At 35.0% G+C, this 116,928-nt stretch overlaps 3 protein-coding genes across 18 annotated transcripts; all 3 read right to left on the bottom strand.

Annotated features, from left to right (window-relative positions):
* Window positions 1-15,939: 15,939 nt before the first annotated feature.
* Window positions 15,940-36,551, bottom strand: LOC128558420 (uncharacterized). Its single transcript, XM_053547482.1, has 18 exons — window positions 36,401-36,551; window positions 35,269-35,503; window positions 31,850-31,991; window positions 31,101-31,370; window positions 30,132-30,241; window positions 29,673-29,813; window positions 29,103-29,297; window positions 27,911-28,026; window positions 26,895-27,021; window positions 25,953-26,062; window positions 24,331-24,548; window positions 23,336-23,513; window positions 21,859-22,027; window positions 21,269-21,526; window positions 20,441-20,505; window positions 20,061-20,182; window positions 18,880-19,049; window positions 15,940-18,452 (listed from the first exon to the last, which is right to left on the bottom strand). The coding sequence occupies exons 2-18, from the start codon at window positions 35,488-35,490 to the stop codon at window positions 18,021-18,023; spliced, it is 3,045 nt and encodes a 1,014-aa protein (XP_053403457.1). The 5' UTR covers window positions 35,491-35,503; window positions 36,401-36,551; the 3' UTR covers window positions 15,940-18,020.
* A 7,083-nt stretch (window positions 36,552-43,634) lies between these two features.
* On the bottom strand, window positions 43,635-64,169 carry LOC123554981 (glutathione synthetase-like). 8 transcript variants are annotated; one of them, XM_045345458.2, is made up of 14 exons: window positions 63,988-64,169; window positions 57,470-58,589; window positions 54,914-55,027; window positions 54,545-54,728; window positions 54,242-54,317; window positions 53,380-53,525; window positions 51,586-51,628; window positions 50,868-50,941; window positions 50,310-50,465; window positions 49,930-49,999; window positions 48,692-48,883; window positions 48,096-48,174; window positions 47,472-47,661; window positions 43,635-46,309 (listed from the first exon to the last, which is right to left on the bottom strand). In XM_045345458.2, exons 3-14 carry the CDS (start codon window positions 55,014-55,016, stop codon window positions 46,186-46,188), a joined length of 1,437 nt encoding a protein of 478 aa, XP_045201393.2. In that variant the 5' UTR covers window positions 55,017-55,027; window positions 57,470-58,589; window positions 63,988-64,169; the 3' UTR covers window positions 43,635-46,185. The 8 variants fall into 8 exon arrangements, with proteins under 8 accessions (XP_045201393.2, XP_053403455.1, XP_045201392.2 ...); XM_053547480.1 differs by having other exon boundaries at window positions 57,470-57,662; XM_045345457.2 differs by lacking the exon at window positions 57,470-58,589.
* An 8,723-nt stretch (window positions 64,170-72,892) lies between these two features.
* Window positions 72,893-111,230, bottom strand: LOC123554983 (glutathione synthetase-like). Of its 9 annotated transcripts, XM_045345449.2 has the most exons (14): window positions 111,099-111,230; window positions 109,461-109,574; window positions 109,092-109,275; window positions 108,693-108,768; window positions 107,864-108,009; window positions 107,073-107,115; window positions 105,889-105,962; window positions 102,640-102,795; window positions 102,178-102,247; window positions 101,009-101,200; window positions 100,420-100,498; window positions 99,802-99,991; window positions 98,442-98,577; window positions 97,491-97,990 (listed from the first exon to the last, which is right to left on the bottom strand). In XM_045345449.2, the coding sequence occupies exons 1-13, from the start codon at window positions 111,133-111,135 to the stop codon at window positions 98,454-98,456; spliced, it is 1,485 nt and encodes a 494-aa protein (XP_045201384.2). In that variant the 5' UTR covers window positions 111,136-111,230; the 3' UTR covers window positions 97,491-97,990; window positions 98,442-98,453. The 9 variants fall into 9 exon arrangements, with proteins under 9 accessions (XP_053403441.1, XP_053403440.1, XP_053403439.1 ...); XM_053547466.1 differs by lacking the exons at window positions 97,491-97,990; window positions 98,442-98,577; window positions 99,802-99,991 and adding exons at window positions 72,893-74,433; window positions 74,776-74,965; XM_053547465.1 differs by lacking the exons at window positions 97,491-97,990; window positions 98,442-98,577; window positions 99,802-99,991; ... (1 more) ...; window positions 101,009-101,200; window positions 102,178-102,247 and adding exons at window positions 72,893-74,433; window positions 74,776-74,965; window positions 75,364-75,442; window positions 75,979-76,170; window positions 77,085-77,154.
* Between the last annotated feature and the right edge of the window lie 5,698 nt (window positions 111,231-116,928).

Here is a 116,928-nt window from a genome sequence, read left to right as displayed (position 1 = left end):
TCCCCATTGACAATTTTGAAATACAAGTATGGAATGCTGGACTTTTATTGCAGTTTTTATTCAAAATTTCGGTGTATGGGAGGGGTTATCCCTGTCATTTTCGAGGGCGCAGGGTCTCTCCCCGGGAAAGTTTGAAAACCAGGTATAAAATGGTTGTCTCTGGTGCATTGTTTTTCTTAATTTTAGGGTACTCGCGGGGTACTCCCCCCATTTTAAGGGGTCAAGGGTTCTTCCCCCTGAGGAATTTTGAAATATAAGTATAAAATATTCGCCTCTGTGGCGTTTTGGGTCTACATTTTGAGAAAATATTATTTCCAAAATAGTTGGGTGCAACTTTGATGAGTATAAGTCACTAGTAAGCCAACAAGGGTGGGGTCTGGGGTTGGGAGAATCGGCTCGGACAACAATCCAGGCCTGTTACACAACAGGATGTTCAACTACGCGACACGAAGACTGTGTTTTGTACCAGCTGTAGAAAACGAAGATTTTCTATTAATCAACCATAGGTTCTATTTCTTTGTTTGGAGGTTTACATTTAAAGTCATAAAGTAACTATTAAGCGTCAATGGCGGCGAAAGATCCTATGTGGCCCTCTGTACATTCTTTCAGGTAAAGCGGGAATTTTGTATTATTTTACTTTTAGTCTCTTAAAATTGTTTGGTTTAGTCTCATTGCCCTCATTATCCTACTTTTCCACCTGCCCACACATAACCCCCCCGCCCCCCTCTTGAAAAATGTAAATATTTATATTTTCTATTAATTGTCTTGGTGCTGTGTGTTTGTGTCTTAGATTTCTGTGTCGTTATTCACCCCGTTCCCCACCCATACCCAACCCCCGCAAACATACAACACTATTACTAAATCGTATTTAGTTAGAAGAAACCTTAGAATATTTCTGTCCTAAAACACTGGCCCTATTACAAAATAATTTCACAAATATTTTTCTTGCGTGACTGTTCAAACAAGGTGTGGAACTCAGGTGAGCGATCTAGGACCAACAAGGCCCTCTTGTTGCTATACGTAACATCACTTATCATTAAGATAATTATTTGTATTACATAAACCTGTTAATTTTTCTTCCCTCAAAAAAATAAATATACACAAGGAATTGATAGTCATAGTGTCAAATAGGAAGTGCGACATTTAGCGTTGGTGTTGCGACATATAACGGTGGGCAAATTTTGCGACATTTAACGTTAAAGGTGCGACATTTAGCGGAAGACGATTTTGCGACATTCAGCGTTGGTTGCGACATTTAACGTCAACCATGCGACATTTAACGGTGGTTGCGACATTTAGCGGCGTTGCGACATTTAACGTTGCCACATGGCAAAGTAGCATATTTAAGATGCCAGATGACATTCGACCAACGCCAAGTTTAACCATAGCCTTTGACATGGGGGACTGGGTGTCTCCCGTGACATACCTTTCAACTTTGCCGGTTTAAGAAAAATTGCTTCATACATGTGAAAGTAACAGCGGGTCGGTACAGGATCTGACCCAAAAGTGACTTTGACCTTTAAGATTAGAGCTGGGTCAAATGGAAAAAGCTAAGATACTGAAACCACCAAGATAGACATGATAGATCTACCAGACTACCAAAGACAATCAATGTACGAAACAGTGCTAAATATTGCTTAAAGATTTTTCCATATTAATGATAAAATAGTGTGAGTGCTCGGGTTTCATTTGTTTCAGTCATATAAACAGCAGTAATGTCCCACTCAGTCACATTATACTGACCCCGGACTGACCAGTTCTAGTACTATCCTGTTAATGATTAACGCCAAGAGAAGAAGCTATTTGTACCGTTTTACGTCTTTGGTATGACGTGGCCAGGGATCGAACTCGCGACTTCTCGCACTCGAAGTGGGCGCTCTACCACTAGGCTACAAGGATGGTGACTGGGGAAAGAAGATATAAAAGTAAAATGAACTCTTGCATGAAACATTTTATTTGATAAGTTTAATGCAGTGCGGTACAGCGCATATTTTTAAAACTGAAATATTGCTCACAAAAAAAAAGCTATCATAAGGTACTACCATTTTCATATATGATGAACAAAGGAATAAAATTATGCTGCCTTCCAATCTAGGGACCTAGTATTCACCAGGTAGATTATTTGTAGTCTATCAAGTGGATGCACGTGTTCCTCAATGCATGACTTTACACTGAATGACACGTCCGTTTACATAGTAGAATAATATATTTTCCGTCGGTTAAGCGAAGCGAATTAGGCGGGAAATATTTTCCTTGAATAGGTATAGATCCTTTGTTGTATCAGGCCAATCAAAATCTTGTTTTGATGGTTGTTTTGTTGGTAGCCTTAGTAACGCTGGTAAGGCAAGTAATCGTGCCGATTGTTGTGATTTGTATGGTCATTCAGCTTTGGGCACCTATGCTTACAAACAGATTATTTTTTAAATCTACATCACGGGAAATTATTTGTTACTAATCCCCAATGATAACGTGATTCCCGCCGAAACGCGAGGACGAGTCTAATTCATGATAACTGATGTAATAGCAATTCACAATGCCTGCACATTACTTGACAAGCAAATATTAGTATTTCTTTCATTTTACATAACCACTGTGTATATGGCAACATAGCTCAGTTGGGTAAAATGCAGACAACAACTGGATATAAGCATAACGTTTTATGGGTTCGAATCCTCATGGGTTTCTTTTTTTTTTCTCAGATTTTTGTTTTGTTTTTCCTATTCGTTTTCATTTTTGCTTCCGTAATTTTGTTTGTTTCTTTGATGGTTTGTATTTGTATATATGTCTTTATATACAAAAAAAAAAAAAACAACACACAATAGTATGTTCATTATTTGTATGGCTTAAGTGGATTCATTTAATCAATATCATCTTTGATACATAATAAACTGTCATACCGCAGTAGACACCTCTCTGTCATGAGCCCATGAAGGAATCTTATTTTTTATGCAAAAGTGAAATAAAAGTTAAATGTTGATACTGAGTTTCGAACTCACACGGCAAAAGATCTGTTGAACACGGACAGTATGCTTTACCACTGAGCTAATTCGTACCTGGTACAAAATCTAGAAATATTTAGATTGTAACAGTTTAGAAAAATGTTGAATTCCCTATGTTTCATTTTAATCTATTTATAGTCATGTTTGTAAATATCAAGTTATCGTTTGGGCCAATCTGACTTAAGTACTTGATCTTCTAAACGAAGATCTGAAAACGACCCATTCACATTCGTCTTCTGTATATTTTGGATTTCCAGTATTGCTATTTTTATTTTATCCAATCAAACCACTTGTTCGAATGTCACCCGGGACCCCTCGCTTACAAAGCAAGTGGCCTACCGACTGAGCTAACCGGCTATCTGATACATTATGATATAAGAATTGTAAATATCAAAAGTTAAGGCTACAGGTAGATTTGCAAGATGTTGTAAGTTAGGCTCTGATTGGTTAGCGAAAGGGTCGTCAGAACGAGGCAATGAATAGGTCGTTCTCAGATCCTATGCGTAGCGTTATAGGATATGTACTTTAGTCAGATTGTCGTTTGGGCATAGTACTTTATTTAAAAATGTTTATATATATATATATATATATATATATATATATATATATATATATATATATATATATATATATATATAGACATGAGAAGTGAATGTTATGCATGTTCAATCATTGAATTGATATTTATGAATTGAATGGTATTTGAAGTTGTTATATGATTCATGTCAGTATTTTTTTCATATGTAAATGTAATGGATATGATATTATTGGAAGAAGAAACAATGTAAGCTAATCGTGCCCAAGTGCTCATTACATATTATACAATATATGAAGCATATTGTGTTTTTGTTCTTTTGGTACGAAGATTTGTGTATGTTTAAGGAACAGATAAAACTAGGCATTTTGTAAGATATTAAATACGAAATGATCGTGCGTTTGCTAAAGACTGAATATCTCAGATGTTAGTAGACCCGCAGACATTATTGTGACAATCCCTATCCCCAAGCCTAATCCTACCCCGCTCCGCACCCATAGGCGCGTCCATGTCATAAATGTAATTGAACTATCACAGTTAGATATTATAATTTCAATCTCATTGTCGCCGCCTGTAACTCAAATGGGCGATTGCTCAAAAATTCTGGTTGGGAGTTGTAGGAATCCGCAAGATACTGAAAACGTTCCGATTCCAGACGCTTTCCTGGTTCTTCAGCATGTTAAGTATCAATACTCTTGGAGGAGCGTGGACTTAAACTCGCAACCCCTGGTTTAGCTGTAGGATGGTATTTCCAATGGACCGCTGCGTGTGTTCTATCTTTTCCAAATCTTATAGACTGTGTATTTTTAACACTGCCCTCAGTTTGCAGTTTCGCCCTTTTGATCTTGTTTCCCGCGGCATATATATCCCTGGTCTATGCGGCATTAGAAGTTATAAGAGGTCACACTTCTAACATTTTCTTTGATGAACATGCCTTCAGTTTCAGTTTCAAAAAATCAAACTGCAAAATTATTTATGTTAATAATTTTGATTTAAAGTACAAATGTATAAGTAGAGTCCTGCTAGTTTACATAACACTTCTATTGCATGACTAACGCTTTACATAAAATACAATATGTGGCCCAGTGGTTAAGGCGTCCGCCTCGGGATCGGGAGGCCGAAGGTTCGAGCCCCATGGGGATCAGTTTGTCATGGGACTCGTTCTGAAATGGCTGGTTCGTGAGCCGCTAGTTAAATGAATGGTTACCGACTTCTATCCGCCTGGCGCCTGGCATAGTGGTAGGAGTTTGGAGGGAATTGGTACGCATAATAAAGGTGTCTCATAAGCCAAATTGACTGGCCCTTTCAGTAGGGGTGAAACTGTAATAAACAAGACCTTTACCTTTACCTTTTACTTTATGTATATATTTCACTGAACCTTTTATTTGCAGTTAATTACTGATGAAAGCGCTTTCTAAATTTTATATATTCAGCATAGAGCTAAGACTGTCTCGGACGAAACTACTATGTTCTTTTGAAATGATAATTGCTTGCGCGCAATTAATATATTTAGCCGCTTTAGAAAGGAGAAAAGGCGAATAACGCAAAATAATTGATCAATATCTATTTATGACAAAAGTTATAATTTAATTCATAGTTTTCTTCATTATAATCGATCTGAGTGAGTTTATATCAGATATTCTAAAGCGGCTAAATATTCAAAGGCGTTTGCTACAGTTTTTTCCGGATGGGTCGATATTTACCCAACACCATGCCAATTTGGTTGTGTTTTTAATCGATGTAGCTCATTGCAGAGTTGGAGCGGTCTTCTGCGTATGCCCGGAAGTGATTATCTTATGTTGCGTATGGCAAAAAATCGCAAATTATTGTATGTTTGCATGCATTTAATGTATAATATGTATAATGTACTGACTAAAGGTTAGGGTAAGTATCACCATGGTAAAAAATATAAACATTTAGAGTACTTTTAGTTCAAATTGATTCAATCCGACATATACTGGATAATTTATTACATTATATATTTGTAATTTATTCCGGCGCTCCAACTCTGTATTGAGTCACAGCTGTCTAATCCCGTACCGTACCCATACCGTACATCCGTATGCGTAAACTATAGGTTTTGTTGGGAGAAAGGCGGAAACTTTCATCGTTCTATCAAGGAATTCCGTTAGGGCCATCGCCTTTGAATGCGTCGATCTGAAACGCGATACTCGATAGTACGATTATGAAATCGCAAAATGACGAATCTACGATAACGAAAACACGACAACACGATGATGATAACGCGATACCACGATAACGAAAACGCGATGATACGATAGCACGATGATGATGATGCGATATACTATCGCGTTTTCACCATCGTACCGTCGCGTTATCGCCATCGAAATATCGTGATATCGCGTTTTCGTTATCGTAGTACCGCGTTATCACCATCGTACTGTAGCGTTATCACCATCGTAGTGTCGCGTTATCATCATCGTACTATCGCCTTCCGGTGCTCATGCGCATAGAAACATTTCCCCTCAATGTGACAAACTGTCTGACTCAGAGTCAGATTACGAAGGTAAACATTAGGCTAATTCATGTTCATAAATTAGTAACAATGGTGCGATAATGACAACGCGACAGTACGATGGCGATAACGCGACTACGGAAACGTTTATGGGCCTCGCAATGTCGTGTAAGATAACGCAAATATCGACATATTTTCGCGAGAAATCAACATATTATCACAAAAAGTCGTTATATTTTATTGACATATTGCATTCATTTTGATATTTGCGTTATCTTACACGACATTGCGAGGCCCATAAACGTTTCCGTACGCGACAATACGATGGTGATAACGCGACAGTACGGTGGTGATAACGCGACAGTACGGTAGTGATAACGCGACAGTACGGTGGTGATAACGCGACAATACGATGGTGATAACGCGACAGTACGATGGTGATAACGCGACAATACGATGGTGATAACGCGACAATACGATGGTGATAACGCGACAGTACGGTGGTGATAACGCGACGGTACGATGGTGATAACGCGACGGTACGATGGTGATAACGCGACAGTACGATGGTGATTACGCGACATTACGGTGGTGATAACGCGACAGTACGATGGTGATAACGCGACAGTACGGTGGTGATAACGCGACAGTACGATGGTGATAACGCGACAGTACGATGGTGATAACGCGATAGTACGATGGTAATAACGCGACAGTGCGATGGTAATAACGCGACAGTACGATGGTGATAACGCGATAGTACGATACTACGATAACGAAAACGTGATATCACGATATAACGATGGTGAAAACGCGACAGTACGATGGTGAAAACGCGATAGTATATCACATTATCATCATCGTACTATCGTATTATCGCGCTTTCGTTATCGTAATATCGCGTAATCATCATCGTGCTGTCGCGTTTTCGTTATCGTAGTTTCGTGATTTCGCGTTTTCATCATCGTGCTACCGAGTATCGCGTTTCAGATCAACACATACAAAGGCGATGGCCCTAACGGAATTCCGTATTCTATGACATCAAAATGCTTCAGAAACACCTTAAAATTCGCTTATTAAGAAATCTGCTGTTTGATAATTTGATATATATATCTAAGTCATTTGCTCAAACACTGAAAGAATATTTCGTACCAACCTGCGTTGTATAAATGCCCGCCACACCCCGCCTCGTTGTAATTGGATTTTAGCGAAATCTAATGGGGTGACCTATCAATTTTTCTTTTTGTTTTAGGTTAGGTAGACATAACCATAGGTATGTGCAGAGTTTGATTAAATTCTATTAAGTGAAACTCGATAAAATAGCAGAAGTACCAACTTAAAATTGCAAGAAATATGCAAAAATAGCCCTTGGGCCTGCTGAACAAGTATTCCTATGGAAATGGTAGACAAAATAAGAAACTTGTTGGGAATAAGTGGACATATGACATAGTGCTGAGAATTTGTTACAGAAAATAAGAATCCCCTGGAAAAAAAGGCATATGAGACAGAGCTGAGGAATAGATAGATAAGATTAGAAACTTCTGGGGGAAAAGCGGACATATGAGACTGAGCTGAGGAAATAGTAGACAAAATAAGAATCTTGTGGGAAATAAGTGGACATATAAGAGAGAGCTGAGGAAAAGGTAGACTAGAAAAAAGAATCTCTGAGAAATAAATAGACTTGATGAGACACTGCTGAGGAAAAAGTAGACAAAATTAGAGACTTCTGGGAAAAGTTCGGCGTCAGCAATGCCAATGGACTGATGGCGTTGATTGTGCCTAAAACGTGGCATTCCTAACAAGGATATTCTGGGTTTTTTAACGTATTCCTATTAGTCTGTCGACTAACGGTGAATGATTTGCGATAGAAAATTTGTACATATCGGCATTGCTGGAAAAAATCATTTTGCACGTGCAGTCCATGCCTCAAATGGAGTTAATCGAATTTGACAAATCTTTACACCAGTGACGTCTCAGATGCGTCAAAAATGTAGTCGTGTTATGCTTTTGACACAGTCCAATGCGATTTTCAAAATATAAGGGCCATTAGTGTGGTAACTTTTCAGTGACGCTGAGTATATTTGAAACACAGCCATTGTTTCGTACTCGTTGCTACAATCGACTTGGTAATGGTGTTGGTTTGCTTGTGGAGCTCACTTCTTCTACGTCTTTTGCTGTATTTTATTCAGACGTCAAAGAAGTGATTGACATGTTAAGACACAGTGTCAGGCTTAAACATTTTTTGATTGGATACAAGATAGCCAACTGGCGGCCGTATTAGATTTTATAATTGCAACGAACTTCTTCTACAGATTTCATTGCATTCTCTTCAAACATCACAGAAGTGGCCGACATAATAAATGCGCAGCGCGTGGCATAAAGAAGTTCTTATAAATGTTCCCTTGGACATAGACAGAATGTGTTTTCTGGTAAGAAATGTCTTTTTCTGCTGCAAGATGGTCGTCTGTGTCAATGTGCCATTTCGTGGGGTCATCTTCTATGACAGCTCTAATGTCTGCTAATTCCACATCTGTACCTCATATATATCGTGTCCAGTTATTTCCCAGAAGATTCTTTTATGTCTTCCAATTCCTCAGCTTAGTTTCAAATATATTGTGTCCACTTATTATCTAGTAAATTCCTATTACATTTGTATATCTACCAATTTCTCAGCTACGTCTCATATATACTGTATTCACTTATTCACACGGAGATTCGTACTGTACGATTTCACTTATTTCCCAGTAGATTATTATTATATCTACCAATTTCTCAGCTGTGTCACATATATTGTATTCACTTATTTCTTAATGGATTCCTTTTATGTATTCCTCAGCTGTATCAAATATATTATCTCTTATTATATCTTCCCGTTACCCATCTCTATCTAATATATTTCGTGTCTCCTTATTTCCGAGGAGAATCTAGCTATGCCTCCCATTTCATTAGCTGTATCTTGTATGTATTGTGTACACTTATTTCCTTGGAGATTCTTATTACGCATATTGTTTCTTCGCCTCTGTCTGGTATATATCGTTCCACATATTTCCCAACAGACTCTTATTAAGTATATTATTTCTTAAGAGAGTCTCATATATATACTGTCCACTTTTTTCCAGGCTGGAGAGTCTTATTATGTCCACCATTTTCATAGATTTGTCTCACATATATCTTGTCCACTTGTTTCTTAGGAACTTACTATGTATACGAATTCAACAGCTATGTCTCATATTTACTGTGTCCAATTATTTCCCAGGAAATGATTATTATGTCCACCACTTCGTAACCTGTGTTTGCCTCAAAAGTATTGTGTCCACTCATTTCCTGTGTGTTTCTTATTATATCTATTGTTTCCTCAGCTGTGTCTCATATTTATTGAGTCCACTTATTTCCCAGGAATTTCTTTTTATGCACACCACTTCGTCAACTGTGTCTCATATGTATTGTGTCCACTTATTTCCTATGCTATTCTTACTATATCTATCGTTTCCTGAGGTGTGTGTCATAAATCGTGTCCACTTATTTCATAGAAAATTCTTACTATGTCTTGCATTTCGTCAACTGTTTCTCATATGTATCATGTCCACCTATTTCTCAAGGAAGAGTGCTATCTCATTATGCCTATTGTTTCCTCACCTGTGAGTAGTCCACTTAATTCCCAATAGCTTCATATTGAGTATAGTATTTCTCAACAGTGTCTAGTATATATCGTGTCCACTTATTTCCCGGCTGGAGGGTCTTATTATGTCTGCCATTGTCTCAGCTGCGTCTCATATATATCGTGTCCAAGGGGCCTCAGTGACTGAGTGGTTAAGGTCGCTGACTTCAAATCACTTGCCTCACTCGGAGGTTGCATTCTTCGTAAGGAAGCAATCCAGCTGACTTACAAAAGATCGGTTGTTCTGTTCGCTCGTGATGAAATAATGAACGATTGGGGTACTTGGGGTCTTCCTCCACCATCAAAGCTCGAAGTCGCTATACGATTTATAATTGTGTCGGTGCGACGTTAAACCCAACAAAATAAATAAGTAAATATCATGTTCACTTATTTCTTATTGGAATCTTATTATGTTTACCATTTTCTTTTCTTTTTCATCAGTGTCTCATATACATCGTGACCACTTATTTCCTAGGTAATTCTTATTATGTCTTTCAATCCCTCAGCTGTGTCTTACATATATACTGACCACTTATTTTCCAGATGATTCTTGTAATGTCTTCCAGTCCCTCAGCTGTGTCTCATATATATCGTGTTCATATAACTACAATGTATGTCTTCCAGTTCCTCAGCTGTGTCTCAAATATATCTTGTCAACTTCTTTCTATATTCTGTCTACTTCTTTCCCAGAAGATTTTTATCATGTCGTACAATTCCTAAGCTGTGGCTCATATGTCAACTTATTTCTAAAGTGATTCTTATCATGTCTATCATTTCCGGTTTTTTGTCCGAAGTTTCTTATAATGCCTACCATTTCCTCAGGTGTGTCTGCTATATATCGCGACCACTTATTAGTTTTAAATAGATTGTATAGGATTTCTCTGCAGTGTGTCCACTTATTTCCCAAGCGATTCTTATTATGTCTACCATATATATACCATAACTGTGTCTCATATATAATTATATTATATGTGGGCCGGTAGTCTAGTTTTAACACACTTGACTGTCAATGTAGAGACCTATGGTTCGAACCCTGGTCTAGGCAATGGACATTTCTGAGATGCTCTTGAGTGTCTCCCACCTAACTAAGACGCTTGTACTGGATCTTCGCAGGGAAGACGGCTTCGCGTGTATCGGTGCTGTACATCGGGCACGTCAAAGAACTTGACTGTCTATTCACAAAGAGCTAGAGAGGCATGTATCTAGAAATGACGGCTCTCTATCTGTTCTGGGGGATTTATCTCACGCTGTCCCTCTGTCAGATCACTCTGTGTCTGTGCTAGTAGAGCATGAATTTCGCGACATGTGCGGCCTTGTTTTATATGCACTTGTTTTATGTAAAGCGCCTTTGAACGTGTTTATCATGAAAAGGGCGCTATATAAATGTAGTATTTAATAATAACAACATCGTTTTCATTTATTTCCTAGATGATTCTTATTATGTCTAGAAATACCGCATTTATCGCTCAAAGTATTATGTCCACATATTTTCCAGTGGATGTTTCGTATGTCTATTAATTACTATGCTGTATCTCTTATATGTGTATATGTATATTTCATATCATTGTATATTCCTGTGCATGCCATTCTTAGAAAATAAAAAATGGCATATACAGTAAACCTCGCTTATAAGGAACAGCTTGGGACCTCTAAAAATTGTTCTTTATAACCGAGGTTCCTTATATCCGTATAGCGAACTAGTTCCTTGTAACCGAGGTTTGTATAACGAACACCGGATGTATAGCGAACACTATGACTGACGTTTGATAAGGGCTATTTGTTCACACTCCGGGCTGAGCTTGAATCTTTATGTGAGAAAGTTGCGTTTCTACTACCGGTCCTTTCCTGGAGAGATGGTGAGGCAAACTGCCTGCATGTGTATGACTGAAATAGAGTTGAAACGCGGCGTTATTAACCGAAACCAAGCCAAAATGTTCATCGGTAAGAATGACCGTAACTTATGTTTACTTTTTTTTTTTTTGTCAGTTATTTCTATCTTCTTTTTAGAGAGCGCTACACGGTGACTATATATTGCAGTTATACTCCCCTTACTTTGCTAGACTGCATGTTAATTTTTTTATTACAAAAATGTTAAATTAGACTACCCATTAAAATTTAAAAGTAGGGAGTTTATGACATAGTGTATTACGACTAGACAACGCCGTCATACATACGGATTATTTAAAGTGTAAATTATACCTATATTTTTGCTGTTGTTCATTTTAGCACCTGCTATAATTTTTACAACTGGAAATATGGTAAACTGGACTGTTTGTCATTGTTAATTACGTATAATTAGCAAATTACGTATAATTAGCACATTTTTATTTAGGATAGTATGACCGTGACCGTGACTGAATTTCGTTCACTATGATCAATATAAAATACCTAATACATGTAGCTCTTGAACATAATCTTGATTAAATATAATTCTACTATCGTCTAGTATTTGGTGATTTGATGTTATTATGTATTTTCTTTTTATCGTATCCGTGAATTAACAAACTAAATATCATAGAAATGAAATAATTTGTGTTTATTCATGTGCATGAAAGCGCGTGAAAGTGACGACGTTACTCTGACATCATCAGCGATTCTCCTGTTTATTTCCGCTTTTCAATAATTTTTATTCTTTTTCTGTCCGTTCGCTATAACCGAGGGGTTTTCCATTGAATTTCTTACTTTGGGACTGAAAAAAGTGTTCCTTATAACCGAGTGTTCCTTATAACCGAGTTCCCTATAACCGAGGATTTTTACATTGAATAAAGAAGGAATTAGATCGGGGAATTGAAAACTGTTCCTTATAACCGAGTGTTCCTTATATCCGAGTTCCTTATAAGTGAGGTTTACTGTAGCTCTTAATGAACACCTGATACCCACTGGGCAAAATCACCATTGTTTGAAATTAAAAATACTGTAAATTTCATGCAAAATGCCAGCGCCCTAGATCACTCAGTCACAAAGAGTATGTAAAATACATGTCAATAAGAAAATATGTCCCGAAAGAAAAACAAACAGAAACCATTTTTAGTCAGTCGTACCAGTATATTAGCCCATATTATTCAGGGAAGCTTAGATAAATATCATAAATCTAGTGGACATTAATTCGTTACTGGGCGTATTATCAATCGACGAACTAGTCAGTTTAGGTTTTGAGATGTACCCTTGGGTCAATCTGACTTAAGTACTTGATCTTCTAAACGAAGATCTGAAAACGACCCATTCACATTCGTCTTCTGTATATTTTGGATTTCCAGTATTGCTATTTTTATTTTATCCAATCAAACCACTTGTTCGAATGTCACCCGGGACCCCTCGCTTACAAAGCAAGTGGCCTACCGACTGAGCTAACCGGCTATCTGATACATTATGATATAAGAATTGTAAATATCAAAAGTTAAGGCTACAGGTAGATTTGCAAGATGTTGTAAGTTAGGCTCTGATTGGTTAGCGAAAGGGTCGTCAGAACGAGGCAATGAATAGGTCGTTCTCAGATCCTATGCGTAGCGTTATAGGATATGTACTTTAGTCAGATTGCCCTTGGGTTATATTAAGCGCACTCCGCCCATTAGCTATATATAGGTTTGCGCATGCGCATATTACCGTCTGTCCACTTTTTTCATGGGACCACTTATTTCACCCCCGGCGCTACAAAATTATGCAGTATTAATAACCTTTTAAACGAGTTAAAATGGGAACCATTATCTTCTAAAAGGAAAAAACATAAGCTAATTACCTTTTATAAGATGATTAATCATTTTACTCCAAATTATCTGTCAGACTTGATTCCGACGAACTCACAAACTCGGTACGCTTTAAGGAACATAAATGATGTTCCTTTAATACACACGCGCACGCATCTCTCTAGAGAATCATTCCTTCCTTCCGTCATCCGCGCTACCCGAGAATATAAAAAAATCGTCTACATTAAGTGAATTCAAGCGTAAACTTGGGGAAATCCTTCATAGCCGTCTTCGTCTAGAATATAGCTCCCTGAAATACGACTTATTCAGAAAATCAATTGTAGATAGCCCGCTCTGCATGTGTGGAGAGATTGAAACAGTGAACCATTTCCTACTAGCCTGTCCTCTTTATAACGCACATAGACAAACATTCTTTTCAAATTTACCGTGTCCAACAACCTTCCATGATCTCATTTACGGTTCTGAAAACCTAAGCCAACCAGAAAACATTACCGTGCTCTTGCAAGTTCAATCATACATCGTCGCTACACGACGTTTCACGACATGATGCTTATTAAAGATTTTGGATTGTCGAGTCGCGTGCACATCGGGCGTTGGGCGATTGTTGATTGCAGCAAACTTCATTTTCTTTCCTTTTTTTGTTATTTCTTCTTTTATCCTTCCCGTTTCAAAAATCTCATAACATAAATATGTCATCCCAAAAATACACACACACACATACTCAAAATTTTGACCAACGCCATTAAATCTTACACACTCAAGGAAACGAATTCATATAAGTCTTCTTCGAAGACTTGTTTTTGAATCCTATGTATAATTTGCTTATATGTATCTTACTGTATGTATGCATGTATATACTCATTGTAATCGAAATAAATACTGTTTAAACCAAGGCCTTCGAGTGATTTATTTTTATCAGAGTTCAGATGCATAGAAATTAAACAACGAGGGCGTAAGCCCGAGTGGTTAAATACTGGAGCATCTGGCCCCGTGTTCACAAAACATTTTTCAGTCTCAGCTGAGTTTGAGTTGGAAATTTTAATATCAGTTTTACTAGAACTTCATGGTTAAATTCCAAATGAGACTGACCATCAGTACTAAATAGTCACTTGAAAATAGTTATTAACTTCAAATCGAATTTTAAACATGCTGTTTAGATATAAATGACAAATAAAGTTTCGTTATCAAACTCAGCTGAGACTGAAAATGTTTTGTGAACACGGGGCCTGAACGCGGGGCACGGAAAGTAAACCACAAAAAGACAAATATTTGGGGGAAGTTGTCAAATTTCAATATGCACATAGTCGTTAGACTTATTAAGCTGCACTCATGATATAATCCCTTCGTATATGAACTACAGACAACGACACTAGACCTATACCATTTCTTGAGTAAAGCAATTTGTGCATTCAGTTCAGCGTCAGATGATACGCTTATTTTGTCATATTTGCAACATACATTGTCCGAGTACAGTAAAGGTTGATGGGGCCTTCATTGGAGCGGGGGTGAATACCTGCTTTAACCTTCGCATCTAAACTCCAGACAACTATTTCAGTAAACGACAAATCACTGTTTGGGTTATAGATTTACCATTTCTTAATAGGTAACAGCAACTTTTGTTTTCAGTTTAGCGTCAGACGGTACGCTTATTTTTTCAAATGTGCAACATACGGTGACCGACTACTTAATTATAAGATTGATGGAGTGACTTCGCCTTCAGTTTGTGTTTAGAATGTAAATTTTGCCATGTAAAGGCTATTCAGCTGGCAGCCGTTATTGAAGGTACCCAGGCCCTATTACCATGGTAGTTTTAAGAATAGCGTGGTCATCAAGAGTAGTTTGCTCACAAGTGGATCATGATCAATCACCTGAGTTTAGCTGCTTGCTCAGTTCTGGCAGATGATTTTGTGAATGTCTGTGAAATTACTTTATAAATATGGTAATATGTAAGCGTGTGTATTGGGGGTGGGGTTGGGGGATGGTAGCTAGGACGGTTGGGTAAGACGCTGGGGAATGGTGTAATATAATAATATCAAACAAGAAGATTTTTAAAGTTTCCACTATATACGTATACGGTTAAGTGACCAGATCCATTTGTTCCCATGTTTTTGATGAACAGAATAATTTGTACAATCTTCAAAAGGATCACAAAAAAAGAGAGAAAAAAAATGTGTAAATTTATTTTAAAATCGGGCCTTCTGTTTCTGACAAGAATATTTTTAAAGGCTCCAATATACCGATATACGTATAGGGAGAAGTGAAACCAACCTCCTGGCGCCAATGTTTTCTGACAAATTGAAATAATTTGAAAAATCTGGGAAGAGGGTTACACAGCGACATTTTTTTTTGGAAATTACTTTAAAATTGTGTTTGCAGTTTCATACAAGAAATATTTCAAAGTTTTCATTATATACATGTACATATAGAAAAGAGCGACCAAGCCTTTTGGTGGCCATGAATTTTGAATCAGAATAATTTTAACAAACTTGGTAGAATGTAACACAATCATGATAATTGTTTATATTTTAAGATAAAAGACTTTGAACGACATAGTAAAACTATAACAGTTTCGTTTTCCTCTAACATTTATTGATAACACACACAGACACACATATATAAACAAAAAAGTAACAAGACTGTGCAAAACCGCTGACTATATGACGCATGTTGATACAACATTTTTTAAACAAACTGGAATGAGCATTGCAAATTTGAGCATTATGAATCAGCAGTACAAAAACATGTACATAGAAACAAGTGGAAAATTCATTCTTGCACACCGGACTGGCGTTTCCGGTGATTTTACCCATGCCGGCAAATCCCATCTGGCACCCCCCATGCCAGATGACTCTCGTGCTGTTAATGACAACCAGTGGTTTATGCAATGATAATATATTGTTTCTGTAAAAATACGAAAAAAAAACAAGTACCTTGATAGTTTCTCTCATTTCCTTATAGTATATTTCTCGATTCAAAATACGTTAGTTTACCATAAGAACATAACGTTACGCTACAAATGATAAAACTTAAGTGGAACTTTGTTATTGTGCGTAACGCAAAACCTCGTGATGTCACTTCTGCTGACGGACGTTAATTTCTCGCGCTATACTATAAGAAAAAGTGCTGCAAAAAATATTTCTACCCGTTATTTGTAAAAGACGGTATGCAAGAAAAATAATCTACCAGAATAAAATGCTAACATGTAGACGATATGCAAGAAAAAATATCAGTCATGTGTTTACGAATCGGATGGAAATATCCGTCCCTCTGCCACCTGTGCATGGGCGGTAATTCGGCAAACCTCAAAACAGCCCAATGCGCAGGTGCCCTCGGGACGGATATTTCTATCCGATTCGTAAACACATGACAGATATTATTATTAAAATGTCGTTGTCATGGTAATTAAATACTGGATTTATGGAGCATTATTTTCACGTGCTTTAAGAAGGCATACGTGGCAATTTCAATACATAAATCCAGGGTCACATCCCTTTGGCCACTCAGAACCCATTGTTCTAAAATTCTGAAGTTATCTTCTAATTGTTGTCAAAGCAAATCATAGTATAGGAGAGATCGCCGTGACGTCACACATTAGCATCTTTTACCTGGTGGTGGGCAAAACAAATGTCTTTACATTGTTTGTGTTTAAGATCGCAATTTTTTTTTATTTTCAATACCTTTTTCACTCATTTATGGATTTTCAAAATTTGTTTCGACCTGGTACACTGTGTTATTGAAATTATCCATAGTTCGTAGGAACCAATATCTGCTTTCCGTTGTCGTAAATATTTATCACGTGATTGTGCAATCTGCACCAAGTTTTTTTAAATCACGCGTTCTGAACATTCCGGAGTACTACTCTCTTTCACTCCATTGATGTAGAGTGTGTCCAGAATGTTCGGAATAGTCAATGGGATATGATATCAATCATATAAAATCAGTAGTTGTAAATTTTCTATTGTAAATATTTTTTGAGTTTGCGTTTGACTGTTGCCATGAGATGTGAGACCATCGGTACGAAAATATATAGTAAAGATAGCTTGAAACACTACAGTCGAGATTGTACTGTCATCATGGTTTCGCTTACTCCCCTTTACAAAATACTAATGATATAATAATAAGAATAGTAAATTTTGAAACCAATTGATTTGTTTTCTTAGATTTTTATTTTAAAGATTGGGTTATTTATAAGTAAGGAGCCAATTTCGAACGTTTGCCAGCAAAGACCAACATAATAATAATAATAAAGAGTACTTAATTCTACAAAAGGAATAACGTGTTTGAAAGTTTCGCATGACTTTTTGATTTGCCTATTCAACATAACAATTTATGAATAAACGATCGCATAAAGAGAACTAATAACAATAAAAAATAATACGTGAGCTATATAATGTTACGTGATGAAAATGCCGCAACACTTAATTGTACCCGGATGTTGAGGTCATTTCCGATGCTGAGTGCAGAAAAAGTTATAATTAATGTGGTTCAATAAACGCTTTTGTACAGTCCTCAATCTGCCATTTTTGATAAATAACACTAAACAGTATATTATTAGGATGAATAAATACCCTCTAACCATAACATTGCGTGTATCGGGAGTGTTTTTATTTTTGCTATCAAAAATAAGTTGTCTATCATTTGATGTTGTCTATAGGTTATTTTGTAGAAAATTCCCTAAGGTCCTACCAAAGTCCTTTGCACTTGGTCTCATTTCCGGATCGAAGGCCCATCCCCTTTTTAACAGATCAATTATTGCGTCCGGGGGACGCTTTGAGGAGCTTAATGGCGGCCTCCAGCCCTCTGATTTTGCTATATTAGATTTGAGCGCATCCATTGCATTACCATGGAAACCGTATCCAAGACAACTTTTGTTGATTTCGTCTGCTACATCTTTTCCGAACCACATTTCCCAGAACATAAGTGAAAAACTGTATATGTCAATTTTGTTCGTCTGGATTTTGCTAGAGAGAAGCACTTCCGGTGCCATATAAGCAGGAGATCCGTTAGCTGTGCGCACAAGCATCTGCGTCACTTTGGCCACGCCCACATCAGTGATCTTGATGACATTATCTTCTGCCAGCTGTGAATAGATAATTTACACGGTATTTTCTCCAAATATAAGTCTTGGACAGCATTCGATTTATCAGTTTTAGAATATGGTATGTTAATATACGTTAATTTGTGAAAGCAGGCACAGCCCGCCAAATGGTTGGAATCCCTGGGATGGACTCTCTTGCCCCGCACCAATGTGGGTAAAAATCACTCTAGGGATGTATATTGTCATCCAACTGGCTTAAGAGAGGTTGGTTGTTCTATCCAGGTGCCTGCCCATTGCCCCATGCGTAAAACAATGCCTGGAGAGGCACCTGGGGGTCTTTCTCCATCATAAGAAAGCTGAAAGAGACGCCATATGAAATTACGATATTGTTATTTATGTGCATATTTTTGTAGTTTCATCTGCTTGCTTTAAACATAGTAAAATAGAAGAACAAACTTTAGCTTCCTACCAGAACGTTTTCTAATTTCATATCTCTATGTGTGTATCCTTTCTCGTGTATATAACCCAGACCAAGACAGATTTGGAAGGCGTGGTCAAGCATACTTCTTGCCGCTTCTGTGTAACGTGGGTGGTCCTTGTCCAGCGAACCAGGAATGTTACGGTCCACCTTTTCACTTCCTACAATTAATAATAACGTTCAGACAGTATGTAGTAGATTAAAGTTTTCTTAAATACACGCCAACTTTGGTTTCTATCCTGTTTCAGTTTTATGGATTGTTTTGTTTCGACGACATGGTCAGAGAAAAGATTTATGAAAAAATAAGCGGCTTCCAGTGAGGTGCACTATTCATAAAATACTAGAAGAAAATTCAATATAATTCTGCATCATTCCATTTATATAACTTTTTATCACATTACTCCTTATTCAAATCGCCGGTCTATAGTTTGTGCAAAACTTAAAGACAAAAATTATCAAAAATATTTTGGATTGCATGCAGATCTAACAAAACATTTGTTGTCTTGCCAGTCAATAGCCGGAACTGTTTACCCACCGTCCTTTAGACTATTGACGACCATCAAGTGTATTCATAATTCAACACGACATTAGAAATTCTGACAAATCATAGAGCTGCATTTTCGAGTACATGCCAGTTTCCACTTTGATAAAGCAAGCATTTTTACAACGATCATTTAGTGACTGTTGAAATAAACATCACACTATCTCAAAAAATAATTTCAGTCTTCTTTTCTTATCATACATGCCCTAGAGGATGATAAAAACTACAAAAACTTGAACTTCCATTTAATACTTCTGTTTTGATTTAAAGTTTGAGATTTTAAACATGGAATCTATGATAAAGTCAAAAGTAAAATGTAACTGCAGTGTTTCAGACATGATGATAATGATAAAGTCCGAGTATAGTAGTGAAATTGACATCATTTCGCAATGTTTCGGACATGATAATTATGAATATGATCATTTGTCGTTGTCATCTTATGTATAATGAGTAATATGTTCAATGATAGGGTGTATGTTTAAGCGTGGCCTACTGTAATGTTTGTGAGTTTCGCCTATTTATGTGCAAAACCAAACAAAATGTGTACTCTATTTATTGGGGTCATGAAATTTATCCTGCGTTTATATGTTAAAGTCGTCAAGTATTTTCTTACAAAGTTACGAATGATTACCTGTATATATGTGTTTAAGAGTTGTCTTGCACAATTCCATCACCATTATCCATTGCAGTCCTTTCGAAGTTTTCACATATGAAGCACCGTAATATCGCACGATATTCTTATTCCGTAAATCCCTGGAACAGACAAAGTCTGGTCAAAGAAGGTCAAAGTTCAAATGGCATTGTTTTACTGTAAACATTTAAATTGTTAATTTGTACATTACTACGCTAGTTTACTGTCTTTTCATGTTCATAAACTATTTCATGCTCAAAAAGTATCGTTTTATCATTATTCCTGATTTACCACTTTTTTCTTCACTTGTTCATCTTATTTTTTATGCTATATTAAGACATGATCCGAGACATTAGTCTTGTCAATTAACATAATCTTACCTCATTGTTCTGTCCTCTGTCAAAATATCTGTAACATTGGACTGATTGACCTCATCAGTGGATACCTGTAGAGAAAGTTATTTAATAAAGTCTGTTTCACTTTCTTTGTTGCTTTTAATTACGTGTTTAAAGTCATCTCAATGAGGAAGGATAAGCTGATAGTCAGTTTACGATCTTCAGCCGTAACAAATCAAAACGCATAGCATTTTAATAACAAAAAATCCCAAATGCCTGTGTTGGGATTCGAACCCTGGTCGCTGAAACTACCGAGCCAAAGTGTTGACTCCCTGATACAATTTTGGAGATTGGCTTTAAACAAGTAGGCTATGCGTTTAAGCGAACGTAAAAGTCCTCTTTCCTCTTTCGTTGTTATAACTTATTCTCTGCATCTCTAAACCAAGCGGATACTGAGGATATAAACTATGAGAAATGTACATAAGATAATGAGCCCGGAATGACTGTCGGTAATTTCCGTGCGACTACGTATTCTCCGTAAAGGGTTTCGGTATTCTCCGTAAAGGGTTTCGGTATTCTCCGCAGACGGTTTTGACATTTTTCGGGTGATGCTCATATGAAATATATTTGCAACCGAAGAATACTGGAATTGCACTAGGGGAAACGTAATCGCTAGTAAATGGTCAGGAGTGATTACGGGTGCATTACAGTACACTAATTTATCTTAGATTTATTAAAATCCTCCATTTGAAATTAGTATCGTCCATGCCATGGAAGATACTTCATTGATGTTCGATGTTTTTATAAAAGTTGACAAGGAGAGAATAAGCAATACATCCGGTATATCAATTATTACAGAGAGACGCAGCATACCTTTATTGCGACTGGTTTATTCTTCTTCATAATAGTGCTCTTGTAAACCTGTGCAAAGCTTCCACTTCCAAGTACTTTTTTATCTTTCCATTCCAATTCTGACAGCTCATAGTCAAACTTCATGATTTCATTGATATAGAAGATATCGAGTTTTCCAAGAAGATCTGCGGTTTCACCGACGAGCTCAGGAAGCTTCTCTTTCAGGCGATCGTCTTCTTCTATACTGTGGCGTAAAGTTTCTATCAGCTGCTCGTCGGCCTAGATATTGGAAACGGTTTAGACATGTATATATAACGGTATAGAGTTTGTAGTATACGGTTGAGACTACTTGCAGTAAACGGTTTGGACGAGCACAATAAACGGTTTACACTTAACGTAAATCTATATGTAAAGAAAACACAACAAAGCATACACATATATACTCAATGCCTTTACAGAACACACTGCAAGCAATACATTTCTCGACAAAACAGACAAGCAATCAAATATCAAATAGTTTCTGTTAAGTTGGACTCTGAGACTGTTTATTTTGAAGTCTAATGACATTGGTAGTTAAGGGCAAAAGTTCATTCGTTTAAAATACAACTTACTTTCAGAAATCCCGGGATTCTTTTTGCAGCTTCGTCAATGTCTTTGAAGAAACGGTCAAAGAATTTTCTAAGTTTTACACCAAAATCCTTGTGTCCGAGAATTGTGTCCAGGAACAGTAAAGTCGCCTCTGTCATTTTCTTTGCCTTGTTTGAGCTGTTATAGTCCTTCCTGAAACCAGTCATGTTTTTACTGAGAGACTGAACTCTTTTTATGCCTTTATTTACGTTCAACGTGCAAATTTCATTTAGTGAAGAATTAAGTGTGCAATGTCTCATGTAAAGCATTGCCTTAATTTTGTTTGCAGATTTGAACTTTCATCTACTTCAGGGCCGTCGCCGGCTTCGAAAAAGTGGTCCGAACGACCACGGAACGCCAAAAGCGGGCACCCCGCGAGTGCCAAAGGCAGGAGAGGGGTGGGGGGGGAGGGGGGGGGGATAGCACGAGGTGGGGATTTCCCCCACTCTTAAGTGGGGGGGGGGGGGGGTTCGGGGGATTCCTCCGAGAAAATTTTAAGATTTGGGAAGCCGGAAAATGCGTTATTCTTGCATCTTGAAATTAGTGACTAATTCATTAAAATGTTCTCATAAAGCCACGCTTAAAAGTTCTCACACTGGGCGCCCCTTATCAATAATTTTCTATAGATCTACAGCGATACTGTTTCAGCACACGGATCCGTCACAAGTTATGACTACCCTTGGGAGAGCCAAAATGTGGTCGTTATTGGGAGATGGTCTTTATTTGCAAGTTAAAATACACTGTAAACGTTAAAATGGGAAACAAAACATGTGGTCTTTAGAGCAAGGTGTCTCTCTTCAGAGGTGGTCTTTAACACAGGCTTGACTGTATATGGTTTTTGCGTGATTTTTTATACATATAAGTTCTTGAATTTCATTAAACATTTAAAAGAATTTTCTCCTCTTTCATAGCATGTGACGGATCCCTGTGTGTTTCAGCACTGTTAGTGTAACCATCCGCACTACAAGATAAGTCTCGTTTGGATCTATTAGAGTTGTTATGTCACAAATGTTTTCGGTATATGGATCGACAGTGAAAACTGTTACCCGTGACCTATCGCCCTCTAGCTACAGTTCTTAGGTCAGTCCCGCTATCCCTGGGAAGCAGTTTTAAATGTTCCCCTAACACCATTGAAATAATGGTATATTGCGATAGAGATTTCAGGTTCAAGTTTTAAAACAACCTTATAAAAAATAATATTACTAATCAAATAATTTTCATGTAAGTGTCAATACTTCTTTTTTCATTTGATGCTTTAGGATTGTTTGGCCCATACTGAAGAATTGGATAAAAATCGATTCTATTATCTTCCTTGTTTATCAAGATCAACGCTATACACAGTTGTCTCCCTTCCACCGTCTAACTCAATAAACAGATCAATATCGGATATTTTAGCGAGGAGTTCAGACGATATGGTTCGGCTATTTCCGGCCAATATGGTAATGCAAATCATTTACTTACTTAAATATCTTCCGAACATCTTTCTTGTCAGTGTCCAGCATTCCCACACAGCTGACAGCGCCACCTAGCGTTGAGTAGGTCCTTTCTACTTTCTTCTTTTTCTTTGCGAACAAAGCTTTCACTGGCACAACTCGCATAGTCTTACACATGCTACCTTTACGGCTAGTTGACAAATACTCTAGATAATTAAAGAAATCGAGTTTAAAGATGTACTGTTTTCATCGCTCACTAAAGTAGTTTATTGTTAGTTATTGCATGAGGCCGCGTGCGTGACGTAATTCAGTGTTTGTTGTTGCACTATTTCATTCTATTTAGTACAGTATTGTCAATCCTATTCAGACTATTGAACAAATTTATGATATTTTTGCATTATATTTATACGTGCAGATGCGTATGTAATGAAAAGGTCGCGCAATATTTCCGCAGAAGAACTCGTGCATATTTCCCGATACAAAGCTAATAGCCTATAAATATTAGCTGTAAAGGTACAGTGCTTTTGTTTTAAATATGAAATGAACACGTGCATAATATATCTTGATGAAACTGACGTTGACGTAACGACGCTCATGTACTAGTATACGTAATTTATGTAACGTCTTTTTTTTGCATTGAAACAGGGATTTGGGCAACGATACAGTGTAAGTTACTTTTGTATGAAACAAATAAAGCATTTAAAATGTAGTGATGAGTTTGCGCCATTGTGGCTTCAGGGAAAAAGTCGTGAATAATCATGTGAACATTTGCCCTCCCGGGAGGATATTGAAAAACCTTTAAGCTTCAATTTATCGGGCAATATATATTTCGAAAAGAAATGAAGATAAATGTAATACCTGTCAGAACCTCCATGAGCAAAACAGATTTCTTACAATCAAATTTAAAAGTAAACTGATTTCTAATTTTATAGACTTTCGAAATGACGTAACCTGTCGTAACCGTGTGCTGTATTATAAAGTGGGTTATTAAACAGTTCAAGAATCTTGGAACCTGCTCATTACCTTCAAGTTCTTTTATCTGGTCATCCATAAGTCCGAGTTCTTTACTGAACACTGCAATAATGTCCTTGTCTATAGTATAGAGCAATTGCTTTTGTCTCTGCCAGCCATCCAATTCACGTGAAATTCGTTCAGATATTTTCATAGCTGCCACATCTACTGTGCTCTTCCATTTCTTATCTGGCTTTGGACATTCGTTTGTGTCTTCCCAGTTACAGATCCTGAACAGTGATTTTGACAATTCATCGTAAGAAGACATAAGTACATTATTTTCTGCATTAAGCCAGTGTAATAAATGTTTAGACATTTTTGCACACTTACAAAAAACAATAGTAAAAAGGACTGCAATGCCCGTCCATAACTAAGCTATTTTTGACAATTTTTCTCAATGACAAATAATCGATTTTCTGAAATTGTTCCAAGAGATACATGTATGTACATGCTTTAAGACAATGTAAAGTACAGTACCAACTATATTTTATTATCAATAACATGCATAGATAACATCTTGTCGTACATATCGCCGATTTGTACATATACCCGATATGCACATATTTTAGGAGATAAAACAAGAGCTGAACAATTTGTTGTGTAAATAGTGCATTCAGGATATAGAAAAACTTTGGACTTTAGTCAATCTGTCATAATTAATTGTTTTGTCTTTTTGTAACCAAAGACTTACAAACTGTTAAATCAGTAGACAATAGATAACAAACAAACAATTTTAAGTACACTAATAAAACTTATTAAAGTCACTGTTGAAGTTTTACATGCGTCTATGTGTTTACCAAAAAAAAAAATCAATAAAGATGCCAAAAACTAAAACCATGATATACGGCAACCGCAGCTTTTCGTTCACTGCTACAGAGCTTTGGAACTCCCTTCCCGTCAAGACCAGGGAAGCTCACTCGCTAGCTGCTTTCAAAAGCCTGCTAAAAATCCACTTCTTTGTACAATATTTCGTTAATTGACCGATACACTGATGTTTTTGTTTTCTTCTTCATAAAACAGCGTAGAACAGTCACTTAAATACTTTTACATATGTATGTATGTTTGTCTTGTTTTATATGTTTTACATTCATGATTTTTGTTAATGTGGAATGCATTATTTTTGTATGCGTATTTGTTTGTATTGTGTGCAATTTATTCTGTAAAGCACTTTTGAACGTGTACATGTGCATGAAGAGAGTGCTATATAAATGTGGTATAAAAATAATAATAACAATAAAGAACTAACAAAAAAATGTAGCGTGTGTAAATGATATACTATGGAACACGTAAACAGCTAACAACGGACGCAGTGGTCCAATGGTAACACTGTTTGACTAGGAAACCAGGGGTCGTGAGTTCGAATCCCCTCTTTTCCAACTAAAAATTACTAACATTGGGATAAGAGTCCCGTGTATAGGTGCTTTACACCTGGCACGCTAAAGAACCGGGGAAGCTGCTTTCTGTATCTTGCACTATCCTCCCACTAAGATTACTAACAGTCTTTTGGAGGTGGAGGGTTCGCCCATATGGGTTACCGGTGGCGACTATAAAAAAAACTTGTATACAAACAACAGCTTTGTCTAATTCTCTGCAGTTTGTCTCCAGAAACACGTAAATAAACACGTAATATTTACCTGTTAACAAAGTTTTTGTCTCTAAGGACATTTTGAATCATATCTGTAATTCTTTTGATTTCATATTCCACTTTTAGTCGGAGACGCCCAATACTCTCATCAGTGTTTTTCTGAAGTTTCAAATTGGTAAAATGATACACAGAAATATAAAATCACAAAAAAGACAGTTTAAGCCTATTTTCTTAATGCGTCCTATTTAATCGGTTATTCTTTTATGCATAGCTGTATTTAAATAAAAGATATCTTTCACTATTATAGTAATATATTTTTCGATACTTACTTCAAATGCAGAAAATACTCATCAAATAAATTTAACTTGATTAAGTATATTAACTAACTGTGTTCATAGAACTATATTCACAGTTAAATGCTATGTACAACAGTAATTTGTTAAAAAACAACTTCCAGGTTTTAATGGCGGTACACATTTATATTGGGCCAATTCGTTTCACCCGACCCGGGATACGCCGGTCATGTAAGCGGCATGACAAAAGATTCTCGCCGGTTTTAGAATAAACGAAAGCCGGTCACGCGAGCTGCAAGTAAAAAGTAACACATTTCCAATATGTTATGATTTTCTCGTGTGATCTGTTCCACATAAGTCAGCGATTTTTTCTTGCGGTATAATTCTACATTTACGGGTATTTGCCACAAATTTCAAAATGTTTATCCCCATTATATCGCGAAAATATATTATTTGCCGTTAAGCCTATCTCGCATGACCGACACAAAGCAACCCGCCCAGTGTTGGGAAGCCAAACGAATGGCCAGCGGCAAATCTAACACAAAGTAATGTTCATACATACACACATGTTTATTGTATGTTCACATAGACACTATGAAACAACTGTTCATATTTCATACATGAATTATGGTCTAATATATCTTTAAAGCAACCGTTCGAATAATCAGATCGGAGTCCGACCTTTAAACAATAATTACATGTAGATTCTCCACTTGCTTGCGAAGGCCGTCAAACTGTTTTTCTAGTTCTTCACGTGTCATTGCATGCTGGACGCTTGTCACGCGTAAAAGATATGATGAACGCGCCAAAAACGAGGACAACCACCTGTATCAAAAAAGGTGTAAATAAAATATCCCTTACAACATGATTAACTTCCTGAAATATTATATATCATATGACATTCACACATTTACTTTATAAAGACTAACACATTAACTCAAATAATATGTCTACCAAATCCTTCGTTCTAGAACGATAGGCTATCAAGGTAGTTTTGCAAATTCGGGTCAAATGTTTTCCACAATACTTTAGGATAAAAATTTGGTCGTGTGAAAATGAATATCTATAATTCTGGCTTTCGCGACAGTCATCAGTGTCAATCAATTATCATTCTATAAACACATAGTTTTTTTCTTTCCGGTAATCAGCCCGAAATGACGCTCGGCAATTTCCGTGCGGTTACGTAATTTCCGTGTCTTACTTCGGCACTCTTCGGCATTCTTCGGCCGTTGATGTTGCTGAATTCCACGCTAGCCGGAGAATGCCGAAATTGTGTACGAAAAATACGTAAAGGAACGAAACTTGCCGATTGCCATGACGGATCCTATTCCTTTAGGAAGACAATCAATATGTCAATTTTTTTTGCAGCTATATCACTCTTTAACATCGTAAGACACGTGCATGGTAATATACCCACTTCATTAAACTTAGATACAAGGGGCCTTGGAGGCCGAGTGGTTAAGGTCGCTGACTTCGAATCCTTTGCCCCTCACCGATGTGGGTTCGAGCCTCAATCGGGGTATTGAATTCTTTATGTAAGAAAACCATATAGCTGGCTGACGAAAGGTCGGCAGTTCTACCCAGGTGCCCGCTCGTGGTCAAATAATGCACGGAGGGGTACATAGGGTTTTTCTCTACCATCAAAGCTGGGAAGTCGCCATATAGCCTATAATTGTGTCGGTGTGACGTTAAATCCAATAAAAACAGAAAATACCAGTAATGTGATGACATTCCTTGTCTTAGACTGCTTGGAACAAGGTGGGCAACTTTAGTCAACAGAATCCTATGTTCTTCTTGTTTTGTGTTGTATTTAATCAGAAGTTCCGCCGACTGAAATCAACATTGTTGTAAACATATTCATTTTATCTATATCATCTATATTTTAGTTTCTGCTAATCTTTTCAAATCTATTGGTATATGAAATAATCTGGTACATTTATTTCTGACCAAACATGATATTAAACTGAATGTCTGGAATGCAGAAAGAAAATGCAAATTTTCCGCTACAATGATAACAACATAACGTAGCTTCTTTACAGAGAAATAATGTATGTTGCTGATCAGATTTACAGCGTGTCAGGTTGATAACATTAAGTAGATACCTTCTTTACAGACATACAATTTATTTGGCTGATGACATAGCTTCTTTACAGACATAATATGAATTTGGCTGATAACATACTATTAACTTCTTTACAGACATACGATGTATTTGCCTGATGACACAGCTTCTTTACAGACATACAATGTATTTGACTGATGACATAGCTTCTTTACAGACATACAATGTATTTGCTATGACTAGTTCTTACAGACATACAAGATTTGGTGATAACATTCTATAACTTTTTACAGACATACAATACTGTAGACATAGCTTCTTTACAGACATAATGTATTTGCCTGATGACATACTTTTACAGTCATACATGATTGACTGATGACATAGCTTCTTTACAGACATACAATGTATTTGCCTGATGACATAGCTTCTTTACAGACATACAATGAATTTGGCTGATAACATACTATTAACTTCTTTACAGACATACAATGTATTTGACTGATGACATAGCTTCTTTACAGACATACAATGTATTTGGCTGATGACATAGCTTCTTTACAGACATACAGTGCATGCGCTGATATCGTAACATAGATACCATTTTATAGTAATGTGTCTTGCTGAGAACATAACATATATACCTTCTTTACAGACATATCGTGTATGTTACTGATTTGACATATTATGAATGTGACTGATAACATAACATTGATATCTTATTGACTGACGTGTAGTGTCATGTGACCGATGACAGAACACATTCTTTACAGACATATAGAGTAACACTGATACCTTCTACACAGATACATAGTGTATGTGGGTGATAACATAACATAGATACCTTCTTTATAGACATATAGTGTATCTGGTTTTGTCTGATACCCGGATACACTTGATCCAGTTTGTAGAAGATATCTCTCTGAACGTCTGCTCTGTCTTTTTCTGGCACGTGCTCCCATTTGTTGCCGATGAAGAGAGACGCTTCCGGGCTGAAATCCTCGCTGTCGTTGACCACGGTCTTGAGCAGGTGCCCGAGCTGTAATGGATATTGATATGTTGAAGTTATAAAGGTATTAATCTGGTAATCCGACCACGTTATCCTTTTTAAAACCATAGTATTACTTTTAACGACTGTGTTATCTACGACCAAAACCAATTGCAAATCAAAATGGAATTATTGTTAACATATTCAAAATAAGCAGTTGGTGCTTCTTGAAACCTTATATTTATGATTCGATCTACCATGCATGTTTTTCTCCCTACTACAGAAATATTGCACATGCAATTAGGGGTTTTGACCGCAGAGACTGCTTTTTACTGTACCTATTGTAGATCTTTTACATAAAAATCTCATTTTGATTGCGACAGTATCAACAAATTGCCCGGATATTGACAAAACCGAGAAACATACCCTGCTTTGTTGAACACCGCCAGCAGTGTTCGTGTTGATGACGTAAATAAACCCAAAAGCTCTTGACAGATATGTGTGTAATCTCTGATCCACATTGCTTCCACCTTCTATACCGGGTGTATCCACTATCACCACACCTTTCTGCAATAAGTCAAGAAAAAATGAAAAGTAAGATCGCAGAGGCATTGAATCTGTCAATAAGATTCACATCTTAATGACTATTGGCTCATAAATTGTTTTTACTCAATTTGACTAATTGCATTATTACTTTATTCATGCTTTTATATATGTTTTCCGGCCTGTTTTATAAACATTTCAAGGTTGACGTACGAAACAATTGTACCATGCTGCAATGCATTCGGATATTTAGGGTTTCATGTTTCACTTTCTATTTTATCTAATCTGTGAAATGTATTATAGTTCAGTAAGGACGAGAGTATTCTATGACAAATAACTTACACTTAGTGTTTTGAAGGGATAGAAAACCTCACATCTGTCATAGGGATTGTCATCTGATTGGTCGTATTCTGCCACACAATCCTTGAACTCCTGGATCCCGTTTAAGCTCTCTGTAATGTATACAGATTATGTTGCATAAAAATATGTCAGTACAAGAAGTTTCATTTAACTCTGAGATTATCAATTTCTAATTTTTTTGCAAATTCGGGACTGATTAGCCTTGATTAACATTGAACTTTGTTAAAGTGTTTGTGTCGTCTTTTCTTGTGCATATCTATAGAGAAAACTATCGTGGCAGCAATGCTTGGCCTTCTTTATACTATCTTAAGCGCATGCGCATCCAAATAGTTTTTCTTATTTCAACATTTAAACCTTTATTGAAAATGTCAAAATTTTAAAAACAATCACTGCTCATAAGGACAAAATACAAAAAAGCCCTCTATAAAAAAAAATAAAGCCTAACTGTTAGTCTTTTTAATATGTTTTGATGAGCGGACCTACAGCTCTCCAAATTTAATTGTATAAGGTACCTCCGGTACTCGCTGCATGTAAATAAAGTGTAATTTAAGATTTGTGTCCATATTAATCATTGAAATATTTCCTCTTTCCGCAATGGCGTTCATACCTCCTTTCGTTTCCGGCTTAAAAAACATGAAAGTGTCGTAATACCTTTCAAGGTTAGTTTTGCAGAAGCTAGTTAGTGATCCGTTTATTATGCAAATGTTCAACATAACTTAGACAGAAAAATCTGTGAAGTACATAATTTTATTATACTGGTATGTAATTAATGGAAACAACATTTAATAAAGTCTCTTTGGTTTCATATATTGCAATAGCTGGTTCTCAGCCGTTCAATGCATTTGCAATTTCCCGCACAGAAAGCATGGTAAAAGAAATTTCAATGGGATTCGGAATCTTCGGTCTTATTTGTAATTTTCAAATAAGAATATTATCGTAGTAAGATCATACTCAGACTAATGATTTTCGGCGGTATCTTCCGCTCTCTCTCGCCGCTGTCAGACAGCTGCGGCTTAAAGTAGAAAATGGCGTCCTTCTTGTCACTGCATCGTATTTCAACAATAGTGTTCGTGCATTTTAAAGAGTCTGATGGAAATATCTGAGTTTCAAGAAGCAGGTTAAGTAGACTCGTCTTTCCTGCACCAACTTCCCCCGCTATGACAATGGTACATTCCCCAGTTCTTAAAGATTCTTTTCTATCTCTGAAAATGCGTCTGACATCTGAAATAGAGTTTAATATATGAAAATTAAGTACAGCCTATAGGAACAAAAGATGCAGGCCAGTCTTTCTATGTTCCGCTGAAGTCACTGTACAAGTATGATACGAAATATATACATGGATATAAGTTTCATGGAAAAAACTTAGGTATACATTCGGAATCACCAAAGATAAAAAAATAATCATCCGACAATTTATGTAGCTTGTGATGTTCGCTGAACTTCTAACGGCTTAGCATCTGCAGATATGTTCAGAATTTTACGAATAAGTATGCCTACCCGCATAATTATACAAAATTTGAATAGCCTGGGGAGATATCTCCTAAAAACAAAACATAAGGTCTGAATACAGACTTATTATGATTATATATAAATAAAAAACATTGTCGGTCTGTTTGGAGTAATAGTATTTTTTTGTTTTCTTGAAAGGTTGTTTTATATGAGAATAGGTTAATATGTATAATTATATGAACTGCATTTACCTTGGTGGGATTGTTCCAAGTTTGCTTTTATTTTCTGTGTAAAACTTTCATACAGATGTTCTGCTTTCTTATATCTATCATACAGAGACGTTCGGGTCTTTTGATGTTCTTTAAAAGCGCCAGCAAGGTCTGGTGGCTCGGGCTGAAAAAGAAACCAACGTCTTCACTAATCTATATACATTCTAAATTGCAAATTGCAAGATCTGCACCAAAGCATGGTGAAATATACGTTTTTTATGTGAAGGATCAAGACAAATAAAAAAAAATCGAATACTCCTTGACATAAAATTTAGTCGATATATCTTAAAATTTATGTATTGTAGCTGTAAATTATTCGCTATTGTTATTTATTTAAGGTAGCTAGCAGCACAATGTTTAGTATAACAGGCATTCGTTATGTTTAGCAGTATGGGTTTCGAGGAAACATTAGAATATTTTTCTTGCACTTGTCTGACCAAAAAGAAAGGACTTTCAATTAAAGATAATAAGAAAAAAATGAAACAGTATCAAAGTTCAAGGGATATTGTTGACAAAGTTATAAGTTATGTGTACGTTAAAATACCACCAACATACGGTAGCTCCGACGTGTTAAGTGTGCGTCAGTGTTAGTATATCTTTGCCTCGATATAACTCGAGTGTGCAGATTCTTACCTCGTGCCCATGAGATAATTAACATGCGGGAACGAGGTAGTAGCTCATGGCTACGAGATAACTTAACCCGCACGCACGAGGTACTATCTAAAGGCCACGAGATAAAATCAAACGCGCTTTTGGCACACTGGAGCTTCCGTATTAACATGAATGCAACTGCCAGTGCACATATAGTGACTGTGTGCGGAGTGTTTAAGTTTAAAGATCACTATTGCAGAAAGTGTCAAGTTTCCGAAAATTGTTTACCCAGCTAACGCGCATGCATTATTCTCAAGTAACACAAGATATTGAACTTGAAGACGCGCCGCAAAATAACTGTATTCTTTAGTATTTTCACGATGATAATTATACATTCTTTGCATGAAAAATTGGAGAAATAAGTATCTAGTTACAAACTGACAGTGACATATCTAAGGCAACGACAATGTGTTTAATGTCTAAATATATTATTAAATAAAATTTTGTAGTGTGTATTAAGGTGAGTTAAGACCACACTTTGTTTTTACAGTCACTGAGTGTAAGAAGTTATTATTCTATGTTTTTAAAACTATACTGAAAAGAGATTGACTGCATATTTTTGCAGATGAAGTTGTGAAAACACATTAATTCAGGGAGGGCCTAAATCTGTCATCTTGTAGAATAGCTGTATTATAGCAGTATTATCAGAATGATCTGCATGAAGTTTATGTAGGAGGAAAAAGTAGAGCACTAGGTCGTGATGGGTCTTTAAAGACGCGACTGTATTCTTTTGTACAATTATATACGATTTGCATGAAAACATTGAAACATACAAGTATTTACTTAAAAATACAGTAGGCCAAGAATTGTGTTCAATGTCTTAACATTTTATTGAATTAATGTAGCAATGTGTACAGTAATCAGTGTATTTAGTTAAATTTTGGTCACTTTTTGTTTCTACAGTGTAAGATAGTTATTCAGTTGTTTTTAAACCTATGCTGAAAAGAAATTGACTAAATAAGTTTGCAGATGAAATTGTGAAAACACATTTATTCTCTGGAAGGAATTAAATTGCCTATCTGAAAACTTGTAGTATATCTGTATATATTATATTTAGAAAGTAAAGAAACCTATACTTGTTTGGGAAATTTTCGTTTAGGCCTAAAAACGAAAATTGTTTGTTTCCGGTAACATGCTAAAAAGATTAGGGTAGGTGGGTCCGTAATTTTTTTATTATTATTTTATTTTTTTAAATGGGACTTTTGGGAAATTATTTTTGTGTCAAAAATGAATACCAATAAAGGGGTAATGCATTTACAGAATCAGTTGATTTCTAACATCACTGACCATGTTTAAAGCATAAAAATGTGCAGTTTTGCAACTTTTTGTTAAAAAGTTGAAAAAAAATTCTCCAACATTAAACATTTAGTGTCGGGCCAAAAATTTAGAGTAGGTCGGGATACCGGAAACAGACAATATTTTTAAGCCTTATATCTGTAAATAGATTAAACAAATTTTTGACTACTAAACAATATAGATCTCCTCAAATAGTGTAATATATCACCAGTCATCATTATCGGTCTCCCTTAGAGTATACCCGAATACCTACATGTTTTAAAGCATTTTACACTCTCTTCCATATCAGAAAAATCATGTGAAAATCTGTATTCTAACTTATAACCCATCTCAAAATAGTTCCGCCCCATTTCTTATTTAACCTTTAGCAACACTGCTAGCAGCTCTAAACATGATTAGGAAATACACTAAAACAGGACTTTATGATTATTAAGTAAAACAATTAACTATTATCAATACCAAGAAGCTCCCCCCACCCCCACCCCATTCTACCGCTGTAAGAGTTTAATTACTTAAACTGCACGCCTTATAAACTATATAAATATTTTAAGCATATTACTTAAATACTTCAATTTTAAAGACTTTAAGTATTTATATAAACATAAAAATGCGGAACGTAATCTATTCCGCTGTTATTGAATCATTGATACGTATCTACTAGTATATATTGTTTTGATCGCTTCCTTGTATTCCATTCTTCAAAGAAGAACGGGTAAACCCCAAAGTATGACAAAACAAAAAATATCAAATACTCAAATACGGATCAATGCGTGGATTTCAAAAAGTATTAAATTCGCGGATTTTGAAATCCTATTTAGACCACGTGTAATCAGACACAACTTGCTGAATAGTTGTTGAAAAAAAAACGCAAAAATTTAAATCAATAATGCAATTTTCTGTTTGCCTTGACTTCCATTGTATTTGGTGAATCAATATAACCAGAAGTTTTACTGTGCCAAAGTTTGTACTTATAAATGTGATTATATTAGAAAATGGTTTTTGAATTAATGAATACATTAATTCTACGTATAACAGTAAAACCGAATGTCTTTAGAAGGTCATGCATTTCAAACATGGATAAAAAAGTTTACTTGATGGTTCACAAAGATAAACAAACATGAAATCATTTAATTACACGAACTACACTGAATTGCTATTGAATCTACCCTGGTGACAAGGTATACTGCACTTTTAACGGTGAAAGCGAAAGCAGTATATTTGCTTCTTTTTTCTTTCTGTGCACTTAGTGACCTCTGTTGCTGCAACCAGTCGATCAAAACAGACGCTTACCGATAAACAAACATGATAACATTACTGAAGTTGGAGAAGACACATATTTACCCTTCTAAATTAATACATTCGGTATTTATAAACTTATAACATATAAAATAAATCAGCTTATCAAATCTATAAACATGCCAACGAAAGGGTGAAAATGGAAAAAAAATACATACGGACGAGTCTGGACCTTGATCTTGTCGATGCTCGAGCCAGTATTTAATCAGCTTCTCTTGCATCTCGTCTTTAGTTTTCAACCCTGACAAGTCGACACCCCATGTTTTCGCGAGGGTAGTCACATGTCGGATGTTTAAATGCGTAAGATCTTCAACGCATTGTATGTGAGGTACTTCCTGCGAATTCTGCATATGAAGATTTGGTCCACCTTTCCCAGCCATGTCTTCTCTCTCTCTAAAAGTAGAATAAAAAAAAGTGTTTCTCGCGTACATACTTTAAAAGTGTAATTACGGAAACTTAGCGGGAACATTGGATTCTTTTTAAATTCTATTTCGAGGCCCCGAGACAAACTGAAATAAAGTATTTTGAAAAAAAAAGGAATAAGATCAGTAAATCTTCCATAATTATTATCTAAAATATCTTCCAAAAATATCTTGCAACCGCGAGACATAATGGCGCAAATTATATTTCCAGATATATTTTCTTTCAGTATATCGTAGAGAAAATACTTTTTGAAAAAAAAATTTCAATCGATTCCTCGGCCACGAGATATAATAAAACTGTGTTTCCGTTGGAGGCGGCTAGGCGGCTATAACACGCTATTAAGGAGTTTTTTTCTTGTATTTAATACCTGTTTTATCTGTAATTGACCACAGGTATATTTTTTACGCCGAAATAATTTCGATTAAACATGCACTAGTTTAGTTTAGTATAGTTTGTTTTATGTCTCTGCGAAATTGACGAAAAATATCTAAACATCGAAATAGTTGAATGCTGATACACCAACTTATGCAGTTTCTGCACGCAATAACGTATGAGCATCTGCCCGCAAATTTACAAACTTATGCACGCTAAGACGACACCAGTCTAAGTTTCTGCGCACTCTTATTAGGACACATGTACTAAATTCAGCTGATGGCGTTTCAGCATAAGATTAGATATAATTGTCTGAAAACACGTATTTTTGTTCCGTGATGATAATACTGTATTCAACTTTTGGGCCATGCGAGCACTATGTAAATGTATGAAATGCATGAAAGCGTTGATAAAATATAAGTTGAAAATATTATATTTCTATTTTCTAAAACATTTGTAACGTTCTATTCAACAAATTTTACAACGAAAACTTACCCGCTTTAATATTAACTCCAAATAATCACACTTCTGTTTAAGGTTTACATCATCTGTCCTTTTAAGAGGACAAGAACAGTTAATTGTCCTGGAATACACTCCTTTTCCATGGAAGTTCAAAACAGAAATAACAAGTATCAACTTCCTGCTCTGTTGTACAATACTTCGTTCTCATTGGTTTGTCATAGACAAAAGGTATTCAAATTATTCATAGTCCTTCGTATACACATTCATAAGAAGCGTGGTATCACGTTTCAATATACACCTTGTAAAATGTATTTAGTTTTTGAAATTGAATAGCAATTATTAACAAAAAAGACATAATTAACAAAAAGACATATTTGAATGTAAATTATACCGACACTCAAGAGATCTAAGCGTATAAATTCTTTTTGGTAAGATACAGACAAAAATGTGTCAAAACTAATCAGGGTATTTTAGAAGAGCATATTTACACCAGTTTATGTGTTTTTCATTTTATAAATTAATGAATTACTGACGAGGAAGAAAACGAACGTGACTGTCACGTTTACGAAATATTTCTGCATGTCATAGTTACAGATATAAGATGACAGGTGACATTGGACCAAAACGTTTGTCCATAGCCTTTGACATGGGGTTGGTGGGGGGAGGGGGGAGGGTATTTCCCGCGACACACTTTCCAACTGTGTCGGTTAAAGAAAAATTGCTTCATACATGTAAAAGATATCATGCCATAGACATGTGACATGATACCTCACCCAGTCACATTATACTGACACCGGGTTGACCAGTCTTAGTATTATCCTCTTGATGCTGAGCGTCAATTTAACGAGGAAGCTACTGGTACAACTTTTACGTCTTTGGGAAGACGCGGCCAGGGATCGAACCCACGGCCTACTGCACTCGAAGCGGGCGCTCTACCACTAGGCTAACGAGCCGGTAAATGGTGAAAGTAGATATAAAAGTAAAATATAATTTTGCATGCAACATTTAATATGATAAATTTTATGCTGTGCGATGCAGTGCATATTCATAAAACTGAAATAGTTCTCACAAAAATAGCGGTCATAAAGTGTAAATATTTTCATATGTTATAACCAAAGGCATAAAATAAGGTATGTTCAAAGTAGACGGTGGATATAAACAGTTTTTTCTTGCTCCAGTCCAGGGATCTAGTAATCACCATGTAGATTATTTGTTGTCTATGTAATGGATGCACGTGTTCTTCAACGCGGTTGAGCAAAAAATGACTTTACACTGAATGACACGTCCATTTACACAGAAGAATACAAAAAGAACTATACCAAATATGAAATGAACATGCGTTTGTTGATAGACCCAAAGACGTTATTGTGACAATATCTCCAAGCCCAACCCCACCCCACCCCCTCCGCGTCCCCAGACAAGGTGCGTCCTAGTCAAATCAGAATTGAACTATCACAGTTGAATATAATAATTTCAAATCTCATATTTGTTATTTATAGTCGCCGCCGGTAACCCAAATGGGCGATTGCTCCACAACTCTGGTTGGGAGTTGGAGGAAAGCGCAAGGTTCCCTGTTTCGTTCTTCAGCGTGTCAGGTGTAAAGAACGCATACATGGGACTCTTGAAGGAGCGGGGGCTCGAACTCACTACCCCTAGTTTGGTAGTCTTATGTTTCCACTGGACCACTACGTCTGCTCTATTTTTTCAAACCTTAGGGATTGTAAACTTTTTACCGCTACCCCGTGTTTGCATGTACACCCTTTGGGCCTTGTTTCCTCCGGGTCTATGCGACATTAGAATTTATAGGAGGTAACACTTCTAACATTCTCTTGGATGAACATGCTTTCAGTTTCATTTTTTAAAATCAGTATGCAATATTATTTATGTCGATAGTTCTGATTTAATGTATAAGTGGATTCCATTTAGATAACATAACACTTCTATTGCGTGGCTAACGCTTTAAATATCATGCAGTATATATCAAATATATAATGTATACAATTTACACTGAGCCGTTAATTTACAAGTACTTAATTACTTTAATAAGCTGGAAATACTTTAGCCCTGACCGGGAATCGAACCTGTGACCTCTCACACCTAAGGCGGACACTCTACCATGTCGCTATAAAAGCTAGCATAGTATAGCAAGGAAGTACAAGCACACCCTTATACTCTACCCTACTATTGAAAACCCTTTCTAAATTTTATAGAGCTAAAATTCTCTAGGACGAAACTATTATAATTTATTTGGCATGATAATTGCTTGCATTCTATTTATAAATAAAATAACCCACTCAGATCGATCATATTGAAGAAAACTATGAACTTAACTATACCTTTTGTCATAAATAGATATTGATCAGTTACTTTGCGTTATTCTCCTTTCATTCTTTCTAAAGCGACTAAATATTTAACTACCTCAGAATGAAAATACAAACGAGTGCAATTTTATTTGTATGACAAACTGAATTTATGCAGCAATTCAGCACCAAGGCTAACTCTACCCTGGCAGCTTTACATAGTTATTCATGTCTAGGTTAAATTTCAAAAGCCGTATTGTTTACGAACAATGCTCTTTAAAATATATTAACTTACACGTATATATCATGTTTTAGTTTGTAACAGTTGGCGACTTATCCGTCCTTTCTATAGGAATATAGGACAAGGAAGTAACCATGCAACGTAGCGATAGTTTAATACTCGATTTTATTGATAGTTAAATACTGCAATACGAAGCGATAGTTTTTGATCCTATAAAATAGTTCAATACCTAACTTAACTGAAATAATGTCGATACGTAGCGATAGTTTAATGGTGCAGACAATATTAAAGTTCGTAGCAATATATAGTTTATATCGATATTTTGCGATAGTTTAATACTGCAGAAAACATTCCGATTACAATACGTAGCGAATTGTTTAATACTAACTACACTTGCATGTCTATCTAAAATATATAGATATAAGAGTAAGGAATGTATGAATTGGTTTAATGTCAAAATTATAAATTCATCTTGAAATTTACCAGTGTCACGTTTTCAGGGTCAATGTCAGAAAGGGGACATGTACTAAATTTAAATGTTTAAAAGAACAACCGTAATTCGGGACATGATATGCTTATTAGACACTTTATCGCAAAAAGACGGGTGAATGACCTGTACGTCCATCTGTTCACTGCGCATGGAAGTGACTACGACCTTTAGCTAAAAGACTTCAAAATCAAGAGGGTATATTTTGTTTCTTTTTTAACTGAAGTGTCACTGGTATCTGAACCTTGTACTCACTGACCTAAAAATCAGTAGAGGACAGGTTATTCAATATCCTTGACCAATGTGACTGATATCTAAGAGGTCGTAGGGAAAGTCGGTCTCAAAATATTGAGCGGAAAAATGTTTGTGTACTAACAGTTACGGTGAATTTGACTTTTGTCCATATGAACTAAAAATGTAGTTAAGCTACTACTCACTGGCATTGCGCCCGCAAAATTTGAGCTTCAAAGATCAAAAAGCCCTTAAAATATGAGAGTACTAACAATCAGCATAGTTCTGACCGGTATTTTGATATAAAACAAGAGCTGTTTGTAAACGACGTATGCCCCCATCCCCATGATAGATTGTCCAGTTTTCAGTCCGATAATCACTATGACTTTGATCTGTAGCCTAGTGGTAGAGCGTCCGCTTTGAGTGCGGGAGGTCGTAGGTCCTATCCCTGGCCGCGTCATACCAAAGACATAAAAAATGGTACTCTTAGCTTCCTCGCTTTGCGCTCAGCATTAAGAGAATAGTACTAGGACTGATCAACCCGGTGTCGGTATAATGTGACTGGATGGGGTATCATGTCATGTGTCTACGGCGTGATACTCCAGTGAGGCAGCACTATAAAGTTGGGCATTGTGCTCACTGCTACAAGTAGACACCGTCGTTTATATGACTGCAAAACTGTTGAGAAAGACGTTACACCCGAACTCACACACGCACGCACACACACACACACACGCATACGCGCACACACGACTTTGATCTTTGACCTGTTAACCCTCTCAAGAATTGAGGTTATCAGCTTCATAAGCAAACTCATGCTATATAGTTCGAAGATACTGAGTCAAGTGCTTCTCAAGTTAATGTGTGGAAACGGTTTCAAGATTCCGGCCCTTGTGACTTTGACCTTTAACTTACTGACCCCCAAAAACAAATGGGGTCTCATATTTCGTAAATCCAATCATACTATCTAATTTGAAGGTTCTTTGTTAAGTGATTGCAGAAATAGCTTTCAATATTCAGGCCCTTCGACCTTGACCTTTGACCTACTGACTCCCGAAGCAGTAGCGGTCACCTACTGTATTAGCCTGATCACGGTACCAAGTTTGAAGATTCTGGATCCAGTGGTTCTCAAGTTATGGAGTGGAAACCGTTTTTGAGGTTCAGGCCCCTGTGATCTCGACCTTTGACTTACTGATCCAGAAAACAATCAGGCTCATCTTCTTGATAAGCGCAGCCATGCTAGTGGTTCTCAAGCTATTCGGTGGAAGCCGTTTTCAAGGTTTAGAGTAGTGACCTTGACCTTTTACTTTCTGAGTCCAAAAGCAGAAGAGGTCGTTTACATTATAAGCACAATCATGCAATCAATTTTGAAGGTTCTCGAGTTATTTAGGGAAACCGTTTTCAATGCTTAGGACCCTGTGACCTCAAGAACGATCTTGGCCATCTACTTCATAAATCCGATCATACTTTTAAGTTTGAAGATTCAAGGCAGTGATGTTCCCAATTTATTGAGGGGAACCATTATGAAGGTTCAGGTCCCTGTGACATTAACCTTTGACTTAATGATTCCAATAACAATCAAGGTCATCTTGTTCATTAAGTCGATTATGCTACCAAGTTTGAAGTTTCTGAGTCAAGTGAATCTCAAGTAACCTGGCTGAAACCGTTTTCAACATTCAGGCCTCTGTGACCCTGACCTTTAATTTACTGACACAAACACAACAGAGGTCATCTAATTTATAAGCCCAATTATGCTACCAATTTTTAAGGTTCTGTGTCAAGTGGTTTTCGAATTATTGGACGGAAAACATTTTCAAGATTCAGAACTCTCCAGTGTTTTTTATTCAAAATGCAGAACGATAGGTACTGCACATTTTAAACTTTTCGTCAGTAGATGGAGTCAGAGGAAGTCGTGGAAATGTTTTGTTAGATGTAAATGGCCAGTGTGAGCAGAATTATCACCTTCCGTGCTGTCAGAGTTTGTTTAGATGTGTGGTTGTTTATGTTTATTTGGAATTTCTATATGAAATGGCTGAGAATTTGTTACTCGCATCCCCGCCCATCGCGGAGTCCGAAAAGGGAACACGTAAATAGAGCGGAGCGGATATCCTGCTCATGTATTCTAGGGTTACTGTAGTGTTGTGTTCGGTCATATGATGTAGGATTTCTAGTATTAAAGTGGATAAGGATACGGGTTTGGAGTTCCGATTGTCTTAGCAGTGGATCTCTTCATCTTTGTTCTGTCTATTTTGTAGTATTATTGGATTTTGTGAATTCCCTGTAACGATTTAGATACAAATAGATTTCAAATAGGCAGTCTGAGATACCGGCAGTGCTTTATATCTGTTCTATTGAAAAATCCACATGATCCACATCATGGCTGCCGAACAGACGTGACAAAACTCCATAATTTTGTTTAGCTTTTGTCGACAACATAATGATTTTGCCTTCTAAATTCAGCCGGTACCCATAATTGTAGTGATTCAGAAATTATTTGTATATATTAGGTTATGCTGTAAAATGCGTGCAATTTTTACTTTGTTAATATATTGTGTTGCACCTAAGCCCTTCATATTTACATTACGCAAACATTTGAAGTGGTTTTTTTTTGTTGTTGTTGTTTTTTGTTGCAAAACTGCGTTACATAAAATCCAGGACCCGCCCGCTTAGCTCAGTAGATAGAGCGTTGGTCTACGGATCGCGGGGTCGTGAGTTCGATCCTCGGGCGGGGCGTATGTTCTCCGTGACTATTTGATAAACGACATTGTGTCTGAAATCATTAGTCTTCCACCTCTGATTCATGTGGGGAAGTTGGCAGTTACTTGCGGAGAACAGGTTTGTACTTGTACAGAATCCAGGAACACTGGTTAGATTAACTGCCCGCCGTTACATGACTGAAATACTGTTGAAAAACGGCGTTAAACCCAAAACAAACAAACAAACAAACATAAAATCCAATGTAAATTCATTCTATGGTGATTTTTACTGCGTTCAGCAAACTTCACATTACCTTCCCACAAAATAATATATCACATAGCCATAATAAGTGTTTCAGTTTCTGTTGGCTTAGGGCAAGTCCTGAGGGTAGAAAAGCAATCCCTTCACTCAACATATTTCACTTTTATGCAACGTAGTTGGTGATATAGACAAGAATGTCAAATGCTTGTCCGTATGGTGATTTTTGCCATTTCGTTCTTGAGTGTTGGTACCCTTCAAACACCAGAACGACAAACTAATGCACTAATAAGACTAGTACCTTGTGGAATCAGCTCGCTTATTTGGCTCGTTGGCATTCTTCAGTTGAGCCAAGTTGCCAATACACAAAAAATTCTCAGACTTTTTATACTTTTGGTCCTTCGGGATCATTGATTTCAACTCATTTAGATTTGAAGATTTAGTACTGCTTAAGCCGGTGCTAGGGGGCGTGGGCAGTGTTGCATTTTCCATTACTGCCCATGAACAGACTCGATCAAACTGAGTCTGCAATTTTCACTGTTTGCCTTGTTCTCGGTGCTTCCGAGGGATCTACTTTTTATAGATAATCTCGTCGGTACGACAAATAATGTCTTAAACGCACCAAAAAGCCTGAACGACAAAGTTTTCAGAAGATTGAAAGTCATAGTTTTGTTATTCATAATCTGTCTTCTCTGATGTAATACACTTTATAAACGTACCTCTCCTGCAAAGTTTCGTCTCGATTAGTCTATTCACCTAGTACATAATAGACATTTTCGACTTTTCTGTTGCATTCTTCTTGTTTTCAATAGGTGTGCAAATTGCTTTCCAAAATTCTATAATTTGCGAACACATTAATAAGCATTTTACGACAATATGTTATTGGCAAAAGGTGTTGAGTAAAAAGTACTAAAATATTTAAAGTACAAGTATGTAATTATCGCGAGTGTGTGAGAAATATACCAATCTGAGGATTTTTGCAATTATTAAATATCTCCTTATTAATGAGTATTAGAGATCTGTTTCATTATTGAGAATTAGAGATCAGTTAACTCAAACTCAAACATTTTTATTACTATATGGCCACCGGTCCTGGTACAGATAATATATACTGAACATACAATCAAATGATACAATAAACAGTACAGTAAACAATTTAGCAGCCGTTATTAAACATTAACATACATTAAACATTTACGTTTTTTCAAATGCATCATATATATACATTGCCACATTCCTAACCAATTTTCCATCTTTACTAGTCATAATTGCTTGAAACTTAGTCAATGTTGGATTATCAATATACTTTTGTGGTAGATAATTACATCTTAATTCAACATAGTAAGGACAAACCAATAAAAAACGAAATTCAGTCTTAAAGGGAATTCCTATAGTTTTTTATGCGCATCTTTCTGCGCAGCCGACACTTTCTATGGAAAACTGAACTGAAGTCAATATTTGTTGAAACATGTGACAGACAATCTTAAATATGAGGAATCTTGAATGAAATAACATTTCTGATCAGTTTTACCAGTAATTAAATGTTGATACTGGTTTATGTTGTATTGACAAGTATCATGCCTGACAGGTATCTTGCTATTTTTGTGGTTGTGTTTTTACATCGCATTTTAGTACAAAGACAGTGTTGTTCATATAATATAAGATAACTGACTTAGTAATGATAAAACAATATCACCTTTCAGATTATTTAGTATTCAATTATAGAAAGAATGAAGAATTAAAAAAAAATTAACTTCTAGCAGACATACATGTAATCAATTTGGCCAGGTTCGCGCCATTTTCCGTCCGAACAAGTGTTGTATTCTAGCCGTCTTAACATAAAATTTAGCCTGGTGACCCATACATTTTTAGCCATTTTTATACTCACAATACAATTATCTTTACACAAGAAAAACAGGAAAAAATTCTATGAAAGAGTTTTTTCAAAATTAAAAACAAATATTCTTCACTATGGATATTTTTCATTGAAAAAAATTCACAAAAGTGAATATGAAACAATATTTTTTTTCATTTGTACCCATTATTGTAAGGATAGAGTATTACAAATATGACTATGATATCAAATAAATATATAATCAAATCTGTAAGAAGAAAAAAACCTTATTGTGCTGTCTTGATGTATATTTTCGCTGGTATTTATAAAAAAGCAGAAAATTATGAAAATGTTGAAAAATCGCTGACAGTTTCAGCAACAGTGGGTGTGTTTAAAACAATTTTTCACAAAAACAAGCCTGGTGACCCATTGTTTTTATTTGTTCATTGTTTTCAGCAAAACTTTTCCTATCATATACGTGAATTAAAAAAATTCAATGAAAGGAAAAAACTATAGGAATTCTCTTTAACAGTACAGGTACATGAAGGGCAAAAACGTAAATTTTGTTCTATATTTTTGTAACGACCTCTTTCGATTTTAAGAATGTGAGCGGATGCTCAACTTAACTTTCTGTAATTTGAAATACTAAGATACGGTTCATAAGCAATATATTGTTTAGATATTCTGTATGTTATCATTTTTGAACTGATTTCACATTTTGACCACCATAATTGTAAATAATGGTCTTTTATATGTTGTACATAATGTACGATGAAAAGCTTTTCATTACTTACAAACTCTCCCAAACATACCCAAAACCATTCTCGTATGTTTCATTATTAAGTATTAGAGATCTGTTCCATTATTGAGTATTAGAGATCTGTTTCATTATTGAGTATTAGAGATCTGTTTCATTATTAAATATTAGAGATCTGTTTCGTTACTGAGAATCAGAGATCCGTTTCATTATTAAGTGTTAGAGATCTGTTTCATTATTAAATATTAAAGATCTGTTTCATCGTTAAGTATTAGAGCTCTGTTTCATTATTAAGTATTAGAGATTTATTTTGCTTACTCAAAACTTTGTCGTTGATTCTTAGTAGCGTCATGTTTTAAAATATAAATATTCATAGATTAATATGGTACGAAGTTCATTCACGGTTACAATAACTAACTAACACGTTGCATATTTAAAAATTAAATACGCAAACTTGAGCAATGAACCATATGTTGCACACCAGTATCTAGACTAACACAGAAAAAAAGACGAAAACCCTTATTTTTGTTGTGGTCTTGTTACTGATGGCATGACGTAGAGATGTAAAATATGAATTGTCATCGATAAAGACACTTTTAAAAATACTACTGACACTAAACTGGATAAGTAGAAAATAAAACAATGGAATGGAAGGCAAGGTTGGAAAGAAACAAAACGAGGTCCTTGGTTTGTTTCTTTCCAACCTTGCCTTCCATTCCATTGTTTTAGTCCTGCTGTATTTTGTCTCTGCTTTTACTAGCCAGCCATGACATATTTTTTAACTAGCATGCAAACATTGTTTTTTGAATATCTTCGTGCATCAAAAATTTTATTTTAAAAGTATCACCATCACTTACATTGAGCATATAGTGAAAATCACTAAAATTTACAATTTCTTTCACATAAGAGCAAATAAATAATGTTTCCCCAAATATGACATATTAATACGTATACGTATAAAAAGATGCCGTTAACAGCCGAAATTCTGAAATAGTTCATACACTATCCAGCAACTAAATAAGAAATGGCGAATCGACACATGCGAGCCCTTCGCATAATCCCGCTTCGTTCGCTTCTTCGGGCTTGGTACGTATCAAATATCCACTTTCAAAATTCTCCAGTTCTGAGGTAGGAGTACTGAAAATATAAAAGATGCTTATACTAGGCCCAGTCAACAACTTGTCGCACCAAGACCTCCTGATTAAATTATTTGCCAGGCCGTAGTCAATTTATGGGGTTTTACCAACCAAGAGCTTAAACATGACCTAGCACTACCTGTTTGATTATAGTGAAACTATACGAACATCTAACGTATCCAGTTTAATTCTTAGGTTAAACTTGCTAAATATCTAGAATTAACGTGTCCATCTCTCAAATTGGACAGCATCATTAACTGTTAAAAGGGGTGCATACCAAACAAATACTGACTGAATGGCAAACAGAGCAGGCTCATAATGATTTACACTGGACTCAAAGGCATAATCAATCATGTCCAGCATGGTAAAAGTTAAAAACCATTGTATTTGAGGACCAAGCACTATCAGTCACTCATAATGTCGTACAATAAAATTACGTATAATTAACCACGTGTGTATAAGGATACAAAATTCGTTGCGATAATGAACGGGGCAGATCAGCAGAATTTGATGGTCAACATAACCTTTCTCGTAACGCCTTTTAAACTGTTTGAAGACTGATAAAGCCTATATCTTAGTTTATAAAAAAAAAGACAAGAACTACCAGAACATTTGAATACTTTATAGAAGCATATTATGTCTTTTTGAAACATAAAAAGTGAAGTACATATACTTCGAAATATCAAGTGATGATCAACTCTGGTAGCCTTTAATTATGAAATTTACTGCCTTTCCAAAAAGGAAATTTCATTTGTGAAATAAAAATGTTCCTATATTGTGAAAGATTATCAAATTAATTTCCGCGCACGAATTAAGTCAAACAATAAAAAATGAAACTGTCAACCATTTTTTTCCAAAATATTCCACCTGAATTTTGGTGGAACGTTTTCAGATCGTTTAAGTGTATTGATGTATATAATAAGTTGAAACAAAGACACTGACTACAACAGGATATTCAACGACGTCTTGGAAACTTGGTCTGATCTTAACCTTGATATGGGGGATGAATTACATTGCAATAGCTACTTTTCTGACTGCGTATTGATAAAATCTGCTTTCAAACAGAAAGGTGCGACAGTCAGATGCGTCAGATGTTTCAACTGTATTTAAAAGTATTTGCTCAAAGCGTAAAAATATTTTAAAGCTATGGACTATGAGCAAACCTGATATAAACTCCGAAAATTCCAAGTTCGCTGACTACATTCCTACATTCGGGTCCAAGACCGGCTTTTATCAGACGATTTCTATGTCTTGTGGCTTGTATCCGGTCCATAAGTATCCATGCAGATCTTTCTGGTGATTCTTTTATTTTCTCAAGGTAATTTCTTAGGTCATCTCCAAACAAATTGTTTCCTGAAACATGTAACGTGAAAGCAGTAACCCAACAAAGCATAAATCGGTAATGATGTATTCGAGAAGATACCTATGTTTACATGACTAGGCAAAGTCAGTGCAATTTTACAATGATTTTAGCACTTGCATTCCTCTTCCCGTAACCTTTCACATAATAAATTTATATGCCTTAAAAATTACTGCGTACAATTAAACTTCGTTATAACGTCAGATATACCGCTACGTATATTCATAAAAGTTAACAAAAATATAGGATATATGTGCGTTTCTTATTTGATTTCTAAAGGTATAATGCTTAGTGCTCTCTTGACAATATGACAATATGTTATTGTTATATGACAAAATCTAAACGCTGATTAAAAGAACCTAAGATTGTTTTACAGCATTGCCGTGTGTCAGTTACATCCGAATAATACGAAGAGTAATGTGTTTACCTCCGCCTTCCCTTTGTGGTTTAAGGACAAACCTTTCAGGTGTCTGTATAGCTTGAGTTATTATTTTGCTTGAATCTTTCTGCAATATATGAAATCATCATACCAGCTTATCGAGTCTTCAAACGCAGCTTAATCAAGTTAAGCTGTAAGAACTTTCCGTAAGATTGCTGTAATATTAACAAACAATTCTCACAAACTAATGCACGCTACTTCTTCAAGCCGGCATTTAATTTTATTCCAAGTTTGAATCAAAAGTTTATTTAGCTTTTATGAAAGCCTCCAGACAAGCAAATCACAAGTGAAATGAGAAAAAGGCGATAATTCCTAATCAAGTTTGTGGTAGAGTTACAGCTATCTTACACAGTGGACTTCTTATAATTCCCTTATTGTCCTTTAATCTCATTTAAAAGCTATACAGATTTATCTTTAAAAACCGAGAATAATGGTCGAACAATTCTTTTTTAAAACATGAATACCAAAATACATTGATACTACAGTTATTGTAAGTAATGCTACACAACGCGAGGTAAGGACGAATGTACATGCGATTCGATTTCTACATTCCGGCTTTCGGGGGCATAAAAACTAATACTAACTGCATCTAGTCTGTATAATCCTACAAATGTAGATCTAATATCTTTTATTACATCAGTATCATCTATAAATCTCTCCAATACTCCAGGTTCGGCCAACACTTGCTGTATCTTTTTACAACCAGCAAGATGAACTGCCAAGGTGGGGCATTTGATCGCGCGAGATCTCTCGATGTCTAATCGTAACTTGAATTCCTGAAAAAAAAATCGAAAATATTAGGCAAGTGATAAATAGCCTTATGATATTATTATATTGTGACAGTCTCTCATTCCCTTTTGAATGAAAACAAATTCTTGATTTATATTCAATATGTTCCTATTATTATTTGGTCGTTTGCCAAAAGTAAATCAACATACCTAAGTTATTAAGATTAATAACCGCATATCTACGCCTGTCCAAAACTCCATATATCTGTTACTGTTAGTCAAGATATTGACATGAAGAGATTACATCTTGTACTATGGCCACCGTGGCTAATTTCTGTAATGTCGAGTTATCGTGTTAGGCGGGACAAAGGCACAGAAGCACAAGTCGGCAAATCGAGGGCTTAGAGCGAAACTGGTCTATCTGTATATAGAAATAGAAGCAGATAGACCAGTTTCGCTCTAAGCCCTCGAAATATGCTTTTAATTCGAGCTGTTATATTGTCTTGCTGTCCCGTCGCCAAATACTAGTCTACTAAATACATTTCACATGATATAAGGAAAAGTCCTGGACTTCTTGTTTGTTTTTGAGTAAGAAATTGTCTGTTTGATGACCTTTATTTTTGACTTGGGCAGTACAATAGAACTATACATTTTCTGTTTGTCGAGTTGTCATGATATCGTCTTCCGGTTGGCATGTGCACAACGACTAGGTATACATGTATATGTAATACTTGACATTTGTGTCACCGGGGAATGGGGGTTTTGTGCGCATGCATACCGGAAAACACAAACACCTGGCGGCTTGACAAAATTTACAAGAAAAAGAACACTAAAAGGCCGCAAACTTGACATATTATGTCGAGCTGTCGTGTCCGCAGGTATAAAATGCTTCTGTTATCCTTTGGTTTTGTCATGTTGTGTTTTAACCCGGCGATACGATAGCACGACAGAATGAAACGTTTAGTATCTGTCGAGTTGTCGCACTTTCATATTGCGTTTGTAGAGATAAGACACTCTTAGACAGAAATCGAATAAATAAACATTCTAAGAATGACCTAAGAACCAGTTTCTATCTACCGTCAGAGTAGACCTACCGCATCTGTAGGATAATGTTTAGGTGCATATCCATATCTGTAATAAACAACAGCAACCTCTACTCCGTCTCTGCAAAACAAACAGACATAATATTTATTTCATATTTCATAATACACACATTTGTTTTGTACGTCAAATATTCATGCTTTCAGTGCATTTATCTCAAAACAAAAAAACTATAAGATTAAATGCAAGAAGCAGTTTTAATAACTTGCTTACTCAATGGTTGAAATGTTCTAAATACTGATATGTACTTATCATGTATATCGTCTTGATACTTATAAATCAACAGTCAATGCCAATTGATTTTGCAATATAGTGTATAAACGCGGGATTTGATTTAACATTTGATGTTATTTAAAAGAAGCACAAATCGTACACAATCAATTCTCTATTTTCTCCGAACGACATCTGGATAATCAGCTGTGGAAATGTTCTGTATATTACTTTGATTGATCTGTCTAAACGGTAGACGCCTCTCTCCAACCAGCGGTGGTCAGGGGTACATGGTTCAACAACAAACAATATAACAGCACTGTAAACAGAAAAGAAAATACTTTATAACTCAAATTCACAGAAAAACGTATACTTATATACCTCACAATGAAAACGAATGAAAAATATGATGAAATATAATAGGTATTTTCATTCTAAGCATTTACAACGGGGATAAATTATTACAGTGGATCATATTATCTGTAACCGAAGCTTCTTTCTAATCCTTTGATTGTCACTTCTGTGTCATTATGTTCTTCTTGATGAATGACTGTCTAAAAACAATGTCGAAGGTATTTGTTCTCCAGGACATTGTCCGTTACTTACAGAGTAGTAGCGGATACTGTTTACGACGTTAATTGCTCGAAACACTATTGAGAAAACGGCATACTAAGCTCAGCAAAACACAAATTGCTGAATAATGTAGTTGGCATCACTTTACCGTTTATTTTTGTATAGCTGCCATGCTTTAACGAGGCCCCGTGCCATTCCATCTATAGAGTTATTCTCTGGTAACTAAAATATACATTAAGATTAATCAAGATAACACAAAATACATATAAAAACATAATAAATCTTCTGCAAAAATGAAATATGCTTCCTTAAGTTTATGTTAGTTTTGTCGTAAGCTTTCTAATCCATTTAAAAATATATGTATATAAATTCATGTATACATTCATAATACGAATATGAATTTCCTGTTTTTATCATTTTTCTTAGTTTTCACGAAATTGTTCATTATTTGGTCTAGGGATGTAAAACTGGTAATCAAAAGATGAACGCAAATTTATGGTATTGATGTCTCAATGAATTTTCATTTAGACAAACACTTATCATTGAGTCAAAGTCACCCATTTAATAAGAACACCAGATCGGACATTTTCTACATCAACATATACTGAACTCTCAGACACAGTCATATTCGATTACAAAACAGCTTTAAGAGCTTCATACTTTCAGTTCAATTTAATGATATTTTAGTTTTCAATATAGCCAATACTATTATTGCATTATCTCTCTATACCATGATTAGTCGCTTGCAAATCAAAGTTAGTCAAGAATTTTATATTAATGAAAGGATCCAATCTCGAAATACAACTTAAAAGCATACGATAAACTGATAATTGAAGTTTCTTAATTTCATGTAATAAAGAGATTACCTGTTTTTCTTCGAATGGAATGTCCTCCAATGACAAACTGTATCTGTAAAGTTAGTGTTATGAAATGGTCTAAAATAACACGGAATGGTGAAATAGTATTCTAACACGATCAGCTAATAACCTACATACTTTTAAAGAAAAACTATCTCGAATTATAAACTGAACTGTGCTGTCCGGCCACCGTGATTTGACTATTTTATGCTACCGTAGCAGTTGTAATTTACGTTTGATAAAAATACTCTTCTAACTCTCGTCTAACGTTGATTGAAGTAAGAAATATATATTCATACGCATAAGTACTCCAAACTCGGGTTATTTTACTATAAACCTAATTTTGATACTTATTATTTCTTAAATAAAATCTGAAAGAAATCAATTTGAAGCAGAAGGAACGCAATCAAACAAAACAATTACAGACTTGGTTTGACTGAGTCTGTTCGTAAGATGTAATGAAATGTAGAATACATCTCAAGCCCTCTACCATAAGCGGAATTTTCATAATTCTAGGAGAAATCGTAAATATAGACAAGCTATATATTCTAGTTTTCTGTAATTTTTCCATTTTAAATAATAGTAACGAGAAACAAGAAAGTTATACATTTTTAGACTATTTGTTTAAATGCAGCACTGTGTGAACATTTCTGTGTAATAGTTTTATTTTATTTTGTTGGGTTTAAAGTCGCACAGATACAATTATAGGTCATATGGTGACTTTCCAGTTTTGATGGTAGAGAAAGACCCCAGGTGCCACTCCGTGCATTATTTCATCACGAGCGGGCACCTGGGTAGAACACCCACCTTCTGTAAGCCAGCTGGACGGCTTCCTCACGTGAAGATTTCAACGCCCCTAGTGAGGCTTGAACCCACATCGATGAGGGCAAGTGATTTTAAGTCTGCGTCCTTAATCACTCGGCCACGGAAGCCCCTTCTGCGTAATAGTTTCAAATGTTATGATATCAAGGAATGCAGTTTTGCATTTAGCCATTATATGTCATTTTCTTCCGGAAAATCGGATAAAGAATGAAGGTACCATTTTTTCTATTAAACATCGGAATCTTCGTTGCCAACAGAGTAAATGCACTTAATAAACCTAGATATATAGTAACAAATACTTAAACAGGTTTTTTTTTGTACAGAAATCAACGACTATAAGAATGTAATACGAGATTTCAAGAAGAGACGGCCAGTTACGATTCTGATGTTAATTACTGCTTGCAAATATACAATGGGCTCCGTACGCATACTCAACACGACAAAAACGAAAATGTTGCAGACTCGGTTGATTGAACCTGTTCACGGACGGTAGTGAAAATTGATGCTACCGTCCATGCCCTCTAGCCTCGGGTTGAGCATAACATCCGCAGATGTGTTCATACGGCGGTGCATATTGAACCTTCAATCATACACTATCGTGTAATTCCATGAAAAGCGGTGTATGGTCCCCAATTGAAATAATGGGTTTGCCCTAAATGAAAAGAAACAATGGTCAGAACTAAACAAACTGGAATCTAGAAAGGGGGTCTGAGGTTATGGAGCCTGCATATCACAGGAACTGCCAAAAGACAAAATAGAAAGCAGGCCCTATATCCAAGGTGTGATTATACAATACCAAAATTATAAAAGAGGGAATATTTGACTCATCCAGGCCGAAATGTTCAAGCTGAGAAACTAAACAGTACTATTAACACGACATAAAAGTCTTGCCGAACAATCCGAAAAGATTGACATATAAGTTTGCATGTGCATGCTCCGAAAGACTACGCAGGGAATGATTCCCCGCCGTATTACAGTTACCTGTGAACGTCTACCATACTGTTGGCCATTCCGCATCCACCAACAGCAAAAGTGTTGAATTCAACCTGCTTACAGTTTTCTTTTGCACTGTCCTCTTCCGCCGGTTCCATCATAAAATCATTTCGTGTGATTGTAAGAGATATTTCCTGTATAATTTACAATTTACTACTTATAATCTATTGTGATAAATCTTACTAGAGGAAATATGTAAGTGGGGAAATACTAAAGACGTGAATAACGGTACTTAGTATCTGCTTTGCTAGGCGGATAGTACTAGGACTGGTCAGTCCGGTGTCAGTATAATGTGACTGAATGGGGTATCATGTCACGTGTCTACATGGCGCTGCACTATAAAGCTAGGCATAACGCTCACTGCTACGACAAGACACCGTAATGTATATGACTGAATATTTTTGGAAAAAGCCACTTAACACTCATACATATACGCACGAACGCACACACAGACGCACACAGACACCATACACACGCTTACACCTCGTCAAGCTTGACAATACCAATATTTATCGTCTAAAAATAATAAAACTTTAATTATAATTCCTTTTCATACTTCTTGTTTCCTTTGATAATACTAACTATTTTAACATGCGAGATAAGTTTATGTGTAAAATAAAGAATATAGAACCGATTTCTTTTTGTTTTAGTTAGGTTAAACGTCACACCGACACAATTATATGTCATGTGACAACTGTCGAGCTTTTCATGTTAGAGAAAGACCAAAGGTTCCACTCGAAAATTATTTCAGGTACGGATGGGCACCTTGGTAGAACCACCGACCATCCGCAAGCCTGCTGGATAGTATATAATCTGTAGCAGACAGCATGTATAAAATCAAATCCTATACCTGAGCCGGACCTTCATTTGTAACTGTTTCATAAATGTCCCATAGCTGTTTAGTGAAGGCATCGACACTAAGTAACCTGAAAATTTTAGGAAAATAATAAAATTGTCTTAAAATAGTCTGAACCGATTCATGTAGTTATTAGCAGAAATGTTTTTCGAAACATTATAACTTGACAGTGTGTGATACATGCACGGCGATTGGATATGACTGCATTTGAAAGCCAGAACAAGCTAACCACTGACTGTTTGCACAAATGTAATGCAGTAAATAACCATATATGTTCGATATTGTATTAATACTTACCCACTGAAACATTCCTTCATGAATTCATGGTCATTTGCTACTTTGTAGATCAGTGTCTGGAATGATGTTTGTAAAGATTTTGCTTTCCTTAGAACATCAGCTGGTAATATACTAGGAAACAACGTAATCGCCACATGTTCGACTCTTTCACAAGCTTCAGTGGCAGTTATCTTCCTCTGAGCACCTTTACGGTTATAAAGTTTTATAATTAAATATGTTTTAAAATTAAAAACATTAAACAGTGTTATGTATGTTGATACAATCATTTGTGGCTAGAATATTGAGTTAAGACAAGGGTTGAAACACATTACCAGTTGTTTTATTTAGCTGATAAAAGACAGTATAGAAATTAAACTGTAGCTTACTAACCATTTAACAAAGCCCATCCAGTGACACGTTGAATCATTTCCTCAAGTCGTTCAGGCGTTAACGGCTTTCCATAGTCCTCCTCCACAGACTTGACCCTTGACATCTCTACGTTCACTATTGGTGCAGAAAAAAAGTAACCTAAGTGGGCCCTTATCGCAGGGTCGAATATTTACCATCAATTGCTGCATTAAATAAAACAGTAATAGAACAAAATATTTATTTAGCCTGTTGTTTTCGTTTATATTTTTCCCTTTTCCTGAACCTTGATATTAAGGGAATATAACACAGTTACCAATTCAATTCATGCTTTTCACTTAATACAAAAACTCCTGACCTTATCTTCTATATTTGATTGCTTATAGATTATTCCGTTATACGTTTACTAACATAATACTAACCCGCCACCGGTAACACTACACCAATGATATAAAATAAAGCGCCGGATCATTGCACTGGCCGTCGCTACAACAAGTAGCAAACATGTATACATAGGTGTTGTTAAAAATGAAAAATCTACCACGTTGGGCGCCAAGTAACACAGGGTGTGAAGAATGTGCAGCCAGACCGGAACTTCGAACCCGGGGCCTTCGAATACCGTTCCGATGCTATACCGACTGAGCTACCCGGCCGCCTACACACTTCTCCTCGTTTTAACATTCAAGTTCTATACCGTGATACCACTCACAAAACCTAGTTTTTCTAATCCACTGTTGTGGAAGGTACACAGGAAATTAGAAGGGACACTGCATATTTCAGTATTGTTGAATGAAACAGACGAATGCACATTTTGAATTTGGTATATTACATTCCTTTGCAGAGTACTGTTAGTAACAAACCACAATAAGGCATACTTAAAACTGCATGTTATATGGAATTTATTTTATCAGTAGGTATAAGAAGCGACAGAATCACCCGCACTTTGAAAGGCATGCTGTATTAACCATAATGATAAGCGACCTTGAATTAAACAATATGTCAGTATGATTGGCCTGTTGCTTCTGATTATTGACAATAAATAACAAATGCTGATTGAATAAAATAAGGCGGTGACTTTTATTATTATAATATAAATACAGAAAATTAATGAAATATCATGGCATATTGTACGAGACATAAGTCTCATTAAATGAAGAATGAAATGACAGATTTCCAGCTAAAATGCATAGAAACAAAATAGACAACGCTATGATGTTGATGTTATCATGATAAGCATACATGCACTAGACAATGTAAGGAAAATGCATTGTGCTAGGCAAGTCCAGCTACCGACAATCCGAGTCTAGATGCTCAACGAATTTTCATCATAATGATCTAATAATCTGTAAATATCAAGTGTCTTTTTAACTGGTCAAAGTGCACAAAATCTAACGAAACCTTTATACACTTGGTTGCAAGCTTAGGTCTTCTTACAATTGTGTTTATCCACAAAAGCATTGTATATTGGCATGGCAGTATATGGAATGACCTTGTGTTGACGCTGAAAATATAAAACAGGAAAGCAGAAAATCTTTCAAGTGTTGGAGTGAGGAAGGCGGGTATTTTTGTACACGAAATGTCCACTGGCCTGCTGAGTTATTTGTGATGGAATGGACCGGTTTAAAATATGAAATGACCACACCCGTGAACTGCTCGTGTATAGCTCTTACGTGCCTATTGAAAAATAACATTAATTTATTTCTCAAGATAATATGAATTCCTTTATTTTATAAGTAGGACACGACAGACTCACCCGTAATCTGAAAGGCATGTTCTTTAACTACATTTATGATGAGAAGTGACCGTGACCTAGGTTTAAACCATATGTCACTATGAGTGGCCTTTCGCTTATGACTATTGACAATAAATAACAAATGCTGACTGAAGAGGATAATGTCGCGACTTTATTATTATTATATTATTACAGAAAATTATTAAAATACCATGGCATATTGTATCACGAAACGAAGCATGAAACGAGAGCTTTCCAGCTAAAATACATAGAAACAAAATAGAAAACGCTATGATACGAACGCTATTATGATAAGCTCACATGCATTAGACAATGTAAGGAGAATACATTTTGCTACGCAAGTCCAGCTACCGTAAATCCGAGGCTAGATACTCTACGAACTTTCAACATAATGATGATGATTTTATCTCTAATTACCTAAAGAATGTTTATGATTTTGTATACAATATGCCATACCGTAATGAAGAAAATGTGTCGAGCGTCATCAGCTATTTTACCAAATAAAATCTGCCCATAAAACGGTACATTAAATATCATATCTACCTATTTAATAGACGCAAGTTGACAATAAAAGATATATTCAACTACAACATGTATATTTGACCATTATAATTCCTCTTGTTTAACCTAATCCACCGAAAGCGAATGTTTACAATACTAAGCAGCATTTACTTTTTCCCTAATATTTTTTAGGGTCTAACCCGTGATTGGTCAGGCAGTAATCTTGATATATCACGTCGTTGATACACTAGCTATTATGTAAGTATAAAATTAAATATATATTAGAATAGATCAACTCACAGTTTTACTTAATAGTTTTTGTTTACCCTTCTAGGAAAGCTTCCCTTTGATTTCACCAGTCTCATATGAAACGACTCCACAGAGGTCATGCCACTCAGCCACTCTCCGTGTACTGTTACGTTTGACAGTGCTTTTGTGCCATCCGTCAATCCTAGTGTACTGTTCGACAGTGCTTCTCCCTTTGCTCCAATATAATAGCATATATCAACAGCACAACGCCTATAACAAGATAATGTAGAACCTGTATATAAAAGAAAAGCGTATATCAAATCTATTTACTTATTTCGTTGTCAAATTTGTAATCCACAAATCTTCAACAAAACTAAACTATTGGTCCTGGTATCACCAGAAATATCGTACATTCGAGTGTTTAATAATTATTATTTTTCATTTTCCCGCAAATTAAATAAAAATGCAAAAACGGTTTTGATGAATTACTGATAAGATAATTACTATAGAAATGGAAGCAGGTAAGAAAAACTACTATGTTAAAATAGATATTTTATAAACACATCAGTCTTATTAATATAATCTTATTGATGAATATTATCATTAATTTATAGAATTGTTAAAGCATTGTACTCACTTCGTTTTAGGTCACCCTTCTATATATTAGATGTATAAACTTGTTTAGTCTCTATCAAATATTGTGTAAACCAATACTAGGATACAGGCATGACTAAAAGATAACATGTGTAGAGACACAGACCCTTTGTTACCATGGTTACAAAAATGGTGTTTTAAATATTCTCAATGAATGCCAGTTTTAATCATGATAGAATTGCTTTCCTGAATATTTTAACATGTATGAATATTATTATAATTAAAAGTATTTTTCATCATACAACAGCCAATGCTAATAACAATTAGTAACATTTTGTGAAAAGGTAACAAAATATCATTTACAAGATTGAGGTCATTTTCATGTCGTTTAGAACGCTAGTAAATACATTGTATATTCAAAACACAATAAAAATTGTCACAGACGTAACGACCATAAAAAGTCTTCAAGACGTCTCTTGTTACCTGGGAACTACTCAGAATGGCATAGTGTTTGTGCGTTCACCTGTCATCTAAGCAGATGTAGTTCAACTCTCCACCATAACAGAGTTGTAATTATATTCATGTCATGATTAAAATGTTGAGCTGTAAAAATGTTTTACTGTCAAGTACACCAAGCAAAATACTATTCAAAATGGTGAAAGTACAATGATGAATCGCGACAGTACGATTGCAAAGCGCGACAGTACAATGGTTACGCTGCGATGGCGAAGCGTGACAGTGCGATAAATACCGGTATATTAAGAGTTGCTACAGTAAGGTTTTCGGCACTTACAGTTCTTATTATTCTGACGAAAGAGTGGCAAAAATTAAAATTATTTGATTCAGGATAATGTTCAGAAGTTTATTGAACTAAATACTGAGACAACTGCTTATACATTACTGAACGGCTGATAGGGGTACAAAGTAAAGTAAATTAAGAACTTTAACCTAACCCTAAGGTATATAACCACATACATGTAAAATACCGCCAAATCACCGTAACGGTTATGAAAGTATAAAAGGTGCGCTTAACCTAAACTAAAAATTGACTTTTAACCTAATTTTGTCTTGTTTTTCTTAATCGTGTAAATAAAGGGTACACTGTAATTTTACAAGACCAAAATTTAATCAATATACGTTCTCTCGATTTTTGGCATGCGCTATTGTACATTTGATCATGTCCATTTTTAGAGTACCGAAAGGTTAATTACCGATAGATAAATATAGTTTTTCCAAGCAGTTAAAGAAGTTTTATTTCGTGGATAAACTATATTTATCTATAGGTTTTTAACCTTTAATATACACGATTAAGAAAAAACAAGAGAAAATACCAAGTGCGTAGATATATTCGCAGACTTCTATATCTGCAAAATTTGGAAGTCCGTCCCATGTCATAGGGCTTCGTTTTTTTATCATTTTTCATTACAGCGTGCATCTTCTAAACAGTTATGCACGAAACAAATGTAAAAGATACATCTAAAATTAAACGCCTTCATATATGGTACAGAAATACCGAGTTAATGTATAAGATCCACCTGACTTGATACCATGTATATCTTTTCATACAAATTTACTTTTTTAACATGGAAGAACTGTGAAAATGGATATTTTTGTAAATACATTTGATCGGATAAAAGAGTATTTGCACATTATGGTTTTCAATACATTGACTTTAAAAAGTGTAAACCTCCATGGATTTGACAAATAGAAATATTAATTCACTTAAAAAAATAGTTAGTGAATTGTAGGTCTGATCTATATATAAAAACATTTAGAAAATAATATCATTTTAAAAATAAAAAGGACCCGAAGGTCTAAGGTAACTATGTGCTATTTTAAAATTGTCTCTAAATTTCAGATATGGCATATATTCACTTGAGATCTACAAAATGGTGTTACGCGTTGAAGAAGTGATAGTATGGACACAATGCCACATATTACTTATTTGCTATTTTTGACACTTTAAAAAATCGAAAACAATGGCAAAAAGGCTTCGCCAACTACGTGTCTGATACGATATACTAATATGGAACTTTATAACATAGTAACACCAAACTATGTTAGCATTTAAAACGTTCGCCAATGGGTTAAACAACATGAAAAGTTAAATTTAGTTACAATAAAAGCATTTATTACTCTATGTGAATATGTTATTATTTATGCAATATAATATAGACATATTGAAAAATAGCCAACATTTGGCAATTGGTACCAGCTTTGGTAAAATCAAAAGAAATTGTCGTCAGGCGTGTGTACATTAACAATAGGTAAAGAGATCTACATATAAGATGAGCAGTGCCTTCCTTTTCGAAAACTTTATTCTGTATCCACATACATGTGTCAAGAATGTCCATACTCTTGATATCAAAAGATAAAGTCCCAAGTTTCAGGGCATTATCTGCTTAAATATAGATGGCATTAGCTTGCGATTACCCTGCTAAATGATACAATAAATCCTGTATGAATATAACAACAGCAGGTTGCAACCTCCTCGGCAGCTTGTCTATATTATCGATAAGCAAAGTTCGTAACAAAACTTTCGTACTCAATTTCTGTATATGATAACAGAATTTGCGTCTGGCTCAAAAGATTTTATGCAAGTTGGCCCCTCAGGATCTTCCAAATGGAATCCAATTGCCATATCATCCCCTGTCAAACCTCCGAAACCTCTCGAGCAAATCAGAACTAGTTACATCGTACCGTACATGTAACCATCACCTTTTAACCTTTACGCTGCTGAATTTCTAAAATAGACTTTCAATCATTCAATTTTGGTAGTACCATTTACTATTTGAAGGGGTGTTCAATGAAAAAGTACTGAATGAATAGCGAGCAGTGCAGACCATGATCAGCGTGCACGGACGTGGGAAAGACACGTAAGATAATATGAATATCTAGAAATGTTTGAAGACATATCTTTCAAAATGCGAATCAAGAAATGTTAGCATTAATATGAATATTAAGACATGTTATTGAACATCAATATCAAGAAATGTTAGGAAATAAGAATATCACGACCAGTATAAGATTTACGCCGAATACAGATTCTAGATGTAGATTATAGAATGCGCATTTGTGTTGTCTTAAAATCAAATCTTCTCCACTCTGACTGACTTAAACGTTAAAAAGTATAAGTTATTCTATGATCTTATATAATCATTCAGAATAAAATGAATTTTGTTAACCCAATTTTCATCGCAACAGCAGACGACTGACCTTTTTTCTATATCTCTCTTCTTCCGAAAGTGACTTAAACTTCACCCTTTCTTAAATAATGAAATACGACATTAATATAATTGACAATAAAAATTCAAAGACAATAAATGTTCTCTCACCAAAATGTCTAACCGAACACTTCAAAGCTTTTTTTTTTTAGTTTTTAAAGGCATTATCCTTCCGGTAACAATTCCTGTTATCGAAAAGGAACACGTAGTTGTTTTTAGTTTTAGCAGTTAAGGAAGTCTTTTTTTCTTGGATAAACTATATTTATCTTTCGGTTATTAACCCTTCGATAATGTAAAAATGGAAATGAGAATAGCGCAGGCCAAAAATCATGAATACGTTTATTGATTTTGTACTTAAATATAGTGTACCCTTTATATACACGATTTAGGAAGAAACAAGAGAAAATACTAAGTGCGTCTAGATATATTCGCAGGCTTCCATACAAAATTTTGAAGTCCGTCCCATGTCATAGGGCCAGATTTTGTTTTCATTTTTCATTACAACGTGCATCTTCTAATCAGTTCAGCATGGAACAACTGTAAAAGAATACATCTACAATTAAACGCCTTCATATATGGAACAGTAATACCGAGTTAGTGTATAAGATACACCTGCCGTGATATCATGTATATCTTTTGATACAACTTTACGTTTTAACATGGAAGAATTGTGAAAACGAATATTTTTATAAAATGCCTTTGATCGGATAAAAGAGTAATGCTTTGGTCAAATCTGCACATTATGGTTTTCAAGACATTGACTTCGAATAGTGTAAACCTCCTTGGGTTTGACAATTAGAAATATTAATCTAATTAACAAAATAGTTAGTGAATTGTAGGTCGGATCTATACAGGCTTTGCAAAAGCACCAAATATTTATATGAAAAACATCTAGAAAATATTATCATTTTAAAAATAAAAAGGATTCCGAAGGTCTAAGGTAACTATGTGCTATTTCAGCACATTTTAAAATTGTCGCCAAAAATTCAGATATGAAATCTATTCACATGAGATCTACAAATGGTGTTAAGCGTTAAAAGAAGTGATAACATGGACACAATGTCACATATTATTTATTTGCAATTTCTGGCACTTTTAACAAAAACGAAAACAATGGCAAATGGCTTTGCCAACTACGTGTCTGATACCTGCACGCTGTTGGACTTCAAATGTACTTGGTAATATACAAATCTGTAACATAGTAATATCAAACTATGTTAGCATTTTAAACGTTCGCCAATGAGTTTAACAATATATAAAGTTAAATTTATTAAAAATGAAAGCATTTACTACTCTATGTGAAATATGTAATTATTTATGCAATATAATATAGATATATTGAAAAAATATCCAACATTTGGCAATTGGTACCAGCTTTGGCAAAATCAAAAGAAATTGTCGTCATGCATGTGTACATTAACAATAGGTGAAGAGATCTACATCGCAAATGAGCAGTACTTTCCTTTTCGGAAACTTTAATGTGTATCCACATACATTCTAGTCATGCAAATCGTACCAACCAAAGATACCAAACCAGATATGACCTCGTCATTGCAGTAAACACCTTTAACAATGACTTTTACTGGCTACTGAATACCTCGCCGGAATTGCTCCCTTGTGTCCATCACAATAATACGTGTCAAGAATGCCCCTAATCTTGAGTGGTTAACAAAAGATAAAGTCCAAAGTTTCAGGGCTTTATGTGCTTCAATTTAGATGGCGTTAGCGTGCGATAACCTAGATGAATGATACAGTAAATCCATTATGGATATATCAACAGCAAGTTGCAACCGCCCCGGCAGGTTGTCTATTTTATCGATAAGCAAAGTTCGTAACAAAACTTTTGTACTTAAATTCTGTATAGGATAACCGGTTTTGCGTCTGGCTAAAAAGATTTTATGTAAGTTGGCCCCCCAGGATCTTCCATAGGGAACCTCATTGAATATCAAACAAAAACAAGCATGAAAACCTTACAGGGAAAGACACGTTAGATAATATGAATATCAAGAAATGATTGAAGACATGTCTTTCAAAATGTTAGCAAATATGAATATCAAGACATGTTGTTAAACATCAATATCAAGAAATGTTAGGAAATAAGAATATCACGCACAGTATAAGATTTACATGGCCCCTGAGGATCTTCCATTGGGATCCTCATTACCATATCATCCCCTGCCAAACCTCTGAAACCTTGAGGAATCAGAACAAGTTACATCGTGCCGTAATGATCATCTCTTAACATTTACGCTGCTGAATTTCTAAAATGGACTGGTCCATCATTCAATTTTGTCAGTACCATTTACTATTTGAAGACGTGTTCAATGAAAATTTACTGAATGAGTAGCGAAAAGTGCAGACCATGATCAGCCTCCACGGACATGGAGGCTGATCTTGGTCTACACTGGTCGCTGTTAAATGTTAAATATGAATATCAAACAAGCATGAAAATCTTACAGGGAAAGATAATATGAATACAAGAAATGATTGAAGACATGTCTTTCAAAATGTTAGCAAATATGAATATCAAGACATGTTGTTAAACATCAATATCAAGAAATGTCAGGAAATTAGAATATCACGAACAGTAAAAGATTTACACTGAATACAGATTCTAGATATAGATTATAGATTGCGCATTTGTGTTGCCTTAAAATCAAATTTTCTCTACTTAGACTGAAGTTAAACATTAAAACGTATTCTATGATATTACAAAAAGCATTCACAATAAAATAAAATTTGGTAACTCAATTTTCATCGCAACAGCAGAAACTGACCTTTTTCTAAAACTCTCGTCTTCCGAAAATTTAATTTCCACCTTTTTTAAATAATGAAAAAGACGTTAATATAATTAACGATTAAAATTCAAAGTCAATAAATGTTCTTTCACCAAAATGTCTAACCGAACACTTTGTTTCTTAACAATATTATGTGCCAGGAGCATTTTTTATTTTTAAAAACATTCTTCTTCCGGTTTCAGTTTCTGATATCTAAGAAGAACACGTATTCTTTTTAGTTATCGGTTATTTATCTTTCGATAATCTAAAAATGGTCATGATCTAACCTGGAACGACTAATACGACCTTCCTGATCTAACGAACAATAGCGCATGCCAAAAATCAAGAATACGTATATTGATTAAATTTTGAACTTTAAAACATATAGTGCACCCTTTATATACACGAATAAGAGAAAACAAGACACAAAGTGCGTAGATATAGTCACAGGCTTCTATATCTGCAAATTTTGGAAGTCCGTTCCCATCTCATAGGGCCAGATTCTTTTATTTTTCACTTCTAGAAAATAATATCTTTCCAAAAATAAAAAGGATCCCGAAGGTCGCCGAAAATTCAGATATGGAATCTATTCACTTGAGATCTACAAAATGGTGTTAAACGTTGAAAGAAGTGATAGCATGGACACAATGCTACGTATTATTTATTTGCCATTTCTGGCCCCTTTTACAAAATCGAAAAACAATGGCAAATGACTTTGACAACTATGTGTCTGATACCTGCACGCTGGTGGATTTTAACCTTTAGCCTATTGTCAGCAAGTGATTCTGCCTTTGTGACCAGTGCAGACAAAGATCAGCCTGCACATCCGTGCAGTCTGATCAAGGTTTGCAATGTTCGCTATTCAGTCAGTAAATTTTTAGTAAACACCCCTTCTAATAGTAAATGGGTTTGCCCAAATTAAATGATAGACCAGTCCATTTAGGAAAGTTAGCACGGTAAAGGTTTAATGTACTAGGTAAATTAAATATAGAAATTTGTAACATAGTATCATCAAACTATGTTAGCATTTAAAACGTTCGCCAAAGGGTTTAACAATATGAAAAGTTAAATTTATTACAAATGAAAGCATTAACTACTCTATGTGAAATAGGTTATTATTTATGCAATAAAATATAGATATATTTAAAAAATAGCCAACATTTGGCAATTGGTACCAGCTTTGGCAAAATTAAAACAAATTGTCCTCACGCGTGTGTACATTAACAATGGTTAAAGAGATCTACAGCAAAGATGAGCAGTGCCTTCTTTTTCGAAAACTTTATTGTGTATCCACATACATTCTAGTCGTGCAATTCGTACCAGCCAAAGATACCAAAGTAGAAATGACCTCGTCATTGCAGTAGAACACTGACTGAATACTTCGCCAAAATTGCTCCCTTGTATCGATCACAAGAATGTGTGAAGAATGCCCCTACTCTTGATAACAAAAGATAAAGTCCCAAGTTTCAGGGCATTATGTGCTTCAATTCAGATGGCATTAGCTTGCGATAACCCTGCTAAATGATACAATAAATACTGTATGGATATATCAACAGCAAGTTGCAACCGCCCCGGCAGCTTGTCTATTTTATCGATAAGCAAAATTCTTAAAAACTCTTTCGTACTCTATTTCTTTATATGAAAACAGATTTTGTGTCAGGCTCAAAAGATTCTATGTAAGTTGGCCCCTCAGGGTCTGCTATAGGGATCCTCATTGCTTAACATCCCCTGACAAACCTCCAAAACCTCTCGAGCAAATCAGAACAAGTTACTTCTTGCCGAAACCATCACTCTTAACCTTCACGCTGCTAAATTTCTAAAACGGACCGGTCCATCATTCAATTTTGCCAGTACCATTTAGTACTATTTCAAGGGGTGTTCAATGAAAATTTACTGATTGAATAGCGAACAGTGCAGACCATGATCAGCCTACACGAACGTGGAGGCTGATTTTGGTCTGCACTGGTCGCTGTTAATTTAAAATAAGAATATTTACATTCGCCCGATTCTTTTCCATTGCAACTTTTGACGTTCATTTCGTATGAACAGCAAAAGGTATGGCGCGAAAAATACGTCATCGCTGCGTAGTGATAACATATCGCTGTTTTGAAGACGTCCGCGTATAGTCAGGGAGAACGTTCCTTAGATGACGTCGCTGTTGTTCCGTCTGGCGAACAAAATGGCCGGGAAGCTGATTGTAATGCTTAATGCTACAAATTATATGCAATTCATAATATTGAATAGTTTACAAATCGAAAGGAAATATAATGTAAATATAAGAAATGAAACTTTTTGTTTTTCGGTGTTCATGCGAAATGAACGACAGAATAGGATCTGCAAATTAAACATGAATCGCTAGCGCGATTTATGGAATTGCCGATCCTATTATGTCGTTCATTTCGCATGAACACCGAAAAAAATCATTTCATTTCTTAAATTTCAAACAAAAACAAGGATGAAAATCTTACAGGTAAAGTCACGTTAGATAATATGAATATCAAGAAATGATTGAAGACATGTCTTTCAAAATGCGTATCACGAAATGTTAGCAAATATGAATATTAAGACATATTGCTAAACATCAATATCAAGAAATGTTAGGAAAAAAGAAAATCACGACCAGTACAAGATTTACACTGAATACAGATTCTAGATGTAGATTATAGAATGCGCATTTGTGTTGTCTTAAAATCAAATTGTCTCTACTCTGACTGACGTTAAACGTTAAACAGTATAAGTTATTCTATTATCTTATATAATCATTCACAATAAAATGAATTTTGTTAATCCAATTTTCATCGCAACAGCAGACGACTGACCTTTTTTCTATATCTCTCTTCTTCCGAAAGTGACTTAAACTTAACCCTTTCTTAGATCATGAAATACGACATTAATATAATTAACAATTAAAATTCAAAGTCAATATATGTTTCTCACCAAAATGTCTAACAGAACACTTCGCTTTTAAATAATATTATAAGAAGCAAATTTTTTCTTTAGTTTTAAAAGCATTCTTCTTCCTGTAATAATTCCTGTTATCTAAAAGGAACACGTAATTATTTCTAGTCTTAGCATTAATTTTTAGGAAGTTTTATTTCTTCGATAAACTATATTTATCTTGTAGGTTATTAATCTTTCGATGATTTAAAAATGAACATAATTTAACGAACAATAGCGAATGCCAAAAATCAAGAATTCGTATATTGATTAAATTTTATACTTTAAAAACATAATGTACCCTTTATATACACGAATAAGAAAAACAAGAGAAATACCAAGTCAATAGATATATTCGCAGGCTTCTAATTACAGCTATATTATCTGCAGTATCTTGTTCTCAAGTTATTGAGCTGAAACCGTTTTGAAGTCTCAGATAAGCCAAATCAGTCTGTCAACTTTGTAGGTTATTTCACCTGGCTCTCAAGCTATTGGATGGAAGCCGTTTTCAAGGTTCAGAACTCGTATGACCTTGACTTTTTACGTTCTTAGCCCAGAAACAGTAGAGGTCATTTACTGTATAAGCCCAATCATGCAATTAAGTTTGAAGGTTCTTAAGTCATTAAGGGGAGACCGTTTTCAAAGTTAAGGACCCCGTGACCTTGATTTTTGTCTTATTGATCTCAAGAACGATGTTAGACATCTACTTCATAAATCCAATCCTACTTTTAAGTTTTTGAGGAAACCCATTTTGTAGGTTCAGGCCCCTGTGACCTTGACCTTTGACTTACTGGTCCCAACACAATTAGAAAAGAGTTTGAATTCTTGGGGTTTTTTCTAGTACGAGTTGAGATATTTGGGTTTAAAAATGATTTTGTGAGCAGGAGTAGAAGTGTGTTTTTGCAATGAGTTTAATGGCATTTGGAAAGAGATTATTCATTTGCTTCCACATGGCGATGTTCTTAATGCACCAAGAACAATACGGATACCTTGATTACCTTGATTATGAATGCAATCTGAAAATAAGATTTTATTGCTGAATAATAAACGATTTATCCATTATATAGCTAGGATCTAATCAAAGTTTTAAAGAGACTTTACGGCCGACTGCCAGTTCGGTATCTGAAATTAACTTGAGATTCAGTGACTTCAAGCTTTGACTTTCCGAAAGCTAAATGATCTTTTTCTCCGTCGAAGGTTTGGTGGGGAATGTAAGATGCTTAGACGAATGTCTATCCACATCCTTTCTTTTATGTAAAAACCGGTTGTAGCGTTTAATTGGATTATTAGATCCCTTCCACACAACACCGAGATTAAGTTTTTGTCTAGGCCTTTCATTCACCTTTGCCGCTGACGAATTGCTTCTAGAATTGTCAGTTGAATTTCTAGTTGAATTGCTTTGAAATGAGGAATGTTTTGTATTGCAGACAGAGCGTTGGATTGAAGCAGCAGTGACATGTTTTTTCAATATTGCCAATTTCCGCATCCGATACCCCAGCAAGAGCAGGGCAACGAATGACCCCCTTACAGTGTGCAATGCACTTACATGGACGGCTGAAGAAAGTTGTTGTAGTATATTGTGTGTGTCTACTGTTTTTCTGTTTCAACTTCAGCGAATAGATTAACCATTTGTTATATTTTCACAGATTGCGGTTCACTGGCAATACTCCCGGGTGTTTTTTTTTTCAAATTGCAGAACGAGAGGTACTTGTCATTTTAAACTTTTCGTCAGTAGATTGAATCAGAAGAATGCTGTGTTAGATGTGAATAGCCGGTAAGAAGAATTATCAAATGCCGTGCTGGATATTCGGTCGTTTTTTTTTTTTTAACTTGAATTTCCATATTAAATTATTGGGATTCATCAGCTCCCGCCCGTCGCCGAGTCGAACAGGGGAACACGTAAACAAAACGGATCGGATATCCTTCTCGTTCATTCTAGGGTTACTGCAGTGTTGTGTTCGGTGATTTTGTGTATTGAAGTGGATAAGGATACGGGACTGGATATCAGATTATCGTCTAGAGCCCAAGCAATGGATGTTGTCTATTTTGTAGTATTATTGGATTTAGGAAATTCCTCGTAATGATTGTGATGCAAACAAATTTAAATAGGCAATCGGAGGATTAAAATCCCGATAACGGCAGGTGCTTGAAATTTATTCTATTGAAATATGAAAAAAAAAATGTATCTAGTTTTACTATATCGTTTACTTGAATTATCTATAACGAAAAAATGGTGGACGGTATCTGCTTCTTTTGCTAAAAATACTCGCCGATCAGAATCCACTTGATATACAGTATGGCCGCCTGACAGACATCACAAACACTCTATTTATTTTGTACTGACGACACAATGATTATGTATTCTAAATTCAATATATTAATCACGAATGCATTAGTTCAGAAATTATTTGTCTACATTATTTTTTTCTATAAAATGTGGGTAATTTCTAGTTTTGTTTATATATTGTATTGCATCTATGCCCTTTCATATTTACATTAAATAAGCATTTGTAGCCGTTTTGGCAAAACTACGTTACACAAAACCCAATGTAACTTCATTTTATGGTGATTTTTACAGCGTTCAAACCAAACAAACAAACTTCACATTACGTTCCCATAAAGTTATTTTTCACTAAGATATAATAAGTGTTTTAGTTTCCGTTTCTGAGAAGGCGGTGGCTTCGGGCCAGTCTGGTGGGTAAAATAGCAATCCCTTCAATCAAGTTATTTTTTGCAACGTAGGTGATATAAACAAGACTGTAAAATACTAGTTCGTATGGTGATTGTTTTGCCATTTCCTTTGGCGTGTTGGCGCCCTTTAAACATCAGAACGACCAATTAACGCACTTATGGGACTAGTACCTTATTTTTCGAATCAGCTCGCTTATTTTGCGTGATGGCACCCTCAAACGCCCCAAGTCACCAACACGCCAGAACGGCAAATAAGCTCGCTGGTACGACAAATAATGTCATCAATGCATCAACACGCCAGAACAACAAAGCTTCTTGAAGAGCGAAAGTCATAGATTTGCCACTCATATTCTGTCGTCTCCGTTAAAATGCACTTCTTAAATGTACCTCTTCCGCAAAGCTGCGTCTCGATAAGTCTATTATCATACATAATGGACAGTTTTCGATTTTTCTGTTAGATAATTATAACAGTCTTGTTTTTCAATAGGTATGCAAATCGCTTCCCGATAATCTACAATTTGCGATCACTTCAATGTGCATATTTTATGGCAATAAGATACTAACAGGTGGGCCGATGGTCTAGTGGTAACACGCTTGACTGTCAATCCCGAGGTCCGGGGTTCGAATCCCAGTCCAGATACTGGAAATTTCTGAGATGCTCTTGAGTGTCTAGATCTGTTTCTTCATTAAGTATTAGAGATCTGTTTCTGTTTCATTATTAGACATTAAAGATCTGTTTCATTATTAAGCATTAGTCTATCTGTTTCATTATTAATTATTAGAGATCTGTTTCATTATTGAGTAGTAGAGATATGTTTTATTATTAAGTATTGAGACCTGTTTCATCATTGTGTATTAGAGATCTGTTTCATCATTGAGTATTAGAGATCTGTTCATCATTGAGTAGTAAGGATCTGTTTCATTATTAAGTTTTAGAGATCTGTTTTGTCTACTCAAAACTTTATCATTGATTCTTAGTAGTGTCAATTTTTAGAATATAAAAATTGAAAGATTTTTATGGTACGAAGTTCATTCACGGTTGCAATAACTAACATGTTGCATATTTAAAAACTGAATATACAAGCTTGAATAATCAACCATATCTTGCACACCAGTACCATAGTTAACAAAATAAGAGACGAAAATCCATATTTCTATTGTGGTCCTTGTTACTGAGAGACGTGAAATTTGAATTATCAATACAATCTAGGAGAACCATTTTCAAGAAATTCAAAATGGAGCAAACTGTTAGTTTTGTCATTGGTAATGTTGACCCGTCAACTTTATCATCAGTTTCCAAGAATTACCCATTTTATGCATAATTGCTTAAAGTATTTTGGTTGGATATTTGTTCTGTATGAAGGACACATGATTTAATCTAACTTATTGTGGTTGCAAATTGTTTGTTCAGCTCAGTAAAGTAATGCAATATCGTATTTCAGATTCGAATGGCAGATTCGCGATAAATTTTAAGGAGATAACACATAAATGTTATCAAATGGGCCGTTTCTTGAGAAAACTTGTATAAGTGACATGATATAGTTATTGCAAAGTAGTTTGAAATACTGAAAAAGCATTGTTTTTCTTATGTTCATGCAGAAACTAGAAACAAGTATACTGTAATACATGATGATGATGAGAAATGTACAGTTATCTAAGGCAAATCGAGTTCTACAATATTTTACAAATAACCGTTATTTGTGTTGTCATGGCAACGGAAATTCCAAAGCACCCATGCATCATGAAAATATAGAGGTGTATAAATAAAAAGCATGCGATGAAACCAAAAATATACGGTTGGATAATTTTTCAGTGAAATCATTTTAAAAAACTACTTCTAATATTCAAATGTATGTTTTTTTAGTAAGTGATACGCATAATTAGTTGCATTAACGCCGAAAAATAAATACATTGCACGCACGACGACGTCATACTGCTTTCATGACATTCTTACTGAAATAAATATTGGTTTCCCGATCAATGAAACTTCATATATTTAATAAATAACTATAGGGATTTTTTTCATAGCTTTTATTATCACTCTTTGCGACAACGTTTCGGCCCAAGGCCTTTATCAAGTTACATGCAAAAGTCTTAGATTACATATTCTGAAATTCTTCTGGCTAACAAATACATAAGATAAATAACATTAGGTTTGGGCCGAAACGTTGTCGCAAAGAGTGATAATAAAAGCAATAAATCTTTGAGCAATAGATTTTACAGGGAAACTATTTCAGTGGTTAATTTCAACTATTTTTTTTTATTTGTGAATGTTTTTGTAGATTTGACATTACACAACAATATCTCCTCTTCAATCTTCTTGCATCAAATTTTATTCTGAAAGTATCGACATCACTTAATTAAATAGTGAACATCACTAAAATTTACAATTTCTTTCACTTTAGAGGCAAATAAATCATATTTTCCAAAATATGACAACTTATTAGCACATTATTATGTAGGTGTTCTTAATCTATGGAAGTGAATTATTGATATACGGCGTTAGCTGATTTAAGGGATATAATCAAGTCAAAGGGAATTTCTTTAACATAATCGGCAATCAAGGGAGAGAATACTCTATATTCATCGTTATAAGCTGGCCTTTGTTATCTATATTTAGATTTTTTTCCACTAATACAGGTTTTTTCATGGAAGGGCTCAAATACATTCATGGAGTTTAGGTAGTTTTCTTTTGTAAACATTTACGTAATTTTATCTGCATTGTTGATGATTTTTGATGATTTTACAAGACGTCAAAACGCCGACTGGGCCACTAGCACGTTACTATGGTTATTAAATAACCTCTAATTCTGTATTGCGTGATGGTAAATACAGGTGCTAGCGGACATGTTACTGATTTTAACGGTTGACATAACGGGAATAAAGTTGTAGAGCCAGTCTACGTATTTATTAAACACTTCTTGTACCAAAATAATTATGGAAAATTATAGATATAAGCTTTGTGAAATCGTTTAGGTTGTACCTTTTGACACTTCTTAGTTTTGTCTCAACTTTAAACTTGGGAATGAACTTAAGACATTATTTAATGAATTTTTGTGAAATGGGCCCATAGTTATTAAACATTCTAGTAAGATAGTATGACGTGAAAACAACAGTTGACCAATGAGTAGTGGCTTCCAGTTTCACACTCGACCGGACGTGTAGCTATCACACGCAGTGTGAATTCGGTATAAGTATTTAATGTTACAAAAAGTCAGTGAGCGAGTTCCATCTGCGCCATATCCGAAAATGCATAATTTAACCACATAACGAGTAGAACTATTGAAATATATATTGTGTCAAGCGTAGCAGGGAATACATGAAACATAAATGTGTACAATTTATGAGTTAAGAAATAGTAAACTCCAGTGGTGAAAATAATAATTAAATGTTCTCATAAAAAGAAAACATTCCATAGGTCCATGCACAAATAAAATAGACACATATTTAGAAATAAGTAATAGAAAAGTAACCGCAGTATTAAGAGACCACTTTTTCAGTTCCTCTGTTATATCTTGTTAACGAATAAACTGTGTAAACTTCACCTATCTCGAACATGGATATAACGGATTTCCGGAAGTAGGGAACACTTTAAAATGCCCCGATTTTAGTCAATCTTTGTTCTATGTAAAATAAGATGGTTATAGCAAACATGGTTATAGTGAATTATTGGATATAAGGAACACATTAACATGTCCAAATGTTAAAAATACATTGTAATAACATAGGCTATAGCGGACCCGAAAAGGTAATTTTTAGTAGTTTTATATATTTGAATTATAAAACAAGTTTTAAAAAACACAGCGTGATTATTGATATATCCCAAAGACATTTAAAATCAATTATAACACTGAAATCTTGATTAATTATTTCTTAAAGAATGCCGTTTAAGGTCTTCTGAAATATGATATATGTACATGTAATTTTGTTAGTTTTTAGTCATTAAAGCTTTAAGGTATCCAGTCCACAAATAAGCAAGTCATATATAACAGTGCTATTAAATATATATCAAATATTGACGCCTAGTAAGCTCATATAATTTTGGTATCATTTGAAAGTGCATTGTCTACTGAAAAAAAGAAAATGTAAATTATATGACAAAAATATGTTACAAAAATTTTTGGCATTTTTCCTTTATAGTTTTATTGATACTTCAACAGAAATCCAGTTGTTACAATGTAAGAGTTATCATTTTACAGTCAAAAAGTATGACTGTAGTGATTCGTGCATATTTTTAATTCTTGTTTAGCAGACACAACCCTTTCTAATGATACCCACAAAAAGAGCATTTGATCACTAGGCATCGAAATGTTATCTATTTGTAGATCGGATACCTTCAGCATAAGTATAAATTTGATAAAAATTCTTTACATTTTTATGTGATGAAATATATGACCAATTTTATAATATTTGCATAGGCATTCATTAGTGGCCATATTTAAAGCAGAAATTCAATAGAAAATAAGCTCTCAACGTATAATTACCTCCGTTTAGGTAAAGCACGGCTACTAGCTCAAATTGTTAAAATATCTAAATGGCCTTTACGTCAGAATGTGAAATGGGGAATATTTTAGAAAGGTATAGAAATAACAGCTTTTGCAATATTTTTCATAAATAATATAGAACGTAAATAATCCAGTCCAGCATATATCACACAGACGAGATTCTTAAATAGTTCATACACTGTCCAGCAGCTAAACAAGAAATGGCGTATCGAGGCATGAGAGTCCTTTGCATAATCCCCCCTCGTTCGCCTCTTCGGGCTTTGTACGTATCAAATATCCACATTCAATATTTTCCAGTTCTGAGGTAGGAGTGCTGAAAATATAAAAGATGCTTATGCTAAGGTCTTCTTGATAAGTTAGTTGGTGATTTGAAAGATTTTATACGTACAAAACCATATTGTATCGTTTTAAAACATATAAAATACATGTATCTCTTTGAACTGAAGTGTACATGTACTTCAAAACATCTGATGGTGTTATAAAGAGTTATTATAAAGAATTCCAACCTTCTTTATCTGACTAATAATAATTGTATTTTTCGAGTCCGGTAGTTGTGAGAGAAGAAATTTTTATCATTTGACATCATTTACTTGTGTTTAAAAGTAATTGCCCAAAATGTTAAAGGATAAACAAGACCCCTGAGCTATATGCCTACCTGATATGAAAACCGAAGATTCCAAGTTCACTGACTACATTCCTACATTCGGATCCAAGTCCAGCTCGTATCAGACGATTTCTATGTCTTGTGGCTTGTATCCGGTCCATTAGTATCCATGCAGATCTTTCCGGCGATTCTTTTATTTCCTCAAGGTAATTTCTTAGGTCGTCTCCGAACAAATTACTTCCTGAAATACGTAACGTGATAGCAGTAGCCCGACAAAGCAGAAATCGGTAATTATGTATTTGAGAAGTTACCTATGTTTACATGCCTGTGCACAGTCCATGCAATTGTTTGGATAATTCTAGCACTAATATTTGTCTCCCCGTAACCTTTCACATTAAAAATTTATATGACTTGAAAATTATTGCATACCATAAACCTACACGATACGTCAGATATATCGCTATGTCTGTAGTACTACATAACAGTTTACAGAATATACTAGGATATATGTGTCTTTTCTGATTAGATTTCTAAAAGTATAATGCTTAGTGTGGACTTGACAAAATGTTTCTATGGCAAAAGAACGTTAGATTGATTTACAGTTTCACTTGTATCTGAACAATACGGCTAACTGGTTACCTCCTCCTTCCCTTTGTGGTTTAAGGACAAATTTCTCAGGCGCTTGTAGAGCTTGAGTTATCACTTTGCTTGAATCTTTCTGCAACATATGGAAACACCAGAATAGCTTATAAAGTCTTCAAATGCAATTGAATCAAGCTGAAAGAACTTTCTCTACTACAACCGTTGTAATGTCAGCAAGAACAATTTTACTAAAAAACTGCACGCCAATTCTTTACGTCGCTATCTACTATACTTAAAATTTGAAGTCAAGTGCATGCTAGCCTCTAGAATATATTTAAATGAAAAGGGGAGATTATTAAAAATCTGGCAATGTCAGAGTTACGATTCTTATGCACAATTCTTTTCTTTACAGGGATGCAACAGACCTAAGTTTGATGATGGTTCATCAGGTAGGATATGAGAAGTAGAGGATGTTTATGTAAATTATGGACGATGGACGCCTGACCAGCCACTTTAACAAAGCTTAACCTAACTTTTCGGTTCAGATGCTCTAAAGGGTTAAATACCTAAACACTCTTGATGTTAGAATTATTGTTATCTATGCTTCGTACAAACGAAGTGACGACTGACGGACAGACGATTCTTGTTGGAGGACATAACAGTTAAACTCACTGTATCTAATCTGTATAATCCAACAAATGAAGATCTTATTTCTTTTATTCTATCTGTATCTTGTATAAATCTCTCCAGTACTCCGGACTCGGCCAATGCTTGCTGTATCTTTTTACAGCCGGCAAGATGAATTGCCACGGTAGGGCATTTGATTGCACGAGATCTCTCCATGTCTAATCGTAACTGGAATTCCTAAAAAAGTAAAAAATATAAAGGAAATGATAAATAACCTTGTGCTGTGCTTTGTTATATCATCACCATCTATTTTTATGAAAACAAACTCTTTCTTGAAATCCAGTTTGCATACTACAAATAAATCAAAATACTCAGGTCATTAAGATTAATACCAGGAAAATGTCGTTACGGCTGTCTTTTATTTTTTGTAAAATAAACTGTCCGTAAATGAACAAAGAACTAACGTCAGACAATCTGTCTTCAGCGTAATAGCTTAAGATGACGTAACAGATGACGCGTTCATTTCCCGTGGGAACTGTTTCTATTGGGAATATATTTAGTCTCCTTTGAGAATGATTTCCTCTGAAAACTCTTTCTCGTGGGAAAATTTTTAAAAATCACTAAAATGTAGAAATGCTATCAGGAAATCTTCTGCTGCTATGTAGATGATGTAAGTATTGAATGCTACTTGCTTTTAGATATTTTTAATTTTTTCCCATGGGAAATTCCTACGAGAACCTTGCGTTTCGTTGGGAAACAGTTTCCGTATGTTTTCCCATGGGAAATGTTTGCATTCCCATGGGAAAACACCCTTTCCCGCCGGAAAGTAAGTCCTTCTTTACTTGTCACTACTTTAAGATGCAATAGAATGAAAATTAAAACTTTAAAATAAATAAAGTAACCAAACCCTTTGATTTGACTAATAAAAATCTTCGTTTTAGTGTACAGAAGTTCTTGCTGTTTTTGCCACTTTTTGGCGTGGCAAAAATAAATTGATGGCCACTTTAAGATTACGTAATAGATGAAGCTTAAGATGACGTAATAGGTGAAGCTTAAGATGACGTAATAGTTGTAGCTTATAGATGAAACTCAAGATGACGTTATAGATGAAGCTTAAGATGGCGTAATAGATGAAGCTTATGGTGACTTACTGCATCCGTAGGATAATGTTTAGGTTCATATCCATATCTGTAGTAAACAACAGCAACTTCTGCTCCGTCTCTGTTAAACAAAAAAGACAATTAAAACATGATCTAACATATTTCAAAATACACATGCCTGCTTTGGATTTCTTTCACAACAAAACGATAAAAATACAAGACTAAAAAATGCATGCCACTTTTGTCAACAAAATGTTTACTCGATGGCGAAATGTTAAATTGTCTAAGTATAGTTTGCATATTCTACCGTCCTCTTTCCAATGTCACATCAGAAGACAGTTGATTTTGGGCCTCGCACGAAATGTTAGGCCAAAGTGTAGATACAAAGAATTTTCAGTTACAATAGCATTGAATGTGTAACATAGTGTACATCTGCGAGGTTTAATTTAACATCTTCCGCTGTTTAAAAGAAACGTAGTTCGTACACGATTAGTTCTCTATTTTTTCCGAGCGACATCTGCTTTATCAGCTGTGGAAATGTTCTGTATATTACTTTAATTGATCCGTCTATACATAGTATGCCGCTCTCCAACCAACGCTGGTCAGGTGTATTTGGTTCCGGTATACCAACAACAAACAATATGACAGCACTGTAAACAGAAAAAGAACACACTTTTAGACATAAATTTACCTATACACTATTTATTATATACCTTTCAATGAAATAGAATAGGGTTATTTTAACAGTAGCTTTATCTCGGATGCTGTATTTAACTCCAGTGGATTGTGCCAGGTCGGGTCACTGGAGACGCGCAAGCGCCGGGTGCTATCCGACCTAGCAAAATCCACGACTGCCGAAAAAAGATCCCACATCTAGTTACTATTATAATGGCGCTTTTATTATATACCTCCACCTTTTTGTTTGTTGTTTTGTTATCGAACGAAATCTTTGATGTTTAGTGATTTTAAAAAGAACTGAGTGTAGTTCTTGTGTTCTAAGTCTTACTTTTGACTGTTTATAACTGGATCAGGTCATGCCATGCATACAGAATGAAAGAAGTCCATAAAATACAGATTTTTTCTGCCTGTTCGTATTTACTTGTAAACTACAAGCCATAATTTTGACAGAGTTTATATATGTATATAATAAAATGAAATATTGATGAAATATCATTCGTATGTTCATTCTATGCATATGCATGAGAGAAAAACCTTTTTACGCTGCAATGGAACCTATCATCTCTAGCTGGAGCTTTTATCGTTTCATTTGACTTTTGCTTCTGCATCAGTAGCAGACAATTATCCGTCCTTTAACCACTAGGAACTCTGAACGACAGTATCATGTTACTGTAACCGGGTATATGTTATCAAAAGAATTGTAAAGCCACCAATTAATAAATGTTTCAACATTAATCATTATGTCTTTTTGTAACTCTTACTACCGTACCAAAATTTGAATATTCTTATTGTCTACGCTAGTTAATTAGTCAACAAGATTCTTGATTACGTGAGTATTTGTATGTTCTTTGACAAATTTCATGTGTTAATTTTCCATTATAATTTTTATTCTAAATACGTTCTATAGGGAATTGTTCATATTGAAATACTGTTGAAAATTAGGTAGACTTCTGATCAGAAAGCGGTAGTTTTGAATCCTGGGTGATTCGTACGCTTTTCCTGATGAGTGACTGACACAAACCGATATGTCTAAAATAATTTGTATCCAGTCCCTGACTTAAAGTAGGAAAATTGTCGGCACGGAGAATAGGCGGGTACTGGATAGCTTAATTGTCCAAAGGAATTTTGAAAAACGGATTTAAGCTCAGCAAAAGAAACACAAAGTTGAATCATGTAGCAAACATCACCTTACCATTTACATTTGTATAGCTGCCATGCTTTCACCAGGCCTTGTGCCAGTCCAGCGACAGGCTTATTGTCTGGTAACTAAAATACACGTAAAGATAAAACACAATTTAGATATAAAATTTATTACAACGCATTGACGAAACAAACAGATTGAAGTATGCTTCTAATGGGTTTATGTGACATGTTATTATTAATATATCTGCACATGAAATATACTAAATGTCGAACACTAATTGGTAGACATGTTCGAAAATGGCTTTTCCGTTTTCATACTTTGTCTTGGTTTTGACAAGGTCCATGGATGTAAGATTGACGTGTTGTCATACAAAATGATTATCCATTAAATACAAAAGGATTTTTTAACATAATAACAGCTGTTTTAAAGAATAAAATTATTCCGGAAAAAATAAACCGGTTTACAGGATCTCCAAAAAAAAGACATTTTCAACATCGACAGTCTACTGGATGTTTTCGACAAAAGTCATATTCTTTTCTTTTTTACAGAGGCTTATGTCCGGTGACAGATACATGTTTAAAGAATATCAAGTCTTCAATTAAGACTGGGTGTATTCTTAATTAAGAGCCCGCCCGCTTAGCTCAGTAGGTAGAGCGTTGGTCTACGGATCCCAGGGTCGTGAGTTCGATCCTCGGGCGGGGCGTATGTTCTCCGTGACTATTTGATAAACGACATTGTGCCTGAAATCATTAGTCCTCCACCTCTGATTCACGTGGGGAAGTTGGCAGTTACTTGCGGAGAACAGGTTTGCACTGGTACAGAATCCAGGAAAACTGGTTAGGTTAACTGCCCGCCGTTTCATGACTGAAATACTGTTGAAAAACGGCGTTAAACCCAAAACAAACAAACAAACATAATTAAGGGATAAATTAGGAAGTGAGGCAAATATAGAGCAAGGCTAAAATACGTTGCTGTTTTGAAAGATTTTCATTTTGTATTTTGAAATGGTGGTAAATATTTTTGCAGTGTGCATATGCACGGAGTTATTTAGTCAAGCAGATAACATTGAACGTTTCGTTAAAGAAGTGAATACCTGTTCTTTTTCAAATGGAATGTCCTGTAACGATAAACTATACCTGTAAAGAAAATCTAGCAGTTATGAAATGGTCTAACATAACGTGATATGATGAAATAATAAAATTATTTTTATAAGGAATCCATTTAAAGCATATCGAACGCAACAGTGAAAACCAATAGCAGTCTTTTAGTGAAATGTAATGAAATATATAACACCTCTCACGTCCTCTAGCCAAGAAACATATAATAGATTCCGTGATCCGCCGTAAATACATAAATAGACAAGAAAGATACACATTTTTAAACTTATATGTGAAAGACAAACAATTCAAGTGACAACTACAGTTGAACGTAACATTGTCTCAAATTTCCTGTCTCATGTTTTAGCTGTACTAACATCAGTATTTTTCCGCCATTTTGTCTCGGACAACAGGGCGAATAAACAGACATGACGTACCATTTTTGATAAAACCTCAAAAGAGCAAATTCACTTCATAATTCTAGAAATATATTCACAAAAATACTGAAACATGTTTTTTGTACAATAAATCACGAAAATAAGAATATAATATTAAGTGATTTCATGCAGAACAGTCAGTTGCGATTCTGATGTAAATTGTTTCTTTGTTTATTTGCATAAAATGTAAAAATACGGGATCCGTATGCACACGTTCCTACATTTTGCCAGTTTACATAAGTATGCATGGTCTATACAACATGTTTACTTCTTTGAAAATTTGATAATTCATACACTACATTCATGAAAGGAATTTTTTATAGCGAATGAACATCTTTTTGATGTGATTAGGAATAAAATAAATATTCTACGATTGTCAGAAGCGCTCTTATAACTTTGGTTGCGGGTAAACCCGCCCCCCCCCCCCCCCCCACCACCACCCCACACATCCACAAAAAAAAAAACGCAGGGAATAATTGCCTACCTGTGAACGTCTACCATATTGCTGACTCTTCCGCCTCCCCCAGCAGCAATAGTGTTGATTTCAACATGCTTACAGTCTTGTTTGATGTCACCCTCTTCGGTATACTCCATCATAAAATCATTTCGTGTGATTACAACAGATACTTCCTGTGCAATTTATGATTTACTATTTACAGTGTGACGTAATATATGCTACTAAAGATAATAAGCAAAAGTTAGTTCGCACTTTTATTACTTAACAATAATTTTCACTTCATGTATCAATACTAGTGTTCTTGAGATCTTTAGAGCTTTAAGCAAGATGTACTAGTAGTACAGGTCGCTGTAAAATTTCAATACACTGTTTATATGTACGTCTGTATTTCTTCAATATCAAAATTGCCGATTAGATCATTCTGAACGAAGATTTACAGAAAAGCATTTTTAAGACTGACGAGATCAATCATCGTGCTTTTAGTCTCTGATTGCGAAGTTTAATCGATCCAAGACGCTAACGCGGCAAACAAGAAAGTACACTCCTCTAGCGTCTAGGAAAATTCTGATCCTTTTTAAAACCTTAAGATATTGGGCAATCGGCTGTTTCCGTTCGTTTACGTATTCTCCATATGCGATGTCGGCATTCTCCGGTAGTTTTCTATTATGGCCGAAGGATGCCGAAATCGCAAACGAATAATCAAATGGAAACTGCCGATTGTTATTACGGATCAATGACTTTAACATAAACTACAAGTTACTTCTTTCTGAAAATATTTGTTCCCTTAGCATGCTACAATATCATTTTGTTTTGAAAATGCGAGATAGATTTATGAGCAGCATGAATAATTTAAAATCTGTACCAAGCAGCGTGTAGCAAATCAAGTCCTTTACCTGAGCCGGACCTTCTTTTCTTACTGTATCATAAATGTCCCATAGCTGTTTAATGAAAGCATCAGCACTAAGTAACCTGAAAATTTTAACGAAATAATGAAATTGTCTTACGATTCATATAAAACAGAATTATTATCCTTCCCATATTCTACAGCACGGAATACTAAAAAAAAGAATTAACTTGGAAAGTTGATAGAGCCAGATTGCGCTTTGAACGTGAGGGTGTTGTTGCTGAAGTCTATCAATAACAAATTAGAATATTTTAACTTGATAGTGTATGTTACAAGCACGGCGACTGGATATGACTGCTTTTGAAGGCCAGAACAAACTAACCACTGACTTCCACGCAAATACAATGCAGTAAATAATCATATATTTTGATATTGTATTAATACTTACCCACGGAAACATTCCTTCATGAATTCATGGTCATTTCCTACTTTGTAGATCAGTGTTTTGAAGATTTTGCTTTCCTTAGAACATCGGCAGGTAATATACTGGGAAACAAGGTAATCGGCATGGATTCGATTCTTTCAGGAAATTCAGTGGCGGTTATCTTCCTCTGAACACCTTTACGGTTCAAAAGTTTTATAATTAAAATATTTTGGAATTTAAAACATTAATTATTACTCTTATGTATGTTGATACAATCATTTGTGGCTAGAATATTGAGTTAAGACAAGAATTGAAACACATTACCAGTTACTCGTTTCGATTTGTTTCAGCTGGCTGATGAAAAGAAAGAGTAGAAATTAAATAGTAGCCTACTAACCATATAACAAAGCCCATCCAGTGACACGTTGAATCATTTCGTCAAGTCTTTCAGGCGTTAACGGCTTTCCATATTCCTCCTCCACAGACTTGACCCTTGACATCTCTGCATTCACTGTTTGTGCATAGAAGAAAAGTAACCTTAGTGAGCATTCACAAAGCTGGTTTTCTAACTCCACTGTTGTGGAGAGTACACAGGAAATTAGAAGGAACACGGTGCATATTTCATGTATGAAACAGAAGTGAGGGTACATTTATGAAACAGAAGTGAGGGTACAATTAAAACTCTGAAAACCGGACCAATCAAAAGTCCAGTTTTCAAAGGATTCCGTTTTTCAGAGGATTTTGCACAATTTTCTGAGAGTGTTTATCTATGTATATTCTTATTTATTTCATATGACCGTATTACGTTCAATGTCTTTCAGGTCTACATTGTATCTCTGTATTATATATTAAAACTGACTCATACCATACTGTACTTTATCGGGATATTTCAACAAAATGTAAGTCGCCATATGACCTACAAATGTGTCGGTGCGACGTTAAACCCAACAAAATAAATAAATAAATTCAACAAAATGTTCATTTTGATGTTGCTTATAACCACGTATGAGACGGTATTGCCGTTTAATGATTTGTTTATTATATACCTAAATACAGTCACGATTACTTGATTGCTTGAATCAGTTAATCATATAAAATACCGATGTTAAAGAATTTTTATCGCGACGACACAGTGTAAAATGACATCAAAAATGACGTCACTCATCCATGGCGGGCCAATAACCAATTATAATGCCCGCTTTTGGTTATAATGCCCGCTTCGGGTAATTTGCTCTGCGTTTTAGGATTTTGTCTTACTCAGTTTTATTACTATTTATATTAAGGTATGTAAAAAATATAACACTAAGAAAATCTACCGCCATATCAGATATCAAACCGACACAAAACATAAACATAACAATGCTATTACTTACCTGTACTAGAGCTATGCCGGCTATTAAGGCGAACAGGCAAATATTTGATGAATGTCATCAAGGAAACCTCGATAATGTGTTAGAATCGAAATAATATAGATTTATCTAACAGTGATTTGCTCCAAATCAAAACCAAGATTCTGTCATTAAACTGTCTGTATTTATTTAAACATACATATTAAATGTTTTATACTCATAACGAGTCTCTTTCCTGATAATGACATACGCATGTTTATAATCTCAACAAATTATCTATTTTTATAACTTTTTATAAAAGGTTTATGATCGTAGAATGTTTAAAATACTTAGGTCGCAATATTCAATTTAGAGGGCGTGGACGGTAGCATGCATTTCCACTACCGTCCATGAACAGGCTCAATCAAACCGAGCCTGCAACATTTTCGTTTTTGTTGTGTTGAGCGACCTGTGGAGTTTCCACTTTTTCTATTTTATGATCGTAGAATGTTTAAAATACTTAGATCGCAATATTCAATTCTGTGAAAATTTTGAATATTTATTAACAATATAGCCTATTTAGCGAAATGTTCTACTTAAGTTCAACGATACATATTTTAAAGATCTTAGGATATAGTCAAAATATTAAATGTTGCTTCAGCATGCAGTTCTTATTACTCTGACGATAAAGGGGTAAACATTAATTGATTCAGGATGAAATAAATAAAATATGTTTAATGAACTAAATACTGAGGCAACTGATTTGACTTATACGTTACTGAACGGGTGATAGGGGTACAAACTAAAGTAAATTAAAAACTGTTATCATAACCTCTCAAGGTATGTAAACACATAAAATACCGCCAAATCATCGTTATGAAAGTATAAAACGTTCGCAGTATGACGTCGTTCTGTTTTAAGACATGCAATCAAACATAACATCATATTATTCAAAACAAAATGATTTTAAATTTTATCTCCTTTGTTCACCTTGACCCAATCGATTATTACAACTAATATCAAGAGAATGTTGTGATGATGAATTTAACAAACTAAACTAAACAACAAACCTAATTTAACCTTATCACAAACCAGCTAGTGCACTGTATTACGACGTTCTATTTAAGAAATAAGATCAAATAAACAAGTTCTTCTTTAAATTCCTGCGTGATCTTGATCCCATCGATTATCACGAACAGTTGTATAATATGAATATCAGATATGTTGAAAGAAAAAAAGCACTATGATATTTACACTGACTACTGATTCACAGAAAATATATTTCTTAATTATGTTGTCTTTAACTAATGCTTTCTCTATTGAAACAAATATTGCTCATATGTTTCTAATGTCCGTAACAAAACGCCACACTCTAGTTGTGTAAGTTACACTAAGATGTAATATTATAGTTAAAAGAATGTTGTTGTCTCCGTATTGATCTCAACAGCAGATGTGAATAGAACACCTGATGTTTTTTTTTGCTAAATACCTTTGATAAGAGACATGCACGTTCAAGAAGGAAAACCGATAACAATGTATTACTCCCGCACGATAATTTAAACGACAGCATGTTTATAATATTGTTTGATTGTTCTGGTTCTCATGCATGGTTGAACTCAAAAAGGTTGTCAATGATAGAAGTTAAGTACTTTCTGTGATGTTATACAAACATATTTTCTGTATTGAAACGTTTTAATGAAGAAAAATCATGATTATCAAACATGTTATCGTTTGAGTTATCGTGCGGGATTTATAAGGTATGTAAACACATAAAATGCCACCAATTCATCGTTATTTTATGAAAGTATAAAAAGTGCGCAGTATGACATCGTTCTATTTTAAGACATGCAATCAAACATACCATCATATTACTTAAATTTTATCTCCTTTGTTCACCTTGACCCAATAGATTAGTACAACTACTGGAAAAGTTTAATATCAAGAGAATGTTGTGATAATAAATTTAACAAACTAAACGAAAACTTGAATTTTAACCTAATCAAAAACCAATGCATAAAATATCGCCAAAACAGAATGTATAAAACATTATGAAAGTGCAAAAAGTGCACTGTATTATGACGTTCTATTAAGAAATAAGATAATTCTTTGAAAATAAACAAATTCTTTTTTTAAATTTTATTCCCCATTCCTGCGTGATCTTGATCGGATTGATTATCATAAACATGATTATCAGATATGTTGAAAGAAAAAAAAAACACTATGATATTTACACTGACTGCAGATTCACTGTTCGCCATTCAGTCAGTATTATTGGTAAGCACTCCTTTTAACAGTTAACGGTTATATCCAAATTGAAAAAATAGACAAGTTCAATATAGAAATTTAGCCGGGTAAGGGTTAATTTTGTTGTCTTTATTTAAAAGAATATTTTCCATATGTTTCTAATGTCCGTAACAAAATGCCACACTCTAATTGTGTAAGTTACACTAATTATAGGTTATCAGATTTGTATCGAGAAATATGCATGAGTTCTGCAGCGGAAATATTGCGCGACTTTAGGAGCGGAATATTATTTCGCGACAGAACGAGTGCATATTTCTCGATTCAAATCTGATAATCTTTTTATTACATATGCATCTATACTTACAATAATTAGTTTTATAAACGATATAAATTTGTTCTTAAGCCAGAGTAAAATTGAAAATTTCTTCGTTAAAACACTTTTAAGCGCGACGACATACATGAAACTGACGTCATAAATGACGTCACACACCCGATAGGAAATATGAACGTCAATATGGAAAAATTGTGACGTTCAGGTTCCATTGAAACTAAACGGAGTTTATAAATGAGTATGCAATAAGATGTTATATCATCACATATTCCAAGAGTTAAAAGAATATTCTTGACTCGGTAATTATCTCAACAGCAAATGTCGATAGGATACCTGATGTTTTTTGAGGGTTTTTTAATACATTTGTATCTATTAATTCGAAAGTGACATTAAATATTTTTTTCAATAATAAACCACGAAATATAAAATTGAATGCTAAACTCACCAAAATTTCAAACTGAGCTCTCAATTTTTATTATTTGTGCAAGGAATGAATCCGCTTTTAGATTTGTGAAAGGACGCTACATCTGCTTATATTGAATCTACCGAAAATGAACATCCAAGAAGATTTTACTGGTTTTGGCAGTTGAATTCAACACAACACAAGTTTATTTCGTCACATTAGCGCAAAAAGTGAATAAGTCCTTCTTTAAGTCAATGCAGTTTACCGCTTCTTGCGTTGAGGTGACGGTTTATTTGTTAGTTATTTATCTTTCGGTAATCAATAATTGGACAAAATATCTTCAAGAATGCTTAAAAATAATCAAGTCAAATATTTTTATTATTTTACAAATTGTTAATGATCGAAAACTGTTTTAAATACTTAGATGCGTAATTCAATTTTGTGGAAGCTTTGAATTTTCATTGACAAACTCTTGCATAATTTCAAGAATGTACTGTTAGAGAGGTCTTGCTAAAACCGTCAAAATATGTTACATTAGAAGATTTCTGGAGATGAGTAAGGTTTTCGACACTTTCAATTCTAATTATTCTAACGAAAGGATTAGAGTGTGCAGGATACTACTGCGCTTTGATATGAATAAGAACTAAAAATGAAGGCAAATGACCACTTGTGTAGTGGTAAAAGGATGATAAGAGTACAAAATAAAGTAAAGTAAAAACTTGCATCTAAACCAATGCATAACATTAACCTAAATATTCTTTTTGAAACTACAGAAAGTGCACTGTATTACGTGGTTTCATTTTAAGAAATACATTCAAATATCTACAATCGCCCTATTCTCTTCCACCGAAAATTATGACGTTCATTTCGTATGAACAACAAAAGGAAAGGCGTGAAAATTACATCATCGCTGACGAAGTCCGCGTATAGTCAGGGAGAACGTTCCTAAGATGACGTCGCAGTTGTTCCGTCTGGTGAACAGAATGGCCGGGAAGCTGATTTTAATGTTAAATGCCACAAAATATGTGCAAGTTACATGTATAATACTATCTTCTTCACAAATGGAAAGGAAATATAATGTAAATATAAGAAATGAAACTTTTTTTCGGTGTTCATGCGAAATGAACGACGGAATAGTATCGGCAAATTAAACATGAAATTGCTAGCGCGATTCATGCATTTGCCGATTCTATTCTTTTCAAAACAAAAAAAACTTTAAATTTTTTCTCATATTTTTATCCTGGTCCGTTCGATTATTACGAACTATTGAAATAGAAATATCAAGAGAATGTTGTGGAACTTAATGTCACAAAATAAGTTAAACTGTTAAACTAAACAAATTAACGTGTATTTTTCGCCGAATGAAAATATGAATATCAAGACATGCTGTTCAATATGAATATCAAACAAAAACAAGAATGACGGTCTTAGTGGGAAAGGCATCTTAGATAATATGAATAACAAGAAATGTTTGAAGACATGTCGTTCAATATGCGCATCAAGAAATGTTAGAAAATATGAATATTACGACATGTTGTTAAAAATCAATATCAAGATATGTTAGGAAATAAAAACATCACGAACAGTAAAAGATTTACACTGAATACAGATTCTCGGAGAATATATTGCGCATGTGTGTTGTCTTAAAATCAACTTTTCTTTACTCATACAATTGTTTTCTGACGTTAAACAGTAATAGTTATGATATTATATAATCATTCACAATACAAGATTTAGCTGACCAAGGTTCCTTCTAGCGCATATGCAATGGTTTATCTTTTAATAACACCTGAATTTAGCAACATAATACAGATGTTTAATATGACAGTGATGAACGTCTGTTATTGTTCCTTCTCTTGAGAAAGAACACTTGTCTTATGGTCAACATTTCACACTTGACTGAGCAGGTAATGGATTCATGGGTATTAAATAATTAAAAAAGACGTTAATATGATTAACAATTAAAATTCAAAGTCAATAAATGTTCTCTCACAAAATGTCTAACTGAACACATTGCTTTTTAATAATATTATGTTGAGCATTTTTTTTTTTTAAATCATTCTTCTTCCGGTAATAATTCCTGTTATCGAAAAAGAACACGTAGTTTATTTTTAGTTTTAGCAGTTAAGGAAGTTTTATTTCTTGGATAAACTATATTTATCAAACGGTTATTTACCTTTCGATAATCTAAAACTGGACATGATCTAACGAACAATAGCGCATGCCAAAAATCAAGAATACGTATATTGATTAAATGTTGTACTTTGAAAATAATGTATACCCTTTTATATACACGATTAAGAAAAACAAGAGAAAAACCAAGTGCGTAGGTATATTCTCAGGCTTGTAATTTCCGCTATATTATCTGCAAAATTTGGTTCTCAAGTTATTCAGCTGAAACTGTTTAGAAGGCTCAGGCCCTTTGATATTGACCTTTGACCTACTAATTCCAAAAATAAAAGGAGTCATCAATAATGCTGTCAAGTTTGAAAGTTGTTTCAAATGGCTCTCAAGCTATTGGGTGGAAGCCGTTTTCAAGGTTCAGACTCATGTGACATTTGTCCTTTACTTACTTAGCCCAACAACAGTAGAAGTCATTTACTGTATAAGCCCAATCGTGCAACCAAGTTTGAAGGTTATTAAGCTATTGAGGGGAAACCGTTTTCAATGCTCATGACCCTATGACATTGAATTTTGATTTATTGACCTCAAGAACGATGTTGGTCATCTACTTCATAAATCCAGTCATACTTGTAAGTTTGAAGGTTCTAGGTAGTGTGGTTCTCAAGTTATTGAGGGAACCCATTTTGAAGGTTCAGCCCCTGTGACATTAACCTTTGACTTACTGATCCCAAAACAATCAGGGTCATCTAATTTATAAGCCCAGTCATGCTGCCACTTTTGAAGGTTCTGGGTCAAGTGATTCTCAAATTATTTGATTGAAACCGTGTCCAAGATTCAGGCCTCAATGACCTTGACTGACCCAGAAATTGATAGAGATCATCTATTCTATATCCCAATTATGCTAACATTTATAAATGTCCTGTGTCAAGTGATTCTCAAGTTATTGGGCGGAAACCATTTTCAAGGTTCAGGTCTCTTTGACCTTGACCTTTGTTTTACTGACCTCAAAAACTATCGGAATTATCTATACTATAAGCCAAATCATGCTACTAAGGTTGAAGGTTCTGGAACACGCGGTTTGCAAGTTATTTGACGGAAACCGTTCGCTCTACCGACAGACGGATTGAACGACCGCCTGGCAGGTGCAAAGCAATATACAACCGCTTCTTCTATGGGGGCATAATTAAGGTAAAGTCAATAGCTTTTGCCTCTGCTGAAAATATTGTTCCGTTTCTTGGCAAACGTAATTTTGAACCATAAAGTTGGCTGATGACAGCAGAGCCTACCTTTAAATCGAGTATTTTCTGGGACAATTAGAGGTAGGGAATCATGGTGATGTATCCAGAATTGATTTTTTATAATCATTTTCAATGTCAGTTTCATTCATTGGTGATTTAACGTGAAAACCAAAGAGTTTGATTTCTTTGGGGTTTTTTTTTCGCATGAGTCGAGATATTTGGGTTTAAAAATGATTTTGTGAGCAGGACTAGAAGTGTGTTGGCAGCTACACTTCAAGCATACTGCAATGGGTTTTATGGCGTTTGGAAAGAGATGATTCATTTGCTTCCACATGTCGAAAATACTGTTGAAAAACGGCGTTAAATCCAAAACAAACAAAAATCTACATGTCGATGTTCTAAATGCACCAAGAGCAATACGAAGACCTTAATTATGAATGGAATCTGTAAATAAGTTCTTTTTTGCCGAATAATAAACAATACAACCGTAATATAGCTAGGATCTTATCAAAGTTTTATGGAGTCTTTACAAAACGTTACGGTCGGCTGCAAAATCGATATTTGAAATTACTTTTAAGAGATTCAGTTACTTCAAACTTTTGACTTTCAGATTATTTGTGTTGTCCTTTTCTCCGTCGAACGTTTGGGGGCATGGTAAGATGTTTAAACGAATGTCTATCCACATCCTTCCTTTTACCTGCATCTATTGAAAAATGTAAAAACCGGTTTAGCGTTTAATGGATTTATTAGATCCCTACAACACAACACCGAGATTCAGTTCAAGTTTTTGTCTAGGTCTTTTATTCACCTTTGTCGCTGACGAATTGCTTGTAGAATTGTCAGTTGGATTGCTAGTTGAATTGCTAATACGTTGTGGTTGTGGTTTTTTAACTAGGGGTGAATGAAGATTTTTCGGTACTTGTTTGGTATTTACTGGCTACTGAAGCTGGATGAGACATTTTTGGAATATTCGCCTGATCCGTTTGAGTGAACGCATTAATACACTATGTTGTTTTGCTAGAGACAGGTTTTGCTGTTGATAAATAAGTTCGTGCGAGTGATGGATGTTTAATTTTGACACTGGAAATTTGTCTAGCTTCTGGAAGTCAAATTTTTGTAAATGTGACATGGAGAATCTCCTTTTCGATCTTCCATGGCTTGCAGTGACAAGACTTGGCTAAATGTTGTTCGCTGCAATTCACACAACGCATTTCACGAGTGCATGTGTCAACTTCATGTGAATGACCATTTGAATGCATTTTTGAACAAGTGAACAAGTACTTTGCACGTTTTCTCATTGTGACCAAACATGCAGTTAAAGCAGCAATTATAGTACTGAAGAGTATTTAGTAAATATGTGGTGACTTTTGTCATGAGAAAGCCAACCTTATAAATGAAGGAAAAGATAAGAATGACAGTGTTTGTACTGATTTCGTTGCCTAGTCGTTTGATTTTGATGCGTCTAGCGGCAGTGACATATTGTTCAGTAAGGCAAATTTCCGCATCCGTTACTCCAGAAAGATCAGGACAACAATTCTCCTCCCTACGGTGTGAATGCGCTAACATGGACGGTTGAAGAAGGTTGTTGTGTACATTGTGTGCGTGTGCTGCCTTTTCAACTTGAACGAGTAGATCAACTGTTCGTTATTTCTTCACAGTTTACCGGCAATACTCTCGTGTGATTGCAGAACGAAAGGTACTTGTCAGTTTACACTTTAGTAGATTGAATCAGAAGAAATCGTGGAAATGCTATGCTAGATGTGAATGGCCGGTGAGGAGAATTATCACCTTCCGTGCCGCCGTGTTTATTTGTTTTTTTTTAATTTCCATACTGTCAAATCTTATAAATAAGCGTATACGCTTATAATAAATTTAGTGGCACTTTTATGCGCCTATTTTTGATATGCGCTTATACTTAAGCCAAAACTATGCGCTTATATTTCATATGCGCTTATAGTCAAGCCGGCTGCGCCTATTTTTGACATATTTGGAAAATTGACAGTGCTTACCTCAGTTGAGAAAACGAAAGTAAAATATGGACATGGACATGCGCAGTGAACTACTTCCTTTTATTGCATTCAGTATTTATACATAATGAAAGCATAATGATCATACTGCAGATAATGTTCAATCTCTCGGACCATTCAATCACTTTTCAACACTTTTTCATCTACAATATCAAATATCTAATTATACTCCTTGCATGTTAGGTACTGATTCTCACATCTTTTATGAAAGTCAACAATTTCTAATTTCTTTTCCCTAGAATAGGATTTGCGTTTAAGAGGCATTTCATCCATATAGTTTTCACAGATTTACAGAAGAATGATAAACTGTAATGACAACGCAAACAACTTTTCTGGTATTCAAACTTTTATTTCCATTTACTGAGAACATTTTCTATTCAAAAAGCATAATTATCGTAAACGATTAATGTTTTACCAGACAACAGACGTTAAGATCTTTTAACACCCATCGGCTATTCAACAGATACACTAGTCATCTGTATTCATGATAAACAATTATCATGGTATAATACCGTTAATTACGTCTTTTTGTTACATATGTTGTTTGTTTTCCAATTTGTTTACCAGTAATCGGATATGCGCCTACTTTCGAGACAAAATTACGGTAAAGGCATGACATGCGCGTATTTTCCCATGCGGAATAAAGGTAAGGCCGTAAGCTCTTACTTCTGATATGCGCTTATATTCGAATATGCACTTATTACCAGATTTTACAGTACATGTATTACATGATTGAGATTTCGTCACTCACAAGCCGCCCCGTCCATCGCGGGAACAACTAAATGGAGTGGATACCTTGCTCATACATACTAGGGTCACTGTAGTGGTGTACTCGTTCATATGGTGTCTGATTTCGCGTACTGAAGTGGATAAGGATACGGGTCTGGTTATTGCATCGTCTTCTTGAGTCCCAGCAACGGATCTCCTGATCAGTGTTCTGTCTGTTCTCTAGTATTATTAGATTTTGGAAATTCCTTGACATGAATTGATTTGAATGCAATAAGATTTAAAAAGGCAATCTGAGGATTTAAGATCCCGATACCGACAATGCTTTAAATCTGTTTTATTGAAATATACAAAAATATGTCTATGTTAAGTCTAACTTTACTGAAATTATCTGTGGACGATATCGTCTTCTGCTGATAAAAATACTCGCCAATCCGAATCAACTTGATCTACAGTATGGCCGCCTGACAGACATCACAAAACCTCTTTATTTTTTAGTTTTTAATGACGACACAATGATTTTGCATTCTAAATTCAATACAATACAATAATCACAAATGCAGTGATTCAGTAATAAGTTTTTATATATATTCTATGAAATGAGAGTCATGTTTAGTTTTGTTAATATATTGTGTTGCATCTACGTTCTTTCATATTTACATTTTACCAATATTTGTAGTTTTAAGCCGAAACTACGTTACACAAAATACAATATTACTTCATTCTATAGTGATTTTTACAGTGTTAAGCAAACTTCACATTACGTTCCCACAAAGTTATTTATCACTTTGTCATAATATGTGTTTCAATTTCTGTTTCTAAGAAGGCGGTGGCTTAGGGCCAGTCTGATGGGTAAAATAGCAATCTCTTCAATCAACTTATTTCATTTTTTGTAATGTAGGTGGTGATATAAACAAGACTGTAATATACTTGTCCGTATGGTGACTTTTGCCATTTCGTTCTGGCGTGTTGGCGCCCTTCAGACGCGCCAAGTCGCCAACACGCAAGAACGATAAATACGCTCACCGGTACGACAAATAATGTCTTCAACGCACCAAAACGCCAGAACGACAAAGCTTTTTGAAGAGCGAAAGTCATAGATTTGTTACTCATTTTCTGTAGTCTCCGATAAAATGCACTTCTTAAACGTACCTCTCCCGCAACATTGAATCTCGATTACTCTATTCTCCTACATAAAAGACAGTTTTCGATTTTTCTGTTGCATAATTATGACATTCGTCTTGTTTTGCAATTGGTATGCAAATCACTTCCAAATTATCTACAATCTGTGAACACATTAATGTGCATTTTTCTGACAATAAGATATTGGCAAAAAGTGTAACGTAAAAAATAGTAAACTATTCAAAGTGTAAAATTGTAATGACTGCGAGTGTGCGAGAAAAAAACCCTATCTATCTGAGGATTTTGGCAATAAACAAAAGTCACTAATTAAATATCTCCTCATTACTGAGTATAAGAGATCTGTTTCATTATTGAACATTACAGATCTGTTTCATTATTGAGTATAAGAGATCTATTTCATTATTGAACATTAACGACCTGTTTCATTACTGAGTATTAGTGATCTATTTCATTGAACATTAAAGATCTGTTTCATTATTGAGTATTAGATATCTATTTCATTATTGAACATTAAAGATCTGTTTCATTACTGCGTATTAGAGATCTATTTCATTATTGAAGATTAAAGATCTGTTTCATTACTGAGTATTAGAGATATGTTTCATTATTGGACATTAAAGATTTGTTTCATTATTGAGTATTGGAGGTCTGTTTCATTATTGAACTTTCAAGATCTGCTTCGTTATTGAGTATAAGAGATCTATTTCATTATTGAACACTGCGTATTAGCTAGAAATCTGTTTCATTACTGAGTAAAAGAGCACTGATTCATTATTGAACATTAAGGATCTGTTTCATTTTTTAGTATAAGAGATTTATTTCATTATAAAACTTCATTACTGAGTATTAGAGATCTGTTTTGTCTACTCAAAACTTTATCATTGATCCTGAGTTTGTGTCTGGGTTTTGGAATTGATAGATTTCTTTAGAACGGAGTTCATTCATGGTTACATTAACAATCATGTTGCATTATTTAAAAATATTAAATACACAAATATCTATAATGAACCATATCATGCTCACAAGTACCTAGAATAACACAAAAAGAGTCTAAAACCCTTATTTCCATTGTGGTCCTTGTTACTGATGGTATGACGTAGAGAGACATGAAATATGAATTATCATAGATACAGAAATATTTGAAAATACTCCAGACACTGAACTGGATAAGAAGAAAACAATGTTTGCATGACAGCTAAACATTTGTCATAGCTGACTAGTAAAAGCAGAGACAAAATGCGTCATGACTAACTAGTAAAATACCACAAAAAGCTGAAAGAAAGGATGGAAGGAAACAAAATGAGGTTCTTACGCGTTTTAGATAAACTGTTTACAACCAAGACTGTTTTGGTGTCTAAAGCTACAGCTGTAAGATACAATGTAGGAGAACCATTTTTAAGAAATTCAAAATGGACCAAACTTTTAGTTTGATCATTGGCAATGTAGACCCGTCAAACTTTATCATCAGTTTCCAAGATTTGCCTTTTTATGCATAATTGTTTAAACATTTTGGTTGGATATTTGTTCTGTATAAATCGACACTAGATTTAATCTAACTAATTGTGGTTGCAAATTGTTTGTTCAACTCAATAAAGTCATGCAATAACTTTTAGACTCGAATGGCAGATTCACGTTAAATTTTAAGGAGACGTCACTTAAATGTTATAAAATGGGCCATTCCATGAGAAAACTTGTATAAGTGACATCATATAATTATTGCAAAGTAGTTTGAAATACTGGAAAAGCATTGTTTTTCTTATGCAGAAACTAGAAACAAGTATATTGTAATACATGATGATGATGATGATGAAATGTACAGTTAACTAAGGCAAATCGAGTTCTACAATATTTTACAAATAAATGTTATTTGTGTTGTCATGGCAACCATGCATAATGAAAATATAGAGGTGTATAAATAAAAGACCGGTGATGAAACCAAAATTATACGGTTGGACAATTTTTCAGTAAGATCATTTTACAAACTATTTCAAATGTATGATGTTCAGTAAGTAATACGCATAATTTGTTACATTAACGACTTGAAAAAAACACGCCATGCATGACGACGTCATACTACGTTCATGACGTTCTTAACGCCACGTCTCAAAATGCCTTCGGTGACTTAATTAAAAGCATTGTAGCTCTTGAAAAAGTTAAGATAATTTCTTCAAATTTACTGATTTGAAAGGTAAAAGAATGTTCTTCATGGATATTTTTATCCCCAGCTTTTGATATATTTGGTTTAAACAGTATTTTATTGACATAATTACATCTGTTACACTAAATTGTTAAATGTACAAACATATAGGATTGAGTAGAAAGCTATAAGCGTTTTTAAAACTCTCTCCCTTGATATATTTGAACTGGCATATCATAGTAGGTTGTCCCCCTTGAAAGTAAACATGATAATCAATATTGGTTTCCCAATTTGAGCAATAGATTATACAGGGAAACTATTTTCAATGATTAATTTCAACTATTTCTTTAAATTTGTGAATGTTTTAGCGGAATTGACATTATACATCTATTTCTACTCTTCAATTTGATGTAAAAATATTTATTTTAACTGCATATCTTTTTGCTTCCAATCTTGATTTAAAAGTATCACCATCACTTACTTTGAGCGTATAGTGAAAATCACTAAAATTTATAATTTCTTTCTCTTTAGAGGCAAACAAATCATGTTTTCCCATATATGACAACTTATTAGCACACATGTGTACGTGTTTTTATCTTTATGAACATTATGATAACATATTTAAAACTTTAACTTTTAGCTTGCTGGTGGCAATTGATTATGCCTTTGCGACCAGTGCAGACCAAGATCATGGTCATGGTCTGCATTGTTTCCTATTCAGTCAGTAAATTTTCAGTAAATACCCCTTCGAATGATAATTGGTATTGCCCAAAATTAAATGATGGTTTAGTCTATTTTAGAAATTTAGCAGGGTGAAGGTTTATAAGGTAAAAGCTCCTTGCTACCATTTAACGTCAAAGTTAATCAAGAAACTAAAATGCAGACGATTGTGACTTTATGTAGCTTTCTACGGGATAATATGCCGGCTTTATTTCAATGTATTGTCCAAAGCAATACCACGATCATTGCAAAATCTATGGAAGTGAATTATTGATATACGGCTTTAGCTATTTTTAAGGGAGACAATCCAGTCAAATGGAATTGCTTTAACACAATGGATAATCAAGGGAGAGAATACTAGAATACTCGATAATTTTCATTATAAGCTGGCCTTAGTGATCTCAATTTTGATTTTTTTCACTAATACAGGTTTTCTCATATAAAGGTCCGAATATATGTGATTTTCTTTTGCAGAAAGTTATGTAATTTTATTTGCATTGTTGATGATTTTACAAGATGTCAAAACGTCGACTGGGCCGCTAGCGCGTTACTATGGGTATCAAATAACCTCTTAGTCTGTACTGTGTGATAATAAATACAGTTGCTAGCGAACATGTTACAGGTTATAAGGTAACAGTTATACTAAATTGCACATAACGGAAATAAAGTTGAAGAGCCAGTCTACGTATTTATTGAACACTTCTTGCACCAAAGTAATTCTGGAAAAAAAATCATAGATATGAGCTTTGTGAAATCGTTTAGGTTGTACCTTACGAGTAAACTTAAAACACAACTATTGAGTTTTCGTGAAACGGGCCCAAAATCATTAAACATTTTAGCCTGATAATATTGCGGAATACGACAGTTGACCTATGAGCTGTGGCTTCCAGTAATCAATTTCACACTCGATCGGACGTGCAGTTATCGCCCACAGTGAGACTTTGGTGTAAGTATTGAATGTTTTCAAAATCAGTGAGCGTGTTCCATCTGCACCAAATCCGAAAAAGTATAATTGATAAACATGTCTTCTGGAAAATTATGAAAGTGTTTATTGTGTCAAGCGTAGTACGGAATACATGAATTTACGCATTTTAAAATGATAAAATCTACTGATGAAAATAATAATGAAAGAGAACAATGCGTAGGTCCATATACAAATAAAAAAAATAGACACATTTCGAAATAAGACATGCCTTTTAATATAGAAATGTAAGTGCAATGTTAAACTTGCTCAAGAGATTGTTTCCTTAAAATAGTTCCTATTTGTTAAAGAACAAACTACGTTGTATTATTAAAGAGACAACTTTTTGCCCTTCCCTTAGCTGTTCCCTTTATGCAAGTGGTTGTACTTAGATTTAGTGGCGACTTGTCTTATATACAGCAAATTACAATCACACTTGTTTAAAAATATTAAACAATCCCAGTTTTTCCGAGATGTTACTGTTGGTTACACACCTTAAGAGAAAGAGTCACTTTTCAAAACAGATAATAAAATAGTGTTTCTCTTCATGTTCATACAAAATTTTAACGTAAGGAGCTGGGCTGCTAAGTGCTTGCTAAAATTCTGTACAAGTAAACCTAAAATTCTTTGGCATTTTATACATCTTCATCACTTCGTTTCGGTAGGCCTGTAGGTCTGATCAAAATATTTGAAAACGCCTAGCGGCAAAGTTGTTTTAATATTTAAAAAATGATATGTAAACTTAGGGGATTCAAAATTGCAGGATAACAAAGTGTATACATGATTTTTTTATAAACACATACAGATATCTTGTCAATGTAAACTGGATGGGAATTAAAAGGTTTGGCAAGCTTTAAGACATGAATAGTGCTCGAAGTAAGTCAAAATACTCTTATACGTATAAATAGATGCCGTAAACAGCCGAGATTCTGAAATAGTTCATACACTATCCAGCAACTAAACAAGAAATGGCGTATCGACACATGAGATCCCTTCGCATAATCCTCCTTCGTTTGCTTCTTCGGACTTGGTACGTATCAAATATCCACTTTCAAAATTCTCCAGCACTGAGGAAGGAGTGCTGAAAATATAAAAGATGCTTATGTTAGGTCCAGTAAACAACTTGTCACACCAACATCTTCTGATTAAATTATTTGCCAGGCCGTAGTCATTTTATTGGGTTTTACTAACCAAAAGCTTAAAACATAATCTAGCGCCACCTGTTTAATTATCGTGAAACTTCACATCGCTTTAAATACCAACATCTAACATATTCAGTTTGCTCCTTAGGTTAACCCTTACCCTGCTAAAGTTTTATAATGAACTTGTCCATCTTTCAATTTGGACAGTACCATTCGCTGTTAAAAGGAGTGCTCACCAAAAAGATACTGACTGAATGGCGAACAGTGCAGATCATGATCTACACAGGCCGCAAAGGCATAATCGATCGTGTTCAGCATGATAAGGGTTAAAAAACACTGTATTTTAGTACCAAGCACTATCAGTCACTCATACTATCGTACAATACAATTATGTATAATCCAGCAGGTGTGTGTATTTGCCATGAGACCATTAATTATTAAAAGCAAAACGAAAATGATAATCACAAAATGAAACAAAATTATTTAGATAATGGAAATAATGTCTTAAACGGGGAAGATCAGCAGAATTTGATAGTCAACATAACCTTTCTTGTAATTGATGATGCCTGTTAAACGGTTTGAAGACCAGTATAGCCTATATTTTATAGTTTGAACATGAGGCAAGAATTACAGGAATGTTTGAATATCTTAAAAAAAGCATATTGTGTCCTTTTGAAATATATAAAATGCATACAAAGTCAACCCTTTAAACTAAATACGTACCTCAAATTATCTAATGATGTGCAGCCCTCGTAATCCTTGATATTGAAAATAACTGTCTTTCTAAAAAAAGGGAATTTATCAAACTAATTTCCGCGCACAAATTAACCACTTTTTTCAAAAAAAAAAATTCCAAATAAATGTTGACAGAACTTCATATCGTTTTAGTGTATTTAAGAATATAACTGGCTGGATGAAAAACAGTATAATCAACGGCGTCTGACCTTGGCCTTGATATGAGGGATGTACTGAAGTGCAGTGGCTAATATTCTAGCTGAACAGAAAGGTTGGACAGATAGATGCATCAGCTGTTTCAAAAATTGATCAAAACGTTAAAATATAAACATGACACATGAACTATGTGCATGCCTGATATGAACACCGAAGTGGATATATGATATGAAAACCGAAGTGATACCTGATATGAACACTGAAGTGCTAACCTGATATGAACACCGTAGATTCCTAGCTCGCTGACTACATTCCTACATTCGGGTCCAAGACCGGCTCGTATCAGACGATTTCTATGTCTTTTGGCTTGTATCCGGTCCATTAGTGTCCATGCAGATCTTTCCGGCGATTCTTTTATTTTCTCAAGGTAATTTCTTAGGTCGTCTCCGAATAAATTATTTCCTGAAATATGTAACGTGAAAGCAGTAGCCCTACAAAGTATAAATTGTTAATCATGTATTTGAGAAGCTACCTACGTTTACAAATCTACAAAGTCCATGCAATTTTCAGGATAAATCTAGCACTAATATTCCTCTCCCCGTAACCTTTCATATTAACAATTTATATGCTTTCAAAATTATTGCGTACCATTAACCACTGTGATAACGTCAAATATATCGTTTCCTATGTACATAAATGTTAACAGAATATAATAGGATATATGTGCGTTCCTTATTTGATTTCTGAACGCATAATACTAAGTGCTGTCTTGAAAATGTGTAAGGGTTTATATGGCAAAATCTAAACGCTGATCTTAAGAACCTTAGATTGTTTTACAGCATTGCTGTGTGTCAGTTACATCCGAATAATACGAGGATTAATTTGTTTACCTCCTCCTTCCCTTTGTGGTTTAAGGACAAATCTTTCAGGTGTCTGTATAGCTTGCGTTATTATTTTGCTTGAATCTTTCTGCAATATATAACATCATCATACTAGCTTATCCAGTCTTCAAACGCAGTTAGGTTAAGCTGTAAGAACTTTCCCTAAGATCGCTGTAATGTTAGCAAGAATTTCAGTAACAAACTAATGCAAGCCACTTCTTCACGCCACCATCTACCTATATTCCAAGTTTGAAATCAGTCGTTTATATACCTTTTAAGATATCCTCCAGACAAGCAAATCCCATGTAAAATGAGAAAAGGGAGATAATTCAAAATCTAGTTTGTGGTAGAGATATATTTACACAGCGGACTTCTTATGATTCTCATATTGTACTTTGATCTCATTTCAAAGCTGTTTAGATTTATCTCCTAAAACCGAGAATAATGGTCGGACAATGATATTTAAAAAAAAATGAATACCTAAATATATTGATGCAACAGTTAATGTAAGTAATGCGGGAAAAACGCGAGGAAGGGACGAACGGACATGCGATTTGATTACTGCATTCCGGCTTTCGGGGGCATAAATGATACTCACTGCATCTAGTCTGTATAATCCTACAAATGTAGATCTAATATCTTTTATTACATCAGTATCATCTATAAATCTCTCCAATACTCCAGGTTCGGCCAACACTTGCTGTATCTTTTTACAGCCAGCAAGATGAACTGCGACGGTAGGGCATTTTATTGCGCGAGATCTCTCCATGCCTAATCGTAACTTGAATTCCTGAAAACAAATCGAAAATATTAGGCAAATGATGAATAACCTGATCATGCAGGGTATTGTTATACTGTGTCCGTCTCTCATTCTCTTCAAATGAAAACAAATTCTTGATAAATGTCCAATTTGTATCTACTATTATTCGGATGGTTTGCAAAAAGTAAATCAAAATAACTAAGTCAATAAGATAAATAACCACATATCTGCGCCTGTCAAAAAATCCACATATCTGTTACTATTAGTATCTTCATTGACGTGAAGAGATTACATCGTTTACTATTGTCACCGTAATTTCTGCTATGACGAGTTGTCGTGTTAGGCGGGGCAAAGGCACGGAAGCACGACAAGTCGACAAAAAATGCTTTTATTTCGAGCTGTTGTATTGTCGTGCTGTCGTGTCTCCGCCCCATCGCCAAATAACTGAATAAATTTCAAATGATATTACGAAAAGTCCCGGACTTATTATTTGTCTTTGGATAGAAAAATGTCTTTTTGGATGTCCTTTATTTTTGACCTGGGTAATATAACAGAACAATACATTTTCTGTTTGTCGAGTTGTCATGATGGCGTCTTCAGGCTGTCATGTGCACATCAACTACATATAGATATATTTGTATTCTTGAACAGATTGTGTCACCGGGGGCGGGGTGTTGTGCGCATGTATGCCAAAAGACACCAAGACACGGCAGCTCGACAAATTTAACAAAAAAGTCGGTTAAAGGCCGCCAACTTGACATATTTTGTCGAGCTGTCGTATACTAGGTGGGTATAAAATGTTTCTGTTGTCCTTTGTCGTCCTGTCGTGTCTTTACCCGGCGATGCGATAGCACGACAGAACGACACTTTTAGTATTTGTCGAGTTGTTGTGCTGTCATGTTGCTTTTCTAGAGGTAAGAAACTCCTAACATAGATAAAATCGGAGAAATAAACATTCCAAAAATGACCTAAGAACTAGTTTCTATCTATTCTCAGAGTAGACCTACCGCATCTGTAGGATAATGTTTAGGTGCATATCCATATCTGTAGTAAACAACTGCAACCTCTGCTCCGTCACTGCGAAATAAAAAAGACACAACATTTATTTCATATTTCAAAAAACACACACACCTGCTTTGTGCGTCAAATATTAATATTTTCAGTGCATTTATCTCAAAACAAAATGTCAAAAACTATAAGATTAAATCCAAGAAGCCTTTTCAATAATTTTCTTACTCAATGGTTGAAATTGTCTAAGTACTATTTGCATATCATATATACCGTCTTGATACTTATAAATCAACGGTCAATGCAGAAGGCATTTGATTTTGGGCATGATATGAGGTGTTAGAAAGAAGTCCATTTACAAAGAATTTCCAGCTACAAGTTTTTTGGACTTTGCCACATAGTGTACAAACGCGGGCTATGATTTAACATTTGACGCTTTTTACAAGAAGCACAAATCGTACACAATTAATTTTCTATTTTCTCCGAACGACATCTGGATTATCAGCTGTGGAAATGTTCTGTATATTACTTTGATTGATCTGTCTAAACGGTAGACGCCTCTCTCCAACCAGCGGTGGTCAGGGGTACATGGTTCAACGACAAACAATATGACAGCACTGTAAAGAGAAAAGAATATCATTTAAAACGCAAATTTACAGAAACACTAACGTATATACCTTTTAATGAAAAAGAATGAAAAACATGATGAAATATAGAATTACGTTTTTTCATTGTATGCATTTACGCCGAGGACAAATCCAGTTTTTACTGCAGTGGAACATATTATCTGTAGCCGGAGCTTCTTCCGTATCCTTTGATTGTCACTTGTGTGCCATTAGCAGACACACAAGACCTGTCAATAAGACAGCCAATGCTCGACTACTCGAATTATTGTCCCAGAAGCTGGAATATTACCATAATTGATAAAATATCTATAGAGTTACAGTCCAGTATCTGCATTAGACTTGGAGATATTAACTTGCCTGTAAAACTTGAACCCGGATTTTCGCAGTTCTTAGTTTGGCAAAAATGCATGTCAGAGTTATCGGACTTGATGCTATCACCTAGTTGTTTAACCCCAAAGACACAGGTAAAGTTTCAATTCAAGATGTGCATTAGTTTTTGAGACAGTAACTTGTATGCAAAATTTTAACCAGAATTTTCGAAGTCCAAAAGTGTAGCATAATTTGCGAAAATACAAGTCAGAGTTATGGGACTTGACCAAGTGAGGTTGGAAATTAACCTAGAAAGAGAAAAAATAAGTTTAAAAGCTATATGCCTTTAAATAATAGCTACATGTACTTTCACGCAAAACTTTAATCAGGATTTTCTAAGTCAAAAAGAGGGCACAATTTAACCAAAATGTAAGTCAAAGTTATAGGACTTGATGCTGTCACCTATTTATATAACCACAAAGACACATGTAAAGTTTCAATTCAAGATCTGCATTAGTTTTGGAGACAGTAACTTGCATGCAAAACTGTAACCAGGATTTTCTAAGCCCAAAAGGGAACATTTTTTGCTATAATACATGTCAGAATTATGGGACTTGACCAAGTGAGGTTGGAAATTGTCCTAGAGAAAGAAAGAATAAGTTTAAAAGCTATATGCCTTTAATTTATAGCCATATATACTTTCTCTCAAAATTTTAACCAGGATTTTCTAAGTCCAAAACAAATTGTGTTTCTTGCCAAATCCAATAAGTTTCACATACCTGTCCGTTGGTCCATAAGGAGTACTTGTAAATATAACTATTTGAAATGCCGAAAAAAAAGTATTTCCCTCGGAAATGTTTTCTCAAAAATATATCTTTGTTGAAAATCACCCGAATTATAAATCCACTATTGACCAAATGTTTCAACTTGAAAGAAATTATGTAACTCCAAAACTTTTAGAGTCTTTTCATATTAAATTAGATCATGCAACATGTGAATACTTGCATATTCAATATTGGAAAACACCATGTAAGATTGCTATTGCAATTTGTGTTTTCCCGGCCGCAGGAATTGATTTCAGCTTTACTTCCTGTAATTTCTGGGGTGAAGGTCATTAAGAGCGGATTAAAACTGTATTTTTGATTGGTGGATGACAAATTCCACAAGTATTCGAATGGAATAGATAATATTTTCCTAAGGGGTGTGCAGTGCTCTGAGCTGTTTGTTAATCAGTTTTATCCTGTGGAAATAGCCAAGTACGTCATAAACCTTAATCCCCTGGGTAGTGAAACTGCGGCAGAGTTCAACTACCAACCTGCCAACTCTGCCACTCTGATACGGAGTGATCTCCCGTGAACGATTTACAATCAACTCGTCCCCTAGTCAACTCATCCCCATTTTGGTCATTTCGTATCCCTTGACGATTTATAAAATGGTCATTTCGTCCCCCACTTTTCGGCCCCTCCTTTTTAGTCTATTTTTTGTCAAAGTTTCCTAGATTATGATTAATATGATTATGATGTAAAATATATGTTCTGTATCATATGTTCTACATAAAAACATGAAAACTTAACTTAAAAAACTACATTTTTGCTTTAAAGCTACCCGATCGTATGTAAAAGTGCAGAGGGCATGCACGTTTCGTAGCTTAAAGTGTGTATTTACTAATGCGGCAGTGTATCTCTTCTAAAGATACTTCTTGTTACACATAAACTCCAGCTATATATGACAGTATTTGTTTCATCTAATGGCAACAGGGAAGTATTAGTATTTTACAATTCGTTTTTAACGTGCGAGATAAGTTTGTGTAGCATACACGTTGTAATGTGATGATATTGTCTGATGCTTTATCTGAAGGAAAATACAGTTGTTTTTGTATTAAATGTGATATAATTTACGTATCAAGGACTTATACAACTTATGATATTACCATACAGTCCCCTTATTTATGAAAGACATTTAAAGTCAATAGCGTTTATAAGCTATTTGTAGCACTGAAAGAAAGCTTCATGGAATGATTGTGAACGTACAGCAATATTGTCAGAATAAGGTACAGGCAGAATTAAACATATTTATATAAAGCGTAAAAAGTTATTTGTTTCTGGTATCCAGACCTACCCTAAATTTTTGGCCCGACCCTGAATGTTTTTATGGCCTTGGAGATTTTTTTTGCTAAACAGCCCTTATTATGCTTTAAACATGATCAGTGATGTTAGAAATCAACCTACTGATGCTCTAAAGGCACAACCACCTTATTTGTATTCATTTCTGACACAAAAATAATTTCCGAAAAGTCCCACTCAATAAAAAAATAAATAAATAAAAAAACCCTCACTAATTATTTTAAGCATGTTACCGGAAACAAACATTTTTTTACGCCTAACATAATTATCTTCTTTTTTTTTCAGTAAACTATTGCAGTCTTGAACGGATTTTATGTGTTCTATTTCCATTATACCTTTTATGTTAAAAATACTTTCTAGAGGAGACTGCTATTAATGAAACATTTTTGAAAATAAGATAGACTTCCAATTAGGAAGCAGAAGCTTCGAGTCCCGGAAAGGGCGGATGTTCTTCTTGATGAATGACTTACTTAAAACAATGTCAAATGTATTTCTTCTCCAGTCTCTGATTCAAGGTAGGGAAATTGTCCGTTACTTACAGAGAACAAACGGATACTGGTTACGTTAATTGCTCCAAAATACTGTTGAAAAAACGTTACTAAGCTCAGCAAAACAAATAAACTGTTGAATAATGTAGTCAGCGTCACTTTACCGTTTATTTTTGTATAGCTGCCATGCTTTAACGAGGCCCTGTGCCAGTCCATCTATAGAGTTATTCTCTGGTAACTAAAATATACAATAAGATTAATCTAGATAACACATTATACATATAAAACATAACTATAATAATTCTTCTGCAAAAAATGAAATATGTTCCTTAAGTTTAACTAGGTTTTGTCGTAACCTTTCTAATCCATTCTAAAATATATGTATATAAATTCATGTATACATTCATAATATGAATATGAAATTTCTGTTTTGATCTTTTTTCTTGGTTTTCATGCTTTTTTTATTATTTGGCCTAAGGGTGTAAAACCGATTATCAGAAGATGAACGAAAATTTAGGGTATTGACGCCTCCTCAATGAGATTTTATAAAGACAAACACTTGTCATTGTGTTGAAGTCACCCAGTTAATTAGAACACCAGATTGGACATTTTTTACATCAACACTCTCTCAGACAGTCATATTAGATTACTACACGTGACAGTTGTCGTGCTTGTTATAGATCAGTAGCATTGTAAAAAGAATAAAGTATTCAGTGGTATGATAATAAACAACAGAGTAAAGTCTTTAGGAAAAAGACAAAGTGTGGAATTCGTGAACTATATTGTATTGTATTCTGTAGAATACAAAAGGGATGTGAGAAGTCGATGGGAAATAATGCTTGTATACTCAGTTGTTACAAACGTGGCTTACCACTGTCATGTGAATCATTTCAATTTCACTAGCAATGGACTTTTACCAATGATGTAAAACAGTAAGCAATACTTACTAATTATCTGCGAGGCTACGTTTTCAGCAACTACACAAACATTAACAATAACAATAACAACAGCAGCAGCAATAACAACAACTAAAGTGCAAAACTGAAGGTTATATCGCTTATCTCACGCTAGCAAGATTGGCGGATTGATTTGTTAAATAAAGGCAATGTCATTTCTTTTTTCACTAACACTAACATTATATTTATATTCATGATAAAGAAAGGTCGTTGATGTACGAAAGGAAGAGAAAATGACCAAGTAAAGATTATTAGTGAACACCAGACAGGACGGGTGCGGCTTATCTCAGTCGCACACGGAAAATACATAAACGAACGGACAGTGCGATTGTCTTTACGGGCCCATTACCTTTTGTGGATAACTTTGAAAGTTTCGCTAATTAAGAGATTACCTGTTCTTCTTCGAATGGAAAGTCCTGCAATGACAAACTGTATCTGTAAAGAAACTAACAGCTATGAAATGGTCTAACATAACATGATATGGTGAAATAGTAGATAAAACCTAAAATAAATCCATTTGAAGCATAAGGAACGCAACAAAACAAAATAATAACAGACTCGGTTTGACTGTGTCTGTCCGTAAGAAGTAATGAAAATGTACAACACACCTCAAGCCCACTATCATAAGCGGAATTTTCATAATTCTAGGATAAAGGCGTACATATAGACCAAGTTATGTATTCTAGTTTCCTGTCTGTTTTCCGTTTGAAATAATAGTAACGTGAACAAGGAAGTTACACATTTTTAAACTATTTGTTTAAATGCAGCATAATGTGAACATTTCTGCGTAAGAGTTTCAAATGTTAAGAGATCAAGGAATGCATTTTTGCATTTAATTATTATCGGCCATTTTGTACCGGACAATTGGGTAAAGAATGAAGGTACCATTTTTTATTAAAACATTGGAATCTTCTTTGCAACAGAGTAAATGCACTTAATGAATCTAGATATATAGTAAAATACTTAAACAGATTTTTTTGTACAAAAATCAAATGCTATAAGAATGTAATAGGTGATTTCAAGAGGAGACGGACAGTTGCGATTCTGATGTTAATTACTGCTTGCAGATATACAATGATAAACAAATGGGCTCCGTACGCATGCACTCAAACATTTTTCAAGTTTGCATGTGCATGTTCCGCGAGACAAAGCCTCTTATTATTTCTTGCCATATTACAGTTACCTGTGAACGTCTACCATACTGTTGGCTACCCCGCATCCAGAAGCAGCAAAAGTGTTGATTTCAACCTGCTTACAGTCTTGTTTTGCACCGTCCTCTTCCGTAGACTCCATCATAAAATCATTTCGTGTGATTGTAAAAGATACTTCCTGTACAATTAACGATTTACTACTTAAGGCCTTGTGATCAATTTTACTAGAGGTAATATGTAAAAGAGGAAATACTAAAGACGTGAACAATGGTACTTAGTAGCTGTCTCGCCTGACAGATAGTACTAGGACCGGTCAGTCCGATGTCAGTATAATGTGACTGGGTGGGGTATCATGTCACGTGTCTACAGGGTGCTGCACTATAAAGCACTGCTACGACTTGACACCGTAATTTTTATGACTGAACTTTATTTGAAAACTACTCTTAATACACATACACACACAAACACGCATGGACGCATACACGGACGCACACAGACACCACACACATGCTAACACCTCAACAAGATTGAAAATACCCTTTTTTATCGTCTAAAAACAATAAAACCTTATCATTCCTTTTTATAATACATGTTTCCTTTGATAATACTAACTATTTTAACATGCGAGATATAAGTTTATGTGTAAAATGAAGAATATAGAACCGATTTCTTTTTGTGTTAGCCTTAAACTTACACTATCATGTCATGTGACAACTGCCGAGATTTTCATGGACCAAATGTTCCGCTCGAACGTTGTTTTAGGCATGGATGTGCCCCTGGGTAGAGCCACCGACCATCCGCAAGCCTGCTGTATAGTATATAATATGTAGCAGAAAGCAAATATCAAATCAAATCCTATACCTGAGCCGGACCTTCATTTGTAACTGTTTCATAAATGTCCCACAGCTGTTTAGTGAAGGCATCAACACTAAGTAACCTGAAAATTTTAGGAAAATAATAAAATTGTCTTAAACGATTCATATAATTAAAAGCAGAAATGTTATTCTGCCTATAACTTAGAGTATTGATCAACTGTGTATTTTCTTGGAGCCAAGCTTGCGCTTGGATCGTGAGGGTGTGGTTGCTGTTCAAAGTCTTTCAATAACAAATTAGAATATTGTAACTTGACAGTGTGTGTGTTACATGCACGGCGATTGGATATGACTGCATTTGAAAGCCAGAACGAACTAACCACTGACTGTTTGCACAAATGTAATGCAGAAAATAATCATATATGTTTGATATTTTATTAATACTTACCCACTGAAACATTCCTTCATGAATTCATGGTCATTTGCTACTTTGTAGATCAACGTCTGGAATGATGTTTGTAACGATTTTGCTTTCCTTAGAACATCGACTGGTAATATACTAGGAAACAACGTAATCGCCACAGGTTCGACTCTTTCACGAAATTCAGTGGCAGTTATCTTCCTCTGAGCACCTTTACGGTTATAAAGTTAAAGTTATATAATTAAAATGTTTTAAAATATAAAACTTTGAATAGTGTATGTATAATGTATGTTGAGACAATCATTTGTGGCTATAATATTGAGTTAAGACAAGGATTGAAAAAACATTACCAGTTGTTTCAAAGACAGAGTAGAAATTATACTGTAGCTTACTAACCATTTAATAAAGCCCATCCAGTGACACGTTGAATCATTTCGTCAAGTCTCTCAGGCGTTAATGGCTTTCCATAGTCCTCCTCCACAGGCTTGACCCTTGACATATCTGCATTCCCTGTTGGTGCATAGAAAACAAATAACCTAAGTGAGCACTCACAAAAGCTGGTTTTCTAATCGACTGTTGTGGAGGGTACACAGGAAATTAGAAGGGACACTCTGCATATTTCAGTCTTGTTAAATGAAACAGACATGTACATTTTGATGTTGATATATCACATTCGTTAGCAGTATATATAGAGTACTGTAAGTAACAAACCAAAATAGGGCATTCTTTAAATTGCATGTTATATGGAATTTATTTTGTCAGTAGGAAACAAATATAAGAAGCGACAGACTCACCCGCACTCTGAAAGGCATATTGATATAACCATGATGGGAAGTGACCTAGATTTAAACCATATATCAGTATGAGTGGCCTGTCGCTTCTGACAACTGACAATAAATAACAAATGCTGATTGAATGGGATAATGCCGTTACTTTATTATTATAATATCTTTACATAAAATTAATAAAATATCATGGCGTATTGCTTCATGAATAAAACTAGAAGATGCTTTTGTAGAAAAGCGCATCTCTCCCCCAATGCATAGTCATATAGGCACGAAGTCAACAGGGGACAGGAGCGAAAGTCAAAGAGACACTGATGGTTGACTGCAATAGGGATCATCTACTTGGCATGTCCAGTCATCCCACTAAGTTTCAACATTCTGGGTCAAGTGGTTCCCAAGTTATGAATTGGAAACGGTTTTCCATGTTCAGGATCCTGTGACCTTTGATTAAGTGAGCCAAAAATCAATAGGGGTCATCTACTCTGCATGTTCAGTTATCCTATGAAGTTGCAACATTCTGGGTCAAGTGGTTCTCAAGTTATTGATTGGAAATGGTTTTCCATGTTCAGGCCCCTGTGACCTTGACATTTATAAAAGAGATCCCAAAATTAATAGGGGTTATCTGTCCCTGCATGACCAATCATCCTGTGAAGTTTCAACATTCTGGGTAAAGTGGTTCTCAAGTTACTGACCGTAAACGGTTTTCCATGTTCAGGGTCCTATGACCTTGACCTTTAATAGAGTGACCCAAAAATCAATAGGGGTCATCTACTTTGCATGACCAATCATCCTGTGAAGTTTCAACATTCTTGGTGAAGTGGTTCTCAAGTTATTGGTCGGAAATTGTTTTCCATGTTCAGGCCCCTGTGGCCTTGACCTTTGATGGAGCAATCCCAAAAACAAAAGAGGTCGTCTACTCCAGAAGCCCTACCACCCTATGAAATTTTAAGGTTCTAGGTCAAATGGCTCTCAAGTTATTGTTCGGAAATGGTGACGAACGGACGGACGGACGGACAGGGCAAAACAACATGTCTCCCAGTGGGGGAAGACATAATAATTACTGGTTATGGAAGCATTTAAAATATTAAAAACATTTTATTATGAAAACATTCGCTCCTACTTTGTAAATATGTAAGATTTTTAGAAAAATGCAGATAAAAAAATCTAATGTGTTAAAATAGATATTTTATAAACACATCAGGCTAATAAATTTCATTAAGTTATAATATTGTTTAAGTATTGTACTCACTTCGTTTTAGGTCATCCTTCTGTACATCACTGTACATGATGTATAAACTTGTTCTGTCTTTATTGTGTAAACAAATACCAGGATACAGGCGTGACTAATAGATAACATGTGTAGAGAGGCAGACCCTTTGCTACAGAAAGGTGTTATAAATGTTCTCAATGCATGCCAGTTTTAATCATGATAGTATTGCTTTCCTGAATATTTTAACTATAATTAAAAGTAATTTCACCATTTATGAAAAACGATAACAGCCAATTTTAATAACAATTAGTAACATTTTGTGGAAGGTAACAAAATATCATTTACAAGATTTAGTTCATTTTCATGACTTTCAGAACGCTAAAAAATAAATTGTATAATCAAAATACAATACAAATGCTATACCCGCCAGTTCTATTATGGAATGATCAAACTTTCGATCCAACATATATCTAATGTTACTTTTTCTAACTGTATATGTTGTAAATGATTTTGTTGTTAGAAGAACGAAAGCTTGAATTTTCTCACAGAAAAAGACGTTATTATGACGGCGTTAAAACATCTTTTAAAAGACGTCTTTATTTTATAGGTAAAACGACATGTAAAACACGTCTTTTTCTGGTCAGAACTTATTTGACGGAAACCGTTCGCACTACCGACAGACGGATCCTCTGACCGACCGACCGGCAGATGCAAAGCAATATACAACCGCTTCTTCGATGGGGCATAATTAAGGGCAAAGTCAATAGCTTTTGCCTCTGCTGAAAATATTGTTCCGTTATTTGGCAAACGTAATTATGAACCAGGAAGTTGGTTGATGACAGCAGAGCCTACCTTTAAATAGAGCATTTTCTGGGGAAATCCTTGTAAGTCGATTGATTTCATTATATATGTATTTATACTCTTCTAGCGTGAGGCGATTACTAAAGACGATGATGATATGAAATATTTTAGAATCAACTTCATGTCAATGACCATTTGAATGCATTTTGAACAAGTGAACATTTTTTGCACGTTTTCTCATTCTGGCCGAACGTGCAGTTATAGCAACAATTTTAGTATTAAAGAGTATATAGTAAATATGTGGTGGCTTTCGTTATGAGAAAGCCAACCTTTATAAAACAAAGGGATGAAAATCAATTGCAAAGATAAGAGTGATAAAGTTTGTACTGATTTTGATGCGTCTAACAGATGTGACATATTGTTCAATATGGCCAATTTCCGCATCCGATATTCTAGCAAGATCAAGCCAACGGATGACCCCTTACGGTGTGCAATGCACTAACATGGACGATTGAAGAAGGTTGTTATGGTAGATTGTGAGCGTGTGCTGCTTTTTCAACTTCAACGAGTAGATCCATTGTACTCTCAGCTGCAGCAAATTACGTTGTCTTCTCCTCGCCCTCCGCTGTCAATCAAACTGCCCTTAGCCAACCAAAGATCGATAAAGGGCCCTTGTTTTTCAGTGAGACATGGCATTTATCTCGGCATACTTCAAAACAACACCTTGTTTACAACTTGTCAAGACAATGAAAGTCTTTAAGCTGTAAATTTCAAAGCAAAGGGGAGTTGTACATTTGAAGGTTGTAAGTTAAACTAGTAGATCCATTGTCCGTATTTTTTTCCACAGATTTCGGTACACTAGTAATACTCTTGAGTGCTTTTTTCCAATCACAAGAGGAGAGGTAGTTGTCATTTTAAACTTTTTGTCAGTAAATTGAATCAGAAGAAATCATGGCAATGCTATGTTAGTTGTGAATGGCCGGTGAGGAGAATTATCAAATGCCGTGCCCTCAGAGTCTATTTGGGTATTCATTCGTATATTTTTACTTTGTTTTTCCATATTAAATGATTGGGATTCGTCAGCCCCCGCCCGTGGATAAGTCCGACAAGGGAACAAGTGAACAGAGTGGATCGGATATCCTGCTCATGCATTCTAGGGTTACTGTAGTGTTGTGTTCCGTCATATGATGTAGTATTGAAGTGGATAAGAATACGGGACTGGATATCAGATCGTCGTCTAGAGCCTCAGCAATGGTTGTTGTCCGTTTTGTAGTATGATTGGATTTTGGAAATTCCTTGTAATGATTTGGATGCAAATTGATTTAAATAGGCAATCTGAGAATTTAAAATCCCGATAGCGACATGTGCTTGAAATTTATTCTATTGAAATATGAAAAAAATGTATCTAGTTTTGTTAAGATATTGTATTGCATCTAAGTCCTTTCATATTTACTATTACAATACACACACATTTGTAGGGTCTTTTTTTGGCAAAACTACGTTACACAAAATCCAATGTAACTTCATTCTATAGTAGTTTTTACTGCGTTCAGCAAACTTCATATTCCGTTCCAACAAAGTTAATTATCACTTCGTCATGATAAGTATTTCAGTTTCTGTTTCCGAGAAGGCGGTGTCATAGGACCAGTCTGGTGGGTAAAATAGCCATCCCTTTAATCAACTTATTTCATTTTTTTGTAATGTAGTTGGTGATATAAAAAAGACTGTAATATACTTCAAACGCTAGAACGACAAACCAACGCACTAATACGACAAGTACCTTATTTGTCGAATCAGCTTGCTTATTTTGCGTGTTGGGATCCTTCAGACGAGCCGAGTCTCCATCACGCACAAACGATAAAAAAACTCGCCGGTACGACAAATAATGTTATGAACGCACCAATACACCAGAACGACAAAGCTTTTTGAAGAGCGAAAGTCATAGATTTGCCACTCATATTCTGTCGTCTCCGATAAAATGTACTTCTTAAATGTACCTCTCCCGCAAAGCTGCGTCTCGATAAGTCTATTCTCATACATAATATGACGAAGTGATAAATAACTGACTGGCCCTAAACCGCCATCTTGTCGGAAACAGAAACTGGAACATATAATAGACAGTTTTCGACTTTTCTGTTAAATAATTATAACAGACTTTTTGTTTTTCAATAGGTATGCAAATCGCTTCCCGATAATCTATAATTTACGAACACATTAATGTGCATTTTTATGGCAATAACATACAAGTATTGGCAAAAACTGTTACGTAAAGTGTACTAAAATATTTAATGTACAAGAGTGTAGTGATCGCGAGTTTGTGAGAAATATACCAATATTTAAAAATTAAATACACAAACATGAGTAATGAACCATCTCTTGCACACCAGTACCAAGAATAACACACAAAAGAGACTAAAACCCATATTTCCATTGTGGTCCTTGTTACTGATGGCATGACGTAGAGAGACGTGAAATATGATTTTTCACAGATACAGACATTTTTAAAAATACTACTGACACTGAACTGAATAAGAAGAAAAAATATTTTTTACATAACAGTTACGAATATGTCATAGCTGACTAGTAAAAGTAGAGATAAAATGCATCATGACAAACTGGTAAAATATCACAAAAAGCTTAAAACAGCGGAATGGAAGTAATGGTTGGAAAGACTAAAAACGCGTTAGAGATAAAGAAACTGTTTACAGCCAAGACTGTTTTGTTGTCTTAAGCTTCAGCTGTAAGATACAATGCAGGAGAACTATTTTTAAGAAATTCATAATGGAGCATTCGTTTATTTTTGTCATTGGTAGTATTGACTCATCAAACTTTATCATCAGTTTCCAAGAATTTCCTTTTAATGCATAATTGTTTAAACTATTTGGGTTGGATATTTGTTTTGTGTAATGCGACAATAAATTTCATTGAACTAACTGTGTGGTTACAAATTGTTTGTTCAGCTCAACTGGGTCATGCAGTATTTTATTTCTGATTCGAATGGCAGGTGCATGTAAAGTTCTAAGTAGTTACCAAATGGAAGGTTCTATGAGAAAACTTGTATTAGTGACAACATATGAACATTGCATAATAAGTCGTTTGAAATACTGGAAAAGCATTGTTTTTTTATGTTCATGCAGAAATTAGAAACAAGTATGGCAATATCCAGGAATAGCCCCCGGGGGACATTAGCCTACCGTCCCTATTTTCATAATGACACAAAATATCAAAATGCGTGACATCACACATCTGGATCATCCAGACGCTTGATCGTTTTAAAGTCTAAAAATAGTACGGTTATTTCCCACTCACCTGTCAAATTTTAAGTGAGCTCTGAATGTCATTATGACATCGTTAGAAGTTATCGTAAAGTTTTAGTTTCTGTGTGGATGTCCTTTTCTAAGTTACAGTTTTCCACTGATGTTATGTTATTTCACAAGTATAGAACACAAATCGTCCATATATATATAATCCAGGAATATGTCCCGGGACGTATTCCTGGATTATATATATAGCGATGAATGTTGCAACCTGTTTTATAAGTATGCTTTATTTACATTGCTACTCAAGGGGAAGATTTCCCCGGGAAGAGGGTTTTCTTCGGGGGCTTCAATGCTACAGAAAAATGGGGCTTGGCATTGTTTGGTGGCGGGGTGCGGGGGGGGGGGGTAACTGTCTTAAATGATTGATTTTACGGAATGAATCTATATATATAATACATGTAAAGAATACGTTCCGGGACGCTTTCTTTCAAAGTAGACTGCCATTGAAGAAAACGTCCAGGGACGCTTTCTTTTCATGCATGTTTTATTCACGTTAATTCCGTAAAATGATTCATTTAAGACAGTAACTGTCTTAATTAATCATTTTACGGAATGAATCTAAATATATAATGCATGTAAAGAATACGTATCGGGACGCTTTCTTTCACAGTAGACTGCCATTGAAGAAAACGTCCCGGGACACTTTCTTTTCATGCATTATTTATTCACGTTCATTCTGTAAAATGATTCATCTAAGACAGTAACTGTCTTAATTAATCATTTTAGGGAATGAATGTTAATAAACAAGCGTCCCGGGACGTTTTCTTGAATGGCAGTCTACTTTGAAAGAAAGCGTCCCGGGACGTATTCTTTACATTCTATCCAGACGTATTCCTGGATTATATATATAGCGACGTAATAAATGGCATTTAACCTATAATAAATGGCATTGCCTCAATTGAATAATGGACCAGTCCATTTTAGAAATTTAGCAGGGTGATGGTTAATAAGGTAAAAGCTTCTTGCTACCATGTAACGTCCAAGTTAATGCAGAAGACTATGTTGATTTCTACATGATAATATGCGAGCTTTAATTCAATGTATTGTCGATGATTTTAGAAGATGACAAAACGTCGACTGGGCCGCTAGTGTGTTACTATGGTTATTAATTGACCCCTTATAGAGACTTGCCCAAAGCCCTCTTTACACACGCGAAGCAATCCGTTTAAAGAGTGAAATTGTTTGTGAAAACTGTTTGTCAATCCTAATCCTGTCTATGTTATATCAATGCAATAGAAAAGTAAGCTAACTAAGTTACTTGTAACACAGTCACGCATCTTATAGTCCTGACATTGTTTTCTTTGATTTTCTCGTATTTCTTGATATTTTCCTACACTTTTACACATATATATGGGTAGCAGAGATTGTTCTCTTTCCAGCAGGAGCTTTTTCAACATAATTTTACCTTGTACAATTCTGCAGTTTTCGACTTTTTCAAAACACCAAATTTCACCACAAAAATGCCACAGTTTCCCCAGGGCATCAACAGATTTGATATTTACATATTTTTCTTTCTTTTTTCATATTTTTCTGCTGACTGTTGTGGTAGTAATGCATGTTTTGTCATGCCTAGAGGTAAAAAGTGTATGGTTTGCATGAGGTACTAGGTCAAATGTCACCTAATCCTACAATAAAGTCTTAGCAGAGTTATCTCCATTTTTCCCAAATAATTTACCCAGGATCTTTTTGGTCGGCTCAAGTAACTCGTTTTCAGAACATGATATTTTTTTCAAACTGTGTTCTTTGCT

This window comes from Mercenaria mercenaria, chromosome 7 (assembly GCF_021730395.1).
Source record: "Mercenaria mercenaria strain notata chromosome 7, MADL_Memer_1, whole genome shotgun sequence".
Lineage (NCBI taxonomy): Eukaryota > Metazoa > Mollusca > Bivalvia > Venerida > Veneridae > Mercenaria > Mercenaria mercenaria.
Note: the sequence above shows the minus strand (reverse complement) of the source record. Positions and strands in the feature narration are given on the sequence as shown.

What these genes read in the sequence shown, in the direction of transcription:
- LOC123554983 (XM_053547464.1), bottom strand. Translation starts at nt 111,135, where the DNA reads ATGTACAGTGATGTACAGAAGGATGACCTAAAACGAA. An exon ending in GAAGGATGACCTAAAACGAA is followed by an intron (nt 109,575 to 111,098) that starts GTGAGTACAATA and finishes ATGCACCAACAG; the next exon opens with GGAATGCAGATATGTCAAGG. An exon ending in AATATGGTAGACGTTCACAG is followed by an intron (nt 79,992 to 80,873) that starts GTAGGCAATTAT and finishes TTTTCTTTACAG; the next exon opens with GTATAGTTTATCGTTACAGG.
- LOC128558420 (XM_053547482.1), bottom strand. Translation starts at nt 35,490, where the DNA reads ATGGCTGGGAAAGGTGGACCAAATCTTCATATGCAGAATTCGCAGGAA. An exon ending in GCGGTGTTCAACAAAGCAGG is followed by an intron (nt 29,298 to 29,672) that starts GTATGTTTCTCG and finishes TATCCATTACAG; the next exon opens with CTCGGGCACCTGCTCAAGAC. An exon ending in ACAGAGGACAGAACAATGAG is followed by an intron (nt 20,183 to 20,440) that starts GTAAGATTATGT and finishes TGTCTGTTCCAG; the next exon opens with GGATTTACGGAATAAGAATA.
- LOC123554981 (XM_053547476.1), bottom strand. Translation starts at nt 56,347, where the DNA reads ATGCTTTTGTGGATAAACACAATTGTAAGAAGACCTAAGCTTGCAACC. An exon ending in CAAATGAAGGTCCGGCTCAG is followed by an intron (nt 53,526 to 54,241) that starts GTATAGGATTTG and finishes TAAATTATACAG; the next exon opens with GAAATATCTCTTACAATCAC. An exon ending in AACATTATCCTACAGATGCG is followed by an intron (nt 48,884 to 49,929) that starts GTAGGTCTACTC and finishes TTTTTTTTTCAG; the next exon opens with GAATTCAAGTTACGATTAGA.